General features: G+C 34.7%; 19 protein-coding genes across 27 annotated transcripts in view; 7 read left to right on the top strand and 12 right to left on the bottom strand.

The window, feature by feature from the left end:
• MSI2 (Transducin family protein / WD-40 repeat family protein) overlaps positions 1 to 2893 on the bottom strand; it is a 3030-nt gene extending 137 nt beyond the window's left edge. The window contains exons 1-6 of the mRNA XM_007041763.3: positions 2480 to 2893; positions 1750 to 2073; positions 1520 to 1663; positions 1287 to 1411; positions 695 to 790; positions 1 to 376 (exon numbers count right to left, since the gene is read on the bottom strand). The exon at positions 1 to 376 is cut by the window's left edge and continues 137 nt beyond it. Of these exons, the coding sequence (XP_007041825.3) occupies positions 151 to 376; positions 695 to 790; positions 1287 to 1411; positions 1520 to 1663; positions 1750 to 2073; positions 2480 to 2791 (1227 nt within the window). The 5' untranslated portion in view covers positions 2792 to 2893 and the 3' untranslated portion in view covers positions 1 to 150. The remainder of the gene's footprint in view (positions 377 to 694; positions 791 to 1286; positions 1412 to 1519; positions 1664 to 1749; positions 2074 to 2479) is intronic.
• A 2013-nt stretch (positions 2894 to 4906) lies between these two features.
• On the bottom strand, positions 4907 to 6571 carry FP6 (farnesylated protein 6). Its single transcript, XM_007041761.3, has 2 exons — positions 6282 to 6571; positions 4907 to 5502 (listed from the first exon to the last, which is right to left on the bottom strand). Exons 1-2 carry the CDS (start codon positions 6360 to 6362, stop codon positions 5119 to 5121), a joined length of 465 nt encoding a protein of 154 aa, XP_007041823.1. The 5' UTR covers positions 6363 to 6571; the 3' UTR covers positions 4907 to 5118.
• An 8893-nt stretch (positions 6572 to 15464) lies between these two features.
• LOC18607543 (putative BOI-related E3 ubiquitin-protein ligase 3) lies at positions 15465 to 16903 on the top strand. Its single transcript, XM_007041759.3, has 2 exons — positions 15465 to 15965; positions 16067 to 16903. The coding sequence occupies exons 1-2, from the start codon at positions 15609 to 15611 to the stop codon at positions 16631 to 16633; spliced, it is 924 nt and encodes a 307-aa protein (XP_007041821.1). The 5' UTR covers positions 15465 to 15608; the 3' UTR covers positions 16634 to 16903.
• Positions 16904 to 18482: 1579 nt separating this feature from the next.
• On the top strand, positions 18483 to 21668 carry LOC18607542 (CDP-diacylglycerol--inositol 3-phosphatidyltransferase 1). Of its 3 annotated transcripts, XM_088804089.1 has the most exons (12): positions 18483 to 18521; positions 18631 to 18701; positions 18963 to 19053; positions 19197 to 19281; positions 19371 to 19420; positions 19656 to 19695; positions 19844 to 19888; positions 19978 to 20043; positions 20141 to 20255; positions 20341 to 20397; positions 20513 to 20611; positions 21110 to 21668. In XM_088804089.1, the coding sequence occupies exons 3-12, from the start codon at positions 18987 to 18989 to the stop codon at positions 21167 to 21169; spliced, it is 684 nt and encodes a 227-aa protein (XP_088660215.1). In that variant the 5' UTR covers positions 18483 to 18521; positions 18631 to 18701; positions 18963 to 18986; the 3' UTR covers positions 21170 to 21668. The 3 variants fall into 3 exon arrangements, with proteins under 3 accessions (XP_088660215.1, XP_007041818.1, XP_017972090.1); XM_007041756.3 differs by lacking the exon at positions 18483 to 18521 and having other exon boundaries at positions 18534 to 18701; XM_018116601.2 differs by lacking the exon at positions 18483 to 18521 and having other exon boundaries at positions 18542 to 18808.
• A 526-nt stretch (positions 21669 to 22194) lies between these two features.
• On the bottom strand, positions 22195 to 26353 carry LOC18607541 (uncharacterized). Its single transcript, XM_088804088.1, has 4 exons — positions 25967 to 26353; positions 25595 to 25685; positions 23397 to 23718; positions 22195 to 23306 (listed from the first exon to the last, which is right to left on the bottom strand). The coding sequence occupies exons 1-4, from the start codon at positions 26113 to 26115 to the stop codon at positions 22453 to 22455; spliced, it is 1416 nt and encodes a 471-aa protein (XP_088660214.1). The 5' UTR covers positions 26116 to 26353; the 3' UTR covers positions 22195 to 22452.
• Positions 26354 to 32198: 5845 nt separating this feature from the next.
• LOC18607537 (SKP1-like protein 1A) lies at positions 32199 to 33436 on the bottom strand. The gene is made up of 2 exons (XM_007041751.3): positions 33005 to 33436; positions 32199 to 32590 (listed from the first exon to the last, which is right to left on the bottom strand). The coding sequence occupies exons 1-2, from the start codon at positions 33299 to 33301 to the stop codon at positions 32417 to 32419; spliced, it is 471 nt and encodes a 156-aa protein (XP_007041813.1). The 5' UTR covers positions 33302 to 33436; the 3' UTR covers positions 32199 to 32416.
• Positions 33437 to 35159: 1723 nt separating this feature from the next.
• Positions 35160 to 38274, bottom strand: HPR (hydroxypyruvate reductase). Its single transcript, XM_007041748.3, has 13 exons — positions 38063 to 38274; positions 37885 to 37968; positions 37637 to 37777; positions 37246 to 37367; positions 37035 to 37116; positions 36566 to 36638; positions 36394 to 36485; positions 36227 to 36301; positions 36029 to 36136; positions 35856 to 35933; positions 35732 to 35776; positions 35487 to 35601; positions 35160 to 35385 (listed from the first exon to the last, which is right to left on the bottom strand). Exons 1-13 carry the CDS (start codon positions 38183 to 38185, stop codon positions 35363 to 35365), a joined length of 1161 nt encoding a protein of 386 aa, XP_007041810.1. The 5' UTR covers positions 38186 to 38274; the 3' UTR covers positions 35160 to 35362.
• Positions 38275 to 40629: 2355 nt separating this feature from the next.
• On the top strand, positions 40630 to 43477 carry LOC18607535 (high-affinity nickel-transport family protein). Its single transcript, XM_018116568.2, has 2 exons — positions 40630 to 41117; positions 42494 to 43477. Exons 1-2 carry the CDS (start codon positions 40803 to 40805, stop codon positions 43331 to 43333), a joined length of 1155 nt encoding a protein of 384 aa, XP_017972057.2. The 5' UTR covers positions 40630 to 40802; the 3' UTR covers positions 43334 to 43477.
• Positions 43478 to 67869: 24392 nt separating this feature from the next.
• Positions 67870 to 69560, top strand: PIP2;8 (plasma membrane intrinsic protein 2;8). Its single transcript, XM_007041742.3, has 4 exons — positions 67870 to 68418; positions 68531 to 68826; positions 68951 to 69091; positions 69178 to 69560. The coding sequence occupies exons 1-4, from the start codon at positions 68139 to 68141 to the stop codon at positions 69295 to 69297; spliced, it is 837 nt and encodes a 278-aa protein (XP_007041804.1). The 5' UTR covers positions 67870 to 68138; the 3' UTR covers positions 69298 to 69560.
• A 2004-nt stretch (positions 69561 to 71564) lies between these two features.
• Positions 71565 to 73918, bottom strand: LOC148763921 (GCIP-interacting family protein). The gene is made up of 6 exons (XM_088803139.1): positions 73794 to 73918; positions 73273 to 73415; positions 72964 to 73157; positions 72608 to 72848; positions 72095 to 72231; positions 71565 to 72008 (listed from the first exon to the last, which is right to left on the bottom strand). The coding sequence occupies exons 2-6, from the start codon at positions 73394 to 73396 to the stop codon at positions 71781 to 71783; spliced, it is 924 nt and encodes a 307-aa protein (XP_088659265.1). The 5' UTR covers positions 73397 to 73415; positions 73794 to 73918; the 3' UTR covers positions 71565 to 71780.
• Positions 73919 to 74655: 737 nt separating this feature from the next.
• On the bottom strand, positions 74656 to 79337 carry LOC18607528 (uncharacterized). 4 transcript variants are annotated; one of them, XM_007041737.3, is made up of 7 exons: positions 79091 to 79337; positions 78049 to 78203; positions 77020 to 77184; positions 76767 to 76901; positions 76491 to 76655; positions 75702 to 75991; positions 74656 to 75579 (listed from the first exon to the last, which is right to left on the bottom strand). In XM_007041737.3, exons 2-7 carry the CDS (start codon positions 78176 to 78178, stop codon positions 74827 to 74829), a joined length of 1638 nt encoding a protein of 545 aa, XP_007041799.3. In that variant the 5' UTR covers positions 78179 to 78203; positions 79091 to 79337; the 3' UTR covers positions 74656 to 74826. The 4 variants fall into 4 exon arrangements, with proteins under 4 accessions (XP_007041799.3, XP_088659734.1, XP_088659733.1 ...); XM_088803608.1 differs by lacking the exon at positions 77020 to 77184 and having other exon boundaries at positions 79091 to 79336; XM_088803607.1 differs by lacking the exon at positions 76491 to 76655 and having other exon boundaries at positions 79091 to 79335.
• A 5619-nt stretch (positions 79338 to 84956) lies between these two features.
• Positions 84957 to 87793, top strand: AMS (basic helix-loop-helix (bHLH) DNA-binding superfamily protein). The gene is made up of 8 exons (XM_088804026.1): positions 84957 to 85054; positions 85148 to 85330; positions 85417 to 85492; positions 85582 to 85650; positions 85826 to 86506; positions 86679 to 86978; positions 87072 to 87248; positions 87342 to 87793. The coding sequence occupies exons 1-8, from the start codon at positions 84957 to 84959 to the stop codon at positions 87567 to 87569; spliced, it is 1812 nt and encodes a 603-aa protein (XP_088660152.1). The 3' UTR covers positions 87570 to 87793.
• Positions 87794 to 87879: 86 nt separating this feature from the next.
• On the bottom strand, positions 87880 to 89118 carry LOC18607526 (mavicyanin-like). Its single transcript, XM_007041735.3, has 2 exons — positions 88721 to 89118; positions 87880 to 88355 (listed from the first exon to the last, which is right to left on the bottom strand). Exons 1-2 carry the CDS (start codon positions 88953 to 88955, stop codon positions 88024 to 88026), a joined length of 567 nt encoding a protein of 188 aa, XP_007041797.1. The 5' UTR covers positions 88956 to 89118; the 3' UTR covers positions 87880 to 88023.
• A 541-nt stretch (positions 89119 to 89659) lies between these two features.
• Positions 89660 to 90534, top strand: LOC18607525 (transmembrane protein, putative (DUF1279)). Its single transcript, XM_007041734.3, has one exon. The coding sequence runs from the start codon at positions 89856 to 89858 to the stop codon at positions 90297 to 90299; it is 444 nt and encodes a 147-aa protein (XP_007041796.3). The 5' UTR covers positions 89660 to 89855; the 3' UTR covers positions 90300 to 90534.
• Positions 90535 to 91580: 1046 nt separating this feature from the next.
• Positions 91581 to 98788, bottom strand: UBC23 (ubiquitin-conjugating enzyme 23). Of its 2 annotated transcripts, none has more exons than XM_018116064.2 (8): positions 98625 to 98788; positions 95775 to 97856; positions 95139 to 95276; positions 94232 to 94699; positions 93643 to 93712; positions 93414 to 93553; positions 92818 to 93129; positions 91581 to 92366 (listed from the first exon to the last, which is right to left on the bottom strand). In XM_018116064.2, the coding sequence occupies exons 2-8, from the start codon at positions 97854 to 97856 to the stop codon at positions 92115 to 92117; spliced, it is 3462 nt and encodes a 1153-aa protein (XP_017971553.1). In that variant the 5' UTR covers positions 98625 to 98788; the 3' UTR covers positions 91581 to 92114. The 2 variants fall into 2 exon arrangements, with proteins under 2 accessions (XP_017971553.1, XP_007041795.1); XM_007041733.3 differs by having other exon boundaries at positions 95211 to 95276.
• A 1966-nt stretch (positions 98789 to 100754) lies between these two features.
• LOC18607523 (SNARE-like superfamily protein) lies at positions 100755 to 102913 on the top strand. Its single transcript, XM_007041728.3, has 5 exons — positions 100755 to 100915; positions 101045 to 101141; positions 101308 to 101386; positions 101502 to 101583; positions 102546 to 102913. Exons 1-5 carry the CDS (start codon positions 100883 to 100885, stop codon positions 102684 to 102686), a joined length of 432 nt encoding a protein of 143 aa, XP_007041790.1. The 5' UTR covers positions 100755 to 100882; the 3' UTR covers positions 102687 to 102913.
• Positions 102914 to 103410: 497 nt separating this feature from the next.
• Positions 103411 to 106779, bottom strand: LOC18607522 (putative 26S proteasome non-ATPase regulatory subunit 3). 2 transcript variants are annotated; one of them, XM_007041726.3, is made up of 9 exons: positions 106637 to 106779; positions 106432 to 106536; positions 106092 to 106282; positions 105464 to 105601; positions 105262 to 105398; positions 105039 to 105093; positions 104853 to 104963; positions 104419 to 104658; positions 103411 to 104186 (listed from the first exon to the last, which is right to left on the bottom strand). In XM_007041726.3, the coding sequence occupies exons 2-9, from the start codon at positions 106508 to 106510 to the stop codon at positions 103683 to 103685; spliced, it is 1455 nt and encodes a 484-aa protein (XP_007041788.3). In that variant the 5' UTR covers positions 106511 to 106536; positions 106637 to 106779; the 3' UTR covers positions 103411 to 103682. The 2 variants fall into 2 exon arrangements, with proteins under 2 accessions (XP_007041788.3, XP_007041789.3); XM_007041727.3 differs by having other exon boundaries at positions 106432 to 106520; positions 106637 to 106774.
• A 5941-nt stretch (positions 106780 to 112720) lies between these two features.
• On the bottom strand, positions 112721 to 114488 carry LOC18607521 (FAD/NAD(P)-binding oxidoreductase family protein). Its single transcript, XM_018114767.2, has 5 exons — positions 114331 to 114488; positions 114092 to 114238; positions 113790 to 114006; positions 113464 to 113692; positions 112721 to 113371 (listed from the first exon to the last, which is right to left on the bottom strand). The coding sequence occupies exons 1-5, from the start codon at positions 114402 to 114404 to the stop codon at positions 112824 to 112826; spliced, it is 1215 nt and encodes a 404-aa protein (XP_017970256.2). The 5' UTR covers positions 114405 to 114488; the 3' UTR covers positions 112721 to 112823.
• Positions 114489 to 117399: 2911 nt separating this feature from the next.
• On the bottom strand, positions 117400 to 125255 carry LOC18607519 (Splicing factor, CC1-like protein). Of its 2 annotated transcripts, none has more exons than XM_007041720.3 (14): positions 125177 to 125255; positions 124336 to 124864; positions 122067 to 122148; positions 121910 to 121966; positions 121267 to 121322; positions 120655 to 120880; positions 119745 to 119828; positions 119376 to 119450; positions 119013 to 119096; positions 118601 to 118665; positions 118276 to 118522; positions 118110 to 118198; positions 117798 to 117912; positions 117400 to 117694 (listed from the first exon to the last, which is right to left on the bottom strand). In XM_007041720.3, the coding sequence occupies exons 2-14, from the start codon at positions 124845 to 124847 to the stop codon at positions 117641 to 117643; spliced, it is 1746 nt and encodes a 581-aa protein (XP_007041782.3). In that variant the 5' UTR covers positions 124848 to 124864; positions 125177 to 125255; the 3' UTR covers positions 117400 to 117640. The 2 variants fall into 2 exon arrangements, with proteins under 2 accessions (XP_007041782.3, XP_007041783.3); XM_007041721.3 differs by having other exon boundaries at positions 125105 to 125238.
• Between the last annotated feature and the right edge of the window lie 13278 nt (positions 125256 to 138533).

Below are 138533 nucleotides of genomic sequence, written 5' to 3'. Positions count from 1 at the left end.
ATTCAACAGTAAACCATCCTCAAAAACACCAACAAGAGACAAAAGGTTTGGATATAAATCAAGACATGTTAAGGACTACTCAAGTTGTTCACACAGAAAACATGATTTTAATTCATAAGAAAAATCATCCTTAAACTTTAACCCGAATATCTATGGATAGTCCTCAGCTGTTTGGGTGTCATCATCGCGATATATACTCTCTGCCAATTGCCAGACCTGAAGAGTGTTATCCTCAGCTACACTTGAAATCACCCATGGCTCATTTTTGTTCCATGAGAAATCTGATATCTTGGCTTTATGCCCTCCATGCGAAAAAAGCAGCTCGGGAGGACCATCATCAGCATCTAGCTCAATTTCTAATTGCTCTTCCCCAATTCTGCAGATCAACAATACACCAGTGGTTGGGTCATGAAAAAGGACAAGAGAGATAAATAATTTCTGAACGAAACAATGTTAAAAGTGGTGAGAAATTCCATAAGAATAAAACAGCAATATAATTTGTGCAATGCTCATTGCTGATATTGCTCCTAACTTCAGGAGGTTCAAATTGGAGGAAAAGATTTTATTGCTAATATTAGGATGGTCAAATAAAACTTGAAACCAAAATGAAAAGGCAAAGCATAGTATTTGATATCATGATAGGTAGAACAAATAATATTGAACACATTCCTAGTATCATCCAAATGTGAACTACCTGTTAAGGTCCCAAACCATCAATCTTCTATCATCACCAGAAGATGCCAGCACCGTCTCATGATTAGGATCCCATTCTACCTGGAAGACCTCTCCACTGAAAAAGACAAATCCAAGGTGAGAAGTCCTATTTCAATGATTTCATGCACCATTTTGGGTAGTAAATGGTTTGTAGAGTAGCTGACACAAAATTGTTAACCTAACTAGAAAACAAGGTTCAGGAAATCGAAAAGAATGAAAATTTAATAGTATGCAAATGCTTATGTACACCTTGAGCCTTGAGGCAGACAGAAAGTAGAATCCAAAATTCCTTAACAAAAGTTTATCAATTAATATGAAATATTTCTAATTACTTTCATTGCAAGAAAAGTCAAGTACTCCTTTATATAATGCTAAAATTACTTACTAATGGAACTCTTGGTAATTTTTAGGGCCAAAATGAAGTCAATGAACAGCATGGAGTTAGGTGTAGCTAGAACCAGAGATCAATTAGGTTTAAAATTAAAGTACCACATGTACTGAAGGTAGAGTCAACATGTAATTTGCTTTAGCTACTAAATTCCCAGAACCAATCTGAAAGATGGCAGACTTACGTGTGACTGCTTAAAACATGCAAAGGTACATTCAGCTTCCGCATATCAAACAAACCAACAGTAGAGTCAGAAGATGCTGTAGCCAGAATCCACTCATTATAAGGATTGAAAGACAAATAATTGATCTGAGAGAAAAAATAATTTTTCCTATCAGATTATCAAAAGGACATGAAAATATATCAGGACAAAGAATCATAAAACCAAAAAAGACTATAATAAGAAGCTTAATTCACCTCTCTATCATGGGCTTTAACGCGATGTTGAGTTTGGTTGGTGCGCAAGTCCCAGATCATCAACTGACAATCATCACCTGAAGAACCAAATATATTCTCATTCTTCAAATGCCATGACACATCTTCAACCACACTTTCATGAGCCTACAAGGACATTCACAGATCTCATAATCAAATAACAAATCACTAAGGTTTAAAATCCTAGCAATTCCTAGAAGTCCAATAAATACCTCATAAACATGCATTGCATTAAGAACCTTCGCTTGAGGCCAAGCAGACAAGTCCCACAGGCATATCTTATGGTCTTGTGAACCACTCACAAGATAACCCTCCTTAAGTGGACTCCATGATAATCCATACCCTTCCTTGTCATGACCCCTCAGCCTCAAATCAGGATCACATTCACCTCCCTTATCCTTCTCTGCCTGCTTGGTGTAATCAAACACGAAAACCTCAGAGCCACTGGTCTTTGCACCAATAATAACCGGATTCTGTGGCATACACCTTGCCCTGTTCACTTCCCCATCAACAAGCATCCTCTGTGTTATCTCCACCTATCAACAACCACACAACTTCAGCTAGTAGTTCAACGGAATAACTCAATCAGTTTAACATCAAAAGCAAGACCAGTTTTATAGTTGTTAAATTCATCAAAAAAAAAAAAAACAAATGAAGGTAATATTTTCATCCGGCAACTATTTGAGCAATGTTCTAGCTTAATCTTTCTTGACGAACAAATATTCTAAAAAAAAAAAAAAAACCTTAATCTAGCATTTTTAAAAATCAGTAATTTCATCAAGCATTTTAGTACCCAAATCACAGTCCTCATGGTCAAAATGGAAAACGAAAATACAAATACTAATAATGGGATCAATAATTTCAACGCTTCCATCCAGTAATTTCATCGAACACTTGGTACCCACAAAACAAAGCGTGTCAAAAACTAAAAACTCAACAAACCTTAGGGAAAACCGGGTCATCATTTTTGGCGCCAAAATCGGATTCTGCAGCGAGGGTCGGGAGGACTGCGTCGGCAATCATGAGAAAGTCCGAGGCGCCACCGCTGGTGTGCGTCCCGAGGACGAGTTTGTGGACGGAAAAAGACGGGTCGGCTCCATATGGGCTCGGCGAAGACGGGACCCAGTGGACAGTCAAAGAAGGCCACTCCAGAGGGTGAGAAATGACGAGATCGTATAGGAACGGGGTGTTCTTCTTCCATACGGTGAACTCTTCCTCTACCTGGTCAGGGTTCATCTCCGAATCGTCTGCCATGGCCTCTCGCCTCGGGGGGATTGGATTGGATTCTTCGCAGCCTTTTCTAGCTTCCCGCCAAAATGAATGCAATGTAAGGGAGCCGAGCGAGGGTTTTCGGTTTCTTTTATTTGCATATTTTTGGGAAATTAAAGGTCAGTTAAATATTTCTCAAAAAAAAATTCAGTTAAACAAGGGTTTGGGCTGTGCTAAGGGCCTGAGGCCCAAGAGAACATGACAGCCCTAATACCCCGACCAGAGGCTTCAATGGGGTGAAATCCTGCCCTCAGTGGCATGGCCTTTTTATTATTGAATGGGCTGATTAATTTTTTTAATAATTAATATATTCTTGTAAGAAATTTTAATGTTTTTATTTTTTTAATTAAATTTGAATAAGAATGCAATTTTTTATTAATATTAACATTTGAATGGAGTTTACATTAAAAAAAGTTGAATATTCTTGTTTAATTTATAATAATCCACTTTTGGAGTTTACAAACTTACTTTTATCTAATGTATTAAGTGTTTTTTTATCGCGATTGATTGGAATATAAATCTTTCTTTTTTTAAAAAAAAGTTAAGTATAGTTTAAACTCTTCAAAAAAAAAAAAAAAGGAAGTTAAAGTGATATAATTGAAAATTAAAATGAGTTTTGAAGCTTTAAGATGTCAAATATAAATCTGGCCGTCGAGGTGCCGGTTGGCCGTCACCTCCTTTCACTACTCCTCCGATCATGGGAAAAATGTAGCGAGAGGAGAGATGCGTAGATGAGGCAAAGAGAGAATGAAAAAGAAAATAAAAAAGGTTTTATTATATGAAGAGCAATGATTTTGTAAAATAATTAATGATATTTTTGTTAGAATTTTTTTAACCCATTTCATGACATATAGAATAATTATTATGGAGAACAAAGATAATAATTTTTCTAACTTCTCTTGAAATAATCATTCCGTGAACCGATTCATAAATATAAAGAGAAATGAAATACTGATTACCTCCAACCAATCATATCATAAATTCAAATGAGAATGACATTAATATATCTCTTTAAAAGTTAAATCAATTAGGTGTCAACGCACTGGCATTACCTTATTGCAAGATATATTAATAATAAGTTTTTAACCTTTTGTGGTTGTATTGAAATGAATGAAACTATATAAAAAGAAGATATTTATTTAGGAGTATCTTTTCCTAGCTTGATAAACAAATATCGTATTACAACGTCACCTTTATGAATTTCAAATAGTATATTCAACTTCCACCAACTAAAGCACTGGCAATCCAAAGCAAAAATGGAAGCCATCGTAACTTGCCTGGTTGACCAATACAGTGTTTGTAATTGGTACAGGTGTCTACCCAGGAATATTTGAAACTTGGGAATCTCGTCTCAACCGCAAAACAAACAGATTTCGGATCAAGGAAAATCGGTGCAGCCGTTGCTTGAGACAAAGAGTCTCGGACCACATCTGCCTGCACTGCTGGCAGTTGCGAGTTTCCCAGAAACACCCTTTTGCTGTTCTAGATTTGTTGGGCGGTGGAAAAGATAAAACTATTCTCTATCCGTTTCACCAGACGATTTCAATGCCATTTTGATTCATCTTTGTCGTTTACTACACAACGCTTCAAATGTGAAACCGTTGCATTGACTGTTAATGTCTTATCATCTTTGTTTTTTTTTATCACAAATTTCGTCCACAAAATCATTTAGAAACCATCACTTTCTTGAATTTTATCCATTGTTGGGAGTTGCGTTGAAACTTTGGAGCAGGGAGTGTAAATTCAATGAATGTAAACTCAAATGGTCTGCTTTCGCTCTACGATCTTACTGGATGTTTAGCAGATGAGAAATAAGCCTGGAAACCCTCCCCCTTCAGGCTTCATTGTGGTGGTAAAAGCTGTGGAGTGTGGACCCCACCAAGCATTAAGATTCTACCAATCTTTCGATGATCCGAATGTTCCCACTTCACATCCTACTGAACATGAAAATGACTTGGGAACCATCATCACTTAAAACTGTCCTTTGGCATCACTGTTCCCTTTCTTCCCATCCTCCTACCTTCCCACCCCTTCAAATGTCTGAAACAAGAGTACGATGGAACTCATCATCATCATCGTTATTATTATTTTTTAAAAATATTATACCAAAATTTATCCATTTAATACTCATTAACTAAATTTGATACAACAGACCAAATATTAATACACTGATAGAAAAGATCCAACAGCACGAATTTACAACCAAATCATCAAACTAACACAAATTTCGAACACACAAAATTAATTCACTACCACCATAAACATTTGATACCACTAACTGTTTTCTTTCTTCTTTTTAATCTGGAATAAAATCACATAACAGAACAAGCTGCAGGGTTCTCGTCGCTAAAAGCTGTGGTGTATCGAACTTCGGTGGAGCTAGCACGAGCCAGTTGCGACACCTGTGGGTCCTCGGCATTGCGCACGTACCCAGCTGGGGCCTTCTTGTCGTACACCCCAGGAGCGTAAGGGTGGGCAACCACGTCGTAAGGCACGTAGGGCCACAGCTCGACCTTCTTGCCCGTCCGATGTGCCACGCGTGCGACGACCTTTGCTGGGTCAACGTATCCAACGACGGTTAGCTTGTTGGCCTTGCGTTCCACGTCCACTTGGGTTACACCCTTCATTCCTTCCACTGATTTTTTCACTTTGCGTTCGCATCCTTCGCAGTCCATTTTCACCTTGATCTCCACCGTCTGTGAGCAGGTGAAAACAGCTTTAGAATGCAGACAACAGACCCCATGTCCGGGGCACTGACCAAAACGGCTAACCATAGAGGTATCTCCCCGGAAGGAAAAGATCATCCTGTCGTTTTGGCTGATATTTAAAGTGAATTTACCAAAATAACCTTCCAATGGTTTGGCTGCTTTTTACACTAAATTTTCCGCTTTTGCTTTATCTAATTGCCTCATTTTTCTTTATTTAGTAAGATTGAATTCTGGAATTCTGTGTTTATGGTAAAAGTAGTCTTACTAACACTAATAAATGAAAGAACAGAGACTCTCCAAAGAGGAAACGGATACTGATTGATTGGTAAGAAACAGAAACAAGAATGTATGAAGCAGAATACAATCTGTAAAGCAATTTCTGACTTCTATTTTAATAGATAGAGTCAATTGGCATTAAAACAAACCAAGAAATTGATATCTATAATTTTCTTTTTCTTCAAGTAAAATTATATTTCTTCTCTTTACCACTCAAGTTAAACTTCAGATTTGTCTAGATTAACAAAGGAAAAACCATCACACAGAAAAAATTGAACATGCTGATTAGCAGATCCGAACACTAAACCAGAAAAATCTAATGATCCAAGAACCAAAAGAGAAAACCCAATTTTCTATTTTTTTTTAAAGAAAGAAAATAGCTTCCTTAACTAGTTGATCTACTATTAAAAGGATTAAGAGTTTTTCTACAAGCTTAAAGCCTTAAAACTAAATACCCAGAAATTAAAAGGATTTTGCTTTAAGAGATGTACCTGCAACTGCTTACGTTTCTTGAGCTTGGAACTGCTACGAGAACAGTCAAACAGATCAGAAACATGATCCAGAGCACCCATTTTTTGTTTATTTCTCTCTGTCTGTTTTTTTTTCCTTCCCTGTTTTTTTCTCTCTTTTGATAATTAGAGTACCAAAAAGAAAAAGGAGAAGCTGCTAAAAGTAACAGTAGAAGAATTTCTCAGTATATACAAGATAAGAATGCGGGCCACCAAAATATCCTTCCGGAAGCGTTCCCCGACCAAAGAGTGATAATGATAGTATGATAGTCACACAGCTAGGCATTCCTCCACTTTATATAGGAGAAGTTTTTTGCTCTGGTGTCTGCCTTCATAGAAATCTATGTCATTGGATTCTTGTGTTCAGCCAGTTTTGCGCCACGTGTCTCGGTTGTACTCGATAGTAATTGTAGAGAATCGATGAGTTTTTGGACGAGGCTATCCATGTAGGTAACACCGACTCCTGACAGTATGTGTGTATGTGTTTTGGGGGGTCCACTTATTTCGTTGTTTGGCGCGGGATCAGAGGATGAATCCACGCTCTTAGGGTTGGCGCTGGCTGTGGTCCAACTGTGGACCTCTCAGCATCCAGCCATAGTTAGTGTTGTTATGAATGATGTTGAGGTTGGGAACCTTGGCTCTTATGTTGGGTCCCCATGACCATGAGTTGGGTGCTGTAAGAATAAATGGTGGGTGGGTCCTTTTGAATTTTTGGTACAATGGGCCCCATGAGTTCTGCCTTTTTTATTTAGAGAAAAATATTTCAATCCAAGCCCATAAAATACAAGAAAAGCCCAATAGTTTAATTGGTACCATATCTAAATTTAGATCAGTTCATCAAGACACACAGTAACCATATGTTTCTTTCTTCTTGTTTGATTGGAAAAGAGATTGAAACAAAATCCCTTAAATATCATTGAATTATATGTTCAGCTACATAATAATGTTGTTTGAATGATATTCGTCTGCAATTTAGATCATAGTTGTTGTAGTTGTCTTCTACTTTATCCTTGTCAAATGGGAATGGCACAACAAGATATACCCTTTTCATTCATTTCTTTATCCTCAATCAAATCAACTTTAGGTCCCTTAGATAGTCATCTCAATATTTCACTCAATAATTTGTTTGATTGTAACATTTTTTTGTTTTTTTTTAACTTAATTTATTAAAGTGAGATGTTAACCGGCACCGGTTAAGGTGATATTAAAATAATAAAAAAATCAACAATGTATTATTTCCAATTGAATTTGTTAAAAATAATGTATTAAATGCAAAAAAGCTTTTTTAAAATGATATTTTAACTATTTTAAACAAGTACTTACAGGTACACGTTAATCAAACCCTTTATCAAAAATATGTTATAAAGATAAATAATTAAAAATAAAAAATAAAAAAATGATTACAATGTTATAATTCTTTTTTTTTTTTTGAGAGAATTACAATGTTATAATTATTCAATAGTAAATTGGTAATAGCTTTATATATCAATGAAATCATACCTTTCATCAACCAGGAAATTAAAATCCAATCGTAATTCAATAATTCTTAATTGTTTTTATTAATGATCAAGTGTTTTACATTAAAAGTAAGCAAGGCAATATCATGTAGTGATTGTTGTTGAAAAGATGGGGGAAGGAGCTTGGGTCCTTTAGGAAACAGCTTTACATGCTCAACCAAAGAGCCTAATTTCGAAAACATACCAATTTGAATCTAAGTCCACTTGACCCAATTCCCAAGGGGCTGTTGGATTCAGAAATTTGCTAATGGCCTTGATAAATACGTTATCCCTCCATGGATTTGTAGGCAAAAATTGTAGGCATGGTTTCATCTATCATCGCCTTAACCATGGGGCGCAAGGTGAGAGGGTGTTATTGATATTGATTGCACAAGCCAGGCGTGAGAGGTGTGACTGCCAATTGTTAAATCTGCCATGGAATAGATTGGTCATGGCCTCATGGGCCTAATCATGTTTTGAGGTGAGTTCCTTTTCCTTGAATGGAGCGGTGGAATACGTTGGGTCCCGTGATCAAAATTCAATGCCAAAAACTGAGATTGCGATAAGTGTTGGAGTAGCATTTGCAGGCCCCATTTCTGTAGAAATGACAAAAGTTCAAGCCCACTTGAGTACCCTCATGGGAAGCACCATTCCTTTCTTTAATTGTTGTTTAAACTTGCTTAAAAGTTCTTTAAGTTGCAATATCTTTTTTTTTTTGGGCTACACATATTTACTATTAGCGGTAAAACTTAGATGCAAGCCATGAAGTTATTGATATCTTTACACAGATTTTATCCAGTAGTACTGTGGCTCTTGGGGAAAGACATTCTAGTAGAGATGAATTATTTTTGACAGAAAAAGAAACAAGACTGGCTCCCCAAGATTCACATTGGTCTCTACTTTCATTGAAGTTTGGTAGATTGACTGAACAAACTTGTTCCGCGGATTAATTTTCATATAAGTAGACCATGGCCTTGGCATCCCAAAAGAAGAAGAACAGATTAATTATTTTCTTCATCTTTCTAGAATAGAATAAACGCATCATTTCCAAGTCAAGATGTTGGAATTCGTTTCAAATTTTGACTGTTGATTCACATTGTAGACTGTTTTTTCTTTTCCACCCAAAATTTTTTTAAAAAAAGACCACGTAACCAGTTAATTAGGAAGCACTTTCATCTGTGCTTCTTTTCTTGCTGTGACCACAAAGTCAATAATTAAACCAAGATTTAAGCCCCAAAGATTCAATATTACAACAATCCCGCTTGAGCTTGTTTTCCCTTAATAAGCCCTTCCTTTCAATATAAGGTTACAGAGAAAAGGCCAAGAAGGGTGAAGCTTAGTTAGTGCTTTTTGTTAATGGAAACTTACAGTCCTTTTAAAAGTTAAAGAACAAAGCTACATAGGCAGATATGGATATGCACGACTTTATTGTAGCTATATATATGATTTTCGAGTTTGGTTTTCAGACGTCAAAAAGAGGAACAAGACAGACCCCCTGTTTCTCAGGACTGGAAAAAGAAAAAGGGTCAGGGTCAATGCTGTGTTCGTGGCTAGTTATGGTGGGAGTGAGTTTCTTGGAAAATAGAGTAAGTCAAATTTAGAAAAGAAGATCCCGTTGATTTTGCTTGCTTTAAAGAAACGTTACGAACCATACCGAGATTCAAACAAAAAGGATACGAGTAATGGTTCAATGTTTCTACACTGAGAGAGAGAGAGTGCCACTTCAAGTCATCCACGTACAGATTGGTGATGGCAGCAAAGAACAAAAATATGCAGTCAAGGTTGCACGGGAAGCACTTAAAGCAAGTTTTCTTCCTTTTCTTTTTTTTTTTCTTGTTTACCTTTTGTGAGAGCAGCATTGAAAAAAAAGACCAGAATTAAAGAAAGGCATGGGACTCCACCAAAGGCACCACACTGCACATGACTTGCGTGTGTCGGTCTCCAATGTAGAAATGTGAAATCACCTGACATATTGCATGGGTCACATTAACCAACTCTTTCTTTTTATTTATTTATTTTTCTTTTTTCTGCTATGAACATCCCAAGAGAGCAAACATGGAACAAAATGGGAAGAACCCTTGTATTTGTAGTACTGGGTACTATTTTAATTGCCCTCATGAGATGTGCAATATGGGCCCAAGAACCTAAAAACCAGAAAGAAAAGGATGAAGTTGATCACTACTTCGGATTTGCCAACTGCAATTTCCTTTTGTAGGAATGGAGAAATATATTTTATCCCAAATTGTTCAGCCTTTATAATCCTCTGTTTTACAAAATAATCAAAACGGTTCTTCCAGCTTCTGATTTTAACTTAACATAAGTAATGATTACAAGTCATTGGCTTCTTTCATCATGCTTTCATGCTGATATATTCTATATTCCCTGTAGATACCTGTTGGAATGGAGAAGTCTAAACATACTATTAAATGTTTTCAAGGGTTTTTTCCTGTCGCATGTACCTGCTTTCCTTTTCGTTTTGAACAAGTCATTGCTTTAATTGTACTGGGCATCTCCATTTACTGGTTTTTACTTGTGATATCAGATCTCCATGTTTATACAACCAAGACTCGCAATGCAAGGCGCAAGTTCAGCTGCCATGGGTTGTTAAGTTTACAAGGAGTAATGCTACTCAGTTCTCAATTGTCATAGCCCAGAAGAGAATCTTTAGTTAATTCAACTTTCAAAAAGAAATTAATCACTACCTCTTTTTCTCACCCTTAATTTACATCAATTCTGCATCTTCAATGCCACTCTTGAAACTTGTATAGTATTGTACATCTCGAATGACATTTTCTGGTTTGATAAATTGGATTTGAGTGAGACTAAAGAATGGTAGGGGAGTCAAATATTTAATCATAACCTTCCAATAATAATTTTTGTGTGCAAAGCATCCCTGGCTGCAGACTGCATATACAGTGGATCTAGTCTTGGCAATTATTATTTATCATGCAGACTTTGATATGGATGATTGAATGTATCTCTCCAAATGTTTCCAGTCCACCAATTCCATCCACTTCCACATGTAACAGTGGCTTTTTTTTTTTGTATTATACTAATGGTTAATTGTTCCAAGCATGCATGTATGGCTGCTGCACAAACACAGACAAATAAAGCAGGTTTGCTGTGGACACCAGACCATATCACCTTCAATACTCAACAGTCCCAGTCAAGATGCTGATCGACAATCAAACCTTTGCCTGCCCCCCACCATAATTTGTCTCTCGAGACTCGAACGTTACTTACGGTTATTGGATTTGAATATTAATTTTCTTACTGTAATTTAACACCCCAATAGTCCAATTTTTTACATAGTCAAAAAGGCATACAGATAACCTGAACCTTCATTCGGTGCTTCTGCGCCGTGTATTGCTAAAATGTTTACAGTCATTCAGTTTTCATGCCTGGATCATGCTTGTGTCATTTGAACAATTCCAGCAGTTATGATTGTATTTAAAAACTTTTTTGTTTTCTTTTTCCAAAATGTCATGAGAGAGGCATTGAGGGGTGGTCCTTTAAAGACCGTTTGCAGCGAAGGGTCTTGGCCATTGGCAAGTCTGAAATTGTGGGCATAGAAAGTCTCACTCATCACAAAGATACGACTTTAAATATTTGTATTGGTGGGTCACATGCATGAGGATGGGACCTTACCCCTCGGCTAGGTGCAGCCTCGGTGGTCTAACAACAACTCCTCGAGTCACCGTCTCGTCTCTTTCAAAGTCTATGCCCATTAATAAAGCAACTGATCAATTGGCAAAAGCTTTGATAGTCCCATTTTTCTTCCATCAAAAAAAAAAAAAAAAGAAAGAAAGAAAGAAAGAAAGAAAAAACTGGCATATTCCTTAGTAAAGAAAGCTTATCTTGACCTACATATATGAATATGATCTTGAATTGTCAAGATCTTCGGTTCCCGTGTGTTATAGTAAGTTCAAAAATTTGGGTTTGGTCAGCGGTCGAATTTGTTTTGAACAATTACGTTGAGAATTTGAGATGGTGTTTGAAATGAGCAAGGAAAATGACAGATTCTAATCATTCACCAATTCATGTTTTTAGCTAATGATGGAAATCAAAGGCCCTTAATTCAGGGTCCTTGTGTCAATGCATGCTTACTAAGCCACGTAGAAAACAAAACCAAATCATCCCAACTGCCGTATTGAAAAATTTCTGGCGCAATTGATGAACTTCGATATATATATCTCTTCAGGGTTTAGACTAATCAAACATGTGTCAGGATTCTCTTCCTCGTTCTTTCTAAGCTATTTCACTAACCAAATCGGTTTTTTTATGTAGTTTGAAAATGCTTAACAAGTACATGCTTGACATGCATCGTCGAAGTTTCACCTCCGCGTTAATGGATCAGTACTACAATCACCACTCTTTTTCCATTAGGTTGTTTGTCTATGTCTATATCTCCACCATTGATTAAGCAATCACCGTGTTTCCAACACCCAAAAAGAAAAGGGTCAAATCATTATTATCATTTTGAAAACATGATGGAGAAACTGGAATGGCTGTGGCTCTTTTTCCATGCCTCATAGTTTTGGCCAAAGATCCATCATCATTCACATTTCACACACTGTACTTTTGAAGTGGGGACGGGCCTCTATTATGGGAAGTGAGGAGTGAAAACCCCAAGATTGGGTCGACTTCAGAATCACTTTGCCAAAAGCAAAAGAAAACAAACAGAAGTAAGTAGTTGGGAAGCTGCAGCTACACTTCGCACCAAATACGAGAATGGGCTTTGGATTTTTGCAGACACCGAAAAAACCCAAATAAATAAACAAAATTCCAACTTTTTCTTTCATTCCTTTTTTTTTTTTTTAATTACAGCTGGTCAATGAAGTGAAGTGGAGTGTGCTAGCCAGGGTCCTGGGGTTGATCTTGGTGTTTTCACAATTTCACATGGTCTGCACCGTCGATGCAGAGGGAGCCGGGCAGCAAAAGGATCATGAACATGTAGAGGGGAATAGGACTCATGGTGGGTCACGGTTGGTGGGCAGCACATGGGGGCCACCCTTTCCCATATTGTGCCATGGCTAGCTCTCACCATGTTTCCTTTCTGCTTCCTTCTCGAATGCGAACGGAAACAACGCTTTCAAAATAAAGATAGCCACCCTTTTTTCCCCGCATTCGATATATATCATGTAAATATAACAGTATTTGAGAAAAATAAAAAGGTCTAGGGAACTGTGTTTCCATTGTAACCAGGATTTTTCCATGGACTTTTTATCTCTGCATGTTGGACCTCTAGAATCTTGCTGACATTGGACAAATTTTCCGTGATTTAGGATCCATTGTAACTTAGCAATAACCGGTTCAAATATGTGGGGTCTTTCCTAGTCATGGAGGTGTTGATTATGCATTGGCAAGTTCGTGCATGTGGAGTACCAGAGAGACAGATCATCTTCCCAGATAAGAGTTCTGGATTCTCAATGCCTAGTGGGAATTTGATAAGAGTTCTGCATGAGATTAGACCATTCTATCTTTGTCAATACACTGATGAGTACAAGCCCCGACTAAACACAACAGATGATATTGATCACAACTTTCTTTTGCAAAGAGAAAGTTCAATTTAGTTTGGTTAGATAATTGAGTTATACTTTGAAATTATATCTATGATCCTTTGATCGATTAGACTCACAATCCAAACCCAAACCCAAACACATTTTGGGTTCTCGAAAAAGTAGTTTAATTTAATTTCTAACAGTAATTAATTGGATTCTTTCCATGAAAGTAAGGAGCATCCAGTTGAGAAGATACATGAACTGATACCGCTTAGTAAAAAAGAGTTTCACATATAGCAAATAATTGAAGTGTACAAAGGTGTTACGTACAGTATGGAAAAGGGAAAATTTTGGATTATTCCAATTGGGACTCAATTATGAGAGACACAAAGACATCATTATCTTTAACCTTGGGTGTGACACATGGGGGAAGAATTTAAATATAGAAGTCCTGGTTTTTGGCTTGGAAAAAACCAATGTCAGATAAGACACCCATGGGTGGAAGGGCAGTTGTTTTCGGAGTGCCTAGTGACTCTTATCTCCATGGCTTCTTGTGGGTTTCGGGCAACCTTCCACCGGCTTTGAATTTCTCCCAATTGTGCCTCATTTTTCTCAAAGGAAATTCATCCTTTAGCTTGTTGGCTGTACCAGCTAAGTTCGATAAGACTTTCAGTTACTTCCAAATTAATAACATTAGTAATTTTCTTTCTTTAAAGCTTGGCTGCTCTTTAAACAACAATAACGTGCTCAAGTTCAAAATGCATTCATGTGAATTTTAAATTCCAGCCAGCAAGAAACCGATGAAAAAGTTTAGATAAATATAGGAAAAAGGGTTACCCCAGTTAAGATCAGTTCGAATTTATAAACATGTGCAAAGGGTTTTTTTTTTTTTTTTTTTGTCTTTCAAGGATTTCGAATTTAAATAGCGAAAATGAATTTGCGTAATTCGTAGGTATAGTTTAATAATTTAATAAATACGTTAATAGTATAGTTTCATTGAGATAACTTTTCATCATTATTAAATACTCTTAAACTTATTCTTTAATTAAAAGAGGACCATTGGAAGAAAATTCAAACTTTGTAGGTATGCTTTTGCTGTAAGCCCTACAAATTTGCTTTTCTATTGTTTCAAGAAATCTTGTACAATTTCTATGAGCTTATCCTGAAGCAAACTGGTGTAGATTATCCAGCAAAATTATATACCAGATTACAATACAAATTCCAAATCTAACTTGTAGGAGGGGATTACAGGCAGACAAGGAAAGAAAATCCAAACCAAACCAGCCAGATAATTTCTCGGTTATTTTGGCAATTTAATTAAATCACTCTGTGATTTTCCACTGAATTCCAGGTAGTCTTTCTATTTTTTGTGAGTGTTAAATTGCTTAACGCTGACTTGGCAAATTTAAGAGGTTAACCACACATATACCATATTGGAGTGCTTAATTAAGGTAGACCATATCAATGGACAAAAAATTAATTAAAAGAATTAATAAATTTATGTTCCCAAAAATAAGATAAAATACTAGAAATTTGTATTCCCAAAAAATTAAGAGAAATGTAGAAATCCGAGAAAGAAACGAGAGCAAAATTATTATAAGAATCCTATTCTTCAGGCTTTCCAAATGACTAAACTGACACATCTCTGATCCTTCATCTCTCTCTCCCCCAAAAATAAAAAACTGACCAATTCAGAGTCTCTTTCTTTCTCTAAAGTCTTTACCCAATAAATGAGTGAATCCACTTTGGAATTGAATTTTCTTTTTATTCCAAGGGGAAAACAAACGCCTCTGAAATCTCTGACCCGATAGTTTAGTCACAAAATCTGCATGTATACGTTGTTGCTTACCCCGTCGGCTCGTCCTATACAGCTCTCTCTCTCTCTCCCTCTCTTTAATGCTTTGGACGATTGGGTTTATATTATTATTATTAGAGAAAACAAAAAACAGAAAATAGTATCCTAGGCTCTCTCTCTCTCTCTTTCCTTTTCAAGTTTTTTCAGTTACTTAATTCACACCCTCACCCTCTCTCTCTCTCTCTCTCTCTCTCTCTCTCTCTCTTATAAATATACACCACCACCCTCCACCCCCCTTTTGTTTTCTATATGTTCCTTGAATATCAAAGAAGAAGGGGTGGTAGAGAGTTCTTTAGGCTTTCTATGATCCAAAGGAGAAAAACCCATTTTAGTTTTTGATCTGATCTTGAGGGAAAAGGAAAATATTTGAAGGAAAAGGGTGTTGCTTTCTTTCTTCTTTTTGTTTTGGTTCTTTTGAGGGTTGTTGGCTGCTTTGAAAGAAAAAAACAAGAAAAGAATGGCAATTCAAGCGCAGCTGTATTCGGATAATATTGGGTTTCCATTGTGTGGCTCCCAGGATTGGATTGATAATGGTTGTGGCGGGGTTAATCAATTCTGTTTCGGTCTTCTACAGAAATCACAGCTGCAACAACAACAACTACAACAACAGCAGCAACAGTTGCAGCAGCTTCAGAGTCAGCAGCGAAGGAATCAAAGTCTTTATTTTGACAACAGTCTTCTTGCCTCCTCTATCAAGAACATCAATACCACCACCACCAACAACAACAATCGTGAATCAATGATGTATTGCCAAAGCATGGATTCTCAGGTTGAGAAGCAAAGACATGAGATTGATCAGTTTATCAGGTCACAGGTTAGAACGAAAAAGCAATATTTATTGGGTTTTCTCTTTTAAGTTCTTTCTCTTTTCTTAATTGGTTTCCTGATAATTTTTGTTCTATTCCTTTTATTTAGAATGAGCGATTGATATTGTTACTGCAAGAGCAAAGGAAACAACAAGTTGCAGCTTTGGTAAAAAGAATAGAATCAAAAGCTTTCCTTTTGCTTAGACAAAAGGATGAAGAGATAGCAAAAGCAACAAGTAAAACAATGGAGTTACAAAATTTGTTGAAGAAACTAGAGATGGAGAGCCAAGCATGGCAAAGAGTGGCACAGGAAAATGAAGTAATGGTGGCGGCGCTAAACAACAGTCTCGAACAACTACGAGAACAAGCGTCTTGTTGTTTTAATGGGGTAGACGATGCAGAGTCATGCTGTGAAGTGAACGGAGAAGGAATAGAAGCAGCGGAAAACAGAGGTTTCGCAGGACTTGTTGTGGATCGTGGACAAGAAGAAGCCGAAGAAGAAAGAACAAGAACCCCGACGATTATGGTTTGCAAATGCTGCAATTCTCGAAATTCGTGCGTTTTGTTCCTCCCTTGCAGACACCTTTCTTCATGCAAGGATTGTGCAGCTTTTCTTGATTCTTGCCCCGTTTGTAGAACGGCAAAGAAAGCTAGCATAGAGGCCCTGATTCCTTAGGCAGGACCAAAAATTTCAGGGGAAATGTGAACGGAAAAAACCCCAGAAAAAGAAAAAGAAGATAAAGACAGAAAAACAGATGATGATGGCTGAATATAACCCATGTGGCTTCTAGGATTGAATTCTCACTAGGTCTTTTATTTTTGCTTAATTTTTTTGGTTTTTTCCCCTTTTTAGGTACTCTGGGCTTTAGATTAAACTTGTACTTAAGCAACCAGAAAAAAAAATGAATCAATTGAACAGAAATTACCGCAGGAATAGGACAGAGCATCTTTTTTGCCGTTCCTGAAGTTAGTGCCTGACCCTATTTTAGGTAGTAGTAAGCACATATATTCTGGCAGATTGATTTGATTATTCATATCAGATATGATGGCAATTATTTTTTGGCTTTGGCAGTGACAGGAGAGAGAGATTGAAAGCTATGTCAGATTTCCAACCTAACCCACCCTCAGCCCCTGCGTTCTCACCTCACTAAATTGGAAAGCTAATTCCATTATTTTCCATACCAGTACGCTCCCCCCCATCATTCATTCAAGTCTTAATTGGACTTTCTTGATTCTCCATTTTCTGTTTGAAAAGGAAATGAAAAGCAATCCTGCCATACTCAGTACCCAGGAAAATAAAAGCAAATTTGCAAATTGAAAAAGCTTCTTTAATTAGGAGAAAAGCCAGATTTGCAATTAGGTCCCTTTCCATTTAAATCAAAATCATGCTTTAGAAAGTGGACAAAAAAAAAGAGGGGGAATTTTGTGATTATGGAACACTTATTGCACTGTGGGCCCTCCTTATTACCCGCCATATTTTACTATCCGTACGGGTTTTTGCCCTTTGGGAGAGTGGGGCGACTGACTCTGATCAAATCTTATACCTTTTTTTCTTTAAATTTTTATGGGGGCAGGAGCGGGGGGGGGGGGGGGGGGGGGGGGGGGGGGGGGGTGGGGGGGTTCGGAGAGGTTGAATCTGACGTGTACGTTGACTATTATTGGGTCTTCCCACGTCACTTCCGCCCAAAGATATCTCCCCCGATTCCTATCGCTGCGGTTCTAGCCATTTCCAATTCCGTACATTGATGGACTTGGGGTTCAACAATTAAGCATGTGACATGTAAGATGAGATTTTGAAGGAAAAAAATAAGGTGAATTGTCTCCCATTTTAAGAAATTAGGATCAGTTTCGGTCAATTATTTTTTGATAATATTTTGTCATTAGTGTTCTATAAATAGAATTCATAATTGATGATTAGAGAATATTTGAGTTTAACTTTTGAATTAGAGGTACATGATTTTTAATTAGAGTTTTTCTGATGAAATATAAAGTTTTTTAAAAATTGATTGCCATTTCTAATGAAATCGTTTTGAATTTTCAATGAAATTCGTATGAAATTTCTATAAACTTTGTCAATAATTTTCCACTATTAAGTTACAATTCCACCCGTAAATCACATTATTGACGAAATCTTATTTTTTTTTACGAAAAGTAGTTGAAAAAGGATTTTTTTAGTGAATTAGAATTATTTGTTGTCTTGTTTTTTTATTTTTTAAATGTCTCAAAATTATATTTTTTAACGGTAAATTCTTCTATATTTTTATTTATTTTATTAAAAATTTTACAAAAATTTTAAAATTTTAATATATAATACATTAATTTTTTTAAATCAAATTAAAAATAGCAAAATGGAATAGAAAGAGTATTATTTAATGAATACAAGATTTACGTGGGGATTGGTACAAAATTCAAGTGGACTTTTCCACAATTAAATGTTTCAACTGTTAGAATCCTCCATTATCTTATTGAAAAAAGAAATAATAAAATTGAATAATTATAGTAGTATGAATGAAGGACTATTTGGGCAATTTACTCAAAGAATAATCTTCCGCAAGTGAGCCAGATAAGATCGAAGAACCTCTTTTTTTGAGTTTAAGCTTTATCGATTACTATCATTCGTATTAATTGTTAATTAATATTTTTATTGTTTTCCCCAAATTGTGATTAAACAAAATCTTTAGCTGTACCCAAGGAATCAGTTCAAAGACGGTGGAAAAGAGCTTATGCAAAGCAAAGCTGCGAAGGTAAAGCCTTTACCAATTCTCGCATTTCTCTTTCGGTTCAATCCGTTTGGTTCTTCTTAGAAAACCCACACTCTACCCACCAGCACTTCGACTATTGGCTCCTCCAGGTCGTATCCCGTATCCAATTACTTACCCTTTGACCCAATTTTCTTCATTTCCTCGAAGAACTAATTCTATTTTTTTTCTTTTAATTTCTATCTTGTTTATGTAGCATCAGCTTGTTTTTTTTAATTCCTTTAAACCCCATTTGTTTTCTTGCAGGTTTGAGTTTACAAGTAAGTTTCGATGGCCAACAAGCCTAAACCAAGATCACGGCAACTGTCTGTTTACCTTTACATTCCAAATATTATTGGTTGGTTCCTCCTTTTTTTTTGTTTGAATTCTTAATATTTTTTTTTTCAGTTGAAATTTTATAGATAAGCTCTTTGCAGTTATGCATGAACATCTCCATCTTGGGTTCTTTGAGTTTACGTGTTTCAATTTTTGTGATTGTAGGTTATATAAGAATTCTCTTGAATTGCTATGCTTTTGCTCGATGCTTTTCCAGCAAAAGACTTTTTGCTGTTCTTTATTTCCTAAGGTGAGGATTTTGGCTAAAATATTATGCTTTCTCTGCTTTGAGATTGATTTACTTGATAGACTTAAATGTGATTAAATTTGGACGTGCAGCTTTGTTTGTGATGCTTTGGATGGTTGGTGTGCTCGCAAATTCAACCAGGGTATGATTAGTACTCTTATTTATCTTCAAAGTTATAGAAGTTGTTAAGAGCATTGATGGAAAGGTGGAATGTGTGCATATGGGCAGAATGCATGAATTTAGGATCAAGTATAGTAAATTGAGAAATTTAATCCTTAAATTGCGGGATGTTGAAGTTTGAAAGGAATGCGTGTCATATAAAAGCGGCTTACGTAAGATGCAGAATCTGATTCATTTTTTTTTTCTCCTTGCTTCAGCTTCAACATTTGGAGCTGTTTTGGACATGGTAACGGATAGGTAAACTATCCTTTCGATTTGAGACAGACATTAACTTTTAAGGCTGTCTTAATACATCTTTTAGTATGATCTTTATTTAAAGATATCAATAGTAAATTTGAATTACGCTGTTGTCTCCATATTGAGTTTGCTTGATTCTGCAATTCAGGATTAGCACTGCTTGTCTACTGGTTATACTTTCTCAAGTGTATAGGTAAGTTTTTCTTTCAGTCTTTCATGTTTATTTATGTTGCCAAAATTGACATGCTTGTGTCCTGCTATATCACTCACATTTTTATGCAGGCCTAGCTTGGTTTTCTTGTCATTGCTAGCCTTAGATATTGCTAGCCATTGGCTGCAGATGTACAGGTAGCTCTTTTTCCTTGAAATACATATTTCATGCCATAGTATTGTTTCTTTTCTAGGATCTGTCTTTTCTTGTTAACTCTGAATAATTGGATTGCAGTACATTCCTAGTGGGTAAGGCTAGTCATAAAGATGTGAAAGACAGCTCCAGTTGGCTTTTCAAGCTCTACTATGGAAATCGGATGTTTATGGGTTTTTGTTGTGTGGCTTGTGAGGTAATTATATGTTGATAACTCTGTTCCATCTTTTTACTTTGCTATGTTTTCGGCACTTTTCTATTAAACCATCTTGACTTTGTAGGTTCTTTACATAACCTTATTTCTTATCGCAAAGAACCATACTGAGAATTTGATGGCTGTAAGTCCGGTTTCTTGTATTCTGTTGCCTTTCCAATTTAATTAGCCGATTCCTTTGCACCTTGATTTCTAAATTGTATTCTTTCTGTATTTTCTTTTGTTATTTTTTTTTTCAGGTTATAGTGACTACCCTGAAACAGGGCTCGCCTCTTTCTTTTCTAGTTGCTTTAAGTTTACTTGGGTGCTCAATCAAGCAGGTCATCAATTTTATACAGGTAGGCACGTGTGCCTTATAACATGATCAAAGTTGCATCTATTTTTTTTCTAGAAATTTAATTATTAAATCTCATTTTCCTGTTAAATCGATGTAATGGAAATTTCGATGTGTGAAGGTTATTAATTGTTTGTTTCTTCAGATGGTCTAACTTATTATATAAAATAGTGAATTTAACTGATGCTATACTTTAGATGGATGTATGAATACTTAATATTCAGTGTGAAATAAAAAATGTGCTGTAATGAGATGCTGGCATTTTGAATTGTACTTGGGTATGATCTTGTGCTGAACTTCATAGATCAGCTATAAAAATAAAACACAAGTTCTTCTGGTAGATGTACCATTCTGATTGAAACAGAAAAGGTTCTAAAATTATATTAGTTAATCCTAGTTAATCAATGAAATGGTTGAGTGGTTTATTTATTTTGCTTAAGCATCACGCCAATTAAACTGTTGCATGATTTGGATGTTAATGGAGTTTATTTGGTGGTTCCAGATGAAGACAGCAGCAGATGCGTGTGTGCTTTACGACACTGAAAAAAAACAGAAGCCCTGATTGATTTCAATTTTTTATGTCAAGAGCAGAGTTTTGTTTCTGGCCTCGAGTGCTTAATATTTGACAGTAAGGTATAGATGTTGAGACTGGTAACTCGAATCACTTCTCTGATGTCCATATGGAGAGTGGAAGGTGCAATTGCAATAATAGAAATTGTTTGGGGTGACAGAGTATCTTGACATTTTCTGTTTTTCAAAACATGGATGCAATCATGCAACTGATCACATGGCTTGTGTGCTTTTGCCTGATCAACAGCTTGGTGTTGACGATGATGATGATGTTTTTAACATGTGGCTCTGGGGCTTAAATGTGTTTTGTCTACTGACTGCGGGTGTATGAATACTGTTTTGCTCAACTTGAATTTCCTACAGCGTTGTAAACCTAAGCAATGATGATACTGATTGATAATTTCCTGGAAATTTTGTAAGCAAAGGGAGAAATGAGGTCCTATTTTAGCCTAAAAGAAATAAACCAATTGCAATTTTGTTCCAAATGTCAAGCACCCGTGTTTCCTCGTCAACTGCTAATGAGAAAAGTTGAGGAAATTTGGAGCAAACCGTCTCATTCTCTGGAATCCATTTATCAAGCTAGAAATAGACAATGGCTCCGTTACCCACAATCCTACCACAAGCATGTAATCACACAAGCTTCTGAGCTCTCTCATTGGAGGGTATATATGTTGACGATGCGTCGCTATACTGATGACATTCTGGCGTGCTGTAAATGGGAGCCAATTAGTCTAACTTTATTATCCGTTCCCTAACGCCACCACCGTTAACGTACATAGTGACCACAGGGAACCTATGATGGTTAAGTACTTGCGGCTGAGGTGGTTCGTTGCATGAATGGAAGACAAACTTGTTGAATCAAATTACTACAAGAGCACGTGAACTTGACACATCCAGCTAAACAGGCTGGTGGAGGTGCATTAGAATAATTTGTCATGATTTTTCAGCTTAAGAGGATAACTCCTTACTCCTTATAACGAGAACATCAAAGCTAGAAATGTAAAATTTGGATTGTATAATCATCTAGAGTGCTGCAGGCGTTTGAACACGTTTTTTCCTTTTCTAAAAATAAAGGCACTAGAGTATACTAAGCTGAGCCAGTTTCTTCAAATCTTCTAGTAAGTCATTCAGTACTTGGTAACATGACGGCGCAGCCGCGGCTGATACATGACCATGTATGTCTATTCTCAAACTGTTTATAGACAAAAAAGGGCAGACGACAACCAATAGATTAAAAAAAAATCTTACACCACAGTCGTTTTCCTCTTAACAGTTTTAGTATGGTACTGCATATGGCAAGGCATGTATGTTAGCCTGGGGCAAGTATTGGGCACGTGGATACCGAGTGAAGTCTCCTTGATGTAAAACATCATAACTAGCTTTAGATTTGTCTCTTATGTTGCTCCTGGGTTGCTTCGTCTCGAAGAGCCAGTCTTGGTCTCCAATGTCGAAGTGCTCAGACTGCAAGGAAGGGGGAAGCCAGTTCGCGACTAACTCTCTGAATTGTGATTCTATCTGCAGCAAGCTAATTTCAGAGCAGCTGGATGTTGGAGCCATTTCGCACTTCTCATCAGTAGCAGGCACACAATCAGATGAAAGTTGCTCTTGGACAGGTGTAGGATCCAATTCAAGCTTCTTTTGGACTCCAGAATCCAGCATTAAAAGGGAGTGGAGTAAATGCTGATCATAGGGACATGCAGTAGAGTAACCATGATGCAGGACAACACTGCTAGCATTGGATGTCTCGCAAATGTCGCCTCTGGGTGGCTTCCTCCCCAAGAGCCCCTCTTGATCACCAACATCAAATTGCTCAATCTGCAGGGGACGAGGAAGCCACTTCTTCTCCTCCAACTCTCTGAATTGTTCTGTCAGAGTCATTTTGGATTTCTCATCCTTATAGATCCTAGCTGTCTGAGAGGAATGTGAGAGCTCTCTTAGAGGTGGTGGAACAAACTCTTGGACATCAGTAGCTGGCACACCAGAGGCCGAAGAAAAGTGCTCCTCAACAGGTAATTCAAGCTTTTTCTGCACTACAGAATCCATCATTATGGTAGAGCAGTCTGGTTTGCGGGATAGGGCTTCAGGAGTCTTGTGCTTTTGCAGCTGGACATCAATCTGAACAATATTTCCTACAGTCAAATCACGAAGAGAGAATAAAAATGTCAAAAATTCAGAAGATAACTGGACAACTAGATAATAAAGAACAAATATTCACTAACCACATTCATTGCGGGATCCGCTGTTTCTTTTCTTATGAATGCTTCGGCTGTTGTCTGAAGACTCATAAAAGCTGTCAGAAATAGGCTGCTTAAGCTCTTCAGTGAGGCCGCTCGACCCCATCTCCTGGGTTCCATATTCAGTTTTACCTTGATTTTCACTTCTTCCTCCACCTTCATTGCTCCTCAAACGCTTATGCCTTTCATGATGACCTGGTTTTTGCTCGCAAATCTCTCCTTGCTCCCTTTCTTTCCTCATCTCTTTCTTGCTCCTCCATTTCTCCTTCTTCTTTTCCCTTTCAGCCATCACTCTTTCTCTTTGAACCTGTACGGCCAGAGAAAAATGTAACACACACTATGTAATAAAATTTCACAAAATGGGATGTAAGTTTATAAAATTAATTTGTATAAACTTAAGATGAATCAATGTTTTACTTTGTGGAGACACATTCAATCACCGTCCAGTTTATCCTGAAAATCTTTTAACTAACGGTATTCCTCTTTATTCACCAAGCTTGCTAATGTCTTAAACCAGTCACATCCCCTCTAGGCTTGACAGATCAGTAGCATGATTGATACCAAGTATTCAAGTTATGAAGAAATTCTTTAAAAGCCCCACAATATAGAAGACAACCGACTAAGTGCTATTAATGCAGAGGTGGTGGACAATTCAAGAAAGCCAGGGAAATGAATAGTAAATTTCAATAATTAATCAAGTATTCTGAAGCAAATTAAATGCTAATAGCCATTTCTTGACTCAGTGTTCATTAATTAACTTAATATTTTTTCCCTATGATTTCTTCACTCGAAAGCATGAAGACTAAAAACCACTCTACAGTCTATCAAAGCCTTGTTGAGATTTCCACTGATTATGTGTTTTCTATTTTTGATCAATGTCGGTCTAATCCTCAAAAGAGAGGGAAACCAAACTTCAGAATCATTAAATGAAGAAAAAGAGGTACTAATAAACTTAAATGCACTCTAGAATTAGAAACTTCTGATCAAGATCCAAAGGGAGCAGAAAAGCTTGCTCAAAACGAACCTTAATCTGCTCCAAAAGAGCCTCCCCACTCACTCCATTCCGCACGTACCCCGGCGGGGGAAACGGTAAGCACCGTGACATTCTCGGAACAAAAACCCAAATACCCAATAACGAGGTAAGTGATTTAAATGCAGAAAACAAAGTTTCGCCGGAAAAAAAAATGAAAACGATAGAACAGAGAGATTGTTTCTAATAGCAGTTATCTGCGTGTCTTTCGAAGTTTATCTTGATCCTGGAGAGCTTTTGATTAATTGATATTTAAATCTTTCTTAGTTATTAGTAATTAAAAGAGACTAAGAATATATTAAACTCTAAAGAGCGACAGTTTGAATGTGATAGGGATTAACAGAAAATTCTGGCGCACTATGATATTAATACTTGAGGAGAAGGGTGAAAGGGCAGCTTCCAAGAACCAGTGAAGAGTCCTAGCGTGATACTTCCATAGCTCATGAATTTCCCGCGTGTCGTTTTTATTTTACCTTTTTAATCCTCTTCTTCTCAATATTTACCATCTTACTATTCTCATGCGCAACAATACACCGTAGCATCTCAAGAGGAGGAATGTAATAATATTTTTTAATTTACAGCCAAGCCCCTCAAATACCTATAAATTGAAAGAAATGAGGGCTTCCTTTGTTTGTGGATTGTAACTGTAGAGGAAAAGGGAGAAACAGGAATCTCTCTGCAAAGCCAAAGCGGCCACTCCTTTTCTTTCTTTGCTTCTGGTACGTCCATTTTGGGAATCTTCAAAATGCCATAAAATTTACCATTTTCATTGACCTTTTCAGCAATATTCACTCTCTTATTACTACTCTTCTCTGTCATTAGTCTTTAATTTTTCTTTTTTAATAAAAAAAGCGCCTCTTATGTTCTGGGGTTTCAATTTATCGAATCTATGATAACATATTGCAAGCACATATCAGATAAGTGCATAGATGGATATACAATCTTAGCAGACAACCAGTTTTAAGTGAAAATAGTCAGACCAAAAAAAGGAAATTCACTAAAGAAAATGCACCGATATAGCTATTATAAAACTCAGTTTCATTCTCTTTCACAAAGAATTTTAGGCAATTGGATGATGAACAAATGTGGGAAAGAAAGATAAGGGAATAAAGACAAAAGAATAAGGACAACAAGATCTGTGCATGCACCGCACCTTCTTATCCAGCTGCAGCTTGACAGTAACCACATCTATGCCAGCCAAGTTTAAAACTTTCAGAAACTCTCCCCGCGTACATAATGCTGCACTAAACAGTACTCAACTGCCAGTTAAACAGGATCGCAGAAAACAAAGGTCAACTGAAGCTCTAAAACTCTACTAAAGGTTTAGAGCAGAACCTAGTCTAGTTAATTCAAAAGCCTAAATGACCATCTGGTTAACATAAAAACTAAAAAATTAGGACACTGAGCTTACTTTCAACTTAATTTAAAAGCTAAATTAAACTCAAACTAGGAGTTTCAGTTTCATATTTGGAGCATATATTAGTGGAAAATAATACCTATGTAATGAAAGTCCAGAACAGCAAACCTTTTCTTGATAATTTCTTGAAGTGTGGCAATCCCAACAGCCAAGATAACTGTATCAGCACTGTCAGTCTCCTTACCACAAACTACTTCAGTTATGCAGCCTGTTTCCTCATTGAAGATGATATCAGTCACCTTCTTATCCTCCAGCATCTCACAACCTTTAGCCTTCAGAGACTCCACCCATGGCTCAAAAATCTTCTCTCTAGCGGTCCCACGACAAAATACTACATCGAAATGTTTCTGTAACCATCCATGAAATAAAACTTTACAGAGTCAATTTGAGTAAATAGCAGATAAAATATCAGAATGACAATGCAAAGGGAAGGGAGATATTTTCAGAGGGTTAAGTGAGGGACAGAAGATATGAATCAGGGCCGAGAATTTGACATAAATTAGAACACGAAAATATGAATCTCAGCAAAGATCAGGAAATATTTTCAACTACGTGTGACAGGAACGGGAGTTTTGGTGAAAATACTATGTAGCTTAAGGGTCCAGTAAGCCTCATCTGTCACTGTTTTTTTATAGATTTCCTTGATTAAACACACATTGATATAGTTATTAAATTCCTTCGCAGAGGTCAAAATATTTCTAGAGAAGAATTTAAACAATCAAACCTGGTGGGCAAGAATTAAATAATATAGCACCCCTTGAGAAGCTGCAGCACTACATAGCTCCTCTGGAGCAAACAAACCCACTCGAAGTAATGGACCAAAAACACCCTGATAGAGCCTCTCCGAGCATCCAAACTGTTTAAAAGGCTCCCTTGCAGTAACTGCTAGTTAAGCCTCTGAATAAGGTACTTGAAAAAGTTCATCTTTGATTCATTTAATAGAAGTAACACCTAATTATTCAATGCTGGATTCTACTACTGTAAATCCTTACTTGAATCATATTTTTTCCGAGCAACATCAGTGTTGTCAAAGTCAATTACTGCGAAAAGAAGGAGCAGCTGGGTTGATGACAGGAAATAGATAGAAAACAAAGAAAGATTGCCAGAAAAGTTTACATATAATGTCCAGGTACAACCCGAGCACAGATAAAAATAATCAGTCTAGTATTCAATTAAAAAGCAGGGAATTGTAATTAGCAAAACAAAAAAAAAATTGACTAGATTTTGAGTATCTAGATTAAATTAATGAAAATGTACGAGTACTGGGACTATTTGAATATTTTACCTGCAACATTTGCACCTTCATTTCTTTAGAATTCTACGAGAAGTCCAATTTGATTATTCCTATTGCTAAATTGTTTTAGTACTGATCACGATATTCCTTCTCTATTGTTCATATATCACCAACAACATGTTTGTTTGGGTTAATTATAAATTTAGCACCAAAACTTCTATGAAATTGTTCATTTGGTATTTGAAGAAAAGAAAATTACACTTAGGTACTCCAACCTCTATTGGGTAAAGCAGATTGGCTAAAGGGCCAATGCTAATCCGTCATGTGTCATAGAAATGCCAAGTCAGACTCATCATTGTCATATTGAATATTTTGTTTACGTTATAATTAAATTTAAGTTAAATACTTAGAAGGAAAGAAATATTTCATCAGTATTATATTTATAAAAATAACTTTATCAAATATTGATTTTTTTTTATAGAAGAGGAAGTCAAATTTAATTTTTGTAAAAAGATAAATTAATAATCAAAGTATCCTTTTAGTCCCTATATTTATACATTTTTTTAATTTAATCCATCTACTCAAAATCGCTATAATTTAATCTCTTAATTTTAAAAATTATTTCAATTTAATCCTTTTAATATTTTTCATCAAAATTAACTATTATGATTTCAACGTTTATGTGACATTAAATGCTAATGTGACCTGTGAGGAAGGTTTCAGAAGTTGACATGGCATGTCAAGAGGCTGCCATGTTGCTTTCTTCTTTCTCCAAAATGTGAAGTCCTTACCACCACTCCTAAACTCTTGATTTTAATTATTTCTTGCTTTTGTTTCTTGTTTTTCCCAAAACTACATCTCTCCTTACATTCTAAAAAATTAACTATAAAAGTATTTTTTTTTCATTTTTTCCTTCTTTTCTCTCTCTACCTCTTTTTTTTTATACTTTTTTTAATTCAAATATCATTTATTATTTTATATTAATATATCACATAATTATATTATCATATTATATTAGCACGTATTCAATCATTTATATAAAGATTAATTTAACTCAAAATAAAATTTATTTGATTTAAAATAAAATTATAAGTGTTTAATTGAACTTAATAAAATTATAAGAATTTATTTTAATATTTTTGAATAATTTAAAAACTTTTAAAAATATTATGCCAAAAAAAATTCAAAATTCAAAACCTTGTTTTTGGGTGAATTCTACTACTTTATAACTCAAAATTAAAAGCAGTAAATAGCTCACATTCTCTCGTCTAAAACCTATTAGAAACCCTTTACCTCTGCCAAAGAAAACCTCTAAAACCTGTTAGAAACCCTTTACCTCCTCCGCCAAAGAAAACCATTCTCTCGTCTAAAATCTGTTAGAAACCCTTTACCTCTTCTGCCGAAGAAAACTCATTTTTTCCAAGAAGAGGATGTGTTTGGCTCTTCGAGTCTTTATTGTGGGACTCCTTACCGGTTAACTCGTTGGTGCAATCCTAATGTCGACTTGGCATATTTTCTTTCAAGTTTTTTGACTAACTTTGCTTCGCTTCTAAAGTCGAAGCAGATCTTTCCAAATGATTCTATCGTTTACCCTCCGATGGTCTTCGAGGGGAATTTTGAGACCTTTCATCAAGTAATCATCTTCTCTTTCGTCACTTTCTTCTACTTTATTTGCATTTTTTTTTCAATTTTGTTGGTGAACTTTGAGAGGTTCAAGTCAAAGTCAAATCAGATCTTTGGAAATGATTCTATTGTTTACCCTCCGCTGGTTTTCGGGGGGAATATGCCGCTGGATTTGGAGGGGAATATTCCGACGGTTCAGTGGATCTGTATGGAGAGAAGTTGGAAGCTGAGTTTTTCCGGTACTGAAAAAACTAATCTGTTGAGAGGCAAGGTAACACTGTTACTTCCGATTTTAAGATTTGATGTCATGCCTTGCTTCGACATTATGTCTGTCAGTTTATTTATACTGGATTTCTTCCAAGATTCCGTTTCCTTGGGCCTCACAGCGTTGCTGATTTGTAGAGAGTCTGTTATGAGAACATGACAGGAACCGTCCCCTCCTGGAATAGGACTTTAGGTGCTGATCATTTTTTTGTGACTTGCCATGACATTGGCTTGAAGGCTAATGTAGGAGTTCAACATCTTGTCGAGTTGTGTGTAGAATTGGAGTTGGTGATGGATATATCCCACACAAGGATGTCCCTCCCTCTCCCTCAAATAATGCCAGCCATTTGCTCTTTCCCGCTGCAAGATTTGACCCTAAGAATAGGTAACACCAACTTTGGTATCACATATGCTCTTCAAATTTGATGCCGTCAAACACATAATGTAAATTCAGGGACATAAATTTAGCTTTAAAACATGAATACACTGGCTTATGTTGCGGGTATACACTAGGATTCTGGGCGGGCTGTCTCCATTACGAGGTGGTTAGTGCTTGGCAGAATGACACAGAGCTCGACATTCTGAGCAACGGTATGATTAATGCTACTGGAAAAGTCCCACACCTGGAGAAGTTCAACCCATGCAGCTAAATTTTGCTGATTGATTGGTGCTGAAAATATTATATCCCTTTTGTTGTGTTACGTATAATGTGCGATTGGTCCTGTTTCTTCTTGTCTAATTGAAATGCAGAAATATAGTAACCACGTATAAATTTGGCTTTCTAGCTAATAAATTATGAGATTATTATACTTAATAACTTACTTGAAGAACACACAACACTTATCATCCACAAAAAAGGAATGCTTTAATTAATTTCATAGTAAATTATATCACACTTGACATGAAAGATGAAACAGTGAAGATACAAAAACCATGATAAAAGAACAATGATAGAATAATTATATAAAACAATAACACAAACAAACATTTGTTGGAAAAACATTATTTCAATATTTTTACCTAATCATCATTGGCATTTATCTTTTTCATGATTCGAAGTATGATAGAGTTGATCTTCTCTTGATTGTAGGGTTACTTTTTCACCAAGCCAGTGATTGGATTATGATTTGCGAGGATCCTTCCTTTCCTATTGGATAACAACTTTTGATTCTCTTCTTACAAAAAAACCTTTTGATTCCAGTGCGATGCTTTCACTCTAATTATACCCTAACGAAAAACCTACTAAAAGTTTTAAGTTGTTTTCTCAGTTTCCTGTTTGAGGGTGTGAAACAATGACGAATCAGGAGGAAAGCAGCACAATGCAAATCGAAGACATACTAATCGAAGAAATTCATGGGATTGAGAGGTACTTCTGGTTCGAGCGGCTACCCATTTTACTACTAATTCTTGTATTCCCCTTTTCCAAACTTCTATTGTCAATGGGTCTGTCATGCTGCTCAAAGCCTCAAACTTCGATTGTTTTGGGCTGCCATGCTGCTCAAACTTCCGTTGATTTGTATTGTCTTGACATGACACTAACAAACTATGCGATGATTGATCCTATCTCGTAAGGAGAGAATGCATGAATCGAATAACGAATAATTATTCGTGTTAAAATGTGAAATATGTAAATAAATATATTTAATAATCTTGTACTATGACATGATTAATGCATTTATTAACTATGTCAGAATTTTTTATACCATACTATTTAAGGATTAAATAATTTTTTTAACACAATTAACTTAAAATATTTATAATTAAATATAACTTTATTATTTAAATTTAAAATTAATAATTATAATAAAATAATAATAATATCAAATATAATAAAATTTAACGTAAATAACATACATAAAATTTATTATCATATAAATAAAACTCATCATTAACATTAAACATTTATATAAATTTAAACACGATAACACAATTAATTAAATATATTAACCGTATAGACACGATTAAGACACGAAGCACAATAAAATTAAATCTAAATCTGTTTACTTTTATATCTCCTTGTATTATATTCAAAATTATCAAAGTTACACATAAATAGCATTCTTTCCTCCAAAACCAATACCCTTAATGCAAAAGTAAGTGCTCGAAAAAGATTGCAAAAATAAGTATTTGAAAAAGATTCTTGAATTTGAGTTGGTTTATCTTTACGAGAGAAAATTGACGTTTTCTAGGATTTAAGCAAGAAAATTAATCAGGAAAGGAAGAAAGAGAGCTCCGTCATGAAGGATGAGTTGCTGAACAAGAAAGAGGGATAACCATTAGATCCATCCAGCATTGAGAGCCTTTGCTTTTCCGACATTTACTCTGGAATTCGAGAGCTAACCACTAAACCCCATCTTCCACCCAAGCTGAGATCTCTAAATTCTATCTCTAGTTTTGATGCATAGATAGGATGCAAAAATAAATTAAAATCCACCTCTTTGTTCTGTAACTTAAACACTGCATTGAAGAATCGAAAGTACAATTACGAAAGTCGATTCAACAAATCATAATGGTCCAAGAACTTGTAAATGTTATATTGATACAATGTTTATATTATATCATGAAAATTATATTTATACATAATTTAACATAAATTGGACCCTTCGATTTTAAATTAATTAGAATGTTAATTATCCTAAACATAGAAGCAAAACAAAGATAATTGTGGTAGGCTTCATTAGAGATCCTTATACCGAAAGACAGCAAGGGTGGCAGAGACTGCAATTCTTCAATTGAATTGTTAATCAGGCTTAGCACGATAATGAAGATAAACATGTATAAAAAATATTGGCATCCGACTCATGAACCAATACAAGATCAATATCAACTGAGAGCAAATAGGCAATAAGATGGGTCGGTGAAGAAGCAGCAACAGTGCTCAATATCTACAGAGAGCAATAGAGACAAAATGAATGGGTGGCAAAGATGCAACAGGGCAGATATAGAGATTTCAACAAGGATTGGAATTCGAAATAACAAAGAGACGTGAGAAAGGGCCAAAGTCAAAAGATGGATTCACCATCACCCTAGTATGGTCATTGATACGTGTAGAAAATAGACCATTTATCACAGTGAAGAGCCTCTGTCACCAATCCCATATACAAGTAACTACACATTAATCATGACATTAACAAACAATCACAACCATCAAGCAAAACAACTAAAGAATAACCAAGGCATTCATGTAATGGAAAAGTAAAAAAGCAGTGGGCAAAGACATGGAAATATGAAACTTTTCATATATTATGATAATGGAGGTTTATATAAAATCCTCTAGAACCAAGAACTAAAACATAAAACAAAATAACTAAAAGAAAAATCCAATGTTTAAACTTTCCCCATCTTAACAACCTACCGGTAAAACCCAAGAACAGCAGAACCTATGATAATATCGACATTGCTATCATAATATGAACACTTGATTTGACGCTTCCCAATCACTCAAATGCCCACTGGTTCTCCCTCCTAACCTCCTCTTCTTCCTCTGGGGTAAAATCATTCTTAATGTTGAAGGTCTTGCGAATCTCCTCGGGTGTCTTCCCCTTGATCATTTCAGCAACAGTTTGGCAAGTCAAGTCCAACAAACTCTTGATGTTCAAATAGTTCGCAGCCTGCAAACAAATTTCAAAACATTAAGAAGTTTAGTATTAGCATCGAAGGTAAGCCAAAATAGAGTAAGCTACTGTAAACCATATAACCCTTTTTAGAATACAATAAATCTTCCCAGAAAACGAAAACCATAATTTCTCCCTTTCCCTTTTCTTGGGAAACTAAGTCAGAAAATTTACTAGATTAAATCGTTTTATTAACACATTAATAAGATACATCAACAGATAAACAGAGTATTTAAATTAAACCCAACAGAAACAAGAGATTAAATCATTAAAAAAACAAAAAACTTTTATTGAAACGAAAACCCCAGCCAGGAAAATAACAGCATTGTGAAAAGCAAATACATTATGAGAAAATCAAGAAAAAAGCGTAAATATGGAAAGAAAAGAAGGGCAAAGGAAGGAAGAACTAACCAAGATCAGGTCAAAGAGGGTATTTTGGTCAACCTTGACAAAATCAGCATCCCACACCTTGAGATCATCCTCGGGGATCTTTTCCTTGTCGGCGGCTGCATCGACGTGCTTCTTGCAGTACTCGAGGACCTTGGCCAAGATCTTGCTGGTGACGTTGGGGACAGGGATCTCGTTGTCGGCGCAATCGTCTTCGATCATGTGCTTGATCGTCTGCGACTCAACCGCCACCGCTTCCTCCACCTCGAACGCCTCTCCGTCGGAGCTCCTTAACATTATCTTCTTCGAAGTCGACGCCATTGTGATTTCTAAGATTCTCTAACCGGCAACACAAACCCTAATCGATAAAGCGAGAGAAAAAAGAGCGAGCGAGAGAGAGAGAGAGCGAGAGAGAGAGAAATTCTCAATAAAACATTATTAAATTGCTCTGATTGAATGGGGAAAAGTGGGCACTAATACCTGGGTATTTATAGAAGGATTTAAGGTACAATTCAACGTCGTCGTTTCAAACCTACTTTTAGTGAGATTTGGATTTTTGGTACCAAATAGTAGTAGTGGTCAGAAAATCCTAATGAGAGTATATACATGAAAATCTAGTAAAACAAGGAGTCCAGTTTGTTTTAATTTGTTTTAAGTAAAATATTTTTTGAAATAATTGTTTTAGAATTTATGTTTATTAGAAAGATAAAAATATATACTTTAGATATAAAACATTTTAAGGACGTAAGATGTTTTTCAAAAAACAGAAAGAAAAAATATTGGTTTGAATAAATGTTACTATTTAAGTTAAAATGTTAAAAAATTAAAAAATATTATTAACATTTAACTTTTAAAAAATTTAACTTAAAATATTAATATTTAATATTATTAAAATAAAAACATTTTTTAATAAAATCATTTAATTTAATTAAATTTTTATTTATAAATTGAATATAGCTTATTAATAATTATAATAAAAAATATTTTAACATTGTTATTTAATGAATACATATTTATAAGTATAAGTTTTGGATGTCTCTCACAATGGATAAAAATATTGATATGTTTATAGCTTTAAACTAAAAAAATGATGACATGAAATTTTTTTTTGAAAATTAATGCTTAACATTGCTTTGAAAAATATTATTATTGAATTTACTTATTTTTATTTTTAATCTCAAATTAGTGAAAACTAAATGTTATCATTATTTTGTAATTAACTCATATTGATCATCTTTTAACATTCAGATAACTCCATCAATGATAAAAAAATATTTTTCATAAGATGATCTAAATAATTGAAATTGTTTTCAACATTTTATTCAAATAATAAAAAATATTAAATTTTTTTATAAAATATTTTATAGAGCAATTTTTTCTCAACAAGTCATTTTTTTAATTAATAAATGGACCAGGGTTCTAGATTTGTATTTTTTTTCCTTCACTTTTTTAATTTTACTATTAGCATCCGTGTTTCACTTTTTACATTTCCCTTCAGCCAGTAGTTCTACCTTGGCGTGAAAATTTGATATCATAAGACATTTAAGGCAATAATTTAATAATGCCTTTGATCCTCTAACATTTAATCATTTTAATGTAATTTTAATCCTGAATTAATTTGGCATTTACTGCTGATTACCACATGGCTTTGTGAAATCTTCTTCTTCTTCTTCTTTTTTATGAAATTAAAGTATTAAACATCATCAATTATCTTAAATTCTTGTTTTAATACCTAAATGGGGTGTGATATATAATAGAGCTAAGCGTTATCCTCATTTTCTTTTAAATTTAAAATATAACATAAAAATAATTTTACGACGAAATCTTCAAATAAATAAACATTTCAAAAAAATTTCAGATAAATAAACATTTCAAAGATTTTTCAATTGTTTCAACTTAATGTAAGGTCTTAGGGCACAGATTGGAACAAAATTCTAAAATTCTTTTACCCTCATTTCAACCCTCCTTGTTAGGTGAAACAAAGCCTTTGTGTTACGTGCAGTAACACGTAAATTTCTTGTATTAAGATTTACGGTTGAAGATTTAAGCTTTTATATATGCGCCATTTTGGAGTGAAAAATGAACAAATGGTAAGCTAGAGAAACTATTAGGATGATCAACGCAAGTTCTAGTTTATGAATATGAGTTTAAATTGTATGATAAAAACTGATCAAATCCATGCGTTCAAACTTCAAAGTGATATATATATTTGATGAAATGATAAAGCTGTTCTTACAAGACAGCAATATGCAGTGCATACAAAGAGTACTCTTCATAGGCAAAATATACACGGCTGCCATTGCCAAGCTAACTAAGAGCCCCATGTTCTCACATCCACTAAGACACACTACTCCAACTGCGAATAGGATCAGCCATCTGTTCTTATAGCTTGGAAACGGGTAAACCTGAGGGAAAAAAAATACACAGATTTATCGAAGTCATTAAGTCATACTTCAAAGCAAATGTAAGAACAAGTGTGATAATAGTTGAAATACATGAATATTACCTAATGCTTTTGAATTGACGATGCTTGGACATGCAGCAGGAGGTGGAACGTTCTCATTCAAGAAGGGTCCTACTCGATTTGGATCACCCCATACTGGGTATCGCTTGATCTTGCCCTGTAATATGGATGGAGAAAGGGTGGCAGTGCTTAGAACGGTTGGCTATCACAAACCCCAAAACAGAATAAATAAATTTTTTCATTTGTTTTATCCTTTCCCTAGAGAAAGTCGTGAAGCAATTTATTACCAAGACATTGAGAGCAGCTAATGTTGCCATTCCCTCACGAGTCCACTGCATAAGAATGAGGAAAACAGTTAGAATCTGATAGGTGACTCCAACCTGATGGGTGAATACTAGCAAATGATATTACCTTGGAAGCAGAAGCAATGTGTGGTACGATGACAGCATTCTTCATATCAGCAAGCCCAGGTTTCATGTAAGGTTCATCCTATTGCAACCACCATTAATGAACAATCATGTACTAACTTGAGGGTAGTTTTCATGTGGTTGATTGAATTTGAAAGTAAAAATTTGTCAAGTCACCTCAAAGACATCAAGACCAACTCGGAACATAGGATTTTGCTTCAGATGTTCAACGACAGCTACTTCATCTATCACAGGTCCCCTGCTACAGTTTACAAGGATTGCTTCCTGCAAACACAAAATGCAAATGATATTTCCTTAAGCAAGGCCTACTTTCAAAAGTTACTCGTTAAGGACAACAGAGAAGTTCTTAGTCACCTTCTTCATCATTGCAAGTCTTTCCTTGTTAACCAGATGGTAGGTTGTTTTATCCAAGATCGGGTGAAGACTTATCTACAAAAAGCATCAGTTCCTTTTATTTGCCAACATAATTGAAAATTGGCTTTAAATACCATATTAAAAGTTCTCAGCAAAGAAGTTCCTACCACATCTGCCTCCCGGAGCACCTCATCCATTGTTGATGCTCTTTTCCAATAAACAGGTTTCTCTCCATTGGCTTTCAAGAACTCACCATAAGCTGCAATGGGGAAACATATAAGCCTAAAAAAAAGAAGATTCAACTGCTAAGCAACTTGAACTGAATGTTTCAAGACATACCTGTGACAAACTTCTCTAGCCGTGTAGCTTGGTAGAGGTCATAGTAAATTAAGTTCATTTTGAACCCTTCAACCTGTTATAAGATAGGCAAACAAAATCACTCTCATTAACGCAGCAACATAGACCTGGGAGTAGAGGATGCTTCAAATAACATAAAAAAAAGATGGTTTTCATAGCAATATTGTGCCGTATGTTGCATATCTTAGGAGTTAGGATTTTGCATAACATCAATATATGCTTCAGTTTCATATAAAGCAACAGAAACCTCACCTCACAAATCCAACCAATCATTTCTTCTTTACATGTAAAGCCACTAAGTTCAATGTGTTGCAAACATTTTTCAAGCTAATCTCGTTAGTATCCTCATAAAAACCTAGCACATTATTGTCCAACAATATCAAATGAATAACCTAAAAATTCTAGCCTAGGTTTATGAATCCGATGTGCAATTTAGTTTGTAAGAGATTACCATCATTCTGGCATATGCAGATCCAATACGACCAGCTCCAATTACACCAACTGTCTGCCCTTTAAGCAAGTTTCCCACAAACCTGCAAGAGAAGAAAAGTGGAATGGCACAATTGTAATGTATGTTAATTGGGGTTTATCATCTATGCACAGCAAAAACATAAGGACAAACAAATATAAGAGGAAGGATCTGGTATATTTGGTGGACATACAGATGAGGGAGCCATCCATCATATAAGCCTGCCCTCATGAACTCATCCGCTTCGACAATTCTTCGAGCAGCTGCTAAAGAAAGAGAAGCGGCTAGCTCTGCTGTCGTTTCTGTGAGTACGCCCTAACCAAATTAGCACTGCAATTAGCTCAGCATTTCTATCTCAAAATATATACCGAACCAGCTTAATTTGTAACCATTTTCTTCACACTGAACAAACATTCACATCCATTACATGGAAGATACTTGCATATAGATAAACTGGTGCATGCGCGGTGCGGTTAACAACAAGGAGAGACTCATGTAGTCTGTCCATCAATAAGAAAACTTGGAAATCAAAACTTTTAGAAACAAATTTTGCTTAAGGCCAACTAGTGGAAGAGTGAACTTACAGGAGTATTACCAACTGCAACACCATACTTGTTGGCAGCATTAACATCAACATTGTTGTAACCAACAGCCATGTTGCTAAAGGCTGTGCCTCCTGCTCTGCTTAAGGCCGCAAACAAAGTCTCCCCCCAGTCTTCAGTTAACTATAACACAAATCCCAAACTTCAGAATCCAAGATAAGGGTAAAAAATAAAAAAGAAAAACGAGCCCATATTTTTAACTAAAAAACTAAAACTCATGAAGGGAATACCTGTCCAATCACCCCATCGCACTTATCGCCAATCAAAGCAACGATATCCTCAACAGACAAAATTGTTTTCTTCTCCGTACATATCTGAATATGGAAATGAACAAAAACTCGATATAAAAGATTTCACCCAAAAAAAAAAGAAGACAAAGGGTTTAGAGAAGAGAAAAAATATGATTACTTCGAGGCGGCAATCTTGCTCGATTAAGAGGTTAATCCAGCGAGTTCCAGGCATGGATTTAGTGCTAACAACTCGGTATTTCCCACTTGGGTTCCACACTTCAATTGACACTGGCTTTGCCATTGAAACTACTGAAGAACAGAGTATATTTTTCTAAGCTGAACAAAAGCAGAGCAAAAACGGAGCTTTTTAAATTGCAGTTACTCGGCTTCTGGTTTTTATAGCAATGGCATGGTGTGGTATGGAACACTACTTTAAAATGGTCTTCACTTTATAGATTGCCAAAGCCAGAGGATCGTTGACTCTAAACCATTGACTTTTGGTGATAATCTAGTGGTGCAAGATAACACGACCGTTTGGTTGAACAGGTGATTATGATCCTTTAGGATAGAGGGTGGTCTGGTCAAGGGCTGAGGTGAATTTGGGGTAGAGCTTCGGTTTTGTGGTATAAGATAAATGATGACATGGCCTTCTTTTATGGATGACACGTAAGGGGAACCTTTATCCTTTTTTTCAATGACGGATATACCCTTTCTTTAAGTGGACAAAATGAGACCCTAAGTTGTCTGCGAGAGTGAGAAAACAAGGACGTGATTTGATACCTTATAATAGAGTATTTTATATTATTTAATTGTCCTAAAATCGGATTCAGGTAAAATTTGATAAAAAAATTATAATAGGTCACAAGTTCGAGTAGTGATTTTAAGACACTCATTACATAATTATAAATAATATTTTTTAACATTAAATTTTAGTTTTATATATTATTTTTTTGAATAAATTATTTATAATTAATATAATACTTATATAAATTTATTAATTACACTAAATATGAGCTTAAATTTTTATTTGATTTTATGAATTAATTTTAATTTGTTAATTTTATTTTCATTAATAGTATATATAAAAATTAATTTTAAATTTATTTTTGTTTCATATTCAACAATGTCTAAGATATTTTGATAAAAATTTATATAAAAAATAAAAAAATTTAATCAAATATTTATAAAATTCGAATATCTTATTAAATAATAAAATTTGAGTTAAGTTACTTTAAAAATAATAATATCTTATGAATGGACATCTTTAAGGAAAAAAATAAGAACAAGAAAGATTGAATCGTGGACTAACTGCAAGTTGGGTTTGGACCATGAGAATCGAAGCCCGATTCATTGATGTCTAAGGTAAGGACTAAGGACTGGGCCGAGGCGGTCCGATGAGGTTAGTGAGGGAAATTCGAGAGGGTCTCTAGCCATGAGCCCAGAGGCTGAGTTGGCTAAAATCCAAGGTCCCTCTGCCTCAACCAGCTGAAGCCACTTTGATTCAAGACCCAAATGACGAGCGGCCCGCAACAACGGGCGCAGGTGATCGAGTGTGCCGGGCAGAGGCTAGCGCGGGGAGCGTATGTGTCAGGGTGGGGTGGAGCCGTGGTTGGCTCTACACGTGGCCTTTGAAGTGTCAAGTTGTGGACTTCATTCAAAAATTGGAAACAAGCACTTTTCTTTCATTAAAATTGAAGGATAGCTTTATCTAATGATAATGATATTGTCCAATAGTTTGAATAAGTCCAAATTTCAAAATCCAAGCCAACTCCAACTCCAACTCCAACTCCAACTCCAAGTCCCAGTCCCCCATATGCTGCCAACTTCACCAACTTTGTTCCCTCAGCCGGCTTAATCCCTCAACCACCGCACATGATTACTCTCTTTTCAACATTTCCTCCCCTTGTAGGAGATTTCAGATTTGCTCTCTTTTATGGTTCATACCTTAATCCCTTCAATTTCCTTGGAAATAGTTGCTTCCTAGAACTCAAAAGGAAAGGCCTAGGAAAAGTTGAGTGGACGGAAGACTTGAAGACCACTCACTCGTTAGCTTAAGCAGCTGTTCTGGAGATAATGAGGATATATGTTGATGGGGAGCAGTCAAACCATGGACAACGCCACAAACTGCACAATGCTGAGTGGGCACTAAAACTAGGGATAAGTAGTCAGGCATAGCAACAGTATTATATTTTAAAATGGTTACGGATAAGTAAGCAGTAATATTCACTAAATTAAATTTATATTTAATATTATTAATATATATTATTAAATCAAATATGATCATTTTATTAAAATATTTTTAGAAATAATATTCGTGATTTTAAATTTTACATATTTATGAAATTTTTTATTTGATTAAGTTCGAACACTGCAATAAGATTTTATTTATTTACGTGTTGGAACACTATAACAACCATGTAGGGAAATAATTTGACAAATTTTAACACCTTTAAATTATTTTAGATGTTTGATTTAATATTTGATACATTATTTTTAATAAAAATTGAAATCAAAATTTTCTTTTTCTAATTAAAAAATCCTTCCGTATGATTAAAGATTTTACCATAGGCATATAAAATAATAATAATCCTTAACTTATTACTTTCAACTATAAGCAAACACCATTTTCTTTCTTACCAAAACCATTTCCAATTTCACCAATATTGACTCTTACAGAGTTACAGCAACGGACCAAAGGATTTACTCTTGAGTGCATAAAGCAAGGGTTTAGTCAAAAATTAGTTCGAGAATCCCGAAAAAAATTTTAAGCAAATAATATAATCCCCATTTTCAATTTTCTGTTAACCCATTTTGTTCCTCTCTGCCAAAACTTTATCTTCAACAAAACTCACCTCTCTCTCTCTGCTACTGTCTCAACCTTTTGAAACTATTTCTTTCGGAGAGAGATAAAGGAAGCCATGGAAAGGCTTCTATATTCGTCTTCTCCAACCGCTTTGAAAATCTCTCCAAGGCCCTCTCCTTTTCTCTCTCGACTTGGCCGATTCGACTCTCCTAAAGTCAACTTCCTTCCTTCGCTCACTCAACCGCAGCTCAGGCGAGTCATCTCAATTTCATGCAAGACCGATAACCCATCTCAGTTTTCTTCTCCTCAATCGAATCCAAGCAATGAATTGCCTTCACTCCTTTCTCCCCGACTCGACTCTGCAAATGGGTCAACACCCAGTTTCAATTTTCTCAAGCTTATTGCAATTGGAGCTTCTGCACAAAGAAAGGTATGATGTTTATACAATTTTTTACTACTTTTTTTTTTTAAATTTCATTGTAATTGATTTCTTTCCTTAGCAGTATTGATGTGGGAAAAAAAAGGAGGGAAAGAAAAGAAACATTTGAGGCTTTTCAGAGTTTTTTTTTTTCCGTTTAAAGTTTACTATAATTGTCTCCTAATTTGTTTCTAAGAAAAGATTGATTTGATAATTTGAGCTTAATTGTGGTAAATTGGAATTTCCTTGGTGTTTAATTTTAATTTATAAAGCTTTATACTTAAACGTTAAAGGGTTGACTTGGTCAGTATTTAATTAAGGATTTCTGGTTAGAGGGTGAAGAAATATTGTATCCAATAAATTAAACTATGGGTAAATGGAATTTTGTCTCCAATACTTGTAGGACTTCGTTGTTTCCCATTCTTTTGTAGCTCTCTTTTGAAGAATGGTTGAGAGGGATACCTAGCAGCAAGGGGTAAAAGGCAATTTAGCAGAGTTACTTATCAATCGTCATTCCATCTGAATTTTAATGTGTTATTGCACTTTTTGGTGTATCATTTCATTTGCATGCTTAACTAAGCAATGTACAATGTGAAGAATCTAAAATTATCAGGGGGAACTGGATATGGAGATTCTATTAGTTCATTTTTGGTTTTTGTTGGTGCAGACATGAATTCCAAATTTGACATGACTATTTATGTACACATTTGCAATTTAGGTCCAATCAGTTAAATAGAATAGGAAATTGGAGTGAAACTAGCTTTAATGAAGAGTCTACTCTTTTCACACTTTTCTGCTATACAAATGATGTCTCGCCAAACTTTGTATGAGTGAAAGTATAATTCATGCTTTGCATGCATATACTTGCATATGGGAGATAAAAAAAGAGTACATCTATGTTATTTGTCTCAAGGCTTATCATACTATGACCTAATTATATTTGTCATGGAAACACTTCCACCATCTTCTTCCACACTAAAGACTCTTGGGTGACTCTCTGATTAACATTTTATTGTTGTTAGTGTTGCAATTACTGATATTGTTAGAGGTTGAAAGCAAAACCTTTTAACATAAGTAGAACCGAAAGAACTCATGCATTTGGAATTTTTTAATTCTCCATTATTGCTGATTAGTGGTGATTCTGAGATCTCGATAGATAAAGGAAGTCTGGGATAAATTCTGAATAGATGTCATTTGCTGTGCACATCCCTGTAATCTCAGGCATCCCATGGCAGTGCTGTAGTGATATGCTTTGTTATGCATTGTATTGCAGTCAACATAGTGTTTACAGTTTATTAGGAATAAAATTCTCTTTGGAGATTGAAGGTAGTGTAGTCCTCTTTATTGACAAAGCCTAAAAATATTTTTGTATTTGACACACGTTTCAGGCAATTACAGCTGGGACATTTATAGCTCTCTCTGCCATTGTCATGTTCTTAATCCAACCAATTTTTGCACCAGCAGCTTTTGCAACCTTACAAACTGCTGCTAAAACCAGTGGAACTGCAGCTGCTGCAGTTGGTGGCAGAGTAATCCGTGGGGAATTACTAAGTAGTGCATGGACTGGTTTCTTTGCTGGTTGCTTACACACCTTGTCAGGGCCTGACCACCTTGCTGCTTTGGCTCCACTATCAATTGGTCGTACTCGAATGGAAAGTGCTGTTGTTGGAGCTCTTTGGGGCTGTGGCCATGATGCTGGTCAGGTTATCTTTGGCTTACTATTCCTGCTACTAAAGGACCGCCTCCACGTTGAAGTTATCCGAACTTGGGGTACAAGAGTGGTGGGCTTAACATTGCTTGCTATTGGGGCTATGGGTATAAGGGAAGCTTCAGAAGTTCCTGCCCCTTGTGTTGCCTTGGAAAATGTTGAGTGTGATGTTAGCGTGTATGAGACACTTGAAAACCCAGCGGTCGGGAAAAAGAAGCTTGGCTTTGCTACTTTTGCCACAGGGATCATTCATGGGTTGCAGCCAGATGCACTAATGATGGTTTTGCCAGCACTTGCTTTGCCATCTCGCTTGGCTGGTGCTGCATTCCTTATTATGTTCTTGCTTGGAACTGTAGTTGCAATGGGATGCTATACAGTATTTATAGGCTCATGCAGTCAAGCATTAAAGGATAGGGTGCCCAGAATTACTGAAAAACTTACTTGGGCTTCTTCCCTTGTAGCAATTGCTCTTGGAATTGCCATTCTCGTAAGCCAATTTTTTGGATATAGTCTCTATTGATCCATCTGACCCAGCATCAAGATATGCACTCGAGCTTCCTTTATCATTAGTGATGATGTTAGAAAGGATATTCAGATTTGTTTACAGCAAAATTTCATCTGCGCAGTATCTTTGTCTCAATGAGAATTCATTATCTTTACGTTATTTTGTTCATTTTACTAGTAAAACCTTAAAAGAATTTCATGTTTGTTAAGCAATAAGCTGGCTATTTTTGCTTGAATTGCTTGACGCAAGTTTACATCAAACTAATTTTGCAGCACAGCATTAAGGGCACATACTAAGCATGCTGGAGAAATTGAGTTTAAAGCCAGCATTAAATACTTGCTTCCCATCAATTATGATGCATTTCTTATGGTCATGTATCAGCTGTGGCTGCGCAAACTGGCTCAGCTTAAGTACACTCTAGTGCCATTATTTTTAGAAAATAAAAATAAAAGTGTACAGACTCCTGTACTCGGGCTGTGCATATATACTCTGGACGATTGTACAATCCAAATTTTACGTTTCTACTCTTATAAGGAGTAAGGAGTAATCCTCTTAAGCTGAAAATCATGACAAATGATTCTAATGCACCTCCACCAGCCTGGTTAGCTGGATGTCTGTGTCAAGTTCACGTTCTCTTACACTAACAAGAGATATCAAGTAATTTGATCAAGCAATTGAGCCCATGGACCCGATTCTACAAGTTTGTCTCCCATTTTTCCCTTGATTGGGGGCGAATTCTTTATCTTAGTTTTCACTGCAATTTGATCAACCAAACCCTGCCCCCATATGCAACGAGCCATCTCAGCCGCAGTAGCTAACTATTATAGGTTCCCTGTTGTCACTATATACTTAACCATGAACTTCCGATGACATTGCACTTGTACTTCCGATGCCTGTTGGATTTACAATATACAATTACATTGGCTTAATGGAAGAGGCGGAAATGAAGGGGAAATGAGCTAGGCACAAAATATTATTCCCATTATATAAAATAACAAAAAGCCTGCGTTAAGTCCAGCAACTCGCTGTGTCTATAAACAAAAAGATCTCCGGAAATCTATGGTTAGTCGATGCCAGTTCTGCTCCTTCAAACATGTGAAGGATTGAACTTCACATACATATCGCAAGATCTTAAGTCCCACGCCACTCGGTCTCAATGTTGGTATCATCATTGTCGACCTGTAAGTTTTGTGCTCATGAACTCGCAGAAGTAATAACACTAAATTTTGGCTACTAAGCCCATCTGGCACCAAATCAGCTTCTCCAACGAAGTGAAAATTCACTGTTGGAAATCCCTTGAGGTCTAGATTTATTGCTCTCTTTAGCACACAATACCTTCTTTCTTAACACTTTGTGTCATCGTATTTAGTAGACTTTGGACTTTGTTGAGAAGTGCATTATACCCTTGCTTTACTAGCCAAGTAGAAACCGAACAAGAATCAGTGATCTGTTCTCCCCTTTCCTTCTAAATATATTAGGATCTATTGGAAGCTTTTTCTCTCCAACACTAATGCCTTCAAGAAGAACATGATAGTTGCCATCGATCACTTCCAAAGGTGTTACTCTCCATCACCCCTAACCATTTTGTTATGATTATAGTTAGGATCTAAAACATCCCATAACCAATTTGTTAGGATTATAGTTAGGATCCAAAACATTGCCAATACAATATGAGAACTTACCCAGTCGAGTTGCCAATGATGTGCGTCCGCAGCCAAGTCCAAATCCTCCGCTGATGAGCTTATCTGGCTGGAGGTCTCCATTCAAGAAACTGCACCAAATATCACATCAGCCACGACAGTGAAGCCATCATTTGATATTCTAACTAAGTTTCTCTGTGACCAGGTTTCCTATTGAATCAACACCGTAAACATATGCCTGGTGGTATAAACATGGATCGGACGAGATGCACAAGGACTTAACACGTTGGGGAAAGATACAACACTAAGAATTGCGTGGCAATCTAGTATATGTTGAGGAGTTTGTAGAATTATATATGGCACCATACCGCTTGGAGCATTGGGGAGGCAAAGGAGACATTGAACCCATAGAAGGCTGCTTCCGGTATCCATTACTGCTAATTGAGGAATAGGTGGTTGGCCTATAAAAAAATTTACTAGAAAAAGGTTATGGTTAGGATCAAGGTAAGCATGAATATCGGTTGTGAAATCTTCACTCCTGTTATAAGGGGAATGAATGGAATCTCAGTGCAGAAGATATGGAGGACTTTGCAAGCTCTGGATGACAACTGTGATGGCCATGCTTTTTTTTTTTTAAAGGCATTGAATTTATTGATAAGTCTCGCATAGAGACTACAAAAAGCAGAGCCTTTAAGGCTTGCATACAAAAGGGTCCTCAGATGAGGACTGGCAGATCGTCAGAGGTGTCTGATGAGCCATGCTTATGCCATTTTTCAATGCCATTGTTCAGGTTAATCATGTGAAAGTTGCTTAATGGCACAGTTACTGTGATGCAGAAGATATGGAGGACTTCGCAAGCTTTGGGAACTACCAGAATTGCGAACAAAGTACATGAATAGCACTTTGTTGTCACCATGCATTTAGCATTTAGCATTTATTTATATGAACAGAAACGCGTCCGTCATTTGTCACCTGTCCTGTCTTTTCTCCATACCTACAGCAACAAAACCACGATCATCATGGCTTGTTTCTCAAAGTTAAGTGGGATATATAGTTGAATTATACACTACATATTAACCAATCTAGGTCCATATTAATCCCTTTTGTCTTGCACTCAAATTTGGATGAATAACCTTAGAAGTGGCATAAACATGATGATGAACATCTTGTGGTGACAATTGTCAAAAGCATGATGATCATAATGATGACAAGTGGAATTCAAATCATCAACTCGTAGTTTTAGGAACTTATCTTTGTTGATATTGATCTTGTATTGGTTCATGAGCCGTATGCCAATATTTTTTATACATGTTTATCTTCATTATCTTACTAAGCCTGATTAACAATTCAATTGAAGAATTGCAGTCTTTGCCACCCTTGCTGTTTGTTTTTGTCAACTTGCCTGAGCTTATTTCAGTTATGCCAGAGTCAATCTTTCGGTATACGGATCTTTAATTAAGCCTGCCATTGTTTAATTAACATTCAAATTAATTTAAAATTAAAAGGTCAAATTTATCTTAAATTATGTATGGATATAATTTTCATGATATAATATGTTTATATAGATATAAACATTATATTAATATGACATTTACAAGTTCTTAGACCATTATGATTTGCTGAATTGACTTTGGTAAATTTACTTTGATTCTTTAATGCAGCATTTAAGGTACAGAACAAAGAGGTGGATTTTAATTAATTTTTGCATCCTATCTATTCATCAAAACTAGAATTTAGAGATCCAGCTTGGGTGGAAGATGGGGTTTTAGTGGTTAGCTCTCAAATTCCAGAGGTTTTAGCGGTTGGCTCTCAAATTCCAGAGTAAATGTTGGAAAAGCAAAGGCTCTCAATGCTGGATGGATGGATCTAATGTTTATCCCTCTTCATGTACATTGTTTCCCATAAAAATTGACATTTGATTGCATATGTTGTAAATATCTGTAATGTGAATTATTTTGAAATTTATCAAGTAATTTTCAGGCTGAGATTGACAGTCCAATTATTTCTGCTGCCCCTGCTTGTAATTTCTTCAACATGTAAATTAACCATAGCAATCATGGCAGCAAGATAATAATTTTCTAAACCCACCATAGTACCAAATGGAAAAAAATAATCTAATGCTGTTAAAGTAACAGTCTTAAAAAAATGAAGGGATATAAAGTCTAATACTATTAAAGAGAAATAGTCCTAAAAAAAAAACCAAGAAATATAGAAAGATAAGCCAAGCCTAAGAAACTAAGTCATGCAAGCAAGCCTAAGAAACTAGGTCATGCAAGCAAGTTCGATAAAGCTCAGATGCTGCCTTTGCCACAGAGAGTTTGCCAGTAAGATCAGATTTCTCTTCCTCCAACCTGTGGCATTTTTCTTCAAGCTCGTAAACAAGCCTAATGTAACGTTCCGTAAATGAAGATTCGGTGGAAAGCTTTGTAGAGAGATCAAGATTCTCCTGCATTAACTTGCGACATTTTTCTTCATATTCTTCAAAACAGGCTTTGTAAAACTGATCAGATCGACTGCACCAGGCTTTGTAAGATTCAATAGATGGGATTGCAGCATTCAGCTTAGAATGTATATCATTTGTGTCTGCTATCCACTTGTCGATGAAGCTCTGACACTGGGAATGGTACTCAATTACCTGCAACTCCAGCAGACGGTAACGCTCAGCATAAGTATTTACGAGAGTCTGGCAATACTGAACATTTTCATCAGCATGAATAATGATTGCATTCAGAGCATTTTTTTCCTCATCCCATTTCTGACGCTCTTCAGCAAAACCTTTTTCAATGGCTTTGTAGTATTGAAGAGACTGCGTAGCAACATCAAGCTTTTCACAAAGTTCACCTTTCTCATCTTCCCACTTGACACGCTCTTCTTCCAAAGACTCAACTGCAGCATCCAACCTTGTACGGCGATATTCCTTTTCCTCATTCCAGTTGAGGCGTTCTTCTTCAATGACTTGGTAATGCTCCAAGTTCTTAGAAACGACATCAAGTTTTGCATCCCACTCCCTTTCAAGTTCATTCTCTGATAAGAGCTTACAAAGTTTAGTTGCAACCTCAAGTTTTTTGGTCAAGTCTTTTTTCTCTCGCTCGTAGTTAGCCACTAACTCTGGCATTGAATCGGACGATGCAATTGACTTTTTTTCATAATCAGACACTAACGCTGGCGTTAAATCCGACGATTTTTCCTCTCGCTCGTAGTCAGGCACTAACTCTGGCATTGAATCGGACGATGAAATTGACTTTCCTTCATAGTCAGACATTAACTCTGACATTGAATCGGAAGCACAAGACTGGTTGCTTTGTTCTTCTTCCCAACTTCTTGTATCACTGTCATAGTTACTTGTAGCGTCTTGATCTTCTGCTCCTTCTAGAGATGCAATTTCAGCACAAAACTTTCCATCAAGAATGCTGTGCACCTCTTCCCAACTGCTCTCACCATCACTTTTATAGTTGCCTATAACTTCATCTGTTATCTTTTGATTGAAATAAGGTTCAGTTTCATCAAAAAACGTTTCTCTGAATACGTTTTCCCAACTGTGGTTAACACCATTACAGTCGTTTGCAATTCCAGCTTTATCGTTTACTTCATTTTGATCATCATCGTCTATCTTCCTAATTTCTTTCAGTCCTTCATTGCATGCAACTTTCTCTTCCTTCAGATGATCATCCTCAATCTTCTCGAAGTCTTGAACATCCTCCGCTGCCTCTGAATCCTCACTACTATTGTTTTTGTTATTTCTATCTTCTGTTATCTTAAGCTTCTGTCCATGGCCTGCATCTTCCTTTTTGAAGTCTATATGTGAACTTAACATAGTGTCCCATTCTGATAAGCCATCAATGAACCACTTATGTAACCCTGTAGGACGTTGCTTAAAGTTTCTGGTTATAGCAGATATCTCTTTCAGGCTCTCATATTCGACCATAGCTTCCTTTTTCTTCAGTATTTTCCCATTCTTACTAGCTTCCTACACAACATTACCTTTGGCATTAGAAATTGACAGGGGATAGCAATTTCGCTACTTTCCAAAAGAAGAAATTAGACCATGATTTAAGTTTATGTAAAGCCTAAAATTTTCAAAATTCATGAACAATAATCTTTGAATGAAGCCAACATAATATAGGAAACTAAATTGAAGCTTCTTTTGAGTAGGATGTCATTCTATTAACCACACATTATGCATGGAAAACAAGAAGCAAATAAAGGAAACTCAAACATGAAAACAAAAAAAAAAAAAGAATATTTAAGCACTCACCACACTGGGGCTGTTGGTTCGGAAAATAGGACTGCTATTCATCCGTAAAGCTTTCTCATCTCCATTTTCAGTTGCCAATCTCGGTAAGCATTCAAAGTCACTGTCACTGGTAATAGAATCCCGTGCAAAGCTAGCCTCCACTTCCTGATCAATATTCTGGCTAGTTTCCTAGAAAACATTAATTTTCTTTACATTATAAGTACTTTTAAGAATGTTTCGATTTTGCTAGTTTGCTAGAAAACAGTAGTCAAATTTAAGAATCTTTCCTTTGAATATGTATCCTCCAATCAAAGACACAATATATGTTTCAAGTACTTACTTTTGCATTAGGGGTGTTGGTTTTAGACGAAAGGCTGCTATTCATGCTCGATTGCTGTTCTTCTTCTGTCCTTTCGAGGTAAGAATGAATCATCGCATGGTTTGTCAGTATCAAGACACACAAACCTATGAGTGCCGGAATGAGTGCAAGCATGATAGGTCCATCAGGAAGAACATAAGGCAGAATGATTGCAAAAATCGCCGGTCGCTCGATATAAAACATAATATCAGGTTCCTGCAACAAATTCAAACACACCCGAAACAATATATTAAAAAGAGATATAAAAATAAATATATGAAGTTATTCAATTCTGTTTAATCGATACTTTTACATTGCTTGCACGTAAATCTAATTAATTTTCATTCCTAGAATCTTTATAATAAAAAAATAAAGAAAATTTTACAATATTAATTCTTACGAAAAAGAAACGACGGATGAATTGTCGTTCGATGGAGAGCGTTAAGTAAACCACATTGGTGATGAGAAGCAGCACGGCAGCACAAAACAATGGAAGTTTGAGCACCGTGGCAGACCATGGAAGATTGGAATAGGGAAATATAAGAACTAGTTTGGAATAGGGAAATATAAGAACCAGTGGTATAATGGCTAGCCGCTCGAACCAGAACATGTACCTCTCAATCCCATGAATTTCTTCGATTTGCATTACGCTGCTCTCCTGATTCGCCATTGTTTCACACCCTCCAACAAGAAACTGGGAGAATAGCTTAGGGTTGTTTCCTCTTTCTCAGTGTTTATTAGAGGGTTTAGGGTATTAGAGTAAAAGTATAACACTGAAATCAAAAGTTGTTATCCAATAGGAAAGGAAAGATCCACGCAAATCATAATCCAATCACTTTAACAGCCCTTGGCTTGCTGAAAAAGCACTGACCCCAAAATCAAGAGAAGATCAATTCTACTATACCTCAAATCCTGAAAAGATAAAATGCCAATGTGTTGGTGAGCCATACTTATAATAAAGATAAAACAAGAACAATGTTTTTCCAACAATTTGTTTGCATTTTATATTTGTTTGTGTTATTATTATTTATATAATAATTCTATTGTCACGTAGATTCTGTAGGTTTCATTATTTTTATCATAATTAATTATTTATATTTTAACATTTGTTTAGAGACCTACTTCTCCCCTTATAAAATTGAATTGGATGAGGGGTCTTTAATTTTTTGACTTATTGATAATTAAGATATGACAATTATATGATCTACCTTAATACTTCATAAATATGAAATTCAATGCAATTGATACTGGTATGCATGGAGATTTCAAATTTGTTATACTTCATAATTATTTTTACCTAATTTGTAAAACCATGCAGTAATTAATGTCATCAATCCATAAAAAAATGAACAATATTACTGTTTTCGCTAATGTTTAATTCAAACTACCAATCTCTTTATTCTCAAGATATTTGCTAGCTTCACGAATTTCACTAGAAACATAAAATTGTGGTTTATGTTAATTCTTCGATAAATTTAAATAATAGTTTTTCAATTTTTTAAATAGTAAACAAGGGAATGAAACAAACAAATTAACAAACCCTACATCCAAAGGAAAAACTATCTCAAATTAATGTTGCTAAGCATTCAAGTATTTGGCTTATTGATTGGTGCATGATTTCTTATTTAAAGAGTAAAATTCAAATCTCCCTTCCCCAATTATAAAAGAAAAAAATTAATTTTGCTAAATATTTTATATATGTCAAATTAAAATTAGTTTTGCTAAATAATTTAAATAATAATTTTTCAATTTTTTAAATAGTAAACAAGGGAATGAAACAAACAAATTAACAGACCCTAAACCTAAAGGAAAAACTATCTCATGTTAATGTTTTTAATTCAAGTCCCCCTTCCCCCAATTATATGTATAAAAAAAAGTTAGTTTTGCTAAATAATTTAAATAATAGTTTTTCAATTTTTTAAATAGTAAACAAGGGACTGAAACAAACAAATTAAGAAACCCAAACCCCAAAGGAAAAATATCTCAGGTTAATTTTGCTAAATATTTTATATATGTCAAATTAAAATTAGTTTTGCGAAATATTTATTTTGAGCTCTTAAACATCGTTTAATTGGAGAGGACAAAAAATTAGGTCAAAAAATTTATATCCTCTTAGAGTTTAATTAATATCCTGTATTCTGAAAGAGCTAAGGTCAAAAAATTTAATTTTCATTCTTCAGATCTTTATAATAAAAATTAAAAAAATTGAAAAATTACTATATCAGTACAGGACTGGACTCTAAGGAGAAATCCTAAAATTGAACGTCGTTATTTATTAAATATTTTGTTTTCAATTGGGAACAAAATTTATAAAATAGGGAAGGCCCGAATAATTATACATTTGGTTCCTGCAAATATTTATGGAGGGCCTTATGCATGAGCTCTATACATGTATTTCAGCTTTGCAAATATATAGATTGTTCAGAGGTTGACATTTTGGGAGAGGGAATGGTAGAGCCCTGCGGAAAACCAGTGAAGCTCGAGAGAAATTCTTGTGGGAAGGAAAATGTTTTCATGTTTCATATTTTACCCACCCATATTTGTTGACATCAGACAGGCATTTAAGAAAATGTTATCAAAGAATAATAGTTTATTTGCCCTACTGTTTGGGTGATAATGTGTTTTAATCAAGAACATGTTAGCCATGGATGTCTGTCAAGTTCACGTTCTCTTAGACTAACAAGAGACATATGAGCCCGATTCAACAAGTTTGTCTTCAATGAGAGCGAAGTCTATCTTAGTTTTCACTGAAATTTGATCAAACCAAACCCCCCTCTCCCCGACGTTGCACTTGTACATCTCCCACTGTGTAATCTATGCCTCATACTACCTTTTGTCTCATTTAACATGGCTGAATTTACTAATCACTGCCCCATTAGAAAAGCCCCATACTTAGTGCACATGAAATGCAATTACATTGGCCTAGTGGAAGATTGAACTTCACATACATATCGCAAGACCTTTGGTTAGTCTCCTAAGTGGTTGCTGCCAGATTGCTTCAAAGCCACTACCCGCTTATGACAAGCTCTCCAAAGAGCTTCCTGCTGTGTCCTGATTCATGTAGAAATATATAACAAATGATATTTAAATCATGAAAGAAATTGAATATTTAAGGGGTACGATGGTCGATTCAGGCTGAGGTGGTATTAACATGCTGATGTATCAGTGCCACGTGACAGATAAAAAAATATTCAAAAAAAATTTATGTCACGTCATAAGAATTAAAATGAACAAAAATATATAGTATAGGGATTAAATTGAATAAAATTGAGATGTTAAGAGATTAAATTAAAAAAATATTTAAACATACAAATATTTAAGCAGATGATAGATATACTTATTAATAAATCAAATATTTAAATGTAAAAGATTTATGGTGTTAAAAATATATATAAATATTTTTTTACTTGATTATTTGATTATAGAATATGTATATTAATTTATTTTCTTTCCAAAAATTAAGTTTGAATTTTTCTTCTATAAATAAAATTTCAAAAAAAAATCATGCTAAAGTTAAATGTAGATAAATAACTTGCATTATGTTAAAATAAAATAATATAAAAAGCCAAAATAAATTTTTTTCTTCTATTTATAATAGTAAAAAAATTTAAAATTTATTTAACTTAGTTTTTTCATTTATTTATAATAGTATAAAAATAATTTTTTTTTTTGATAGAAAATCACTTGTCCACATCATCATCGCCTACGATGGTGAGTGGAGGTTAGAGAGAGAAAGAGAAGCAAAAATGTGAGAAGAGAAAGAAATTATTTATATGTTTTAGGATTGTAATTTTTTATATTTAAAAGGGATATTTTAATCTTATTAAATTTGAAAACTATTTCCCCAATCAAGGTATAGCAAATACTATAGGGAGACTTGGGTTTAGTTAAGTTTGAATTTTAACTATTTTGGAGGAATAGCTGTAGATGTCCAATTTTGGTTAACTATTATTTTTAAAGTACTGTTTACAGGAAAATTACATCAGGATGTTCCAAGCGTGAAAGCGCCAAGGGCTTTCCAAGCATAAAAGCACCTAGGGGCTTTCCAAGCACAAAAGTGCCCAGGGGCGTTCTAAGCTTAGAAGCATCGAATGAGCGTTACAAGCACAAAAACACCCAAAAACAAGAATGGAACGGCTATTTGTACAGGGAAGTGAAAGTAACTCAGAACAAATGGGAGGGTTCATGAGTTACCTTCACAATTGAGATGTTTTAGAGAGCTTGGCTTGGTGGCTTAGATATGGATATAGTTAAGAGGACTTCCGCTTAACCTTTCCTTGAAGTATATGTGCTTTACCCATTTTTCTTTCTTTTTTAAGAGTACACGTGATGCATTATCAAATGTCACTATTTCATTACCCAAAACTTATGCCCACTACTCAACTACATTGCCATTTTCTTAATATCTCATAAATTGTTCTTTAACTGCTTTTCCATGACAAGCATGTTCTCCCATGATTGAACGTGTTCTATCAACTTCTCCTAAGAAGGTGCTCCTTATTAATATAAATATGAGAGCCTTGGAGATTCGAAAAGAAAGGGAAAAAACCATTAGAAGGCCAGTAGAGATTATACTAAAAAACTCTTTCAAGACTCTTCCAAGCATTCTTTCCATTCTGCCTTTCTCATTCGTTGTTATCCGCCGCCTCTTCCACTTTTTCTCATTCCTCACCACCTACCACCCAAAGCACTTACGCTTCAAGGACTACTCCAGTCTTCCTCTTTGTCGCCTCTAATGCATTCCAATTCACTCATTGCAACACGTCCTCTCTCTCTAACCAAAAGAACCCTCTACATTTTGGCGACTCTATTGGAGAAGAGTGATTTGTCAATTAAAATCCCACTACACAAGTATACATATCGAATAGATAGTATATAAACAAGCAGAGTATCGATCCCACAAAGAATTGATCTAGAATTTTACTAAGTACTAAAATTAGAATAAATTAATCTTATCCAAACACTCAAAATTAATTGATTAACTAAAACTAATTAACTAAAATTTAAACCAATAAGAAAAATCAAAATGATAATAACTTGAGAAAATATCCAATCAAATAAGCCTAGGAATGCAATATCTTACCTCTCTTCCTTCACTTATTTTAATGGGTTGAATTGCTAACCTAGAGTCCTAAATTATTTATAAGTGTCTCCCGACTCATCTTATAAAAATATCTATTTTAACCACAATACTATATCCCTTTGTGAATTGAAATTAAAACAGACTCATTAAGTTCATTTTCTAATCTGGCTATATATGGCCTATAGGTATATCTCTATCCTATACATAAATCAATTAATATGATCATATGTTATCCTAATTTTAATCTACTCTAAACTCCATTTTCCAAATTTGTTTAGGTTTCTAAATCAATTTAATTAGTGATCAGACAATTAAAAGCATTAAGAATAATTTGGAATAAACAATTCAAATCCCATTAAAGATAAACAAGAAAGAGATTAAAATTTTAGATTACATGTGAGTTCAATTACAATCCTAGAAAAAGAAAATTAGCTACTCATGATTGCAAAAATAAATAACATTGTATATAATTCAACCATTAAGAGTAACAAGAACAATAAAAGCCAAGGAAGAAAACAAAACAATATTTGCCGCCTTGATCTCCAAGTTCAGCCTCAACTTCTAGCTTCTTGAATCTCCCAAAAGTTGTCTCCCCTAATGTTCTTCAAACTATCCTATTTATAATAATAACTTAACCTATACTTCCTTAAGTTGACCTAGGGTTTAATTGGGCTTAAAAGTGTAATGAGAGGTCTAAAAATTAATTGTGAATTTTTACAAATTTTCATTCTCGGCACAGTACATCCAGTCATTTTTCAATGTGATTTTCTTTATCTTCAATGTAGAACTAGGCAAAGTGATCAATGAAATTTGTAGCTCTATCTCTTAGCTTTACAATAGTCTAAGAATCGTGTCATTTGGAGTTCTGTAGCACGAGTTATGGCCAAAATACTGAAGCATATGCAAGTAGACTTTTGGATCTTTCAACATCTCACTTTCCAAAATTAAACCTAATTTCTTTTAGTTTCTACAAAAAATATAAAAACTAATAAATAATAACCAAATTAAAAAGAATAACATAAAATTAAAATAACTCACTTAAAAATAAACTAATTATAAAAACAACTAAAAATAAATAAATTATAATTGAAAATTGTGGACTTGGCTAATATTTAATAACAAAATTGAAATAAAATAATTCTATAAAATAGAATTATCATGATTGCAGTAAGTGAATATTAGCTAAAGCTTTCTATCTGAAGATATGGAGAGTTCTCCCAACAATCAAGAAATTACAATTCCCACCTATGTCCAAGAGGTCATGAAAATGCTCCAATTGCCTAGTATTTCTTTTACTTTTAATGCATTATCAACCGTAGCTTTATCGCTTTCATTTTGGCTGTCTTATGATATGTTAAAGTAAATTCATTTTCAGTCGCAAGCTTTATCACTCTTATTTTGGTTGTAATGTTCTTATTTCACTTGGTCGAGAATGTTATGCTCAAATCTTTCACCATATAATTCATATTTTAGCCGCAAGCTTTAACGCTCATAATCTGACTGTAATAATATTACGTTATTGGTTGCAAGCTTTACCGCTCACTTCTTGGCCATAGTTTGCTATTTACACATTGGCTGCAAGCTTTATCGCTCACTTCTTGACCATAGTTTGCTGTTCACATATTAGACGCAAGCTTTATCACTCACTTCTTGCCCATAGTTTGTTATTCACAAATTGACCTCAAGTTTTAACTCTCACTTCTTGGTCATGGTTTGCTATTCATAAAAAACGCCGCAGCATTAAACGCTCATGTAATATGTCATTCTCTTTCTTTTTAGGTTGAGGATTACTCTCCCTAATATGAAGTTGAGAATCCCTTTTGGCTGCACATAACAATACTTGTGAAACACTCATATGATCGCAAAGAATGAAATATGGAACGAAACAGCTCAATAAAACCATGAAGAAAGTAAAGTAAATGTTCACTTTAGAGATCAAGTTTACAATATTAGAAAAAGAAGAACAAGTAAAAGCTAGTTAAGTATGAAATTCAAAAGGCAAAAGGATTTATCATTCTCAAAACTGGAAATGCTATCTAATCTTCCTTGCGTCAAGCTCTTTTATCTCAGCCTCTATGTTAAGTTTGTCAACCTTTGTCATAATGTATCCTTTGGCGTTAGCCATGTAAGAGTCAAGGCATTTAATGTGACAACCAGATAGAAGAACATCCTCCATAAGACCCACAATCTTTTGTAATTCTTCGAGAGAAATATTTGCCTATGGGGAAGAAGCAATTTCTAAAGCAGTACCCCAGCTATCCATGATGCCTTTATTCAAGAATTCGTGTTTAAAATGCCAAAATTCACCTTCTACTTTATAGACATGCTCGAATAGCTGCAAGTGTTGTGGCATGACTATAATGACATGAAAGTCTTCTAAATGAGTGTCAAAAGCATCATTTCTACATTCTACCATTGAAAAAAAAGAATGGCATATAGTAAGCAGTAAGAAAAAGGCATAACAATATTCAAACAAATGATATTTGAGTTATTCTAAATACCTCTAAGAGAAGAGGAAGAATTATGAGTAGAATCTGAAACACCCTCAAAAGAAGAACCATTGCAAATAGTATTTAGAACACCCTCAGGAGAAGAAGCATCGCGACTAACATTCGGAACACCCTCGAAAGAAAAAATGTTGTGATTAGCACTAAGAGTAGCATAGATTCCAAAGTTGTTCTGAATATTGCGAGTAACTCCAAAGGTTCCCCTGGCAATGATATTTGCATTGTTATGTTGAAATGTTCAAAGCCAAACCCAAGAACACTCTGATCATTTTGGTTAATGGCATTCACATCATCATCACCAAATCCAGCAGTAGCACCCACATCGTCATCACCAACTCCAGTAGCAACATTCACATCATCACCACCAACTCTAGTAGCAGGATCCACATCACCATCACTGACTCCCGTAATGTCATTCACCTTATCTCCACCAACACTTTGTATAGTGGAAGGTAGGAAATCGATCATATCTATCAGACCTCCTTGTATAACATTACCATCTACTTCTCTTCCCAAACTCTAATGTTCATGTCAATGACTCCGGCATTGTTAAGAACAGTCACATAAGTGGAATTCTTCTAGACCTTCTCTACCCATTCGTCCCAACCATGGACCCATAATGAATTAGGGGGCAAACAAGGAAACAAAAAAACTAGGAATGGATAGGGAGTACCTAATGACTAATAAGTAGTTATTACATCCATATTTATAATCAATCTAATGACCAATAAGAAAACAGCTCTAACAAGTAGCAACTAACTTTTAACTATCCTTAGTAAATGAAAGTAACTAAGGTAACTAGTCAACAAAAAACGTAAAAAAATACTACATTCAATATAAATATTAGTTGTGGCAATGGACTTTCTCCTATAGACACTTTGCTAAATAAATATAATTTTCCAGCTTCTTCCATAAAGCTTTCATACGTCACAAACCTTTTCCCTCTCAAAACTCTCTTCCCTTTTCTGTCCACATTCCGTCAAAACTCCTATACCCATAGAAAATGAGGCAGAAGATATCTACGCTCCAATTCAGAAGTTGTTGTTGTGATCGTTGGCTTTCTCGACTTCATATATTCATATTACTACTGTGTATCTCACCCAGCAGCTATATCGCATTGCTATTGATTTGTGTAATTGTGTTCGTCGTATGCTTTTCTTTCCAATTCTTGGTAAGTTTTTTAAATATTTACATTCCATTTCAAGAATTTAGGGCTTTCTTTTAGCCTTTTACAGTTCTTGATCAAATATTGGTTAGTTTTTAATACATCAAAAGTCTTTTTCCTCTACATTCCTTACTTCTTTTTCTTACTTTAGAAATAGACTACTTCAAAGGAATCACCATTGGAAGCCGAACCAAGATACAGTTTGGGTTCGAATGACTCCTATGATCTGTGAACCGTCTGAACGTGCAATTGTGCATGTCGGTCCAAGTTTATATCAATGGGCATTTTTAAAAATAACCTTTATAGATAAAATATTTTAAAAAAATAACTCTCTTTATAATTTTAATTGTTTTTAGTCAAGTTGGACAAAATTAGCCTTAATAAAATTACAAGCTATGATATTACACACTAAGTACAAAAATATGTTACACATCATGATTAGGTTGTTACACGCTTTATACAAAAAACATATTCCCACTTCTCTCGATCTTCACTATATTTATCTTTCAATGAGCTCTATCTTTCTAGAATTTCTCCTCTTTTTTCTGCAACTTTCTCTAATACTTCTCATTGTTTTTTTTCCTTTGCTTTCATGGCTTCTTGCTCCAATACCATCTTGCATTTGTCACATGAAACTTGATACATTTTTTCCTCTTCACCATCTTCATCATTTATGTGTTCATCTTTTTCCATTAAATTGATATCCTGCACGAATCATGAAAATAAAAATTCTCAATCCATCAAAACATAAAATAAAAATTATTATTTTAACAAAAAATTATTCAAATTTAATAAAAATAATGACAATATAATTATGCAAAGTCATGGGCAGACCGACATTGAAGGGAGTGGTGTCACATGACACCACCCACTTCTTAAAATGTTTTAGTTTTTATGTTATTTTTCTAGAGTTTAAGGTACGTAGTTAATGTACTAATCAACCTATTATTTTTTTTACAATTTTATAAGAAATACAAAGACTCCAAGTAAAAGTTTTTTTATCAAAAAGTAATTTATGTATTAATATTTAAATACGAAAAAATTTTATTTCAATTATTTAACATTTTATTAAAAAAGTCAAAATCTAAACTACTCTCCATGTCTAAAATTCAAGTTCTTCCCCTATTCGATCCTTAACTGTGTTTTTCACTTTCTCAAAACAACTCATCTTCAACTGTAAGTAATTTTCAATCCAAATTAAGTTTTTAAATACTTCATGTCTAAATATTTTTATTAATTATTTTTATTAATTTGATAATTTGGGTTCATAATTATAATCTAGTTAATAGAAAATATAGTATTACATGTCAATTAATATCTTGAAATTATGAATCTTTCCTTTTTTGATTTATTTTGTAGATATATTATTTTATTATTTGATTTTTGTGTTTAACTTTATATGGTTTGTGAATGCTTATATTTAGTTTTGATCAATGAATAGAAAATTGTTTATTTACTGAACCTAATAATTTGTTATGTAAGATCATATTTTATTCAATTTTAATATTTTAATTTATGCTAATGAGTAGTAATTTTTAATAAGTTTTATAATTTTACGTAAATAATATTTTAAAAGAAAAAAAATTATCTCACAAGATTAAGATTTCAGACAACAACAACGAAATTCTACTAGTAATGGTACTCAACAATATTTTTCTAAGTAAAATTATGTTAAATTTGATCTAAATACTCCCACAACAAATCCTAGATCAAGAAAAAAAATTTTAAATATCATCTTAATGACACAACTTAGAAAAATTTCTAAGTCTACCCCTGAACACAACAAACGAAAATTATTAAAACAATTACTTGGATATGCATTTATATTTAGAAAGACAAGAAAATAAACCCTAAACACGAACAATAACTCATAAATATATGAAAAATACTTACGCTTGGATGAAAAGATCTTATCAATTACTCCGACTTGTCGAATACCAACGCAGCTTTGAATGACGAATAAACATCTTTGGTCACAAAGACTACTATGAAATCATGCAGTAGGAAGCCAAGAAGCATGGGAATGAAGTAATTTTCTTATATACTACAGCATGATGCCTTGATGAAGGATGATATGAAACAAAAAGATAATCGTAAAATTTTTTTCATATACATAAGCAATGCAACAAATTTATTCAAAATTAAAATCCCTTTTCGTTTTTTGTTTTTAAGGGAGAAGCAATCCTCATTCCTTTTCCCGATGACGATGTCTACATCAAACTATAAGCCTATAGTTTGGTACACCATTTTCATCATTTATATATGTTCGTCTTTTTCTTCTAAATTATTAATTAAATTGATATCATGCACAAATCATGAAAATAAAAATTATTATTTTGACAAAAATTTATTCAAAATTAATAAATATAACGACAAATAATTACACATCGCAAACAAAAATTACTAAAACAATTAATTGAGCATGCATTTATATTTAGAAGTGAACTCTAAACACGAAGAATAATTAATAAGTAAATAAATAATTCTAACGCTAAGATGAAAATATCTGGTATAATTACTTGAATGAAATATAAACATCCTTGGCATGAAGATTATGAAATCCTACAGTAGGAAGCCAATAAGAATGGGGATGACGTGCTTTTTGTCATCCTCGACGACAAGTTAAAACAAACCAATTAACAAGGTTCGTTGTCGAAAAGAAGCTTTCATGATCACAATGCTGATGGCCTGTGCCCATTGTGTAATGAGACAATGGAAACGGTGGATCACTTATTTGTTGGGTGTATAAAAGTGACAAGTCTATGGTATGATTGGTGTAATGAATGGGGAGTTGCTTGGGTCCTGCCGGCAAAGAGCTGATGGTCATATGGAACAACATCAAGCCGACGCCTAACTGTGACAAAATCTGGAATACTGCAATCTTTGCCATCACTTGGACTGTATGGATCTGCAGAAACAATGTGATTTTTCACAATAAAGCATGGGATAAAGAACTCATATGGGAGCTCATAAAATTAAGAGTGGCAATGTGGGTCAAAGCCAAATGGAACAACAGTGCTTATTCAATTACTGACATGTTCAGGTGCCCTGCAGTGGGCTTTAATCAACAAAGGGAAGAGAATACAAGACCCCTTACAACATGGGAGAGGCTGGGAGTAGGTACGGTAAAGTTCAATGTCGATGGTGCTGCCAATGGATGCCCGGGTGAAGTGGGAATTGGTGGCCTTCTTAGGAATGAAAATGGATAGGTCCTTATCAAGTTTTCCAAAGCTGTTGGTTGGGGTGACTCAAACATGACAGAATATTTGGGCATTAGGGAAGCCTTCATCTTGTACTTAAATTCTGTATGGGCTAACAATTACTCACTGCTGATTGAGAGTGATTCCCAAAATGCTATTCGGAGGATCAATGAACCCTTCAAAACTCCCTGAAAACTGAGAAAATAGATGCTGCACATTGAAATTCTAAAAAAAAGAGTGAATGATTGGAGGATAAGACATACGCTGAGGGAAGGAAATAAGGAAGCTGATCTCCTTGCTAAGGACGGAGTGGGCAGAGAAATTGACCTTGTCGAAATATACCAACTCCGGTAAGTTTTGGTTCTCCTTTCGAGTAGGGGTCTCCCTGTGCTTCTCACCGGTGAAGAATTAGTGGACGTTTATGGGGGTGAGATGTGCTACTGACCGTGAGGTGGAGCCTGGATGAGGCTGACTTTCCTTTCCACTGCAATGAGGATTTGTGGCCTCAGAAGAAGAAGCTTTATGATGGTTGGTCTAATGGCTTAAAGTATCAAATTTGTTCTAGTTCCTGAATCATATTTCTAGCCTCCCTGGTACTGGTTTGAGTAGGAATATCTTGTGTATTTTGTGTGAATTCTGATAGGTTCTGGTTTTTAGTTTTTTGATCCATGACTGTGAATGGATGTATTGAGAAAGTATACCCTGCTTGGCATGGGCATACTAACCAATATTCTTGTTGTTCTTTGTTTTTGGAAGCCCGTCATGGATTCTGTAAAGGGAAAGCTCTCTTCCCATTCTTATCAATGAAATCTCCATTTGCTTTTCAAAAAAAAAAAAAAAACTCTAGAAGCAAGCTGGGCAGCCCTGGGTTAGATTTACAAAACAAGCAGACCATAGAGCATGCGATTGTTTATATATAATAGTATATAGGCATAGTCCATAGGCATGGGAAGGAAAAAGAAGAAGCCAAACCTGGGATTGATCTTAAGTATTCAAGACTTGGGCCGTATTAACTTATTCATTTTGCTGATGAGGTGCAGAGGACCAGACCTGCAACTAGTGTTAGTTGACTGACAAATAATCTGGGTCTGACAGGGAAAAGGACCTTCTTTAATTGGATGGGCTTGTCCTCTGGCCCAAAGAAAATGGTCATACTTCATATCTCAAGTCCACTAGCTTTACCATTTGCTGTGATCAGTTTGTTCCTTTCTGACCCGAAATATTAGTACTAATAAGAAAAACAAAGTGAACATCTTACTTTCATTTCATTGAATCTGCCAAAATTGGAAGCTTATATAGGTCTATAACTCATAATTTATTGTTTGGAGAAGGAGAAAAGAAAAAGGCAAGTGGAATTCTCTGTGGGACTCCTACATGGTACCATGGAAACCAAGGCATTCCACTGGCTTTGATTAAGTGAAGAAGACAAAACATGAAAACTGAGAGCTAGGGCAATTCGGCTAACGTGTTTCTTCTGCGTTATCGACGAAACAAAATGGCAGTTCCATCAGAAAATTTATAACTATATAAAAAACAAATTATCAGTCTCAATTCTGACCATTAAGGAACTTGCCAAAGCCGACCATTTGGGTCAGACTTCACAGACCTTTATATATATATATATATATATATTCTATAAGTGAAAATGATCTCATTCCAAATTTTTGCTGTTTAATATATATATTTGATTTTAGAGTTTTAGGCGTTTGCCATGGTAACTGTTGCCATCATTCTTATTCCTTTCACTACCTCTTTAGTCTTAATCAATAATTAAGGGACCACTCCCCGGTTGAATTTTTCCAACACCCTTTCCTTTCAACAACATATAATTAATTCATCTTTCTATGCATTGGGTCAGGAACATTCCAGATCGATTTCATTTATTTCTAAACTGTTACATAAGTAGAAAAATGACTATGACATGTATACAACCAGATTTTGCTGGTTATTATGCAGAACTTCTATTCTTTTTTCTTTATTATTATTTTTTTTTTATCTGCAAGACTGCAACTTTGAGTCTTTGCCATTGTTTTGAGGAGGAAAGGCAGGGATGGTAGCTAGAATAGAATCACAGTGGAGAGAGGAGACAGTGACAAAAGACATGAATTCCCTAGTAACCTACACGTTCCTAGATAAAGACAAGCCAAGGGTTATAAGCAAGACCAAAAATTCAAAAGGAATCTTGTCCAGAGTCTTAGAGGTAATTGAGTTTGAAAAAAAAAAGCTTATTGAAATATAAAAACAGCTTTTACACAACTTTAACAGCAAATATTTGTTTTATAGTTCCCCACTTGCATTGAGAAAAAATTGCCCGAGGCCCCCTCCCCCCAACCCACTCTTGATTATGGTCCCCCTGATCCTTCTCTATAACAATGCTTCCAGTTAGATAAGACCATGCAACGTGGGACCATCAAATGCCCCCTACTGCCCAATTTTGGGTTGTCCCTACCATTATATTCCTGTGTTTGATTGAATGCTACACTAGCATGGTATATTTTGTAATTTACCTATAGGAATTGCAGTGAATTTTTTGAGATACAGTGGTTGTACCGATAGGAAGTTTTGCATCTCTCATCACGAGAGTCCCGAAACTAAAACTAATTAACCTTTTGAGATATAATTGCTACTGCCTGCCATGCTTTGTACTTTGCTTTGAATTTTGGCAAACGCCTGGACTGGAGGAGCAAATCATCCTCTTCTTTAATAATGCTTAATCTTTCTTTATTTCTTTCTTTATCTGCTAAAGTACAGTCCACTTTGACATTTTAAATAGACCAACTCTACCCAGCTGTTGTCTTTTTGAGCGGCTTTTGACATGTATTTTCTAGTTGGCAACGTATAGTTTTCCTCTAAAAGAAAGGCTAATTCTAGCTAATTCTACCTCCCAACCATATCAGTGTAAAACCCCATGGTATATATCTAAGTATGGTACAAATAATTGTGCATCTATTCTCTGTCAATTCTCGGACATCTAGTTTGTTTTTTCTTTCCTAAGACTTTTGGCAGGCGAATCTGAAATTATGAATCAACGCTGGAAAAGATCCTCTGCTGTGATTCGAAGTAGGACTCGAGAGATTCCCACTCTCAAAAGGAATGGATTTTTTTTTTTTTTTATCATTGTAGCATATCTTGGAACCCCCCCAGCTGTGATAATTAAAAGAAAACAAATCCAAGTTAAACCCATTCTTAACCTTTGGGGGTTGGTTTACAAAAAAGTTGGCCAATGGCGGCTGTGACGAGAGTGACAAGAACCAGGAAGTGTGTCGTCAAACCCAATTCGCAAGAGGAAATGGATGAAGCTTGGCATTATCTAGTAGTAGTAATGGTATTCCTTTTCATATTTCCCAAGAACCAACCAGGGAAATGAAAACAACCTTCCAGCTAGCGGAATTGCGTCAAATGGGATTGATATGAGGTCATTGTCTGGGCATGAAAAGAAAAGTTTTGAAAGTAATAAAAAAATCGTCACATCCCCATGAAAGCAACCAACAGAATCCTTTGCAAGAAAGAATTGATCAGGATTGTTGCAAAAAAATGTAGTTGGAATTCGAATCGCTTTGGAAAATAGCAGGTTGAGGGTTGCTTTCAGAAAGGTTAACCCCCAACAATAATTTGGACCCCACGCTTTAACGTGCTTTAGGAGACTTCAGGCTTCTAAGCTGTAATTATGGCCACAAAAAATTTCGAAAAATTGAATACGGAGATTACCTCAAAAAAGAAAATGATCACTTCAAGGTGTGTGTTGTGACCGTTGATGGTATTTAATTTTGTGAAGTGTGGGGGAACGGTCCCCCTCTTCCTGCCCGTTCTTTCAACGGCCTCCTACGGAAGAATCCGGAAACATTTAGCCGTTTTTCAGGCGTTGCATACGTGGCATAGACGTTTGTATAAACTTAAACCTTCCTGGTTTTTCTTTAGTTTTCCGGTAATAAGTTAGCTTGGGTCTCCGTGAAGGTTCTAGAATTTTTATTTTTTAAAAACTTTAGGAAGAATTAAAAATATGTCTAATATTAAAAAATTATTTAAAAATCAAAATTTATCTTATTGATGTAGCATCAGTAACACATACTTATCTAATAAAAAGAAAAAATATATATATATATTTTGTGTTGAACTCTAATATAAGGATATTGGAATAAATAAAGTAACAATTCCCTTCTTTTATTTATTCTTTAAAATTTTGACAGTGTAGGAATAATTCTTTTTTTTGAAAATAAGAACAAAATAAAATTAAAATTGATGTTACAAAAGGATAATATATGTTAATCAAAGTTTATTTTAATTAATACATTATCTGTTTTTTATATTTAATGTAAATGGCTGATTAAATAAAATACATAATTTTTTTTAAATTCAATGTAAAATGTGGATTGAATAAGATATGAATTTCAAAGTTTATACCTGATACATTGTTTGTGTATAATATGTATATATTATTACTTAACTAGAAAGTGTTATTTCATAAATATGTAAAAATAAAAAATAGAAAATCATTCAAAACAAACAATTTTACATTTATGAGTATTTATTTTTACATTTTTTAATTTGTTAAATTTATTTGTTAATAATAGAATAATATTTTAATCATATAATATAAAATAATAAGTATAAGGTATCCGTATTCCCCTTGTTACAAGCAAATGCTACAATTACAAGACGGAAAGAAAAATACAGTTCTTATTGAAGTACATGAAATTGACGAAAATGACTGACAAATTTAGTAAAGATTACTTTTGTTTTTGGCGTAAAATTTGGGTGGCGAAAGAAAACAAAATCCAGGGAAGGTGCGGTTGTCCACGTACATGAAAAGCTGGGGTCGTGACGTGGACTGGTTCCAGATTAAAAAAAAGAAAAGAAAAGAGATAAGCACGATGGTGGGACCGTTTTACCCGAATGTGCCGCAGCATCATCTGTGATACTACTGCCAGCTGTTGCCACGTGATCCTTGATTGATCCTGTTACTCCAATTGATCATCGAAAGGCCCGACCTTTTTTCGAATGATTAACGCCAAAAGCAACGAACCAGACTTTTTATAATTTCAGAGAATGTTTACACCCGCCTGGACCTGGTCCACCCTTTAACCCACGACAAAATTACCGCGGACTATAATTTATTTAATCAATCAAAATGACTCTTTTACCCTGAACAATAAAAACAAAAAAATCACGAGCAGTAGGTCATTTAGGGAAGGAAAGAATAGTTCCGTACATGGAGGGAACATGGCTCTGAATGTGTATCAGCTGCAGTGAATCGTGTGTTCAGTCTCTGCTGAGTGAATAAATAAATAAGTCCGTTGAAGGATAAGGACAAAGCAATCAAAAGAAAAGATGGCAAAACTAAATGACATATTTGGACGATGATTCTACGTAATGAATAAATGCTCTCCCTGCAACCAACCAATAAATGAGAATAGAAAGAATGTTGGGGCATGGGGCTGATTTCTTTAATTCATTAATGATCATCCACTACTTTGCATTAACAACAAGACAATTAATAATCATGCATGAAATGCCCGTTTTAAAGCATCATTTTCTTATTAATCATTCATCATTTCCATCATTGTTACAAGCTCATAGATACCCTAAAATTTTTACATATTGTAACTAATGAAATCTATAAACACTCATTAACTAGACCTTTTGACATATTACAAACAACTTAAACATGTGACGAGTTTATTGATTTGATTTGTCGTTAAAAAAAATTATGTTTATTTTTTTTAATGACATAAACCTCGGCCACACAATTAAGTTTAATATAGTTGTAACTTGTAAGTTCAATGAGATGGTATTTCAATTGAAATCTACAGATAATTAGAAGGAGCTAGATGCTATTTATATCAGAACTAATTAGATTGCTCCATTGGAACAATAAAATTTGAATAGACGTTTCTTTCATTTTGAGCAAGTTTTTTTTTTTTCCAAGTTACTTGAGTTATAGTTAATGTGTAGTGACTCACATTTTATGTTTTGAGAGAGATAGAAAATAATGAGATTCTATATATCTATCGTATCACCATTGAAATGCATGATTTAGCTTAGAAGGGAAAGGAAAGAGAAAACGATATGATGTGTCAAGGAAAGAAGCGGGGCCGAACGGGTGGCCCAAAATGGAGACAGGTAAGGGACAGAGTAGGAAATTCGTGTAAAATTAGGAGAAAAAAAATTGAAAAAAGAAGGGAGAAAAAGACAAGATATAACCGTTGTAGGCGTGGCTTTGGTTGGATGCCAGGCTGACGCTCGAGCCCTACGCAGAGATGATTAGCCCTCACATGGTCTCGCTGTACAAACCTCTTTGGTCCCACTCTCCAACCCCTCTTTCTTTCTCTTCTAAAAAAGGCCATGACTTTTCTTTTTTTCTCTCACCTCTGTGTCTCTCACTAGAAAAATTTTTTTTATTTAAAAATGATTTTAGAAAACCAATGTTCATCCCAAAAGTACCCTTGGCTTATCCATATATGCACAGTTCTCCTACCCTTGAGACCAGTTTAAAAGGAGTGACTGGAGAGTGCACTTGGGTACACGCAGAAACAACACAAACAACACACATACATACACACAAGCAGAGAAGGCTTGAGGCTTTGAAGCTCCAAGGAGAGGGTTTCCTGTTTTTGCTTGTGAAAAGGAAAAGAAATGTCGAAGGAAGTGAGTGAAGAAGGACAGAGCCGCAAGGACTATGTGGACCCTCCACCAGCACCACTTATTGACATGGCTGAGCTCAAGCTATGGTCTTTCTACAGAGCACTGATAGCTGAGTTCATAGCCACTCTCCTTTTCCTCTATGTTACCATAGCCACTGTAATTGGCTACAAGAAGCAACAGGATGCATGTGATGGAGTTGGTCTCTTGGGTATTGCATGGGCTTTTGGTGGCATGATATTTATTCTTGTTTACTGCACTGCCGGTATCTCAGGTAAAAAACCTCTTCAACTTTCTTTTTTCTAGTTAGTAGATGTAAAAAATAAGAAGTACCCATGCTTTTTTTTGGGTGGTTTACTGAAGGGTTTCGGTTGTTTTGGTTGCAGGTGGTCACATTAACCCTGCAGTGACTTTTGGGTTGTTTTTAGCCCGTAAGGTGTCTCTGATCAGGGCTGTCGCTTACATGGTAGCTCAGTGCTTGGGTGCTATCTGTGGAGTAGGGTTGGTTAAAGCTTTCATGAAGCACGACTACAACTCCCAAGGTGGTGGTGCTAACACCGTGGCTTCTGGCTACAACAAGGGAACTGCTTTGGGAGCTGAGATTATTGGCACTTTCGTGCTTGTCTACACTGTTTTCTCAGCGACTGACCCTAAGAGGAGCGCCCGGGACTCCCACGTTCCTGTACGTAACTTCTCTTCTGTTTTCTCCATGTTTTATGCTATTTTTGTCACATTACGTGTTGTGCTACCTAGTTTCTAGTTAGGTAGGCTAGGATCTGATGCATTTATGTTGTGGCTGTGTGCAGGTGTTGGCTCCCCTTCCTATTGGGTTTGCCGTTTTCATGGTTCACTTGGCTACCATCCCCATCACTGGCACCGGTATCAACCCTGCTAGGAGTATTGGTGCTGCGGTCATCTACAACAACGAGAAAGCCTGGGATGACCATGTAAGTTCATATACCATTTTTCGTTTTACTCTGACTAAAAAATCGAGGTAGTTTCTCAATTAACACACGTGATATTGTGATGACAGTGGATTTTCTGGGTTGGTCCTTTCGTTGGAGCACTCGCAGCAGCTGCATATCATCAATACATTCTTAGAGCTGCAGCTATCAAAGCCTTGGGATCATTCCGCAGCAATCCCACCAACTAGAAAAAACTCATGGAAAAATCAAAATAACTTTATCTTTGCTTCTCTTTTTTTCTTCATTTGTTCTGTTGTGTGTACGAGAGAAAGGATGAGAGGATGATTATGACGATCTTTGGTTTTTTCCATTTTTTTTATAATCTAAATATTTTGCTATTAGCTTTGGCTTCTGTACCATTGTTCTTTGGTATGTTATTAGCTTTCCTCTTATGCAGTGTTTTAACTTTTAATCTTCAGAGAAATTCGATTCCTTGTTGTGTCCTGTCTAATGCAATATCTACACAAAATATAATTCGGAAAACCTAAAAGGTGACTGGCTAATTTCTACATGACAAGAAGGCGTACACGTCACACAATTGACACACCAAGCTTTGAATCAAATCTCCTTGCAATCTTTGCCCTGTCTTAACGCTTTGGCAAGGGCATAAAGGCAATTTGGCTTAATGGATAAAGGTACAATCTCTTGCCTTATCTTTGCCCTCATGTGAGGAACAGAGAGTAGCTTTCTAACTGCCTCTGATTGAATGACACCTGTATGGAAGAGGTCAGTAGGGAAGGACCAAAGATGCTGCCCCTCCCTAGGAAAGGGGGTTAAAAGTGAAAAGCAAGTCTGCCCCTGACCTCTTTTTCACCTCTCTGGAAAGGTCTCTTCGGGACTCTGGCTTGTCAACCCTCCCTCTCCTACTTTTGGACCGGGGTCCATCCAATGGGGACAAAAAACTAACCGAACCAAAAGCAGAAAATGAAAGAAGCAAAGGGCAATATGAGGACTTTGCCAACTCTAGTTCGCCACGCGTCATGGTATCATGGGGTCGGATGTCATGGCAGCACATGGGTGGGGTATCTCTTCTTATCCTGTCAAAATCGGCTACCACAAAAAATGAAACCAAAAACCAAGTACTACAAGAAAGGGTATTGCTTTCCCTCCCAGTAGCAGTAGTATATAATTTTCTCGTTTTACGGGCAGTCTAAAAGAGAATCATAGTCTCGTCTTTTTACGAAAGGTACGTGGCCTGAGGACGATTTGGAAAACACGAAAATTGAAAAAAAAAATTCAGGCTCAACACTTAACCAATGGACCCGGCGGGATGGCTCACGAGGGTGCCGAGGTCTTGTGGTTTAAGCTTTTCTTTCCCAATTGCTCACGGTCCCCGTCTTGGATTCCTTAAAGAAGTAACTTTTCTGCTTAGGGTTTTCTCCCCTCTTAGGAACCCAGAGTCTTTATGTGAGGAGACGTGGCTCTCATGTGCGCCAGTTTGGAAAAAAGGGCATTCGGGGGACGACTGCCCTACCATTTCCACTAGGTCTAAAACCACCTCGATTATCTGAATATTTGGTAGCCACCAAACAACAGAAAGTTACCGTTCAACTTAGGCCGGGGGGGGGGGGGGGGGGTGGGGGGGGGTGTGGTGCTGGGACAGTCCTCTTTATGTTCTTAACGGGAATTATTTTGGTTGGGACTTAGGACGTTTGGTGTAACATCTTTTCTCTCCCCTATCTGACTCTTCTTCAACAGTCAGCCACCTTTCTAGTGTCTGGAGAAAACCTTGGTCAAGATTCGCGCAGAATTACCTAACGCTTTTTTGAAAATATAAATTTGAGAGTGCGTTTTAAACGATAACAGATAAATTTGCAAATATAAATTCATATAGCTTTTAAACACACATGTCAAGCATGTGCTACATGACTTGGATGAATACAAACATACCAACATCTTGCAAGGTTCCTCAACTCTTAATCAGGTAGCCTATGACACCACAAGAGTTTCTACTCTCGCAAGAACATCAGGCACTGCTTGAATCGCCTCCAAGAATACATGTTGTGCCGAAAGACTTCTGATCTCAATCCCTCTAATCTCATGACAATTACCCATTTAAGAAGCTGCAACCAACAACCTGACTGACTCAATACAAATGACCATGCAAAGCATGAAAAAATTCAAATTTCAAACCAACTGTACAATGGAATTAACTTTTGTCTATTACATTATCATATTAAATTTTGTTGGACGTTGGGTACAGCTAGATGAATCACAGGTAACATACAACGCAAACTAAAGTCCTGGAAGAATTATCCTGTAGGCTCGAATTAGTTGCATGGTCGTTGTAACAAGTTAAGCAGTTATCCTAGGGAATCAATTAATAAAATACTGAGCTAGACAGAGGGACTGTCAGATTTGAGGCCTAGGGCTCAGTTCCCCCCACAGGCTGTTCTAGACTAGTCCAAGTCATGCTCCCGCAAAGAAAAACAAACAAACAAAGGCTAAAAATAGATTTTACCCAAGAGAGGAGCATGAAATACATTTCCAAATATACCAGTATCAGCATCAGATTCACTAAAATCCAGTCAAAGCAGACTGCCAAGTTGAGTATCTCTGACAATAAAAACCCATACATATTCATAGATTTATGAAGGCAAGGTGTAAGCCTTTAATGTTTGCTCAATTAGACAAAGTCATTCAAACAAAGCATTACAATGAGTAATATACGTTAGTCAGGCAATGCAGTTCCTCGTTCAAGATTGTTTTTAATTTCCAGTGTGTATTTTCCAAAGGCTCGCTCAATCTTCTTGTTGAAATGCTCATTACGATCATTGATTGAATCAATATCCTTCTCTTCATGAAACTTCCTCCTCCTGCTAAATGACTTGCGCTTTTCCTCCCGGTCCTTAAGTTCTTTCACCATCTTGTCAATCTTATCTTCAGAAATCTTAGGTGCCTGTACAACAAAAGAAACACAAGTTGGCCAGATATAGTAAAGAAACTTGCAACCTTTTCCCTCTACTTTTTTCCGATGGACCATACCTTCCCATATTGGAGGCTTGAAGCTTCACGGTAAAACTCTGGATCACCTTCTTTCATTCTGTTATATTCTTCCAGGTCAACATCAACGTTCTTTGTCCGTTTTTTGTATGCATTGTACAATGTCTTCTGATTGAAGACTGTTAAGTCCCTCCATAAAAAACACATAGATTAGACTCATTGACAAGTTAAGAGCTTCAGTCCCATAGCAGGGATAAGAAATATATATTTATTTATTTAAAATTTTGCCAATAGGATAAGAACTCCCAATCAGCATATATACAATTCTGAAAATTGAACAAGGCCATGCTTCAACAAAGATGAGAATGCGTTGGACAAATTCTATGGGCCTGTAATATTAGAAGTGAGATGTGTGTATGTATAGAAAGGCAGTAAGACAGGAAAGTTGTTGAAACAATAGAAAGAAGTAACAGAATGAACCATGAAACAAAACAATGAAGTAACCAAGGGAATCGAAGAAATGGTGAATTTAACAATTAGTAGTAGAAAGCATACCATCCCAACCAAATGGTGCAGGATCCTTTTCCCATTTCTTATATTTTGCCTCCGCTGACTCTTGTGTATCTAGCATATATGCTTTTTGCATATCCAAACCATTTGCATCTAGAAGTTTTCCTATCTTTTTCTTCCTTTCCTCGAGCCATTTTTGCTTAGAAATTCCTCTAGATTCTGGTGGAGCTTCCATTCTTTTCTTTTCAGCCACCATTGCTGTTTGATTGGCTTTTCTTGCCTCATTCTGGAAGCACATAGTCATCATTGATAATCAGTTTATACTTTTCATGAAATTAAAAGTAAAGATAAAAAGATGACAAAACAGAACAGCTTCTCTTTGAAAGGTTAAGCAAACTAACCATCTTTAGTCTCAACTCAAACAATTTTTTTTGCCTCCCGGTAAGTTTTGTAATGTCTCCTTCAATGTTCTCCTCAACAGGGCGGTCATTATCATCATCAGAATTTTCTTCTGGTTCCGATGCTCCATGTTCTACGTCCTTTTCTTGAAAAGCAGCACGTTCGGCAGGCTGGCCACGCTCAGGTTTCACAGTTTCTGTTACAACATGAAGAGAGATTAAATTAATAAAAATTGATTATTCTAGTAAGTACCAAGGGAAAGGCAGGGTAGACAAACCATTCATTTAGAATTATAAGAACAACATTTAAACCTGATTCTTCTTTATCCCTTCTCGCCTTTGCTTCAGCAATCTTCCTAAAGCAATACTCAACACATTCATGGTAAGGATTTGACGCATTAATACAATCTGGATGCACTCTTCGCTCTTCTTCCATGTTTATTTCTAGCTTTTACCTGAAAAGTAAACTAAAACAAATAAGGCAAATCCAAATTCCAGTGTCCATGTTGGATATATTCAATAAAATCAAAAGAAAATCTTAGACTTCTATATTTCATTCTTCTATCAAGAAAATTATACAGAATTTTCATTGATGCAAAGCTAGCAATCATTAATCACCAAATTATTCAGAAATTTAAAGTAATTAAAAAAATTACTATTCAAAATTCTCAAGTATCAAACTCAGCTGTTCAGTTGATTATATTACATCGAATAACATGAAATTTTCTTTCAGCGTGATTTCTCGGCAAGCGAACAAGAGTTAAGTGAAACCCAAATAAACCCTAGAAATTTCGAAAACGACAAAGAGAGATTATAAAGGGAGAGAAACGAACCTGATTGCGAGAATTCTTCGATCGATTTATAGTTTCCCCTTCTGTTAGGGATTTGTTTGGGTGATGGCCGTAAGGCCTGAGTTTTAGAATATTTTATGTTTTATACTTGCGAAGAAATTTATTTCTATGAACAGTTTGTTTAAGACGGGTCGGCTGTGAATCTAACTCGGGTCAAGTTCGGACCCAACAAGCCCAAGGCTCTAAAGGCCTGAAGCCCAATGATAAAAAGTCAATACTACTACTAAATGGGTTGGTCATTGTGGGCCGCCATTCATTGGGTTCAAGTATTGGCCAATTTTCCTTTCTTTTGTATCTATTTTATTGAATTATTAATTTTTTATTGATTTCTTTTTAGATATTAACTTCACGTGTTTAAAATTTAGAATAATATAAAAATTTATTGATTTATATTTTAAAAAAAAAACCCTCCTGCGACGAAGTGCCTGGATTTTTTTAGTAATTGTAATAATAATATTTTAAAAAGAATGTGATTCTATTTAATTATAGGACAATGTTCTTAACTTATTTAATAAATCGAAGTTTAATGAATAGATTAACTTACCCATTTGCCTTTATATGTCAAAAATATCATCATATGTATGTAAATGTTTGAATATGAGGCAAGGGTAATAAAAGACAGGAGTCAGAGAGAAAGGAAGATCATGGGAGAGAACTGATTCTGCATTATTGAACTGTTTTTATATTATTATTATTATTATTATTACTTTAAATTACAAAAAGAAAGTTTAATCAAATGATTGTACAGGATTCAGGCTATGCAAAATGCAACCCCAATTTTATGCAGTACTACATGTATAGCACCTACACATTCTCAAGCCTTGAGACTGAGATTAAAGACTACTTTTCTTGACAGCTAAACTTATTCCATAAAGGCTAGCATAAGATCAGATAGCACTTAAAAACAAGTATCAAAAGTATCAATTGCTCTACACAAACTACATTCTTGAGACTATTAAACAAAAGGGTAAGATGGGAAGTATATCGAATAGTAATGTCTTGCTTCACAATCGCATTACAAGAGCTCGTTCGCCAGAGACTTGCCCTGGAATTTTTCCATGATGGACACTATGGATGAAATAGTTTTGCCCAGTTGAGAACATTCGTGCTCGATTTCATCCAAACAAGCCTTGGTTTCAGCAACTTGTTCCCGGGCAGCAGCAGCCTCCTTTTCTTTCTGAGCTAGATCTTCGATTTTGGATTCCAGTTCCTTCCTTGCCGACTCTATAGTTTGATCGCACTTGGCCTTTTTCGCTTCAAAAGTTTGACGTTGACTAACGAGCTCCATGGCTTCTGAGATTTCATTGAGCAGAGCACGCAGCCAAGTTACATCGATATGTGCAGATTCTACATCCTTGAGAACAGCAAACATTTCTTTTACTTTTGATTTGGTCAGTTGCTTAAATGGGGTGGAATGCAACTCTTGAACTACAGCACACAAGCACTCCAAATAATAAGCACGCATGGAAGCTGATTCCAACTGACAATTAGCTGCTATGTCTCCATACTTGTCAAAAATTGACTGTAGAATCGAAGAGATACTTGCTTTCACATGGTATTTTCCAACTGATACACAGGAATCAGAGATAACAGATTCGACCTCTTCTTCCTCATCACTCTCTTGTAGAGCTCGGACAATCCCTGAGAAACTAAAGTTTGAGATAGTGGCATCTTCGCTCCCATCCTCATTATTTGCATCTGAACTTGCCTTGGGGGAATTTTGAACCTTCTCTGCTTCTTTAAATTTGGTTGGTGTATCAGCAGGTGACTGTCAGAGAGGACAACATAAAGAGAGGATTCACATAAATACAAAATTAAAAATAACTAATGCTTTTGCATGCAAGTGTGTGCAAGTGTTAGTTTGTCCAAGAGAGAGAGAGAGGGACCAACCATGATTTTCCCAGACATAGGAACTGATTGTGAGTATTGAATTTGCCCCTTGTCAAAAGATTGATCTCGGGAATAAATTCCTTCAGAATGTTGCTCAGAAGAAGAAAAAGACTCACCATTCTCTGCTTCCATCTTCTTCCTAGAAAAATGAGAACGAGGTGACTTGGGTTCACCAGGGTAAACTGCACCTATGCCAGGGGTAGTTTCAAGCGCTCGAGGGGACTTCGACTGAGAGTCTGATCCCTTCTTTTTCCTGCCAAAGCTTCTAGAAGCATCAAGAATTTTGGAACCTACAAGGAAAATACCCTAGTCAGAAACAAGTATCAGTGCATCTGTGCATCCTGAATCAGAAATCATCAAATCTTGAGGGAGAATCCTTAGATGTTAACAAACTGGTGAAAATGCATCTCAAAGTGTATCAGACTAAAAAAATCACCTTAAGGCGCAATATCGAGCCAAAACAAATAAAATCTTAGTATATGACACAACCTAAGCATCACAAGGCTTATGAGGGTGAATTCTTAAAGGACATTTCCTAATTCCTAAAGATTCTTAGAAGAGTCAACAGTAAGCTGGATGATGGCTTTCACCCTGCTTAATTCTCCCTCATTCCCTTGGTTCTATCTCATTGTATTAAGTTATCTACCAAAATGGATTGACTGTACTCCCTATTCTTTCTGCAGGGACAAATGCAACCCCATAAAAACAAACAAAGGAAAAAGAAGTCTGCAAGAGAGGTTGTTTCGGGCAACTTAATGAACAGCATTTAGAAAAAAGAGGGCGCACAACCTGATTCTTTTCTAAGCCCCTGTGTATCAGCATCAGTATTTCTTTTGAAGCAATTTTCATCACATTCATGGTACAGATTAGATGCTTTTGGGCAAGTTGGATTTACTGTTCTCTCCACATCCTTCTTTTTGCTAAGCTCACCTTGTTTTATACCATTGCGAATATCTAACAAATAGAAAAGAAAAACATTTACGCCTATGTTTAAAAAGTGGTCAGGCAAACCCGCAGAATACAAAAAGTACTAAAACAACAAATCTCTTAATCATCATGAGGAACCTGAATCCTTTCTTTTGAAGCAATTTTCATCACATTCATGGTAAGGATTGGACGCCTTTGTGCAATTTGGGAGCACTTTTCCCTCGCCATCCTTCTTTTTGCTAAGCTCACCTTGTTTTATACCATTGCGATTATCTAACAAATACAAAGAAAGAAATATAAACCTAGTTTTAGAAGGAGATCAACAAAACCTAAACAGAATTCAAAACCTTATTAGTATAATAAAGAACTTCTTTTAATCACTATCAGAAACCTGATTCTTTTCTAACCCCCTGAATATTGGTCTTGGATGTTCTCTGGGTGCAAAATTCATTGCATTCATGGTAAGGATTAGATGCTTTAGGGCAATTTGATCGCATTCTCCCCACATCATCATTCCTTTTGTTACGCACAACTTCTTTTAGACCATTGTGGTTATCTAAAAAATGAAAATGGAAATGAAATTAAACCTGTCTCTTGAAAGTGGTCGACAAAAGCTCATATTTTTACGTTGTTCTGATCATTATCGGTTGAAACTCTGATCAGCAATTAAAATAACAAATTCAAAGTTTGTAGGTGAGGCTTAACAACATGTCTATATCAGCCAAGCTAAAGTGAAACTAAAACCAGAGGAAAACCAAGTGCTCGAGTACTAATGAGAAAACTAAAATCTTCATACTCTGAACTTAACCAAACCACATCTGATGCAGGAACAAAGATATTGCCAAACATGCCCTTTCTCTGGGAAATCTGCCGCTAGTCAAGCCGAGAAAGACATAAATGACATCTTCCTTATACACACAATCTATCAATTATTGTGCTTTAAAGCTATGCTAAAGCAACCATTGAAGGTTGGAAATCTGGGAATGTGAAATGCTAACAATCAGAATGAAATTGTTTTAATCAACTGCAAGCTCTTTAGAAATGGAATAGACCAAAAGTTCCTCTACATGGATGCTGCACCCAAGAAAATAATCGTACTCTCAATATCTTCACTTTTTAGAGTAATTGGTTTTACAAATCAACTTTTATTAGTTTACTTAAACCATTAGTTAGATTTCATCATCCACCCTGCAACAATCACAGTGAATTGGTTATGAATCAATAGCATATGAAGCTTTGCAGTAAGGTGCTTTCCCATAAACTCCTAAAAGCTTTGGCCGTCATTCAAGATGCAAAAACTATAAGGAAAAATGAGATGATTTGCCATAGAATTGAACTTCAATGATCATGCGGATTGTGCAGAATAACATGTTCTCAAAGATTCAGTTGGCAACAGAGCATGAGGAGGAACATGGATTACCTAATTTCTTTTTATCCTTTTCCTTTCGCCCCTTGCCTTCAGCAATCTTTTCTAGGCAATATACACCACATTCATGGTAGGGATTAGCAGCATTAGCGCAACCTGGGTGTACTCTTCCATTCTCATCCATCTCCTTGTTGGCTTCACTTGGACCTCTGAAAACTCATAATAAATTATCACAATATTGTACAAGGAATTCACCAAAAATTTTCTCATGCAATTGAGTAGTATGCACAAAAGATCCTAGCTTTCTATGATCTTCCACTTCTTAATCAGAAATTTTACCTTGAACCGAGTGGTTGATCCTTTATCTCAAAACCATCATTCTTTTCCAAATTTATAAACAGAATTAAAATTCAATACACAAGTTACATAAAAAATAACTTGAATTTACATATACAGGTAGCAACTAGATTATCGTTCAAGAAAAAAGATAAAAACTTCTGATGCACCATCCTACCATCTTAAATTATTAGGATTTTCCAAAATTATTGATATCTATCAATCAAGAAAAGACAAAGAACTATACGGGAAATTGAATCTCTTTTTATTCAAAAGATAAAGCAGCCAGAACTCGACAAAACCCACCCTTTTGGTTTTGTTAGTTTCAAAACCAAAATTTACAAGTCAAGAGTCAAGAAGAACAAAGAAGACCACAAGAGAGGTAGAGAGAAAAAAGACCCAGAAAACTAAACATTCAGAAACTCTACATAACAACTTTCTTTTTTGTGCACCCGAGTATTTAGCTCGTGCATTATCCTGCCTTAAAAGCAGGGTTCGGATCCCCCCTCCCCCAATTATAAAAAAAAAAAAAAAAAACTTTCTTTACATTTTCCTACTCTTTCATCCCTTCCAAACAGAGGACAAAAGAACAAAAGAAACCCAGAAATTATTCCAAAATCTCACCTCGTATAAACCACCCAAAGAAAAAAAAAAAGCCATGCATGATGTAACAACGCAGAAAAAAGCAGATAGAAACATAAAGGTATAAGCAGTAGGACATGAACAAGGATGAAAACTGAGAAAGAAAAGGGAAGAATACCAGAAAGGAAGACAAGCGATAGAGAGGGCAAGGAGAACCAAAAGGTAATGATACCAGAGATAGAGAATTTATTGTTAAAAGTTTTTTATTTTCTCTTTTGCATAAAAAAGTTTGACTAACGAACGTGTCTGCAATGTGAAAATGCGAAGAAAACACCCTCTTGTCTTCGGGATTGTCGTGGCTTGACCGTCGTGGAGCTCTGGAACTTCCTCGTTTATATTGTACAAATCAAACAGGACAACGACAGAGAAATGTTTACAATATGTTTCCATGTAAATATGAAATGTGAATTCAGCCCCAAAGCCTGCTGCTGCCCACCTACTCCTTTCACATTAGCCTTACATACATATTAGACACGTGCGACTCCTAGATCCACACGTAGGTCCACCTTTTTTATTTTTATTTTTTGTTTGTTAATTGTTGGTTAGGATGAAAGTTGGTGAACAGCCAAATTTGTAGTTCAACTTTAATTTTTTATATAATATTATTTTATTAATTATTGTTACTAGTAAGATATTTTTGTTTTATATTACTTTTGACAAGCACGACATTTGAATGATTTAAATAATAATTATTTGTCATGATATATGAAATTTTATTTATTTATTTATTTTTCTATAAAAATTGTCAAAAAGGGTAGCGTTGCTTAACACATGAAGGCAAAACACATGGTGGGGCATATAGAGGAAATTTTTAGGGAATATTGCTTCCTTGTGTAACCGAATTTATTGAAAACAACAAGAGTATAACTTGGTGCTATTTCATTTTTCTTTAAGTAATATTTTATATATTTTTTCTCAATTAGAACAATGTAAACAATTTATACTCTCATAAAAGATTAGCCTATTAATTTTTTTTTAGTAAAATCATGAAAATATCGTCAATTCAATGTTAACTTATTTATTCATATTAAAAATTATCTTTTAAATTTTAAAAATTAAAATTAATAATACTAATTAAATTTTTGTACTAATTAAAAAAATCATCAAGTATCATGTAAAAAAATTGAAAACGACGTAAGATGCAAGTGAAATTTACTCAATTTCCTATAATCGTATCAATTTCTCTTGAGAGCGAGATATATTTTTTTAAAATGTATTTATGTAACCAATTGTTATGATTTTACTAAATGTGTTGTGACATTCAAATAATTATTTTCTTTTTTAAATTACAAAATGAAATCAATAATATTTATTTAAGAAAAGGATAATAAAATGGAGGTTAGCGAAGATATATTGTCACGGATCTTACATTAAAAAAATATGGATGGATCTTGAATATATAAATATCGATCTTCCACCACCTATCAAATATGTATTTTAGGTTGGATACGTAACTTCGTGACAAGTGATATCAAAACAAACTCGAATCTTCATTGATGTGGAGCTATCATAAAAAATATAAGAATCGAGGTAGAGCTAGACTAGTATTAAAGTTTTTCTCTTTTATGAGAAAATAGCCAATGTAACTAGACGTTGCATAATTAGATAAGATAAAATGTCATGAATTTTATATTAATAAAAAATGAGGTGAATTTGAGTATATAAATATGAATTTTCTACCACCTATCAAACATGTGTTTTAAATTGAAAACGTAAGTTCATAACATATATGCTGGATTTGTATTTAAAACCTAATTAATTGCAAACCTTAAGTTAGGCCTAGCAATTTTAGACAAAACACATTAATACAACACGAGAAGACAGGGAGTTAAATAGGTTTGGGTTTAGTCTTAACATGTTTTGTGTCTAATCGTATCTGACACGTTTAAGATACGAAAATTTTCGTGTCTTAACGTGTCAGATACGAGTAACACGTTTAAACACATTTAATTAATCATGTTAATCTTGTTATCGTGTTTAAACATATAAACGTATTTAGTCGCATTATCGTATTTAAACATGTATACATGACACGTTTATCAACTTATTAAAAATTAATAGTCAAAAACTGTTTTAGCCTTATTTACATAATTTTAAATAGTTATAAATAATTATTTTAATAATATTTTTAAATTTTATAAATATAATAATGTAATCATGTCATGCCAAATCCTAATTTTAAATTTTGTTTTGTTATACTTGATGTTCTTGTTATTTTGTTTTGTTATAATTGTTTTTATAATTATTGATTTTAAATTTAAATAATAAAATTATATTTAATTATAAATATTTTTATTTAATAGTGTTAAATGTGTTAAACGTGTTAATCATGTTATTAATCGTGTCGTGTCATATATTGACACGTTTAACAAACGTCTCTAAACATGTCATGTTGTGTTACATGGTAATTAAACGTATATATGTACGTGTTTTATATTTAAGGGACGAATAATATTCGTGTCGTGTTCGTATTTAATTTTAACGTGTTTTGTGTCTGACATGTTTAATACACAAAACACGAATTGCCAGGTCTACCTTAAGTCCTTGACATACATGTATGCTGGATTTGTATTTAGGTTAAATGCTGAAATTAGGGTTAAACGTTTTGACAGTTTTTCAATTAAGAGCCAAATGTTTTAATTTTAATACTTAAGGGACAAACATTTTTTGATTCCTAAAAAATTATGCGACAGAAAATCGCATAAGCTAATGATATGACATGTTGAAAAATATTATTGTTACTTTTTGTGAAAAAAATATTGTTAACGCTATATTTTAAAATTTAATTGTTATATGTCATGTTGGAAATAATTGTTCATGTTATGTTGAAAATATAATTATTATACGTTATATTGAAAATTTAATTATTATACATCCTATTGAAAAATATAAGTATTATAAGTTATGTTAAAAATTTAATTGTTACACGTCATGTTAAAAAATATAATTGTTACACGTTATGTTGAAGATTTAGTTGTTATAAATCATTGTGAAAATGTAATTATTATACGCTAATATGTCATAATAAAAAAGTTGTTACACAGTCACATAATAATTTGATCCATTTTAACTTGACAAAAAAAAATTTTAATAAAATTATTTTTTCATATTTTACACAATAAGTTAGCATTTACGTCATATACATATATTAGGTGTGTCAAATATCTTTTACTTTAACTTTTAATTATAAAATATTAAAAATATTATTTTAATTATTATAATTGAAACGTTTGATCTTGAATGGATAAAAATCTAAACATTGTGATCTCAAATTAAATATTTGATCTTCTATTTAAAATCTAATTAATTGCAAACCTAATTAATGACATCACTTGTGACGCAAAGATATTGAATGTTTTTGAACGCCCAAAAAAGGACTGCCTTGAGCTGTGGACCACAGGAGCGACGAGTCAAAAGGAAGAAACAGAGACCGTGGACTTGTCTAAACTATGCCTTCGAAAACTCTACCCTATAAAGGGTATTTGGCAATCAATCATTCAATCAACCAGTCTGGTTTGTACTTTCCCATAATAATGGCGAAACCATTACCAGAAACAAATGAGTGATGTTAATTTATCTTACATTTATTATTCCATATTCTATAATAATAATAATATTATTATTATTATGTAAATAAAGGAGTAAATTTTTTTGTCTATTCCAACATAATATCAAGAGGAAAACAAAACATTTTTAAGAGAATTTATTTGATTTTTTATTGTATTTAATATTTTCAAACTATAGTAATAAATTTATTGTTAAAAATGTCGACGGTGAAATACTTGTTATTTTTTAAATATCTTAAGTCAAATTTTGTAAATATTTTATTTAACTACACATATTCATACCTTTTAAATATCGAATTAAAATAAGTTTAATAAAATTAATTTTTTATGTAAATTATTAATAAAAAGTAAATTAATAAAATAAAATTAATTGGTAAAAAATAAACTAAAATTTAGAATCATAATTAAAACAATTAATAAATTTTAGTAGTATCCCATTAATTATGAATAATTTATAAACAAAGCATAATAAAGTTTAATATTAAAATTCATTATTTGTAATTGTATTTAGATGGTAGATATATTAAGACTACTACTTGAATTATACATAAACCGTGACGAGTAATTGTTTTACCATTCAAATCTAATTATAAAAAAAAACTTTAATTTTATTTAATTAGATAGAATAATATAGAATATTCGATTATAAAATGCTTGTTGACATCTTACTCTATTGATTGTTTTGAATATTATTAGGTGGAAATTTCAAATTAAAAAAAAGGAAAAATTTTGACAACACAAATAATTGGTTGGCGGGTGCTTGTTCAATGCTAAAAGGTAGTTGATGTGGATATGACCGGAGGAAATTAAGGCCATGTATTTGGTGGAACTATGTGGACCAATTAATTATTCCAGATTCCTAAATAATAATAACAATAAAAAAAGGAACAAATTCCTACCCATAAAGAACTTGATTGGATTGGGGCCGTGGTCGTTAACTTATAGCCACCGGCCCACTATGGGCTATTGCTCCGCTCTCCCAGCTAGTAATGAATATTCCAAGCTTAATAGGGACAGGGTCTGGGCCTAGTCCAGGCCGTATAAGGCTATAACGTAGCTTCTCTCGGTGCACGTGTCCAAATGCCTATTGCCTTGTAAATAACGTGCAGTGTTGGTATTGCAGTAACATGACTGTGTGAATGAATCATACAATCTGCTGAATTTGCGTATTCGAAATGCAAGTCTCCCTCTCATTCCCCTCCTCTCGGGATTAAAATTAGTCTCTCAAATTCCAACAGTTAAAGGTAATGTTTAAAATTTTTTTATCGATTAAATTAATAATATTTTGAACATATAATAAATATAATAAATATTTCTCAATTTATTATCAATTGAATTTAAATTAGATATACATTTTAAAAATTTAACATAACATTAAAACAAATGTCACCTCTATTCATTAGTTTTTACTAAATATTTTTTAATACATGTTATGCGATATATTCGTTATTTCTATTATAAACATATAACTATAACAAATTTAAGATAGTTTTTATCTTAGTATAATATGAATACGATGTTGTTGTATTTTATTATATATATATATATATTTTTTTTCCAGCTTTTGTTCTTGATGAACAGTCAAGCTTTCCTCCAAATGGGGGACAACCAGGATCTTGGGATTTCTCTCGTCTCAACGCAACTGCCGACGCATAGCTTAGTTTTATTCTTTCTTAATTTGTTGCGACGTTGTGAGAGTAGTTGAGACACGAGAGAATATGTAACCATAACGAATGAAAAAGCTTGAAAGAGTTAGTTAAGGTTTTACACGCCATCTTAGCTCATGCAATATGCTCCTGCCATCATTCCAATATATCCTTCTCATTCTTTCAGCCCAAGAATATATAAATCTGAACTTCTTTTCTCATGCAAGCCCTGCATTTCACCTACCAAGTAACAAAAACAAACCCAAGCTTCATCTGAATATAAAATTGTTAGTATCCTTTAGATTTTTTTTTTCATTCAATAAGAAGCTATATACTGATAACTTTCTGAATTTTTTGAGATGGGAGTTTTAAGGATGAGGTAAGTCATGTTGCAGTGGATGATGATGCAGTTAACCATTGCTATCAACTCAACCCTGTATGCATCTCTACTTCTCCTTTTGTTCTGTTTTTTATTCTTCATTTGTTAATTTTTTTTTTAATTTTCCAATTTTGTTCAGTCAAAAGAAGCAGCAACAACAATTTTGGAACTAAGAGTAGATATTGTAAACTGCCAGGTCTGTTTTCTCTCTTTTGGTCTCTGGTTGCTTGTGAGTGTACTACAGAAAAAGTGTCTAGATTTGTTAGTAAGGTTTTAGAAGGTAGAAACAGTTGATGGATTCTTCTGCATGCGGTTTCTTGGTTTCCTGACAAGTCCTAGCTGATACTGCGATTCTCTCATCCCTTTTCCCTCAGTGAATCATTGAAGGTTAAGATGAATATTTTCCAAAACCTTCTGGAGAGACTAAGACAGCTAGTGGGATCCAAAGGATGGGATTATTGCGTTCTCTGGAAATTAAGTGATGATCAAAGGTCAGAATAAATCATAAACTGCAATGATATGTGTGTGTAAATCCATCTATGTTTCTCTTCCTCTCCAATGTATTTTTTTGTTGATTGGTTTAGGTTTATTGAGTGGATGGATTGTTGTTGTGCTGGAGCTGAGAACATTGAAAGCGGTGGAGAACTTCAATTTCCTGTCACTCCAGTCCTTCCTTGCAGGGATGTTATGTTCCAGCACCCCAAAACCAAATCCTGTGAACTACTTGCCCAACTTCCCTCTTGCATGCCCCTGGACTCCGGGTACTCGCTTACTGTCTCCTCTTTTCTTCTTCTTTCCATATCTTTATGAGTGTTTGTCGAGTTTAAGTACTTCCTGAGATCATAAACAGGAGCCATGCACAAACCTTGATATCAAACCAACCCAAGTGGTTAAACTTCTCTAAAAACTCAGATTCAAATGTTTTAGAGGTTAGTACATTTAAATAATTAATCAAGCACCTTCGACTATCCCTCCGCATACCAAAATCTAAGCTGATCTTTTCTTCCAACCTTTGCAGGAAATTGTTGGAACTAGGATTTTGATTCCAGTTGCAGGAGGTCTAGTTGAGCTGTTTGTTGCCAAACAAGTACTACAATATTTCTTTTCTTATTCCTTTTTCTGTTACATTTTCCCTTTTGATCCTGCGACACGGTTTTTTGTAAGCTGTATAGAATAGCATTTTATCTTTTGTTTCTTACTATGAAAACCCTGTTTCTATGATCATAAATGGCAATTGGTCGATTGTTAATTTCTGAAAACAGGTATGTGAAGATCAAAATGTCGTAGATTATATTGCCACCCTCTGCAACATCACATTAGAGCAAGGCGGAATGATGAACTCAAGCAGCATGGATGCACATGTTACTGTACTAAACGCCCAAGCACTGAATGAGCTTCAACCAAAGCATCATTTAGGCAATGAGGATGATCAAAAGGATCCCACCAATCATTTCCAACAACCGGTTTCTTTGGCAACAACACTAGAAACACTAAACCTACCATATGACATCTCTTCTGATCAAATTCGATCATGCAATTCGCCAACGAACTCCCTGCAGCAGTATAATTACCTTTCAGAACATAAAACCAAGATTGATGTGTATGTTGAAGGATCCCACGATGCATTCCTTCCTGATCACAAGGTAGCTAGCCCGTATAATGATAATGGACTTCAAGAGATGGATCCATTGAATTCCATTATAACCAATGAATCAATCCTAATCCAAGGAAACGATAAGGACTCGATAAAACAAGATAATGGACGATCAGATTCAATGTCAGATTGCAGTGATCAGAATGATGATGAAGATGATGCAAGGTACCAAAGGCGGCCAGGATCAAAGGGGCCTCAGTCCAAAAACCTTGTTGCTGAGAGGAAAAGGAGGAAGAAGCTTAATGAGAGACTCTATGCTCTTCGCTCTTTGGTTCCCAAAATTTCTAAGGTAGTTACCACTGTCTTAGTACATTATCTACTTGATTCCCCTTTCATAGTACTTGTTTCCTTCTTTTATGACCTTTGTCTTAATCTGTTGTCACCATGAAGAACTAGATTGAGTTCTGACAGTAGCTTTAGTCCAAAAATCTTTTGATTTGTTGTCAACTGTTTATTCTTAGTTGGATAGGGCTTCCATCCTTGGAGACGCAATTGAGTTTGTGAAGGAGTTACAAAACCAAGTAAAAGAACTACAAGATGAGCTTGAAGAACATTCGGATAATGATGGTTCTAAGAAAACAGGCCTGAATGGAATCCACAAGAATGTTCAATCTGAGATTTTCTCACAAAATGAAATCGCTGTGGATCCTAACCCTGAACATGATAAAGGACCGAATGGCTTTCCAGTTGGAGGTAATGGCAGTGTCTCAAAGCACAAGCAAGATGTGGAAATTACAAGTGACAAGACACAGCAGATGGAGGTAAATCAATACGTATATTCTTGTCTTCCCAGTTGAAGTTTAACTGGCAATTTCATGTGTTTTCATTTCTTAAGAAGGATGGAAAATGTTTAGGTACAAGTGGAAGTTGCTCAAATAGATGGAAACCAGTTTTTCGTTAAAGTATTCTGTGAGCACAAACCTGGCGGGTTTGTGAGATTAATGGAGGCTTTGGATTCATTGGGCTTGGAAGTAACAAATGCGAATGTAAACAGCTTCAGAGGCCTTGTGTCAAATGTTTTCAAAGTAGAGGTAAGATATCCTTGAAGACTAAATTGCATCTTGCTTAGATATTTATACACACAATTCCCGTTCTAATTAACTAAACTTAATTTTTGGTGGCAGATAAAAGACAGTGAGATGGTTCAAGCTGATCATGTGAGGGACTCTTTGCTGGAGCTGACCCGAAACCCTTCCAAAGGTTTGTCTGAGATGGCAAAAGCTTCGGAAAACAACAATGGCATTGATTGCAATTATCACAAGCAGCAGCAGCAGCTCCAGCATCAACTCCACAATCACCATATCAGTTCCCACCACCGCCATCTCCACCACTTCCAAAAGCAATTGGCATGACCTTCCTCAAGCTGTGCGTAAGAAAGGGTCTTTGGACCTTGTATCCCTTTCCTTGTATTATGTATGCTAATCATCAGGAGATTTCTTACAATAATACTAGGAGTAACACCCCGCACCCCCCCACCCCCAAAAAAAAAAAAACTTTTTCTAGCAGAAAGATCTACTTATATATGCTTTCTGCAAGCATTTCAATATACCAATACCATTAGTACTTGACATGTTTGATTAGTATATATGTTAGGTGAAAATGGCTGCATAAAGGTTATGATGATAGTCAGACCCTGGCACAGGGTTAAGATGGCTAAAAATGTTAGGGGATAAACAGTAACTGTATTAACTTAAAGAGTTCACATTTAAAGTAATCAATTATGATGGGTCCAGAATGGATAAAAATCATCTTAAGGGAGGTAATGGTCAAAAAAGAAGAAAGTAGTGCCTAAACAGCAATTTTCAATCAACAAAACACACTGAGTAGAATTCCAGATGCAAAAAGGCAGAGACTCAAACTCCATCTTTCCAAGGCATAAGTACTACCAGAGTTGGCTGATGGAGTTGGCCCCAAATTAGTACTGGTGTTTCCTGCTTTAATATCAATTCCGAACCTCATACCCCCAAGGCAATGGCCACCTACATTGCAGACGAACCAATACTTCTTTGATTCGGTGAGATTGACTTTATCATCTCCAGTCTCATGCCTGGCTAGGACTCCACTGCTCGTATCACATGATCGGTATGTGGCCTCTGTCACTTCAAAGGCATTGTGTTGCCCCTTATTATATTTAAATTCTACAAAAAACACACACCCAAAATTGGATTCTGAACCATCTTCTCTGTTGTGTAGAAATATATAGCTGCTGCTTGATATATATGTATATATCTGTTGACATATTTATATTTGAAAACCTCCATAGATACGGCAATTATGTGGAAAAGGTATGGATATGTTCACAACCATATTGACCAAATGCAGATTTTCCTAACACTAAAGAGGAAGGCAGACAATTTTGTAGATGACTCTTAGAATCCATACCAAATATATCTCTTCATCCTAAGATTGATTACTCTACTTTGGGACACGATTATTTGCAAACTTTAATAAACCATAGAGCTGAAACCAAATCAGAAAAAGTTTTAAAGGGAACAGGTTATACCTAGAACATCGCCAACGCTGAAATTGTATTTCTGTGACCAGGAAACATAGTCTACCTCTGAGTTCCACCCCTCCTCATCACCAACGCTGTAAACTTCAGATGTGGCACCTTTCAAGAAGGAAAAACAGATCATAAGAATGATTGGGAAGAGACTACCATATCTGACAGTCTTGTCTTCCATCGCTTTGAAATCAATGAATATGATGGAAATATTGGAAGGTTTGCTGAAAACCATTGAACCAACCAAGACATTTCAGATGGTTGAAACATTTGAAAGTGATATATAACCCCCTTAGTTTTTATCAATTCCATCTAGCTGGGGTTGTCACCATCACTTCTTATAAATTATGGAACAACTAGTAAGGTATAACTGGCACCAAATCATTGGTCTAGGACTGGATTTTTTTAAAATGTTTATGCCAGTAGCCATGCCTGTTCTTATTACTATATCTTATATTAAGGTTTTAGAACTTTTCAAAAGTGACAAAAAGTAATTGATCCCCAAGCTCCAAATATATGGCAGCCCACCAATGAAATGAAAAGTTGAATGAAAGTGTTATGAATTTTGTAAGCAATAAGATTGTTGCAGGGATGGATGTCCTGCTATGATGATGGAAGGTAGAAGATGCTTCAAACACAAGATACATATGTAAGTCTTGATGCCTTTAAGTAACAAGGACAAGACAATATGGCATGAATTATAAATTAAGCATTTCCCCATTCTAACTCTACTTTTTATATAAGAGGTAGGTGTGCGATATACAATTAGTTGCACCACCCATGATGTTGGTGAAGAAAGAGAACTATAAATTAGATAACAAATAAATTAATTAAATGGGTTCGAGGCCCATTGGATATATCTAATGGATGCAGCTAAGGGAAATAGGAGTCCTATGGAGTAGTCCCAATGTGTTCTCCACAGGGAAAAGTAGAAACTAACGGTGTCGTTTTGGGTTCAACAGTTACTTTACCTCCTTCTGACTGCAAAGTGAAGGAAAAGTAAAAACAGCAATCCATCTTTTGACCGTAACTCCAAACGCCTAAACCCAAAATAACCCCAAAACCCTAAACCACCGCCAAAACCCCCCCAGTACTGTCTTCACTTTCTTATACAAAATCCAAAGAAGGATAAAAGATGGCTGCTTTACGTGGAGGCCGATTCAGGGAGCTCTTGAAGAAGTACGGGAAAGTGGCGTTTGGGGTCCACTTCGCAGTCTCTACAGCCTCAATAACCGGACTTTACGTCGCCATTAAGAACAACGTCGACGTCGAATCGTTGTTCGACAAGTTACATCTCCCGGGCCTTTCCAAAGACGAAAAGAACCAAAACCCATCCCAGCAATGCCCAAACCCAGATGGGTTTGTGATGGTAGAACCCACTGAGAAATCACCGGTGGTGGTTGAGGAGAAAGGAAGGAATCGAACGGCTGAGCTCGCCGCTTCCACTGGTGGGGCCCTAGCATTGGCTGTGCTTTGTAACAAGGCCTTGTTCCCAGTACGGGTTCCGATCACCATCGCGCTTACGCCTCCGGTGGCTAGGTTTTTGGCTAGGAGGAGGATTATTAAGAACCGTGTATGATTTTCCTTTTCTTTTTTTTTTTAACTTCATTGAATTTTTCATAAAAAAGTTCTCTATTTTCTCATATGCTTGTGACACTGTGAATGGTTTCTTTTGTCGTTTTTGGTGTCGGTTGGGGAAATTGAGGAATGGAGAAGAAAGATGGCGCTAGCTTGTTTAAAGCTACACCTGCTGTTTTTACATTTGAAAAAGGACAATAATTTTTGCAATAATAGTATTACTTAGTACTGTACTATATTTCTGCTGTTGATGAGCATGGATTTTAACGGTTATTATTGAGAATATGGAAGGGAGAAATTGTGGTACTTGAGCTAGGATTGGTTTAAGATCCCAGTGGAAAGAAAATGGTTGTAGGTGAAGATGGCACTTGACTAGGAATTGGATGACAATCCTTGAAAATCATCACTTACCAAATGCTTGAAATAGTGGAAAAGAGTTGGTTCAGTTAGCTGCTAAATTTGGTTGAAGTAATTTTAGTCTCTTCATGTAGCCAGTAGAAGCAGGTTTAGGATTCATTTCACAATGCCACTACCTGCCACCTCCAAGTTCCTTTTATCAGGTGTAGTTTGGATTACGAAACAACTTCCTGCTTGAATGTTATGTTTACGGTTTACCCAGGTATTTTTTTAAGTTTGTAAGCATATATGTTCTTCCGGACAAAGAAGGCTGGTCGGGGGGGGGGGGGGGCGGGGGCGTGGGCGCGGGGCGGGAAGGGGAGCCATGGCTTTACGCGCCGCGCTGACTTGCTAACCCTGAACGAGAGTGGTCCGAGTCCAAGGAGTTTGCATAGCATAAATGGATTCATATCTCTTACAAATTAACTTTGAAAGGGGAGATTTTTACAGAAGTTTAAGTTTTATCTAACCAGTGCTTTTTATTATTTATCAATGGTTGATGACCAACTCAAGCATTTTAATATTCAAAAGCAGCCCATCCACTCATTTACCTTATCATTAAGACATGAAGAAAGTAAAATTCTTATTAAGCGCATTGGTATAGAATTATATCTAATCTATCTATTAGCTTGCTAATGTTTTAAAAATTGAGAAATGTCAGGTTCGAGTCTGCAGTTATAGAGATGTATACGCTTTCTGGTACCCAAATCGAACATATTTTTGTACCGTAAAAGAGTCTGCCGTGCTGATTGCAAACGGCAAGTTGCGCGAGTTAGCGTAGCTCATATTTATGGCTCTCATCAGAAGCATGCCTCTGATCATGCATCTATATCGGCTTTTCAGCATCGTATCTATCAGAACAAGAAATACAGTAAACGAAATCTGATTCAGATAAAAGCAAATTAACTCAATAATATTCATGACAACGTCTATGAACATACAATGAAACTTGAGACGTAGGACACTCTTTTCTTTCAATTCATCATCTGAAGTCAACAGTCAATCGAAAACCCTGACTGTCTTCCCATTCCTAAAGTACTAAAAGAAATTTGTAAACAAAAAGTTAGACGCAAAATTCACCCATATGAAGTGAAGAAATAAGAGGAGAAAAATCTGCACGCATTTTGAATCTTCTAAGTTAGTTTTTAAAAAACAAATTCCAAAAGACAGAAAAGGACCCCTGCGATTTGCTCCAAGAAACTCCAGCTCCTAAAATTTATAAGGCTTCCAAACAAGACAGAAGAATGTTTTACCAAGTCCTATAAACAGTCACAGAGCATGATAGAGCCTTTACATTGACAAATATCTGGAATTTGGAAGTACCAGCACTGACCTTGTTGCTTTGATGGCAATGCTGAGTAGTTGTCTTACTTTTTTTTCATTTTTTTTTTCACCAATGAGTAGTGTTTAGAACCCACCACTATGATTGCTGGAAATGCTTAAATTCCTGACAATCAGCTCCAACTTCATTAAGTGCCAATAAAAGCTTAGGTACAATCTTGCCTAACATCAGCTTGAAACCAACTGAAGTGGAGTTTGCATTGTTTGCATCACTATAAGAGGCATCTTTAGTTAGAGAGCCAATTAAGTAGCCTTTCATGTATGCATCACATGCTTTAAGGATGTAAAAACCACGTCTCCTGAAATGGTCTCTGACAAGTTCTTCAAAGTCCTAGAGATGGTCATAAAGTTATACAATTAATCATTTATATCTGAAAAAGAAAGACTGGAGCAAGAAAATGCCTACTACATCTTGAGATAATAACAAGCATTACTGAGCAAAATGCCTCCCTGAAACAACTCAGGTAGCAAAAAGATGGAACCATGAAAATATTTGACTTTACTATGTCAGTTGAATCCATTGCTGACTATTAATAATTACCGTGTTAGGGTTCAATACATCAGCACCAAACTTTAACAGGAACCATTTGACCTTTAATTTCACTCATCGGATCCATTAAAAAAACAATGAAATCTACATATTCTAGACACTAAGAAACTAAATATAATGTGCCAATGCTTAAAAACCTCCATACCCCTATGAAATCTTAGCAGATAAATCCATAAGTACCAGAGGACCGTAACTCAATAAAAAGAACATACAACTGAAATGTAATAATCACCTTTGGGGGCTTCCGCATGAGATACATCATTGACTTGCAGTTCAGTAAGAAAGTATTCTCATTGTATGCTAACGAATTTTTCTCTCCTTCAGCTGTCCCAACCTGCTTATCATACCCAGCTTCATTGAAATATGGCCTAGAATTTAGCACTAACCCCTGCAGTGAAACTAGGACTTGAAGGATGCTAGAGGACAATGAATCCCAAACTTCGTTTCCCCTGCCAGTCCATGTATTTAGAAGGCTAAGGCACACCTTACCTTCCTCATACAAATTAGGATTTATTCTCCAACCGCCAGAATGATAGTATGCTGACTGCAACATCAAAACCCCATTCAAAAGGAAAAACATGAATTGTTTATCCTATAAAACATTCATTTTCAAGAAGTTCAGAAGTTATAATTCTCTGAATTTTAAAAGATGAAGGAAAACGTATTTCAAGATTTTTAAGTAATGGGATTTGGGACCAGTAGCAAGGCCTGACATGATGGTCATCATACCTTCTCCTAAAAGAAGTATCAAGTTGGAATATCTTTCCCCAAGAAGGAGGAGATGAAGGGAGGGGGAGGAAAACATACAGAGAAGTTCCTTAATCTTACCGGTGGCACATCTGGATACTCAGGAGGAAGGTGGAAATCAAAGAAGAAGAGACCATCTTGATAAGGTGTCCCATATGCCCCAACTATTACAGCCCTCAAGAGGTCCATCCGATCCTCATATACCCGTACATAGATTCCATCTGTTAAATAGTTATAACTGGTTAAAACAAAGGTTGCTAAAGCCAAGGACCAGAAACCTTTTGATACACCTACACCACACATTCCTTACCTGGCAGGTTGTTCTGAAGGATGTTCCAATCTTGCTGCACCTTCTTTAGCCACTTTCTTCCAGTACTATTCTGCAAGCATAATTAATGTGGGAGGGTTCAAAATCCTAAAGACATAACTACATGGGTGAAGTCCCAACTGGGTAAGGTTACTGTTACTAACAAGTAATAACACTATTGCAGAGCGAGTCAACACTTTCAGAACATATGATATGACATAACGGCTTAATTTAGCATTGCATGTTAGATGGTGAGAAGTAATGAAAAAACCTCAAAAATTTACCAACAAATACAACATATCAATAGGTTGCAATCTCCTCAAGCAATAGGCTATCTTCGTTAAAAAAACAAGTTCTTTTATCAATGATTCAAGTCTAAGCTATAAGTCTATGACATGGTTTTCCAAGTTGCACTGCAATATATCTGTGCACATATTAAATATACAATCAAATTAAAGGACGATCCAAATCATACTATGATAACACAAAAAGTCTTTCTCCAAAGATTATATTTCATGTGCTTAAAGTTATAACTTGAGACAACAGGGTAAGCTATTTATGTTACAATATTTATATATAAAAAGTCATATACCTGTCCATTTGCACCAAGAAAATAATGATCTAGAGGATCTTTAGCTGTATCAAACCGCTTGAAACTGCAAGTATCATCCTCATCACCTGTTTTAGAATCTGAGTCTTCAATCCTCACATTGCATAAAACATCTGATGGAAGTGAAAGTTCGTGGGCCTTTTCATCAACATGTTCCTCTCCTTTCTCATTAACGCTTTCCCCACTGAAATTATCAAGAACATTAGACTTTTGAGAGCTAGACTCATGGCTGAAATCTCTTCCCTCAGGCTGAAGTTCATTTTCTCCTTTGGAATCCAAATCAATTGGATCAATATTTTTTCGTCTTCCTGAAAAAAATCCACTGGCCAGTCTGGTGACAAAATCAAATGCAGCTAAGGGGAGTGATAATGCTGCATTCCTTCCAGAATTATTCTCCATACCCTCTTCAACGTCCGAAATAATACTGCTGGCATTTTGTGGTTCCAGATCCTGAACAACAAATACTCACATCATTCACTCAACTGAGAAACAAAATACATGAATTAATAGATTTAAGATATCATAATAATATACTGATAGTTCCACTAGCATGATGCATAAGAAGTTTAATGATCATGCACTTGCAGAAGGCATCTAAATAAAATTTTTCCAACCATCTGATGGTCCTACTTCCAATTTAAGGCAAGATAAAATTTCTTTCCAAACATATGTTGATTACTCCATCAAATTTTTTGCTCTCAAAATTCTAAATCTCAACCTATCCAGATTATCTGAGAGCATATTCTTGCTCATAAAAAGTGTTTCAAAACAAAGTGCCAAGATCAACTACTGTTTTTATGAAAGCCTGCTTGCAAGTAATTGATGTATTGACATGAAACTGATTTAATATTTATGGACTCCCACACCACTGTTTCAAACAGAAACAAACCTCTTGAGCATTCTCAAGAGCATCCATCTCATCATCATTAACCGTTTCCCAACTAGCAGCATCATCACTTACTTCACTCCCAGCAGCAATTGACTCATCATCATCTCGGCCAACAACATAAATTGCTTGAGGTCCAACCTAAACAAACCAAAAGATCAATCTGTCAAAACAATAACTATGCTCCTCCACAGGGAGAAAAGGCACAGTAAGAAATAGCTATCACTAATCATCACATGATGGAATATACAAGTAGTTAAAATACTCCTAATAATAAGCTGAAATAAACCAAATATAAGTAAAGTTTGAAATATCTACAAATTACAATAATCTAAAAACGTCATCAGAAACCTTCTCTAAGGTTATAATGCTTATAGTTAGCCTCCTAAAGCCAATGTACAGAATAAATCACTCAAAAGAACAAAACAGAGTTTTTTCATCCCCACCAAAATAACAATATCCAGTGAAATAAAACAGACTCATGTTTTATGTCAGCCAAATTGATGGGAAGTGAGTTTACCAAATAAATATAAGAAAACCAACTACTAAATGATGCACAGTTTAAGATTCAGAGTTAATGGAGAACTCTGAGGAGAAACAAAAGGAAATAATAGTTCTAGAATGAGGCATCAACCCTACCGTTGAAACCATCCCATCAGCCCATGTAACCTCAATATCACCATTTCTCAGGCCAGTTATGTTCCCAACCCAAGAGAGATCCGTGAAGTCCATGGAAGCTTCATTTGGTGATTCACCTTCTACTTTGTTACTTCCTGAGCACTTTTTCAAGTCTCGTTTTATCTCCTTTGATCCATCTTCCTGCTTTGGTTCCTCAATGAAGCCTTCACCAGAAGCAGATTGCATGGGAACAGAAGCCGGGGATAATCGAACTACTACATCACCATAACAATAATCATAATCTGGATGTCCTTCCAGCTCATACACACTTACAATTTCTTCCTTGTCAAACTCTCGAGGGTCCTCTGCCCTGGCAACTGGCTTTATCCACCTTATACAAGCTGTCCGCTCCTTTGCATTAACACTTTTGACAACCCCAACACGCCTGGGTTCATATACATCATCACTATCATCAGAGGCCTTCTCCACCACATACTGCTCTGCAACAAATTCATGATCACCGGGAGTTTCAATTGGGATCAATGTCGTTGCATCCACTCCACGTTCGATTGTTCCATCCTGCCATGCAACATCAACTCTTGTTCTGCTATTGACAATCAAAAGTGCCCTTTCAAAATTCTCCACTTTCTTTTTTGCTTTCTTGTCTTTCCTAATCACAACTTTCCGGATCTTCTTGCGGTGATGTGGCCAATGTTCATGGACAGTCTCCTTTGAAACTGATAATGAACTACTACAAGAGCTAGATTCAGGTGAGGCTTTAGTTCCAATAGCTCCATTGTCTTTAGTTTCAATAGTTGCATTGTTTTCATCAGGTGTAGGTGTTGCATCAAGATCCATGGATTCACTATTATCATTTGATTCATACAGAATAACCTCTTTGGAATCCCATTCACTATCCAACTTATCACAATTTCCCCTATTTTTTATGGAACCATTAAGCTGCAGTTTGGACAAACCCTTGTCCAAAGGAATGCATTGCGATGAAGTTGGAAGAAGACACCAATCACCCACTTGCCAATTTGCATGCGCAAAACAAGACAACAGTTTTAGATTCTTTGGATTCTGCTCTTCAGCAGGGGCAGTGGAAGAATCAGGCCCATAGCCAGCAGATGCTATCCAATAAATAAACACAGCTCCAGCTGTAACTTTAGTGACTGTACCTTCCAACCGATTTGCCTTCCATAAGCCAGATAACCACCTAGAATTCTTGAAAACAGATGAAGAGCTTGCTCTTACACGCTGACCAGGATAGTATGGAAAATTACTATCATCTTCAAGGGTATTTCTAGTAATTGGTTTAAGACGCAATGGTTCAGCCCTTGTAACTTTGCATACAGAGCCATCATCAAACAACACGTTGACATTATCTAAAACATCATCTATTCTACCCAGCCAGGGACCAAGGACCACATAATCGCCCACAGTGAAATCCCTCACACGTTGCAAGTCTCTAGTTGAGACATCATTTAAAATAGATCCATCAGGAGCTAACAGATCAACAGAGACATTGACGTCCACCACAACACCCACCTGTCCAGTTGAATCTAAAGCAGCAGCAACATAATCCCCATGTAAGAAACCCCGATCAACAACACTTACATTCTTAATACTTTGAACTGGCTCAGTGTCATCCATCCAGAGTACCCGAATTTGATCGGCTTGAAGATCACCGCACTTATAATTACCACCTTTGTTCCCATCACCACTCTCATTAGCATTGCTATTTGCATCACCATTACCGCTTTCATCTTCACCATCCTCCTCATCATCTTCGTCTTCGTCATCTTCATCATCAGTTATGCTTCCATCTGAATCTGAGTCACCAGCAACTTCACTCACAATCCCAATTGCACCACTTGTATTACTCCTGACAACATCTTGTCGATAAATATAAGGAACACTATGCAAGTTACAGAAAGTCTCATTTTGTTTACTAACTCCAACATTAGTGTAATTTACATTTTGATCACTGACAGACGCATTTGTTGAAGAACCACCCTGACTCAAAGTGTTACTTCCATGCAAACTTGTTGTGGTGGATTCATTAGTCTCAGAAGCTAATAAATGTTGCTCCATCCCCATCTGAGATCACACATATGAACATCATAAAACTATCATTTAGCACACTTAATTCAACAAAACAAGTTTCAACCTATCAAGCATTTTACTTCTAATTTCCAAACCCTTTGCTCAACCTAACAAGAATCTCAGGTTTTGCAATTCATTTTTTTTTTTTTTTACTTGTTTCCAGCACAACAAGTGACCTAACTTAAAATTTAACAGATTAACAACAAGGTTTTCACGATTGATTATCTCACGTTGGCAAATGAAATATAGTAACACCCTTGAACCAGTTCCTTCAGAATTAGATAGTATCAAATATTTCAGATATGATACACTTGAAACTTACATTGAGCTCTTTCACAACAGTTTATCACCAGATTTTGAAATCAAACAAAAAAATTGGCCTGAAAATCCCCATGTAACCATTTAATATCCGATTCGAAACACAAAACCAGTGCCTCAAAAATTATTCCAGAAACACACGTCTGCTATTAAATAGCATTCAATTAAACGTTATGAAATTGAATGCCAAAACAGAAACAAATTTAATATATAGATATTCACAAATCATAAGACAATTAAAACAATCTCCAAAAACAGCTCAAAAATTAATGAATTAAAAAAAAAGAAAAAAAAAAGAAGAAGCACGCAGCTTAAATCCACAATACACCACCTCATTCCAATAAAAATTGTAAAAAAAGAATTAACAAAGAAAATGAAAGTATTGGTTCAGCTTTCATCGGTATTTAATCGCTGGATTTCAAAGATGATCTGAATTGAAATTACCTGATTAAAAAATCGGCGATTTTTTTGAATAGAGGGAGAGAGAGAGAGAGAGAGAGAGAGAAATAGAACGAAAGGAGCTGTTTGTATTTTAAACCGAGCGTCGTTGCTGTAGAATGTAGAGTTGATTGTATTAAGAAGACAAAAGAAAGCAAAATTGAAGAGAATATAAAGTTATAAACGCTGTGATTGGGAGCTGGAATTTGGAAGCGGTGTCTAAGGGGCAGATTTGTAATTTGAAGACAAGTTTTGGATGTTTTGGCCAATAGGAATCCGACAATTCTGAGTTCCATCAGGGCCGTTGGATTTGCTAATGTCCTATAAATTGGGGTTTTCTTTTGCCCCAAATATGTTTGGGAATATACGCCTAGAAGGATTAAATAATGGTATTTTACTCTTTTTTATATTTTCCCATGTGTTAAAAATAATAATAAATAAATAATATAGAACATAAAAATTTGTGCTATTTCTTCATTTGAAGTAAAGAAAAGGGAATGGCTTTGTAGGGAGATTTTTTCAAGGGAAGGAAAGGTAGGCTTTTGTTGCAAGGGAAAGTTTCTTTTTAGGTAAAAATATTTTTTAAAAATAGAAAAATTGGAAAATACTCTACCCACGAGATTTCATCAGCATTTTAACTGGAATAGGTAATTCAACTTAACAAAATCACAATTTCTCCTTAATAAAAAGAGAGAAAAATGCAAGAAATAAATTATTAAATAAGGTAAAAATGGACTTAATTTGAAAAATGAATACAAAGTTTTAGATAAAAATATAATTTCTATATTTTAACTTTTGATTATGATCCTAACTATCTTCAATAAACTATGAAAAACCATGATAAGGTTTTTTTCGAATAGAGCTAATATTTTTTTTAACAATTAAACATAATAAATTTAAAACGGTGAGATTTTTGTAATGTATTTTTTATTAAAAATCCAAAAATATAAAAATAATTGAAATATGTGATGTGTGAGTGAAAAAAAATTAGTCACCTAGAGGTTAAGATTTTTTTTTAGGGGAAATGGCCCTTCAATTAATAAGCTTTTAAAATTCTTCATTTATTAGCTTTACAAGTTGGCAAAATTAATTAATTTTAATTGTTACTTTTCTTTCCATGATGATTTTCCTTCATTTTATTTTTTTTGACGTATTTTTATTTATTTTATAATTTTAATCAAATATATAGTGACGGTTGAATTAAATTTCATATTTTTTTATATATAAATGTTGTAAAAGAAATGGTAACATGCATAACTATCTACTTATTAACTTATGTACCCTTAAAAGCGTGCATAACTTACTTGTCATATAAGTAATTGTCAAACTTGGAGGCTTTGGAGAATTTTTTTAATTTCTTTTCATTTATAAAGTTGTATATTACAAGTAATATTACAACCCCAAATTAGATAACTTTCTGTATATGTCAAACAGTAAAGCTACAAAAAAATATAAACAAATTAATAAAAAAATTAAAATCATTGTAAAGTTCAAATAAGCTTTTCGTTTAATGATATTTAAATTTGAAATTTAAAAATTTCAGGATATTTTTGTTACCATTGAAAAGAGAATTTTGAGCAATTTAAATTTAAACACATATAATTTAATTTTTAAAATTTTTAATGGCAATATTAGTAAAATTCATTACAATTAAAATTATATGTAATTATAAAGTAATACTTAGAAATAAGGAGGAAGCTTAACATCCTTTTTTTGAGCACATTTATAAGAAAACTACTTATGAAATAATTTTGCTGAAATGCTTTTAATAAATGTGAATTTAAGTAAGTGACATATAACAACTATGTTTTGAAATTTTTTTAAAATTAATGTCAATTTATTAATTCAAATTATTATACAAAAACTAAGAACTTTTATTTTGACAAAAAATAAAACAAGAAATTATTGGCACTTTACAGAGAGTCAAATCCTATACTTTACTATATACATGAACATGAGTGAGACATAGCACCAAAACTAGGGGAGTTAATAAATTCTAGAGTGAAATTTACATCTTTTGTTAGATTTTATGTCAAAATTAAAGACTCTAAAGTTAAAAAAAATAAACAATAACAAAAATAATACTAATAATAACAGATATATTGGAGCTATAATTTTAAGGGTTGTCCACACCATATGAACCTACACTTGAGAACACCGTAAAACTTCTTTTCCAATTGACGCAACCTGAGGCTTTACTCCCAATCGGCTTCGGTTAGAGACAAGAGGGCAGCGCGGAAGAGCTGAGAGTGAAACCCGGGAAGATGATCGTCTGTGTCGCCGTCGTCGGCTATCAGGTGCACCCTACTCTTCCGACCGTTCTTTCTTTCACGTATCACATCACGATGCGAAATCTTTTTTTGCTTCTTTCTTTTCCTTTCTCCTGATGATCTGTTTCTTTTTTCATTTATCATGGCATGAAACAGAACAATCCGCTGTACATACAGAGCTTCACCGACGCCGATGATGCTCTCAAACTCCACCACATCGTCCATTGTTCCCTCGATGTCGTCGACGAGCGAGGTATTAATTTTCTTTTATCTAAGAATTTAGAGTTTTTTTTTACTAGGATCTGGATCAGGCACATTTAGGAAAAAAAGTCAAAATTTAAGGTTTTTTTTTTTATGTTAATTTCAAATTTTGGATTTAAACATCTGATGTTTGATTGTACTTTGGTATGTATTGATAGTGAACAATCCCAAAAAATCTGGGCCGACGTTGAACGAGACCTTTCTGGGCTTGCTTTATCCTACTGAAAATTACAAAGTGTAAGAAGTTAATTGACAATCCATTGTCTTACATTTGATTCGAAACTCTTGCCTTGCTGTGATTTTTTATTATTGGATTTGTTGAGCTTGATGTGTATGGTTGTGTTGTCTTTAGGTATGGTTATTTGACTAACACAAAGGTGAAGTTCATTTTGGTGACGACCGATTTAGATGTTAGAGATGCCGATGTCAGAAATGTAAGTATTTCTGTGCCGAGAACGAATTGGATTACTAGGAATAAGGATTGTATCATAAATCTACGAATATATCATTTCTATTTTGTTTCTTTATTCACTGGAGGTAGACAATGTTGATTTGCGATAATGCATGGTGTCTAGTAGTGCTATCTTTATTTTCGCCTCTCTTTCTTTGGTTTACCCTAAGTGCAATTTTTGATACTATGGGTCGATACTCTTTTGTTATGTTTAAACTTAAAATACCTGTATCAGTGAGTGAACCTTTATTAAACCCCCCCTAAATGAAGTGTCTAGGAAGCATGCATGAACTAGTGGTGGCATTGAGTTTATCTTCAAGAAGTCTGCCTAAGCTTTAGCCTCTACTACAGATGGTTCACTAGGCTTTAGCCCTATTCTTGAGGTAATATAAGGGCTATAATCTTGGATATGATAGAAGCAATAAAGGGAAAGTCTGGAGATGGAGAAATTGTGAGTAAATTCTCGAGATATATTTCTATCTACTAGTTTGCTGGTTGATCCCAATGCATTATTAGTACCTGCTTATATGGAAACTCTAGAAATTTTGGTTGTTGTTTCTGCTGAAATCAACATATTTTAGCCATGCACATGTGTCAATATCCTAGCTTGTGACTTCATCGTCTGTTGTAGAGATTCCTATGTGGAATTCAATTATTCATTATTGTTTCAGATGAGCTGGTTGAGAGTTCCACGTAAAACTGTAGATCAGCTACTTCCACCCCAACCACCAACTGCACACTCACACACACTTTCTAAGCATAAAATTGGGACCAATGTTTGAGTGTGTTGATATATTAGTGATTAGAAAAAGAGCTAATCCTCCCTACAGCTTGTTATATTATTAAAATAGGATATTATTGTCTATATTTTTAATGGATGCTCAAAATGTTATTGTGGCCTCTGACTTGTTCTTTCTCTTCAATTTTTCTGTACTTTATGTATAGTTTTTCAAGAGGTTCCATGCTGCATATGTTGATGCCGTCTCAAACCCATTTCATGTGCCTGGTAAAAAGATTACATCCAGAACTTTTGCAGAAAGAGTGAGCACCATAGTCAAGTCCTTTGGGTTGAGTTCAGTTGGGTGATTCTGGTGTGAGATTAAAGCCTTTGAATATTCTTCATTAAACTAGCAGATTCTGTTACTTTTTGTACTCATTACTGTTTTTTTTTTCCTTTTCTTTTTCCTCCTTCAGCTAGGAGTTTGAACGTACTATGTAGCATTCATGATTTGTTCAGGATGTGAGTTGTATCAAAGATGAACAAGTGACTCATATTTTTCGTTTCTTCTAACTAGAAAATACCATTTTCTTAATTACGTTAGTATTTTTCTTTAACCCCTTGTTTTTCACTTACTGGCCAACGACATAAGTGTCAATTCATATGGAGCCTCTTACCCAATATCGTCCCTGTATTCATACCAAAATATGATGTGCCAGCACCAACTATGAGTCTATGACAGCTCCAATTGTCTGGTAATTGGTAAATAATGATTGCATATTATTTATCGACATGACTCCTGATTAGCCTAGCCAGCGATACCTTGCCTTCTTTTGTAGTTAGCTAGCTAGAGAACCATGCATTTATGGTCTTGTGATGCTTACTTGAGATGCCTTTTTGCCATTCTCGGTCAGAAAGGATAAAAGTATCTGCCAAATTCCTATCATTATCCAGATGGAAACTATGGAAAACCGACATGTAAGAGAATTTCACATAAAATTCTTCAATAATCATTCAGCTGCAGCCCATCGGTAACCAGCATAGAAGTCTATATCACCTTGGATAATTACTCTTAACGACAGTAGACAATCATACTGAGAAAAGTTCCACCTTGAGATGTCTCAAATGGCTGCATGGTGTATCCAAATGACGTGGCATTGTTCAAGGAACAAAACTTAAAAAGTTAAAATCATGGGGAAAAAATGAGCTAACCCCATATGACGAATATAGAGCAATGCTATCAATTTAAGTAGTCATTGAGAAAAAGAAAATTAAAATGTTTCTACTAGGGCATTTAAAAGGAAAATGCACAACTTGATGAAAGCATCATATGCTGGATAAATGGCCTTTTGATTGTCACTGAATTAAAACTCATCGTCATCTTCCTCTGCAATGTGCTTTGCAAGCTCTTGCTCCTGTTGTTGTCTTTCTCTCCTCTTCTCAGCACTTTCTTTCTCCTTGTGGGAGTTTGGTGGGAACCGAAGTGCTCGCACTGCCTCATTGTGCATATTGAGGCAGAAAGCAATCCTAGAATTGAAAGCCATTTGAGGCTCATTTGTAGAGTAGATGTCTCCTGTCTCCTTTGACAGCATACATCCATTTGCATGATCCAATGTTGCATCAATTGCTCCATCTCTGATTGCCTTGGCCACTATACTCTCAGCATCAGCAACAGAGTCCAACCTAAGCTTCTTGGCAACATCAACCAGTGAGATGCGAGAATATGAGATACTTATGTTGCGTAGCCCAGTCCGAATGACATTATGCCGCAGCCTGACAATCAAATTATGGGTCCGGTCTGAACTGAAAGTACTTGAGAACTTCTCAGCAACAGTTCTGAAGAGCTCCAAATCCCCAATGCGCACAGCCTGAAAACATACATAACAGATGACAACCCTTGGTTTTGTGCTAAAAAATTTTAAATCCCATTAAAAAATAGCTGCAATCCACACGACTTGTGTTTTGAGAATATTTAAGAGCTACACAGATTACTTCTCTCCCTTTTCCTCACTGGGGAAAGTCTGTGTGTAACATCAGACCTTGGTTCTTCACAATACAAAAGAAAAGAAAATAATTTAAGTATGACAAACTCAAACTCACATTTGTCAGTTCAAAGTATGGTCTCAATGCCTTCTCCATGCCTTCCTGCATAAAAACAGTCCTCTCAGGGATTTCTCCTAGCAGTAAACGGACAATAATTGCCCATTTGTTGCATTGCACCCGAAAACCAAGGGCTGCAACAGGAGCTTTCCGAGCAGCTTGAAGGAGACACTCTTTAGCATCTGTGTACTCCAACTGAATGGTCCTAATCTTCCCCAAATAAAAGAGGTACCGGCAAAACTGCATGAGGAAAACCTTTGTCTTAGGATATGAAAGCAAATAACAATAAATGTTTTTATAGCTATAACCATAAGTATACACCAGGCAACTGCTTCATAACCATTAAAATGCATTTTAGTTGGCTGAAATGAAGTGAAAAATATTCCAGAAACATTGGTAACTTTAAAGATATACTAAAAAAAATCGAGACTAGCCTGTTGGTTTGAGTGAGCTTCAAATCTGGGTGCCTTGGACCTCAGTTTCTCTGCTTGGTCATACAAATTGTAATGGAGGTAATTGCGAAGTAGCAGGTTGAGAAGTGTCTCCTACATAAGAAATATATCCAAATATATAAGACCCTAGCACCAGAGATATAATTGCTCCAATATTTGAGAGTTTACCTGACCCAGCTCGTCATGGCGCAATGTTGCAATCCGGTGCAGGGCTAAAAGGTTACTGTCAATGAAAGAGCATCCTAATCAGACCTAGAATGTGATACTGTTCTTTACTTCTGGTCGTGTATACTAGACATTTAATACACTGAAGTTTCTTAAAAGTAAACCACACGTCAGAATTTATGAAAGACAAGTTGGGGAAAATAGATTTGAATACAATATTGCTCACCCCCTGATTTCAGCAAGATCACCCGTGTGTTCATAGCAAAGAGAGTAATAGAAGTAGAGCCTAGCAGCTAGAACATCGACAGTCCTCCTATTCATATTCTTCAGCCGGGCAATACTGGCAGAGGAACATGCTTTTGCCTGAAATGAGATAATGTTATGTACAAGAAACATGAACATCCTGACAAAAATATTAGCTAATGTACCTCATTGAATTTCTTTTGATCAATCAGAAATATCAGGACAAGCAAGTAGCAGTAGATTTCTAGCTCTGGCAGGGAATGCTTAGCAGGAGCTTGAACTGCAGAGGTTGCAGTATCAACTTCCATCTCATGCTCATCTTCCTGACACCAGCATTCAACAATTGAGTTCTTAAAAGAACAGTAAATGCAAAACTTATGAAATCATGAATATTTTATTGTACTCATACAAACAAATATTTCTAAGGTGAACGTGGATGGAAAGTCGGAGAGAACCTTGACTACTGATCAAGGCGTTTAAAACCTACTAATTCAGTGGAGGAAACAACTAGAAAGAATAAACATCATATCTTGAACAAGAAGGTTAATTAAGGGCCAATTACCAATCATCAACTTCATAGATACAACCATTATTTTTTTCTATCTCTAGCATGTTTTTTAATGCTTAGAATGAAGTAAAGACATCAACTCTATACTAAGAGGAGAGCACGCCAATCAATTTGACTTAAAAACCATAGTACAAAATGTCTCTAATTCACTTTACTACAGGCGTCGAACCCATCATGCCACAGGAGAAAAGCAAGCAATTCAACATGAAGAACTGAACATTTTGCAATATACCATCAAAAATTACCATCGGAAGATAAGAAGAAAGTCGAGTAAGGCCCTCGGATCCTGGGGTAAGAGCGAAATTTAGGAATGCAGAAAGCACAGATGCCTTCAGCTTCCTTCTTAAAGCCATAGTAAGTCTTACGGCCCGCAAAATACGGCGAACCTCACGGGCATATGCACCGGTCTCTATCAGAGACGCAATTTCCTTCAAATCTAACAAAAATCCAGAAAATTTGACTCAAACCCGAGAAAAACCCTTAAGTAACCAGTTTATAAAACATCAAAAACATTAAAATCTTTATCACCAAACGGCAAAAAGATGTGTAAAAGACACGTGGATGTTATAGACTGACTGTACTTACGGTGCAAAGTGGAAGGAGATGAGGAAGAAAGGGAATTGGAAGGAGCTGCTTGCTCTTTCATCTCCACGTCTTGAGTCATTTTCAAGAACCTGAAACAATTGCGAACTAGAACGAAAATGGATGTAAAATTCAGATTAAAAAAGTGAGGTTTTGATTAGGTAGATGCTTAAAAGTAAAAAATAAAAGGGAAATGAAAAAAATTGACCTTTGATTCGCGAGAGGAAGTGATGGATTTGGAGGAATCAAGAACCGAGTACGGAGAGAGCAAGGCTTTCAGTTTCAACCCAGCACCTTCAGCGGTCAGTCTAGAGCCAGAGAGAGAGAGAGAGGGGCAAAGGAGAGCCGGAGAAAGAGGAAAAGCCAGACCGAACGACGCCGCTTAGACAGTAAAAGAAAAGCCATATCAAACGCAGGTGAAACGCATCGTTTGGAGTTCTTTTTTTGGTAAAGATAGAGTTTTAGATAGCCCAAACTACATTGGGCCAAGTCCAACATTATTTGGATTCCTTATCTTGCGGCCTGATGTAAGTTTTATAAAATAAAAAAATGTAAGCATTAAAATACTAATACTAAAAGTAATTAAAATTTAATGATATAGTAATTAATAGAGAAATGGGTTCTTAACCAGATTTGGGATTAAATTTTGGGATGAAAAATATACAAATTAGGGTCAATTGAGTTTTCTTTTTTAAAATAATTTGGGTTTGTTATGAAATAAATCTTAAAATAATAATTATAAGAAAAATATAAGAGACAATATTTAGAAGGAGTAAGAAGATCTTATTCAAGTGTGGTTTTACAAATAAAGTAAATGAGCCTATTTATAGGCTAATAACCTCTTATTTAGATTGAATTTACAAGACAAAAATAATACTAAGGGATTAGATAGATTAAATCTTAATATTCATCAAGTCTAATTTACATCCAAATCTAGATATAGATAACATAAATAGAAATTCACAAAAATATTTATAACACTCTCCCTTGAATATCTATTATATTAAGAATATGCCTCGTTAAAATCTTATAAGGAAAAAATCTCATGCGAAAAAAATCTAAGTGAAGGAAAAAGAGTACATAATATTTTCAAAAATACGCTTTTGAAATACTATCTCATTAAAAACCTTATCAAAAAAAACTTAGTGGGAAAAACCTTCATGAAGGAAAAGAGTATAGTGTGTATTTTATTCTCTCTGATGATTGGATGATAGAAATCTTTAAAATGATGCATTTAATCTTTTGTACCAACTTTTCAAATGTTGTACTAGGAAGGGCTTTAGTAAACAAATCTACTAATTGTCACTTGAATGAATTTATTGAACACTAATATCACTTTTTTCTTGGAGATCTTAAGTGAAGAAGAATTTTGGTGAATTTTGACAAAATATGTTTTGTTTTATCACCTTTAATGACTCAGTCTTTTAACTGTGCTATGCAAGCAATATTATCCTCATATAATGTTTTTAGAATTTCTTTATTGGTTGACAAACCGCACGTTATTCGAATATGTTAAGTTACAGATCTTAAGCAAACACATTCACGACTTGTTCATGAGTTGCAAAAACTTCTACATGGCTAGAAGAAGTAGTAACTATAGTTTGCTTTATAAAATGCGATGAAATAGTCATACCTCCATATGTTAACAAATAACCTGTCTAAGATCGAGCTTTATGTGGATCAGATGAATATTCTGCATCTACATAACTAATTAAATTTTATTTTGATACATTTAAATAATATAAGCCTATATCCATTGTTCCTCAAAGATATTGAAGTATATGTTTAATTCTATTCTAATGTCTTCGAGTTAGAGAAAAACTATATCTTGCTAAAAATTCACAACAATTGATATATCAAGTCATGTATTACTAGCAAGATATATTAACTCTCTAATTACACTAAAATACAATACTTCAAGACCAAAAAGTTTTTCATTATCCTCACGAGGTCGAAAAAAGTCTTTTTTCACATTTAGTTACCTTACAACCATTGATGAACTCAATGGATTTGCTTTCTTCATTTGAAATTTTTTTAATATTTTTGCCATATAGTTTGATTGATGGATAAAAATTTTATTTGCCAAGTGTTCAATCTAATGACCCAAATAAAATTTTATTTTTTCAAGGTCTTTCATTTTAAATTCTCTCTTTATGTAATCCACAGCTTTCAATAACTTTTCAGGAGTTCCAATAATGTTCAAGTGATCAACATAAACAACAGTTATAATAAATTCATATATAAACCTTTTTATAAAATACATGGGCATATAGGATTATTTCTATAGCCTTTTTTCAACAAATATGTACTAAGAGAATTATACTACATGTGTCTGGATTGCTTTAATCCATATAAAGATTTATTTAATTTGATCGAATAAATTTTTCGAGAATTCAAATTTTTGTGCTTTAAGCAATTTAAATCTTTTAGGATTTTTTGTATAGATATCGATATCAAATGAGCCTTATAAATAGGCTGTAACTACATTTATTATATGCATTTTAATTTTCTCATTTATCGTCAAACTAGTTAATATAGAATTGTAATTGTATCCACCACAGAGAATATCTCTTCATCTTCAATACTAGATCTTTAGGAAAAACCTTGTGTGACAAGCCGTGCTTTATATCTCATAATCTCATTTTTCTCATTTCGTATTCACACAATACTCTTATATATATATATATACATATCTAACTGGTTTTACACCATTTGGTGTACGGACTACAAGTCAAAAAACTTCACATTTTGTAATTAAATACATTTCCTCCTTAGTTGCGTCTTTCCACATTAACCAATTATTTTTATGTCTATATTCTTCAATAAATATAAGTTCAAGATCATCGCTTTTCTTTCATAATATTGAGCTCTATATTATATACAAAATATCGTCGATATTTATTTACCGGTTCCATTTTTTTCCATCATGACATAATTTATTGAGATCTCTTTATTTTCACTAATTTCAGGTACCTGAATTTTTACTATAATGTTTATCAATTATGTCAAAGGTCTCTTCCAGAGTTTCTACGTCATCTTTCTGACCATCTTAAATATTTGCTCTTTTTTCCTTTTTGAGGATTTTATCTTTGAAACTGATTGGTCTCAACGCTTTTAGTGTGCCTTGTCCTACAAGGACATTAATGTTAACAGGAGCTTTTGTAACTAGTATATAAGATTTAGGTATTCTTTTAGGTTAGTAAATACGTGGCAACTAATTTACTATATTTTGCAAAAAAATTATCTTTTGAACTTTAAATTCATATTGATTTGTGCGATGATCAAAACTAAATAATGATAATTTATTCTAAGAAATTTTCTTGTGCAACTACTTATTTTTTCTCCCCTAATATTGGAAAAATTGTTTCATTAATATAATAATTGACAAACTTTGTCATGAATAAATCTCTTATTGATAATTCTAAATATTTAATTACAAATGGAGATTCGTATCCAACATATATTCTTAATCTCTTTTGAGGACCCATCTTTGTGCGTTGTGGTGGAGCAATTAAAACATATATCGCATATCCAAAAATTCATAGATGAAAAATATTTGGTTCATGATCATAAACCAATTATATAGGAAGAATTTATGATAACTCTTTTGGCTTGATGCATACAAATGCTGCTGCATCCAAAATGACATGCTCTCAAGCAAACATTGGGATTTTGAATTTCATAAATAATGACCTTGCAATTAGTTGAAAGTGTTTAATAAACGATTCGGTTAGACCATTTTATGTGTGTACATAAGCAACAAGTTGTTCAACAGTTATTCCAACTAATATGTAATATTAAATGCTTGAGATGTAAATTCACCAGCATTATTAAGATAAATAATCTTGATTACATAATTAGAAAAATGTGCTTGCAAATGTCAAATTTCAAGCTGATAATAAGTACACATGTGACCATCTTGTTGATATATCGATTAAAACTATAAAATATCTAGATAGTCCATATGATGGATGTATGGGTTGACATATATCACCCTGACTACATTTGAAAACGTTAGGAATTCAATCACAACTTTAACTGGTCATTGCCTTATAATTTATTTACCTTGAGAGCAAGCAGCACATTAGTATTTCATAAGATTGAAAAATCTTCTGGTTTTTCAATGAATGATCATATAGATTTTCAATTATTTTTTTTACATCATTATTGACCCGAGATAGTCCAACCGATCATGCCAAACATTAAAATCATTAGTAAACTTCTGGTTTACTATGAGTTTTTAATATTTGTGTAGTTTAATTCAAAAAACAAAGCGAATAATTTTTTTAACACACATTTTTTACTTGAGATAATAGATATAATATAGAGGTATTAAGTGTTTCTTTCATTCGTTGTCTCAATATGATATCTATTCAGATGAATATCTTTAAAACTTAATAAATTTATTTGAGACTTAATAAAAAATAATACATCCTCCATTACTTTATTACTCAAGGTAATAAAATTTGAGCTCTTCTAGAGCCTTTAATTAATCTTGGACTACCAGATATTGAATTGACATTGGCTTTTTTTACGTTGTCAAGTAGAAAAAATATTTCTTGTCTTTAAATATAGTGTGTGTTATAGTAATGTCTGCTAGATATATATTACATCATAGATCTTTGATCCAACAATATGAATATCCATATTTTTTTTCAATAAAATATGATATATACAATAAGAAACTTGCAAGTTAATATAAAAGAATATTAAATATAAAATTAAAACACATAATAAGAACATATCATTTAAATATAATGAAAACATATTAAAGTATCTTCATAATATAGTTATACTAAATATATCAATTACTATTAAGTTCGTTCTCAGATATTTTTACTACCAATAGAATGATCAATTCCTTTTTCAAGATAAAAAAAATCAATAATAGATATTTTTATTACCAATCATATAATAAATTCCTCTTTCAGAGTAAACAAATATCTTGATGTTCTATATCAACTTGGCCATGATTAAAATTATCACAAGATGTTTTAATTTTTAGTGATGCTTGATAAAATTTAAGACGTACAACAAATACGTGACCAATGATCTTTCATGCCACATCAATAACAATACGTTTTTTATTACAAGTATTCATTCACATTTTGATGGCTTATCCACTTCTAGTGAGTTAGTGGGTTAAGGTATCTATCTACTTTTAATGTGTTAAAAGTATTCATCTATTTGTAGTAGGTTACAAGTATATATCCACTTTTGGTGAGTGATCCACATGGATGGGTTATTCACTTCTGGTGGATTATCCATTTTTTAATGAGTTCAGGCATCCATCCACTTTTGATGGTAAAATTGTCTATCCACTTCTAGTAGTAAAATTATTCTTAAATTTATATGATAAATTATCTATCCACTTTTGGTGGTAAAATTATAATTAAAATAGTGATAATGTAAATTATTGTGGCCATCATAATTAAATGATATTGCATTCAACTCAAGGAACGAATGGATTCATGATTATGACCATAATTATTAAATGATGGAGCATTCACTTCAGAAAATGAACAGATTTATAATTTTTTATTAGTAACTCGTTTGTCGCATTTACTTCAAGAAATGAACATTCATAATTTTTATTAGTAGCTCGTTTGTCAGATTCACTTCAAGGAATGGACATTCATGATTTTTCATTAATAGCTGTATAATAGCAAAATTCACTGTCTAATTAAGGGACAAAATATATACTACATGATAGTAAAATTTATATTAAGATCGATTTTTAGAGAATAAAAATACTGAAGAGATATCAAGTCAATTATCTTATTTTTTAAAACCAAAAATCAAAACCCAGTCATTGAAATCCTTTTGAAATTTAAGATGATGAAAACATAATAATTCTAAAACTTGAGAGATCAGAGAATTGTGCTGATAACGTGTTATGAAATAAATCTTAAAATAACAATTATTAGAGAAATATAAGAGAAAGTATTTAGAGAAAATAAAGTATTTAGAGGGAGTTAGAAGATCTTATTCGAGTGTATTTTTACAAATGAAGTGAAAGGGTTTATTTATAAGTTAATAACCCCTTATCTAGATTGAATTTACAAGATGAAAGATAATACTTTAGATGGATTAAATCCTAAAATTCATCAAATTTAATTTACATCCAAATCTAAATATAGATAATATAAATAAATATTCACAAAAAAATTCATAACAGGTGCTATTTTGTGGCTTACCATTGGTCTTTTTCTTGGTCTAATCTAACCACTAAAATTTTTTTTGTTTGTATAATTTGGTTGGATTATAACACTGCTATACTTGAAATACAAACTTGAAAACTCTAATCAAGAACTTTCTTTATTAAAACTTCGGAAATTATAAATTATACACAAAATTATGTAAGAACAAAGGGTTCATGCTTCATTCAACAGGTGCTAATTAAGATTCCCAGAGTCATAACTAGCCTTCCTTAACAGTATCCCAGATAGGAACCTGGATAGGAATTTGTCTCTGAAGAAGTTAATTATCTTCCCATTATGTTGTTGCATAAAACCCACCATGTAAGCTGTGGTAATGAGATCAATGCTTCTCCATCTTCTCTCTTGGGCAAATTTTTTCAACCCCATTTCAATCCTCTTATATTCCTCTTCTTCATCAATTTTTTCCTTGATTTCTCCTCTTGGTACTTTCAACAAGGCTTCAGCAAGACACCTAGCCAGGACAACACCATCTTCCATGGCGGAACACCCACCTTGGCCAAGGTCTGGGGTCATGGGATGAAGAGCATCACCAGCTAAACAGACATTACCCTTGCTAATATTTCCCCAAAGCAGCTCCCAAGGCCTTCTGTATCTTAATGGAGATGATACAATGCCATCTAGCAAAGTTTTTTCTATAACAGATTTCATCTCATCTGGTGTATCTTTAAGCTTGCTCATCGCAAATTGCTTCAGCTTAACTGGGTCCTCTTCTAGCTCTTCTTCTGCAAGTAAAATATAATAGTAGAATTTAAGGAAAGATGATATGCGTTAAGCAGTCACAGATTTTTAACAGAAAGAAAGGGGGCAAAGGTACCTTTGCTGGCGGGAGTCCAAGTCATAAACCAATAAACAATCTCATCATCACAAGGGAGTAAACCTGAACGAATACCTTTGCCTACGAACTGCCTAAATTTTAGTCCAAAGCCATGGCCACCTTCAATATTGGCAAAACCCCTAATTGCTGATCTCCCTGCGAAAACAGGCTTCTCGAAACCAAGCCATTTTGCCACCACTGAGTTGACTCCATCACACCCAATCAACACCTGTCATTTTACAATCAACAGTGCCTCTTAAACAATAAAATTCCTTTTGGTTTACATCTGACAGTTATAAATTTACTATAAATTAACTCGATTTTACCTTGGTTTTGAGGATGGTTCCATCAGCAAGATGCACTCGTTTAAAGAAGCCTGATTCCTCAATAGAAACCACTTTGGAGGAGAACCTGATGGTACCGCTGGGGACTTCATTTGCTAAAGTTTCCAACAATAATCTCCTTTGAAGACAACGAACTTCAGAACCCATGAATGATATCTCCGATATGGGCTTAACTAAAAATGTAGAGGTAACAAGTATGCTGCAAACAGGTGCAAATACCCCATCAGGTAAGTTTATAGGGAAATAGCATCCAAGGCTTTCCAGGTTATGGTGTGGTTAAGTACCTTTGCATCAGGCTATGGTGTTGACGGAGAGATTCACCGATGCCAATAGCATCCAAGGCTTTCCAGGCGTTTTCCCATGTTGTGAATGCAAATCCTGTGGTCCTTAGTCTGTCCGATGATTCCAATACTAAACTACGAATTCCTAGCCTGCAAAAGTTTGGGATCAGTTACTATTTTTACATGTACAGATACAGAAAATTTTCGATCATATCAATAGTTTGTTGGTGGCGATGACATGCCTGTGAAGTCCCAAGGATGTGGTGAGACCAGCAATTCCAGCTCCCACAATCACAACGTCTTCAACGATTTCCATCTTGATTTGTAGAGGCACTCGCAGATTGCTTTTAATTCTTGACAGGAAGATAGGCTAGAGAAATGATACTAGTGAACATTAAGGATAAGAGTGGCCCTTATATAGCGAAAGACAAGACAACGACAAATAACTATGGCAGCAAATAGGCAAAACTCAGTCCAGGTTCCATGTGTAATTTCGTATGTTGGTTAATTTGTCTGCTCGGACAGTGGTTGACGGCGGATTAAACTTTGTCCGCAAGTTTGAATTTACTTCCTTCTAGGAAGGACCATTCCCATCCCACTTGCACATTTATTTATTTTTTTCCTTTCCTTTTCTTTTCTTTTTAAATGATATTTTGTTAAGCATTAAGCTATAGGTAATTGGCAACTCCTGATGAGAGTATCAGCTCGATCCTGCAAAGAATCTTCTCCGGCCATTGAAAAGCATTTTAAGAGTTTCTTGGAATTTTTTAGCTGGAGGTTCCTGGTTCTTATGCCAAGTAATCTGTATCTACATCTTGTATTTCTTAAGCATTTAACCAAATACATTGAATTTAAGCACAACATACAGTAATTCAGTGGAGTGTTTATTACCCAACTTTCAATATCAGGCAGCAGATACGACTAAAAGAAAAACAACAATGTTGAAAAAGTGGCAATCAGACTCTTTTTTTAATTAATAGAAGACGGGAGCGTACCTTTGGCTCCAAAGATGCATGTGACGTAGGATTCATACAGTTTTCTGCTTTTTAATTCTCGAAAATAGGGTGGGTTTGCTCATTGCTGATGTCATCAGGTGATCTCTATGAAAGCCCAATCTGGAGCCACCTCTATTACCATATTCGGTCTGTTTATGGGGTCTAATCAAATTTCAACGCCACAAGTGGTTCAACTTTGACGTTCAAGCCTCCTAGGATGACGACGAAAGCTTTCAAGCTTTGGTTCCTCATTTTGACCCTTGGAGAGAGGGCCATGAAGATACACCCAAATATTATATTTCTTCTCGATTATCATATAAATTTAGTTGTTTTTCGCACATTTCCTACCACAATAATTTATCATGTAAATTTTATATATATCTTGCTGCCAAGATATTCGACTGAGATTAGGGCCATGATTGAGAAGTTGAAGCTAAAGCAGCTTTCAGAAGGTCATCAATAGTTAGAAGTGCTGAAACTGTAAATATAAGATAAGACTGAAACTTGGAAGTGTCAAATTAGTGATGATGGCAGGCAAAACTGAAGCTTCTAGTAAGTATTTATTTCCAAGCTTGCAAGAGTAATATGATTCCTGGCATTTTGTCATTGTGGTCGAAAACCCATCAACTTAGATGGCCGACACTAGGGTGAACAAATTTGTTGAGTACAAGAGTTTGGTAATGTAACAAATTTAGGGACTTAACATTTGGATACTTCAGAATTAGGTGATTACTCGTTACTAGAAGAAAATAGGGATCATAAATTTTGTAATGGTTAATTATAAAACAATTATAAATGGAGATCAAATGTTTATTCAATTTTACAGATATTTATTGAATAATAATAGTAATTTTTATTCATACGGGAATCTAAGTGTTTTTTTTCATGTAAATTAGTAATTTAGAGATAAATTTTAAAAAATAATAAAAATAAAAAAGATCAATAATTCAAAAATGTATCAATGATTTCATATCTCATTAACAAAAGTTATGAAAAATCTGACAATTTTGATAATGATAAATCAATATTTTTTACAAAAAAATATATTTAAGTTTATGATACAAAATCAAAATCAATACACTACTTGTAATACTTACTGTCCATCCCCTCTCCTTGGCATACCTACTGAACGCCAGCTCAATCCGCTTGGAATCCTCCTCTTCGATAGCTTTACCTTTAAATTCTCTGCCAGGTTTCACCAGGGCTTCCGCAAGGCAACTGGACAGGCCCACAGCATCTTCCAGTGCTGAACAGCCACCTTGTCCAATGCGTGGGGTCATCGGGTGGAGTGCATCCCCTGCTAAACAAAAATTGCCCTTGCTAGGAAGATCCCAGGGGGGCCTGATTCTTAGTGGAGACAACGGTACAAAGGCGTCCGGGGCAGTGTTTTCTATGACAGCCTTTATGTCATCGGACGCACCATCAAGCTTGTTTAACACAAATTGTTTCAGCTTGAAAGGGTCCTTCTCTAGCTCTTCCTTTGATAGCAAACCAGATCAAAATGTTTTAAACTAGAAGAAGTGACGAAGTTAAAAGTGTACCAAGTAATCACATTACGTACACCCTAGCAGGAAGAGAGCTATAAAGTGGCGCCAAATTAAATTACGTGGGCGGTTGGGGTTGGGAACCAAGTCAAAAACCAATAAACAACGTGATCATCGCAAGGGGCAAAACCAGGCCGGACACCTTTACCACAAAACTGTCGATTGATAACTTTAGAGTGATTATCAAAATATGTAGAGTAATTACATCGATTGATAATTTCCCTTTTCTGATCAAAATATGATGCAAGCAGCCCGTTAGAAACGAGTAAAGCAATAAGAATGTTTTCTTGGAATATATACAATTGTCAATGTAAATATTTATACATTATCATTTAATTATATACTACATTTCATAATTACACAAGTAAAATTTCAAAAATTATAAATATTTATTATTTAAAATTTTCAGCTTTTAAATTTATTTAGTATCAGAATAACAGCATTTAATTCACTAATAACATACCAATTTTATACAAACTATACATCTAATATAAACTCAATATTAATCCACAGACACAAATATCTAAAGGCACATTGATGCCATACTGACCTCTCCAATTTAACACCCTTATGTTATTTTGCGCACACATATCTACACACCCACAGACACAAATATAGTCTTTCGGTATTTGATTCTTTTCAATTTTTTTTGGAAGCATATTTTGTTCATATTATATATAATTTAATAAACAGTATTTGGAATTTAGTGGTATCTGTATGTATTTACAATGTTATTTATCTAAACATAGTTCTGCATCAGAGAATAGAAATATTTTTGCTACCACAAGGGGCCTTGTAAGAATTTTATTGTCATCAACAACTACTCCCACCTTTTTGCAGTGGTATATCAAACATGGCAAAAAATAAAAATAAAAATTAGTAGGAAATAGTGCATCTAATTTCAAATACAGATATTTGAACTTCTCATTCAAGTTCCTGGGGATATCAAATTTCAAGGAAACTATAATTCCTAACGAACCCTCTAGATTTCAAACGCAGCCTTAGGTTAAACATCATTCCAACAATCTCTTGCTGTCTGGAAACTTTGCCTCGTAGGTTTGTGGCACCTGCATCAACATATATTTTTATTTCGAAAGTAAAACAGAAATTGATGGCAATTATTTGATAATGATATGAAATACTGATGAACTAGAAGAAAACTAATGTTACCATGAATGTAGCAGTAATCATTTTAGCAGCAAACCATCTTCCATGTAGGTTCCGTTGAGCACTCATCGCAGCCTGTGTATCTTCGAACCGTAGGTAGACAAAACCAGCACTGTCCCTGTTGAAGGAAATAAAGAGCCACAACAGTCGTCAGAAAAAGAGCGAGAAGCAAAGAATAAAAGGAATGCTACAAAATCCTGCAAGAATAACCATGAACAAAGAACACTAACATGCTCCAAGACAAGCGCAAGGGAACCAAATATTGCCTAATCTAACAAAGATATAGCAGCAGCAGGAGGTCCGACTAGGAATTACCTGTCCACATATATATGCTTCAATTTTCCAAATTTTGAACATTCTTCTTGAACATCTTCTTTGATGTCCAAATCAAAATCTGGTTCCGTCTATCACAAGAAATATGATATGATTAGACAAGACCATGGAAAAAAGAAACTTTTACAATCTAGGCATGGACACCAACCTCCAGATCTGGATCAAACATATTCTTTAACAATAGGCATTCGCTTGGGGTTCCAATTGTGTCGATAGTAGGGATGCCATTACTAGGGAGTTGTAGACCCACACCTGGAAGTCCAGAGATAGTACGAACATGGGCCTGTAGAGTAGGGGGAACAAGGGATGGTACCGCAGGTGCAGCACCAAGGACTGTTGCTGTTGTAGCAGTTAGGCCAGTGCTATTACCAGCAACGCCTACCGAACCAGTAATACTGCAAAAAAAGAAGGCAGATGCAGTATCAGCCAGATAATTTATAAATAAAACAATTGCAAGATTTAAAAAGGCAAACCTTGATGCAGTGCCACTGCGATCCAACTTTGCCATGAGAAGTGCTCGAGAGGATGAATTCAGAGACTGAATTTCATAGGAACATTTTGTCAGCTTCCCAAGAAGTTACAGAAACGTGCAAGAATAAAGAAACCAAATTCATCAAATGCAGATACACCTAGCAAACCAAAGATAAATGTGAGACAGCCACAAGGGCATTATCTAATGACTATGCAATTGTTGGCTATGCTCCTGGGAAAATAGTCAGTTGCTGACTCTCTGAGCATACACCTTTCTCAAATGCAATGTCAAGATTGGGCTATTTTCTAAAGGTGGGTTCAACTGAAACCATTCTTAGCCAGCTGACACCTCATTAGAAGCATAAAAGAATTCTGGATCATTAACAGAAGCAAGAGAGTATGAACAACACTCACCAAGCCACCACCTTCGTCATCATCAAGATCAGCGGCATTTGTCCCAACATCTTCCAATAAACCTTGATCGGTAACGGTTGATACCTGAAAGATGGAAAAAGAACATGTATAGCAAAAACAAACAAAACAAAAAACTCTCATTCTTAAGGCTGTTCGATGGCTAAGAATTTGAGTTACATGGTCCATAGGACAGCAGCTAAAAGAAAGTTGGCAGCAAAAGAATATAAAAGGTTATGGTTTTATAGAGTTATAGTCAATTTAATTCAGAAATTGGAGGTTTAAATAAGGTAGGGACCTTAAATCAGATATCAATGAACATATGCATGCCCACAAGAAAAGAACACAACAATTACCCATGATTACCTTGATTACTCGACCTCCAATCTCCAGCTGTCCATTCAAATTCAATGCATTCTTAGCATCTTCTAGACGGGCAAACTGCAAGAAGAATAATCATTCGATTATCTTTTCAAAACAGACACCATTAAGCATCTATCATATAAGGCCATCTCAAATAGCCTTCCTCACTATCAAGAATAATTCAATATGACCTGTTTGAACAGTTAGATAAAGTTTTTCAACATATAGCACAAACTGAGCTCTTCAAGTTTAAAGTTGTACCTTTTCTTGGGTTATACATTCACTTACAGTCTTGCAACATAATGTATATATCTAAGGATTTGCTAAAGAAAAATCACAATGAATTTCTCAGGTTGCTTCACTAAGTATTACCTGGACAAAACCAAAACCTTTACAATGACCAGTTTCGTCAAGAGGCAACTGAACCAGCTCCACAGAACCAAAAGGTTCAAAAACCTGAGCATTTTAAACAAGAATGAAATGAGCAATATCAATCCAACAACAAGTACCAAGCAAATAAGATAAAGAGATATTACTCCAATTAATGAGGATTAGAGAGAGAAATTTAGAAACTTAAAACCCCCTGTAAAGATGACCAAAGAGCAACAATATTAATAAAAAATACCTCATGGTAAGCAAACTAGTAAACATTACATTGAAAAACATCATGTAACAAAAACACATTTAAGAGTTCATTTCATAATCCTTAAAGTCTACCTGATAAGTACAATCCCAATGAACAATATAGCTATTTTGGTCAAAGTGATACAAATAAATGGAAAGTGCAATATTTCATCAGAGAAGGGGGAAAAGTTGAGTCTGTAACAATTGTCAAAAACAACTTGGCAAAAAAAAAAAAAAAGGGGTATTAGGTTCAGTTGATCTCAAGTCCCCTTGAGGTGGGCAGTTTCTCTTCAAGTCAATTTTGCAACCAAGTCTTTGCCATACTTAAGAATTTGTGTTTTCCAAAGTTAATGAAGAAAATCCTTTGATGCCCACGTGTTATTGCAAGGCATCAAATGTATCTCCTTGAATGGAAGTTCTAAGACACATAAATGCCATGCCTAGGTTTTTGCTTCTCTTATCTTTGGATACTGCCCTCCCAAAATCTTTCATTTAAATCTTCTCCAGTTAGACTAGCATACTATTCAAGTCCCCAGACAAAGCTTTCAGATTACAACCCAAACCCAGAGTAATTAAAATTAACAGCATTCATAACCAATAATTAAGATCCTGTCTCAAACACTGAAACATACATTATTACCATTCCCTAAGATCTTACCTGACGAAGTTGATCTTCTGTAATGTTGAAATGTAGGTTGCCAACATACAACCTTCTAGCCCCACCAGAATATGGACCTGTCTGTCCAGCTGCCACCAATGTAGTTGACTGAACAAGATTCTTCTCAGCTTCTGATGGTTTCACCATCACCGGTTGACCAAGAAGAGGCTGTCCAGAGAGTGCTATTGCCATAGGGACTGACATTACATCATAGAACTCAATATACCTGCATAAGAAATTTAATTAAGTTCCACAAAAATGCAGATAGCATACATAACAAGATGCAGGGCCTCCAAACCACCCCACTTAGTATTGTCTCCTCACCACTTTTTTAAGAGGAATTAACAAAACAAAACAATTTTGGCATTGTGCTTTTAACTTCACCAGCAGAAAATTTTTTTACATAACAGCATAAAAGGTTTTAGTTATATATGTAACACATAAATTAAAATTTGTACAACATCTGATGATTTCTTTATTTTGCATCACTTAAATTTTGCTTATCAGAAACTTCTACGTAAGAAAAGCAAATAATAAAAGTTAGGTAGCAAAAACAACAACCAAATGGCACCTAAGAATTGCAACTTATAGTCATTAAGATTTAGTACTTACCCAACCCCCTTGGAACGTCTTGAATTTCGATCCATTATGAGGCGAACATCTCGTACCTGAAAATTGTGATCGATAAGTAAGCAGGACAAGAAAAAAAAAAGACAACTTGTGTGCGTGTATAAATCTGTATTTGTCTGCACCTATGATGACTCAAATTTTCTGTTGAAAGAATCTTTGAGTAGTTAAAACTATGAATTGCAGTAGGCATTTTTAAATTATTGTTTAAGACTAAATCAACAGATTTTATATGATCATTCTATGACCTAAAAGTATTTTCAATAATTTCAATTAAATTCATATGTTGTAATAAACCAGTTTAAGTATAGGACCAAAAGTAATTAGAATGCATGAATTTTGATATTAAAGCAAATGACTCTAGCTCCATGGAAACTAATAACAATAGAGCACTCCAGCACAACCCTCTGGCAATTAACCTCAATTTATATGTTGTTCATACAGATTACAACTACTAAAAAGGCCTCTAATATAGGAATCAAATGGTAATTAAATGAATATGAGTCTCATACCACAATCAAACACGGGGTTAAGCATCATACGTGTTACATTTAAGTATTTAATGAGCCTAATCTGACTACCGTAGAAGAAATTTTGAGATGAACCGTGAAATCGAAATAGAAATCACCTTGCCAGCCCTAGAAAAGAACTCATAAACATCTCTTTCATTAGCCTTCAAAGATATCTGTCAGAAATTGGTTACAAAATTTTACATCAGCAGTCATAAGGAAAAAGATCAGGGCCACAATAACATGATAGAACAAACACTCTAAATGCATCAAAACCTGATAAGCAAATACAGTTCTCTGATCTCTTTCTGGATCAGCCTCAGCCTCTGCTGCATTTTCCTTTTTGTCTTTATTCCTCCTGCAGGAAGGAGAAAAAACATAAAATAACAATTTATATTGTTTACAAAAACAGATATAAATGCCAACACAACCACTCAAAGCAATGAAAACGTTCAACAAAAGGTGAAGTAGAAAAATATGCTTTTGCTTCTGGGATGTGAAGAAATCTCTTAACGTATGCTCATGCAATCACTGCCAAAAAAAAAAGGGAACCAAGAAAAAAAAAGCAAAATCCAGAATGGCATCAATTTTTCTCTCCAACATGCGTAAAAACGCCGAACCTTGATACATGTTCCTGCAGGGAACTACACAAAGTCAACATAAGACCTTGACTCAGTAACAGTGGAATCAAACATAGACCTATAACAGTGAAATCAAACATAAGACAATAGAAGAAAGCACTATGGTTACCTAAAACCTAAAACTTCAAGACAGGCAATTAATCAACATTTTAATGATTATCCCCTGCAAAAAGAGAGAGAGAAAAAAAAATGTGGCCAATCTGGTATCCCACTGAACACCCACAAGCATCAGAAGGTGAACTGCTTCTTTAAAGCTTAGGCAAAGCCCATCATACCCTCACCAGCATTTCTGCAATAGAATAGATATAATTAAGCAACTCATTTTTTAAAGGTGGAGGATAACGGAAATCATAACATGACATCACCACTCCGGTCAAAACCTCCAAGATTGAAACTTCATTCTTGCAATGCAAGCTTTCATATATAGTCTGAAATCTAGGAAAAAATATTTAAAACCCATGACCTGAGTTCCAGTGCCTGGCCCAATTGCCAGAAAGACCATCTGAAGACTGCTCTAGCACATCTGCGAGTTCCCAGAATCTAATGTTTAATATTCAGAATTTACAAGACCGAATAAATAGCAAAACTATATGAAACTTAAGAACTGGAGAAAAAACTCATTTAGATACAGTATAAAACCCGTTAAGCAAGCGAGAATTATACTTGGAGGAAACAACTGATACAGCATATCTATGCCATAGAAAAGGTTGATTATCTAGATCTTCTACATGGTTACATGTGTGAGACTGGTGCTGTGCTGAAGGGGCCTGATAAATAGCCATGCCAACTTTAGGAGAGATGTTACGAAACAGGACACTAAGAACAGGAAGAAAATATCTGCATCACATTTGCTCACCAAAACAACAGAGCTTGCATAAAATGAACTAAGAAACTATTTCTTAAACACCAATAACAGCCCATTGCAACATTTACAACTCTAGGAAGGAAACTTGCTATTATCAAAGTACAAAAATCTCAAAATAAGCTACTTACCAATATCAGAAAGAAAAGTCAAGTAGCTCACTATAGTTTAGTCAATTGAAAGATAACTTAAGTTATGATCCAGATAGTTAATTAAGAAGAGAATCAATGAGAGAATGCACCTAATAACCAACTCACTTACAAGTCATATACAATCATCATTGAATAACCCCAACAATGCACAGCACTACCTATGTATCATTTCAGCCACCCTTACCCATACTACATCTTCCAAATAGGAAAAATGTTCATATAAGTAAAGGTTCCCCACCTCCAAGATTAACTGTTCCCTATATGTAGGTACTAATTAGTACAAGCACATAGCATTGCCTCAATAATAATTTCTCCGACATCAAATAAATCACAATCAGCATAAGATAGCTAGCCTAATGTTTCAACAATGGCATTTTTCGACTAAATCCTACACTTAACATTCTCAATAAATAAATAAAAAAAAAAAAACTGCCTAATAGTTAGGGTCATTTTCAACCTTTATCATTCTTTGTCACGTTACAGTGGAGTTAGCCTTTTATAATGAGCAAATTCAATGACGAGGGGCAATAAATGTGTTTTGGACAAATTCAGCCACAAACAAATAACACAAGTTCCTCACAACTTTAACTTGCAAACAAAGGGCTATTGAGCACTATTTTTACCAAGAAGATATTCCACAAAAAAAATATGTCCAATTAAACGTTTGACTCAAGATAATCTCAAACAATTGGCTTGTAAAATGTACAATCTCAAATGAACCTAAATGAGCCATATCACAAACCAAATGTGAACAAATTACTATTATTGCATCAAATTAATGTTTGCAATTATGCATAAAAGCAATTCTCAAGCCAAATGTGATAAGAAAGACACTTCACAAAGAAACCAAAAGCTAAACAAATGGAAGTAAAATAAAGAGGCAGGGGTACCTGCTTTCTCTGTCTCGTTCCCTCGACTCTCTTTCACTAAACTCCCTGTCCCGACTTCTCTCTTGCTCTCTTTCTGATCGACTTTGGCTTCTTGTTGACCTCTCTCTCTCCTTTTCCCTGTCCCTGTCCCTCTCACTCTCACGATCACGCTCTTTCCTATCTCTTTCACGTTCCCTCTCTCTGTCCCTCCCATTCCTCTCCTCCCTGTCCCTGTCCTTGTCTCTGTGTTCTCGGCTGCTCCTGTGCCTATCCTTCTCGCCATCTCTTGAGCCTCGTTCCTTGTGCCGGTCAAGATCACGTGATGATTCCTCTCGTGATTTTGAGCGCTTGGAACGTCGATGTTCATTTTCATAATCATCAGCTCTCTCCTCCCTCTTATGCTTTGAACTCCGACTTCGATTCCTCTCTTCGGATTTGACACTATCAATGCCACCATTACCATCTTCCTTCGCCTTTTGAGGCTCAGTATTTTCAACCGTCTTTTCTAAATACTCATATTCATCAAAATCCATAATTACTCCCTTCCAATCTGCAATTAAGACAAAAATCGAGTAATTTTTTTTCTTTTACAAAAACTGAATAATTTAAACTCTGCACAAATACGAAAATGAAACATTAAAGAAATGAATAAACTCCACTAGTTTCACTCGATTAAACTAAACTTGCTCTAATCTCAAACTACTACTTAGTTTTCCCATTGAGACAGCAGAATATTAACAAAATCTGAAATCCAGCAAAATGCTTAACCAAATTCACATTCGAAACTTACTTTCTCGTTCTTTGTGATTTGTTAGCAGTGAAATGAATTATTAGGGTTTGAAAGCGAAGCGTGAGAAATTACCTTTCGTGAACAGAGCAAAATATTCAACGCACCTAATTTAGAGATTTCACGGGGTACCCGAGTACCTCTAGGGCTCAATGCGAGCAATTTTGGCTCCGAGTAATTTATAGTTACTAGAAATAGCGGGTCGGTTTTGGATCCAGGTTTTGATGGATTCGGGTTAAAACAAGGCCTATTGCCCAACTTTTTTCTTATGCAACGGCCCATCCACATATTTTTCTAAATCCCTTTTATTTATTTAATTTTAAAGTGTATATGGAGAAATGAATTATTTTTCCGGTATATGTTTTTCCTGGTCTACACCTATCCATATAATATTTCTATTTTTAGCTCTCTTTTGTCATTAATATGGGTAACCTTAATCACTTTTGGTTTATATACTATAACTATAATTAGCTCTTTTATCATTAGTATGGGTACCCCTTAATCTCATTTTGGGGTGAGATAAATTATTTTAAATCAATTTGTTGTTACATTTTTTTTGAAATTAAATGACTTGATCTTACATTTAATTTAATTTAGGTACAAATGACAATATGAATTTAATTTGGCCAAAATATTCACTAAGTCCCTATACTCATATATTTTATCCAATTTAGTCCATATACTTAAAATTGAAGTAATTTAGTTTTTTTTATTTTAAAAATTGCTTCAATTTAATTTCTATCTCTAACAGCATCTAATTTTACCATTAAAAATGATAATGTCAACGCTAATGTGATGCTAACGTGACAAAGTTTGATAATATAGCACCGATATGATGGTCAAGTAGTGCCATGTGTCACCATTGTGATATGTGGCAGTTTCATGTGACATTGACATGATGATGTGGCAATGTCGGTGTGGCATTGACATGTTGATGTGTCAATATCACGTGGCAATGCTAGTGCGGGAGATTGAGAAAATGTTTTTTTTTTTAAATAATGTCACGTTATAGAAATTAAATTGAATAAAAATGTATAGTATATGGATTAAATTTAACAAAATTGAGATGTTTAAGAATTAAATTGAAAAAAATATTTAAAAATTACAAATCTTTAATTAGATGATACATGTACTTATTAATAAGTTAAATGTTTAAGTATAAAACATTTATGGTGTTAAGAAAAATCTATAAATATTTTCTTACTTATTTTTTTGACTCCATAATAGGTATATTGATTTATTTATTTTACAAAAATTAAATTTAAATTCTCTTTTTATAAAAAAAAATCTAATATTTTATCGCAATAACTACTATTTTCCTTAGCCACCCCTTAGTTTTCTTTTCTGTTCTTTGTTTTTTTCATTGCAAGTTTAATTCTTCAATTAATTGTCATGAAATTAAAACAATGATGGCATGTTTACATTTCTTGATTATGATTTGAATTTTTTCTTAAATTCTTTTAATTTAAAGACCAAACAATTCTCTGAAAACTATAAATTTAGCGATGATTATAAAAATAATTTTTCATTTTGATTTTGCTCAATTCAATTTGGGTATAATAGACCGCTTATTACACTTATATAACCTGAGCTATTCCATTCTTTCAATTTTTTATTTATTTTTTATGTTTTCATTTTGTTTAACATTTAGGTTACATTTTTAGGTTGGAATTTCCTAAATTAAAGACTACTTTTATCGCTAATGAAGTTAAATACAATTGTAAATATTTGTATTATTTTATTTTATATTTACAAATTTTTTGTAAATCTAAATTAACAATTTAAACTTAAATTTAGCATAATTTGATTGTGATTTTTGAACTTAAATAAAATCATTTTATAAGAAATAAAAGGTAAATTGGGTAAGAGTTGAATAATTTCAAAAGAATCGGTATTCGTAAATTGTGAAAATTGTAACTAAATTAACTTATTTTGCTAATTTGAATTCAGCTTAAGTTAAAAACTAAGTCAAATTAGAATATAAATTTCAAATTTTTATATACTTATAAATAGAAAAAAGAAAGAATTTATTTAATTTTTTATATTATTTTATTTCAATATCATGCAAGTTATTCATCTAAATTTACTTTAGGTATAAAATTTTTTTTTGGAATATTAGAATTTTTTTATTGAAGGGGAAATCAAACTTAATTTTTCTAAAGAAAATAAATTAATGTACATATTTTGGAATTAAATATTCAAGGAAAAAAATAATTTATATATATTTTTTAACACCATAAATTTTTTACACTTAAACATTATTTAGCTTATTAATAAGTATATGTATCATCTATTTAAATATTTAAATATTTTTTTTAATTTAGTCTCTAAACACTTCAATTTTATTCAATTTATTTATTGTACTATACATTTTTGTTCAATTCAATCTCTTTGACATGACACAGTTTTTTTTTAAATTTTTTTTTCTTGATTTGCCACATCAACATTATCATGTGGTACTAACGTATCAATATATCATTACCACATCAACATTGTCACATCATCATGCTAATGCAACATAACACTGTCACATCATCACAACGGTGGCATGTGACATCAACATCATATGACATAAAATGATAATGGTATTTTAATTAAGTTAACTATTAGTTATAAGAGCTTGTTTGATTTAAAATAAAAATACAAAAACTTATTTTGCTCAAAAAAAATATAAGAGTTTAATTAAATGTAATAAAAAAATTAAAACTTATTTAAAACTTTCAAAATAATTTTAGAGACTTTTTTAAAAAGTATGCCTTAAATATTAATTAAAAGACAATTCTATATTCATTAATAACTTGTGTGCATAATTTAAATTTAAGTTTAATTTAAAAAGTATTGAATAAAATGTATTAAATGGAAGCCTCTTTCTATTACTATTACTTTTAGTAACTTGATTTTTATTAGATCTGATAATTCGTATTTTAGTATCACGATTAAGATAAGAAATATGATAATGCTAAATACAAACATGATGCAAATAATTATTCATATCAATATCTAAAACACTTATATGAATATGTTAAATAACCATGTAATACAATACGACATACTAACACGTTTATTAAACGTGTATAAATTTTTTTTACGACATAATTAATAAATACGATTAAACAATTAACATAATTTTTTCTTAACACGTTTAACATGATTAACTTAAAATATTTATAATTAAATATAATTTTATTATTCAAATTTAAAATCAATAATTATAAAAATAATTATAATAAAATCATAATAACATCAAATATAATAACATTTAACTTAAATAACATACATAAAATTATTATCATACTAATAAAATCTATCATTAATATTAAACATTATTTATATACATTTAAACATGATAACATGATTAATTAAACGTGTTAACCGTATCTAACACGGTTTGTGTATTAACCATGTCGAGACAATTAAGAAATGAAACACGATAAGATTAAATCCAAACCTACTTAATTAACTCCATATCTTCTCGTATTATGTTCAAAATTACTAAATCTAATTTTTACTTCTATCATAGTTTTTTATTTTCACTGTTTCGTCTTTCGTGTCAAGTATGATATAATTTATTATGAAATTAATTAAAGCATTCTTTTTTGTGGATGATAAGTTTTGTGTTCATGTAAGATATAAAGTATAATAATCTCATAATTTATTAGTTACAAACCAAATTTATACGTGGCTAAAATTGAAATTTAAGTTAATAATGAATTGATGTCGAACTTTTAACTTGATTTTTTAAAAAGAAAAATTGTTCACTGTAAGATATAAAGTATAATAATCTCATAATTTATTAGTTACAGTTCATTACAAAAAAAGAAAAAGATTACATTAAACTATCATAGGTTTTTGCTATCAGTTAGCATTAAACTATCATATTTACATTGATAAATGCCGCCAGTCTATAATATTCAGTTTTAGTTTTTTAATCCTCTGTTCTAACATAAAATCTTGTTTACAAGTTAAATATATAATTGCGAACTAAGTTATCATCCTAAACGACGTAATCCATTAAAGTTGAGAAAGTAGAGGAATAATCTGAGTTAGCAGACCCAAACAGGGAAGGAAATTCCTGCATAAGAAGAAACAGGACCAATGGCACATTATAAGTAACACAACAAAAGGGATATAATAATTTCAGGACCAATCAATCTGCAAAATTTAGCTGCATGTGTCGAACTTCTCCGGTAGCATTAATCATACCGTTGCTCTGAATGTCAAGCTCTGTGTCATTCTGCCAAGCACTAACCAGCTCATAATGGAGACTGCCCGCCCAGAGTCCTAGTGTATACCTGCAACATAAGCCAGTGAATTCCTCGCAGGGAGGCTTTTCTTGCTTCCTTTTGTACTGTGCAGGTTTGGTCTTTTGTGGTTACCTTCTTGCCTGGTTAGGTTTGTGGATAGCCTCTCCATGTTACGCTTTTGGGGCGTTGATTTCTCCTGGCGACGGGTGGCAGGTGTTTTTACATTGATTCCCTTGAACGATATTTCCTATGTGATTGGTCCCGTGGTACGAGGTGGGCAAGAAAAGCGGATGAGAGGAAGCTGAAACTTTTGATGATTCTGTTGGGCACTGAGGCGGGGATTCTCTCTGAGGGTTGGCTCTGTGTTGAAAGGTTTTTCTGGTGCAGGATTGCTTTGGTTGTTTCATGATCTCATGCACGTGGTTTCCGGTCGATGGGCAGAGAATGGCTTGCTCTGGTCTGCCTGAGGAGAAATGGTTGGCTGTGTTGGGGTGGCGTCCTGGCGTCTGATGCTGTTCTCTTTGTGCGATTGTGATGTGGTGGGTGACTTCTCCTCACTCCTTTCTGTGTTTGGGAGCCTGGCTAAGGGTTGCTGATCAAGGCTGATCAGCTTGGGGTCGAACGCTCACTGCGCTTCTGGGGATCTCCTTCTTTTGACCAACTTTGGGCTCTATTTGTAAATATTTGGACTTTAGTTCATCTTTTGTCTTCTAGTCGCCCACTCCTTTTCTGTTGACAGGGCGTGTTCTCTTGCTGCTTTCAACCCCAAGGGCTTGCTGCAGTTCCTTCTGTTTTGTACAAGGGCAAAGCCCGTTCTTAAGCTGTCTATGCCATGATGAGTCTTACACCAGTTAGGTGCTAGACTTGAAATGGCACTCAAGCTTTTGGTTGAAAAAAATCCACCTTTCAAAAAAAAAAACATAAGCCTGAATTCATGTTTTAGAGGTAAATTTATGTTCCCGAATTTACGTTATGTGTTTGACGGTATCAAATTTGAAGAGCATATGTAATACCGAAGTTGGTGTTGCCTACTTTTAGGGTCAAATCTTGCAGCGGGAGGAGCAAATGACTGGCATTATTTGAGGGAGAGAGAGGGACATCCTTGTGTGGGATACGTAACAATCCAAATTCAACCACTAATTTAGTAGTTTTTTTACTTAAATCACGCGTCACATTCACGAGATCAATATCTCATCAGAACAATGTAAAAATCCACATCAAATTGATACAAACTTTGATACTTTTTGTAATCACTTAAATTCAACCACTAACAAGTTGCTAGTAACAGTAGATTTGGATTGTTATATAATATGAGATATTAATATCATCATTTCTATTTTTTTTAGAATATAGTATAACAATATGATCATATAATATTTTATACTCTTTACATTTAGTGTCATAATTATATAAAATAACAATTAATATTTTAATTAATAAAATATTTACTCTTAACTATGAATAAAACCCTTACTCTCAATTAAAACCTATCCTCACAATAAAAGAATGAAACCTTACTGTCATCTATCAATACAAAAAGAAAACCCCTACTCTTAATTAAAACCTATCCTCAGAGTAATCTTCCTAATTTCTTTCAGTCCTTCATTGCATCCTCAATTTTCTCGAAGTCTGAATCCTCTGAATCCTCACTAGCACGGTCCTGCTGTTCCTCAGATCTATCCTCTGCTGTCTTAAGCTCCTGTCCATGGCCTGCAACTTCCTTTAACATAGTGTCCCATTCTGATAAGGTATCGAAGAACCATTTATGAAACCCTTTAGGACGTTCTGCAAATTCCTTTAACATAGTGTCCCATTTTGATACGGCATCTATGAACCATTTATGAAACCCTTTATAGTTTCTGGTCATAGCAGACATCTCTTTCAACCCCTCATCCTCGACCATAGCTTCCTCTTTCTTCAGTATTTTCCCATCCTTACTAGCTTCCTACCATTGGCATTAGAAATAATAAATTGACAGAAGGGATAGCAATTTCGTTATTTTCCAATAGAAGAAATTAGACCATGATTTGAGTTTATGCAAAGCCTAAAAGTTTCAAAATTCATGAACGATAATCTTTGAATTAAGCCATATTGCATCCTAGGAAACTAAATTGAAGCTGGTTTTGAATAGGATGTCATTCTATTAACCATATTATGCGTGGAAAACAAGATGCGAGAGGATACAACATTGAAAAAGAAAGGAAACTCAAACATCATCAAGGAAAAAAAAAGCACTGACCCTAGCAGTGGAGCCGTTGGTTTTAGACGATAGGCTGCTCTTCATGCGCGATTCCTTATCTTGTTCTTTCTTATAGTCGTAATATGTTGTCCCAATCAAGACTAGCCCAACTATAAACGCAGCAATGAAACATCCATCAGGAAGAACATGATTCAGAATTAGAGTCAAAATCACCGGTCGCTGAATGTAAAATATTATGTCAGGCTCCTACAACAAATTAAAATACATCAGAAACAATATATTAAAAAGAATAATACAAGTATACAAAGTTATTCAATTCCCTTCAATCAATATTTTTACTATCATTTACATGAAATTTAATTAAATCTCATTCTTTAGATTTTTATAATAAATTTTTTTTTTTATTATATTAATACTTACAAAAAAGAAATTACGGATGAATTGTCGTCTGATGGAGAGAGTTAAATAAATAGCGTTGGTAGCAATTAACAGCAAACAAGCGCAAGACATTAGAAGTTGGAGATAAGGAAATAGAGAAGCTAGTGGTACAAGGGCTAGCCGACGTTGGAAATAGGGAAATTGAGAAGCTAGTGGCACAAGGGCTAGCCGATGTTGGAAATAGGGAAATTGAGAAGCTAGTGGTACAAGGGCTAGCCGCTCGATCCAGAACATATTGCTTTCAATCCTATGAATGTCTCGCAGGGCTCTGCTCTCCTCCTGTTTGGCCATTGTTTTACACAAGAGAAGAACTTGGGGGTTGCTGAGAGAAGAGAAGAACTTAAGGTTTGTTTCTGCTGCTGATGCATACGTATATAAATATAAGGTTTTACTATTGTTTTTTTTTTCTTCCTTCTCAGTATTTATGTAGGGCTTGGATATTAGAGTAAAAGTTGAAATCAAAAGTTGTTATGAGGAAAGATCCACGGAAATCATAATCCAATCAAATTAAGAGCCCTTGGCTTGCTGAGAAAGTACTGCCTCCGAAATCAAGAGATGATCAATTCTACTATACTTCAAATCATGAAAACAATAAATGTCAATGATTTGGTGAGTCATAATTACAGATAAAATAGGAATAACGTTTTGTCAACAATTTTTTTGTATTTTATATTTGTTTGTGTTATTATATGTAATTATTTTTTTACATTCGAGTATTTGACTCATTGATTAGTATATGATTTTTTTTTCAAAATGAGTAAAGTTCAAATCTTTTTTTTCAAATAAATAAACAAATATATATAATTATTCCCTTGGGAATTAGGTTTCATTATTGTTATCTTAATTAATTTGTTTATATTTTAACATTTGTCTAGAGGTATATATGATTCTCCCTTTGGCTGAGGAGTCTTTAATTTATATATTTTTATTATTATTAGATGTTGTATTGATGATTAATATGACATAACCAATGCAATTAATACTGATATATATATATATATATATATGCATGTGTATAACATTTCAAATTCTATACTTTATAATTATCTTTATCTAATTTGATCTTTAAAATTCAGGAGAAAAAACCTAGGTAATTAATGTCATCAATCTATCAAAAAGATTAATCAATATTACTCTTTTCTCTAAACTGTTTAACACCATCAATCTCTTGATTGTCAAGATATTTGCTAGCGAAAATATTGTTGTATGTGTTCTTTGTTAAATTTAATAAGTAGTTTTTCAATTTCCTACATAGCAAACAATTAAAATTTTGTTAAATAATTTATATATGTTAAATTAAAATTTATTTGACTTATTGAGTGTCGTTTACTTACCCTCTTATCCATATTGGTTTATATGTCCGATATTTAGAAAGGGGTAAGGCATCATCACTCATCTAATATTTTGAAAGGGGTAAGGTATCATCATTCATAATCATTAGTAACTTGTAACTCGACACAACAGAGATTAAGATAATTAGTTAATGGTCAGAGTCTCAAAATAGTTTTTGTTTGCTCCAGCAGAGCTATGTAGTGCTGCAGCTACTCTAGGGGTGCTATATTATTTAATTCTTGCCCATCAGGTTTGATTGTTTAAATTCTTTAGAAATATTTTGATCTCTGCAAAGGGATTTAATAACTATATCAATGTATGTTTAATCAAGGAAATCTATAAAAAACAGTGACAGATGAGGCTTTCTGGACCCTTAAGCTACCTAGTATTTTCAGCAAAACTCCAGTTCCTGTCACATGTAGTTGAAAATATATCCTGATCTTTGCTGAGAGTCATATTTCCGTGTTCTAATTTATGTCAAACTCTCGGCCCTGATTCATATCTTCTGTCCCTAACCTAACCATCTGAAAATATCTCCATTCCCTTTGCATTGTCATTCTGATCTTTTAACTGCTATTTACTCAAATTGACCATGTAAAGTTTTATTTCATGGATGGTTATAGAAACATTTCGATGCAGTATTTTACCGTGAGACCGCTAGGGAGAAGATTTTTGAGCCATGGGTGGAGTCTGAAGGCCAAAGGTTGTGAGACGCTGGAGGATAAAAAGGTGACCGATATCATCTTCAATGAGGAAACAGGTTGCATAACCAATATTTTTTTATTTTCCTTTTTTTGGTCTAATTGTTTTCATCGAAAACAGTTGATATTATGTATTGAATATACCAGGTTTCCATCCCAAATCCAAGCAATGCTTGTGCTGGATTTGATGATTTATTCTTTGACTTGAACATAATTCATGACGAGCATAAAGATGGAAAAAACCCTGATTGATTTGAATTTCTATTTCAAAAGCATCAAAACTAGAGATGTCAAATTTATACTGTACCATCATCTAAGGCACTAGAGTATATATGCACACAGGAGTTTGAACCGTTTTTTCTTTTCTAAAAATTAAGGTACCCAGCTGAGTCAATTTCTTCACATCTTCTAGTAATTCATTCTGCACTTGCTAACATGACGGCGCAGCCACAGCTGATACAGAACCATATGAAATGCATCATATTTGATGGGAGGTGAGTTCCACTGTAGATGCCTCTGGACCTGATTTGCAGCCATACGACAAAAGTAAATTAAATTTTACAATTTCAAGGAGATTGAAATTTAAAAAGAAATTTTCTATGATATTCGATGCGTCACTTTTTTTGCAATGTGGACAAGGAAGAAACTTGGCTTTTTGTCGTTTGCCATCACTTGATTTTTTCTCTCTCCTTTTTCCCCTCTTCTGTTTTCTTTGTTCCTGAGCCAGCACCTCCTTTATGGCTTGCCACCAGAGCTCTATCACTCCTCATATCACTGCTCACCTCATCTTTAATGGCTCTTCTTTGCTCTAACTGCACGTTTGGTACAGGGAATAGCTAAGCTATTCCTTGTCTATTCCCAAGGGAATAGCTTACCTCCGTTTGGTATGGTGATATCACAAAGAATAGCTATTACTTAGTAATAGCTATTCTCTCAAAAGGGGTAAAACTCAGGCTTAGTTAAACCCGAGCCTCCCCATGGTTTTTGCTATTCCGTGACCATGGGAATAGCTTTGAATTATGATATGACTAAAATGCCTCTTACTGTTTATAAATATTACAACCCTAGACCTATATATATATTTTTTTCTCATTTTCTCATTTTCTTTCTCTCTCTTCCCCTATTCTTTCCTCTCTTATTCTCTCTCTAAGTGGCATCAACGCCGGAGATGATGTTAGCGGCGGCGGCGACGGCAGCGAAAGCGACGGCGACTGTGACGGAAGCTGCTGTGACGGCGATTTTATAACCGAATATGGTCGGACCAGGTTACGCCGGAGATTTGGCCAGATCTGGCAGCGGGAAGCACCGGATCTGGTGCTTCCCGACCAGATCCCACGGTTGGATCTGGCACTCCACAGCCAGATCTAGCCGCGGGGAAGCGCCGATCTGGCGCCGTAGTGGCCAGATCTGGCCACAGGGTGCGCCAGATCGGCGTTTTGTTACACCGGTCGCCTTTCCGGCGACCGGCTCATGAAAAAAAAAAAAAAAGGGAAAAAATAAAATAAAAGAATAAATTATTTATAAAATTTAAAATATTAATATTTTGTATATAATTTAAACATTATTAATATTAATATGATTAAAATATTAAATATTAATATTTAAACTATTAATAATGTTTTATTTATTAAATTATTAATATATTAAATTTTTAATGAATATAAAAATAAAAATTATTAATATTTTTAATAATAATAATATTAAATTATAAATAAAATATTATTAATTAAAATATTAGTAATTAAATTATATTAAAATATTTATATTTAAATTATTAATTATTAATATTTTAATTAATTATAAATTATTAATATTTAAAAAATAAAATAAAAATAATTAAATATAATAAAGGGTATTTTTGTCTTTTTATTTTCTATTCCTTTCCTATTCTAAAGCTATTGTTACCAACCAAACACTGTAATAAGTCATAATAATTATTCTTACTCTATTCCATTCATCATACCAAACTATATAATACTTATTCTATTCTATTCTCACCTCATTCTATTCCCACGTAATAACTATTCTATTCCATTCCTATCTATTCCGCGAACCAAACGTGCCATAAGGCTTGGAGAGCATTGACAAGCTCTCGTAAAGACATAGCAGTGAGGTCTTTTGATTCATCGAGAGTTGAAGTTTTTGACTCAAATCTCTCAAGAATACTTACCAACACCTTTTCCACAATCCTTGCATCAGAGAGCTCAGCTCCTAGAAGTCTAACTTGATTGACTATCTTCATTAGCTTGTCAACATAGTCTTTCATAACTTCATCTTCTTTCGTAACTTCATCTTCTTTCATTTTCAACACTTCAAACTCTCTCATTAAGTTCAAAACTTGCATCTTCCTAGTTCTGTCTGACCCTTAGAACTCCTCCTTAAGCTTGTCCCAAGCTTCCTTAGCTGTTTCACAAGGCATGATTAAACTATCATATTTACATTGATATATGCCGCCAGTCTCTAATATTCAGTTTTAGTTTTTCAATCCTATGTTCCAACATAAAATCTTGTTCACAAGTTAAATATATAATTGCAAACTAAGTTATCATCCTAAACGACGTAATCCATTAAAGTTGAGAAAGTAGAGGAATAATCTGAGTTAGCAGACCCAAACAGGGAAGGAAATTCCTGCATAAGAAGAAACAGGACCAATGGCACATTATAAGTAACACAACAAAAGGGATATAATAATTTCAGGACCAATCAATCTGCAAAATTTAGCTGCATGTGTCGAACTTCTCCAGGTGTGGGACTTCTCCGGTAGCATTAATCATACCGTTGCTCTGAATGTCAAGCTCTGTGTCATTCTGCCAAGCACTAACCAGCTCATAATGGAGACTGCCCGCCCAGAGTCCTAGTGTATACCTGCAACATAAGCCAGTGAATTCCTCGCAGGGAGGCTTTTCTTGCTTCCTTTTGTACTGTGCAGGTTTGGTCTTTTGTGGTTACCTTTTTGCCTGGTTAGGTTTGTGGATAGCCTCTCCATGTTACGCTTTTGGGGCGTTGATTTCTCCTGGCGACGGGTGGCAGGTGTTTTTGACATTGATTCCCTTGAACGATGTTTCCTATGTTTTTGGTCCTGTGGTACGAGGTGGGCAAGGAAAGCGGATGAGAGGAAGCTGGGACTCTTGATGATTCTGTTAGGCACTGAGGCGGGGATTCTCTCTGAAGGTTGGTTCTGTGTTGAAAGGTTTTTCTGGTGCAGGATTGCTTTGGTTGTTTCATGAGCTCATGCACGTGGATTCCGGTCGGGGGGCAGAGAATGGCTTGCTCTGGTCTGCCTGAAGAGAAATGGTTGGCTGTGTTGGGGTGGCGTCCCGGGGTCTGATGCTGTTCTCTTTGTGCGATTGTGATGTGGTGGGTGACTTCTCCTCACTCCTTTCTGTGTTTGGGAGCCTGGCTAAGGGTTGCTGATCAAGGCTGATCAGCTTGGGGTCGAACGCTCACTGCGCTTCTGGGGATCTCCTTCTTTTGACCAACTTTGGGCTCTATTTGTAAATATTTGGACTTTAGTTCATCTTTTGTCTTCTAGTCGCCCATTCATTTTCTGTTGACAGGGCGTGTTCTCTTGCTGCTGTCAACCCCAAGGCTGGCTGCAGTTCCTTTTGTTTTGTACAAGGGCAAAGCTCGTTCTTAAGCTTGCTGTCTGTGCCATGAAGAGTCTTACACCAGTTAGGTGCTAGACTTGAAATGGCACTCAAGCTTTTGGTTGAAAAAAATCCACCTTTCAAAAAAAAAACATAAGCCTGAATTCATGTTTTAGAGGTGAAATGGCTGGCATTATTTTGAGATAGAGGAAGGAACATCCGTGTGTGGGATATGTAACAATCCAAGTTCAACCACTCTCATTAGAGCAATGTGAAAGTCCACATCAAATTGGTACAAGCTCTTATACTTTTTATAACTACTTAAGTCCAATTATTAACCCAATAGCATAACTTAAACTTCAAGTTACTAGTAATTGTAGACTTGAATTGTTATATAATATGAGATGTTAGATATCATTATCTCCAATTTTCTTTTTGAAATATGATATATTTTATACTTTTTACATTTAGTGTCATGACGATATAAAATAATAATTAATATTTTAATTAATAAAAAATTTACTTTTAACTATGAATAAAACCCTTACTCTCAATTAAAACCTATCCTCACAGTAAAAGAATGAAACCTTACTCTCATCTATCAATACAAAAATAAATCCCCTACTCCTAATTAAAACCTATCCTCAGAGTAATCTTCCTAGTTTCTTTCAGTCCTTCATTGCATCCTCAATTTTCTCGAAGTCTGAATCCTCTGAATCCTCACTAGCACGGTCCTGCTGTTCCTCAGATCTATCCTCTGCTGTCTTAAGCTCCTGTCCATGGCCTGCAACTTCCTTTAACATAGTGTCCCATTCTGATAAGGTATCGAAGAACCATTTATGAAACCCTTTAGGACGTTCTGCAAATTCCTTTAACATAGTGTCCCATTTTGATACGGCATCTATGAACCATTTATGAAACCCTTTATAG

Source organism: Theobroma cacao, chromosome 2, assembly GCF_053813885.1.
Source record: "Theobroma cacao isolate CCN51 chromosome 2, ASM5381388v1, whole genome shotgun sequence".
Taxonomy (NCBI): Eukaryota; Viridiplantae; Streptophyta; class Magnoliopsida; order Malvales; family Malvaceae; genus Theobroma; species Theobroma cacao.
This window is presented reverse-complemented; position numbering and strand designations above follow the sequence as displayed.

Bases quoted from the DNA above. Each gene is read 5' to 3' on its own strand.
- FP6 (XM_007041761.3), bottom strand. From the start codon at position 6,362: ATGGGTGCTCTGGATCATGTTTCTGATCTGTTTGACTGTTCTCGTAGC. The intron at 5,503-6,281 runs GTACATCTCTTA...ACCTGCTCACAG, and splicing joins AGAAACGTAAGCAGTTGCAG to ACGGTGGAGATCAAGGTGAA.
- LOC18607543 (XM_007041759.3), top strand. From the start codon at position 15,609: ATGGCAATTCAAGCGCAGCTGTATTCGGATAATATTGGGTTTCCATTG. The intron at 15,966-16,066 runs GTTAGAACGAAA...CCTTTTATTTAG, and splicing joins ATCAGTTTATCAGGTCACAG to AATGAGCGATTGATATTGTT.
- LOC18607542 (XM_088804089.1), top strand. From the start codon at position 18,987: ATGGCCAACAAGCCTAAACCAAGATCACGGCAACTGTCTGTTTACCTT. The intron at 19,282-19,370 runs GTGAGGATTTTG...TTGGACGTGCAG, and splicing joins GCTGTTCTTTATTTCCTAAG to CTTTGTTTGTGATGCTTTGG. The intron at 20,044-20,140 runs GTAGCTCTTTTT...ATTGGATTGCAG, and splicing joins CATTGGCTGCAGATGTACAG to TACATTCCTAGTGGGTAAGG.
- LOC18607541 (XM_088804088.1), bottom strand. From the start codon at position 26,115: ATGCTGGAGGATAAGAAGGTGACTGATATCATCTTCAATGAGGAAACA. The intron at 25,686-25,966 runs GTTTGCTGTTCT...AGTACTGTTTAG, and splicing joins CAAGAAATTATCAAGAAAAG to TGCAGCATTATGTACGCGGG. The intron at 23,719-25,594 runs GTGCGGTGCATG...CTGGCCGTACAG, and splicing joins AGCTGCAGCTGGATAAGAAG to GTTCAAAGAGAAAGAGTGAT.
- LOC18607537 (XM_007041751.3), bottom strand. From the start codon at position 33,301: ATGGCGTCGACTTCGAAGAAGATAATGTTAAGGAGCTCCGACGGAGAG. The intron at 32,591-33,004 runs GTTAGTTCTTCC...ATTTGTTTGCAG, and splicing joins CCCTCTTTGACCTGATCTTG to GCTGCGAACTATTTGAACAT.
- HPR (XM_007041748.3), bottom strand. From the start codon at position 38,185: ATGGCAAAGCCAGTGTCAATTGAAGTGTGGAACCCAAGTGGGAAATAC. The intron at 36,137-36,226 runs GTGACTAAGAAC...TTGTGTTTGCAG, and splicing joins GACTTGCAATGATGAAGAAG to GAAGCAATCCTTGTAAACTG. The intron at 35,602-35,731 runs GTAATAAATTGC...TCCATATTACAG, and splicing joins TAGCTGCTCTCAATGTCTTG to GGCAAGATCAAGCGATACCC.
- LOC18607535 (XM_018116568.2), top strand. From the start codon at position 40,803: ATGGAAAGGCTTCTATATTCGTCTTCTCCAACCGCTTTGAAAATCTCT. The intron at 41,118-42,493 runs GTATGATGTTTA...CACACGTTTCAG, and splicing joins GAGCTTCTGCACAAAGAAAG to GCAATTACAGCTGGGACATT.
- LOC148763921 (XM_088803139.1), bottom strand. From the start codon at position 73,396: ATGGAAGAAGAGCGAAGAGTGCATCCAGATTGTATTAATGCGTCAAAT. The intron at 73,158-73,272 runs GTTTAAATGTTG...ATGTTGTAACAG, and splicing joins AAGGGATAAAGAAGAATCAG to AAACTGTGAAACCTGAGCGT. The intron at 72,849-72,963 runs GTTAGTTTGCTT...ATGTGCTTCCAG, and splicing joins TTGAGTTGAGACTAAAGATG to AATGAGGCAAGAAAAGCCAA.
- LOC18607528 (XM_007041737.3), bottom strand. From the start codon at position 78,178: ATGGATGAGAATGGAAGAGTACACCCAGGTTGCGCTAATGCTGCTAAT. The intron at 76,902-77,019 runs GTTTCTGATAGT...TGTATTTGTTAG, and splicing joins GGGGGTTAGAAAAGAATCAG to ATAATCGCAATGGTATAAAA. The intron at 76,656-76,766 runs GTTCCTCATGAT...TCTATTTGTTAG, and splicing joins CTTCAAAAGAAAGGATTCAG to ATATTCGCAATGGTATAAAA.
- AMS (XM_088804026.1), top strand. From the start codon at position 84,957: ATGAATATTTTCCAAAACCTTCTGGAGAGACTAAGACAGCTAGTGGGA. The intron at 85,331-85,416 runs GCTTACTGTCTC...CATAAACAGGAG, and splicing joins CCCCTGGACTCCGGGTACTC to CCATGCACAAACCTTGATAT. The intron at 86,507-86,678 runs GTAGTTACCACT...GTTTATTCTTAG, and splicing joins TGGTTCCCAAAATTTCTAAG to TTGGATAGGGCTTCCATCCT.
- LOC18607526 (XM_007041735.3), bottom strand. From the start codon at position 88,955: ATGGTTTTCAGCAAACCTTCCAATATTTCCATCATATTCATTGATTTC. The intron at 88,356-88,720 runs GTATAACCTGTT...TGTTTTTTGTAG, and splicing joins CAGCGTTGGCGATGTTCTAG to AATTTAAATATAATAAGGGG.
- LOC18607525 (XM_007041734.3), top strand. From the start codon at position 89,856: ATGGCTGCTTTACGTGGAGGCCGATTCAGGGAGCTCTTGAAGAAGTAC.
- UBC23 (XM_018116064.2), bottom strand. From the start codon at position 97,856: ATGGGGATGGAGCAACATTTATTAGCTTCTGAGACTAATGAATCCACC. The intron at 94,700-95,138 runs GTTTGTTTCTGT...TTTGTTGTTCAG, and splicing joins CTCTTGAGAATGCTCAAGAG to GATCTGGAACCACAAAATGC. The intron at 93,130-93,413 runs GTAAGATTAAGG...TTGATGTTGCAG, and splicing joins AGTATCCAGATGTGCCACCG to TCAGCATACTATCATTCTGG.
- LOC18607523 (XM_007041728.3), top strand. From the start codon at position 100,883: ATGATCGTCTGTGTCGCCGTCGTCGGCTATCAG. The intron at 101,142-101,307 runs GTATTAATTTTC...ATGTATTGATAG, and splicing joins CGATGTCGTCGACGAGCGAG to TGAACAATCCCAAAAAATCT. The intron at 101,387-101,501 runs GTAAGAAGTTAA...TGTTGTCTTTAG, and splicing joins CCTACTGAAAATTACAAAGT to GTATGGTTATTTGACTAACA.
- LOC18607522 (XM_007041726.3), bottom strand. From the start codon at position 106,510: ATGACTCAAGACGTGGAGATGAAAGAGCAAGCAGCTCCTTCCAATTCC. The intron at 104,659-104,852 runs GCTAGTCTCGAT...TTCCTCATGCAG, and splicing joins AAGCTCACTCAAACCAACAG to TTTTGCCGGTACCTCTTTTA. The intron at 104,187-104,418 runs GTGAGTTTGAGT...GTATGTTTTCAG, and splicing joins CATACTTTGAACTGACAAAT to GCTGTGCGCATTGGGGATTT.
- LOC18607521 (XM_018114767.2), bottom strand. From the start codon at position 114,404: ATGGAAATCGTTGAAGACGTTGTGATTGTGGGAGCTGGAATTGCTGGT. The intron at 114,239-114,330 runs GCATGTCATCGC...AAACTTTTGCAG, and splicing joins ACATCCTTGGGACTTCACAG to GCTAGGAATTCGTAGTTTAG. The intron at 113,372-113,463 runs GTACCTTTGCCC...TTTTACTTGCAG, and splicing joins TTGGACTCCCGCCAGCAAAG to AAGAAGAGCTAGAAGAGGAC.
- LOC18607519 (XM_007041720.3), bottom strand. From the start codon at position 124,847: ATGGATTTTGATGAATATGAGTATTTAGAAAAGACGGTTGAAAATACT. The intron at 121,323-121,909 runs GTGATTTCTATT...CACAATTTTCAG, and splicing joins TCTTTTCTAGGGCTGGCAAG to GTACGAGATGTTCGCCTCAT. The intron at 117,913-118,109 runs GTAATTCCTAGT...TTCCTTCAACAG, and splicing joins AAGCATATATATGTGGACAG to GGACAGTGCTGGTTTTGTCT.